General features: G+C 39.6%; 3 protein-coding genes, 1 long non-coding RNA gene and 1 other non-coding gene across 7 annotated transcripts in view; 4 read left to right on the top strand and 1 right to left on the bottom strand.

The window, feature by feature from the left end:
• ZFR (zinc finger RNA binding protein) overlaps window positions 1-37,115 on the top strand; it is a 49,123-nt gene extending 12,008 nt beyond the window's left edge. Inside the window, exons 3-20 of one of the 3 annotated variants that reach the window (XM_038170358.2) lie at window positions 4,133-4,415; window positions 6,902-7,046; window positions 7,830-8,048; window positions 9,333-9,580; window positions 10,580-10,771; window positions 12,867-13,155; window positions 14,037-14,230; window positions 14,738-14,857; window positions 15,802-15,947; window positions 16,310-16,472; window positions 18,007-18,212; window positions 18,469-18,619; window positions 20,017-20,158; window positions 28,949-29,046; window positions 29,867-29,962; window positions 33,805-33,916; window positions 34,022-34,119; window positions 34,699-37,115. In XM_038170358.2, the coding sequence (XP_038026286.1) occupies window positions 4,133-4,415; window positions 6,902-7,046; window positions 7,830-8,048; window positions 9,333-9,580; window positions 10,580-10,771; window positions 12,867-13,155; window positions 14,037-14,230; window positions 14,738-14,857; window positions 15,802-15,947; window positions 16,310-16,472; window positions 18,007-18,212; window positions 18,469-18,619; window positions 20,017-20,158; window positions 28,949-29,046; window positions 29,867-29,962; window positions 33,805-33,916; window positions 34,022-34,119; window positions 34,699-34,878 (3,082 nt within the window). In that variant the 3' untranslated portion in view covers window positions 34,879-37,115. Of the gene's footprint in view, window positions 1-4,132; window positions 4,416-6,901; window positions 7,047-7,829; window positions 8,049-9,332; window positions 9,581-10,579; window positions 10,772-12,866; window positions 13,168-14,036; window positions 14,231-14,737; window positions 14,858-15,801; window positions 15,948-16,309; window positions 16,473-18,006; window positions 18,213-18,468; window positions 18,620-20,016; window positions 20,159-28,948; window positions 29,047-29,866; window positions 29,963-33,804; window positions 33,917-34,021; window positions 34,120-34,698 lie in introns of those variants that run through there. The other 2 variants (XM_038170357.2, XR_005261611.2) reach the window with 2 other exon arrangements.
• On the top strand, window positions 1,249-1,385 carry LOC113840423 (small nucleolar RNA SNORA66). The gene has a single exon (XR_003493252.2). It is a non-coding gene; the product is annotated as a small nucleolar RNA SNORA66 (small nucleolar RNA).
• A 1,111-nt stretch (window positions 37,116-38,226) lies between the features above and the next one.
• On the bottom strand, window positions 38,227-45,364 carry LOC110351308 (uncharacterized). The gene is made up of 3 exons (XR_005261960.2): window positions 43,856-45,364; window positions 42,510-42,618; window positions 38,227-42,281 (listed from the first exon to the last, which is right to left on the bottom strand). It is a non-coding gene; the product is annotated as an uncharacterized lncRNA (long non-coding RNA).
• Window positions 45,365-47,600: 2,236 nt separating this feature from the next.
• MTMR12 (myotubularin related protein 12) lies at window positions 47,601-81,143 on the top strand. Its single transcript, XM_027446298.3, has 16 exons — window positions 47,601-47,821; window positions 55,548-55,602; window positions 56,748-56,887; window positions 58,682-58,754; window positions 60,866-60,996; window positions 61,622-61,715; window positions 63,808-63,931; window positions 65,056-65,131; window positions 66,305-66,411; window positions 68,617-68,741; window positions 72,228-72,306; window positions 74,039-74,109; window positions 75,274-75,446; window positions 76,164-76,331; window positions 77,243-77,404; window positions 78,409-81,143. The coding sequence occupies exons 1-16, from the start codon at window positions 47,762-47,764 to the stop codon at window positions 78,994-78,996; spliced, it is 2,226 nt and encodes a 741-aa protein (XP_027302099.2). The 5' UTR covers window positions 47,601-47,761; the 3' UTR covers window positions 78,997-81,143.
• Window positions 81,144-97,922: 16,779 nt separating this feature from the next.
• Window positions 97,923-131,448, top strand: GOLPH3 (golgi phosphoprotein 3). The gene is made up of 4 exons (XM_038170442.2): window positions 97,923-98,533; window positions 120,227-120,358; window positions 126,290-126,404; window positions 129,476-131,448. The coding sequence occupies exons 1-4, from the start codon at window positions 98,318-98,320 to the stop codon at window positions 129,898-129,900; spliced, it is 888 nt and encodes a 295-aa protein (XP_038026370.1). The 5' UTR covers window positions 97,923-98,317; the 3' UTR covers window positions 129,901-131,448.
• Window positions 131,449-144,179: the final 12,731 nt, after the last annotated feature.

Genomic DNA, 144,179 nt, shown 5'->3' with positions numbered 1-144,179 from the left:
ACAAGCTGGATTTACTTTAAGTAAATGTTCATCTAACACTCCTTTGCTTTCCTGGAAATAATCAGAAATTGACTAGAGAAAACCCTGAGAAACATAATTTAACTTCAAAAATAGCTGTGCTTTGAGTGTAGAATTAGCAGAGATGATTTCCGAAGGTTTGTTTCAATCTGAATTATTTAGTGTTTTTAAGCTTTGTCCATTTAGTGAAGTCAGTTGGTCTCAGTGAAACTCCAAATTCAGAGATGCTTATAAGGACGTGAGAATTTATTTTGGTCAAGGAAAGATTTGACCTGCACAGAAAACTGGCTAGGTTAACAGAGCATTGAATTTGTTTGTGTTAGCTGTGCTGCAGTAATTGTGTGCATGTTCTTAGCCCATAGAACATACGGAGGAATTTAGTTCAACTTTTTCCCACTGTGTTGGATGATTAAGCTAAACTGAATTACTTTCTTTGTTGTATTGAAGAACACGCACGTGTTTTGTTACCATAGCTCAGCTGGCATATTCATTGTTGGCTCTAATAACTTGATCACATGCCCAAGTCTTTGGGTCTTGTTTATTGGGACTAAGTTGAAATACTTGATGAGGTGCAGTATGGAAAACTATTACTTAATGTAGAGATTAATAAAATAATTGTAGAGACGTGCTGGTAGGGGTGGTTATTAGAAGAGTGATTGTCAAATAGGAATAATTACACTGGAGTTATCCACGGTTTGGTTGATTGTTATTTAGTATTTACTTCAGTATGGCATGTCATCTTAGAGTTTGACGTGAGGAAAGTAATGTCAATACATGGGTAGCTTTACAAGAAGCTTGTTTGAGAAAGCCAGACTGGAAAGAAAGCACTGGGTAGCAAGCACAGCTGAACCGTCATCTGAATTGATGCCATCCATAGCCACAAAAGATGAGTAGGTAGTAAATAGGTGCAAAGATGCATTGCAAGAAAGACAGGTAGAACAGGGGGTCTGACCAAATAGTCTGAGAGGAGTTAAGTTGTTGACGCTTGTCCCTGAACAAGGATAAAACCTCTTGTAAGTCAAGTGACAAAGTTGCCACAAAAATCTTTAAATACAGGTATAATTACATGGAAGAGTCTGGTCATCTTAAATGTTAAAAGGTTTTCAGTATGGACCTGAGGAGAAAAAGGAAGCTTGTACATTTGGAAACGATTGTGTGAACTTCTGTAATGATGAGTAGTTCTTTCAAAAAGGAAGAAGCAGCCAGTTCTAGAATATTTTTCTTGTAATCTTGCAAACTCGATCACTAGCTCTGCATGTTGTTGCAGAAGCGAGGGGAACAGGTTTGCTAAAGTAAAAATGGTGATAGAACTGTACTGGCCTTAGAAATCAAATGATTGGGGCTGTTAATTCTATACCATGATAAGGAAATTTAATACAAAACATAACAAAGAAGTGAGACTGAGTAGAATCTTGTTAATATTACCATCACAATCTCTTTACACTGTTGAATACAGAAAACTGTCAGGTAGCTTTAATCATGTATTTCTGAGAATAAAAGCATTTTCTTTGATAAACTGGCTGATAGTGTTACCACATAATGTGGTGTGAGCACTGTAGTGCTGTTACTAGGACAAGGGGGATTGGCCTCGACTTGCACCAGGGGAGGTTCAGGTTGGAAATGAGGAGCCATTTCTGCTCAGAAAGAGCAGCCAGGCACTGGGACGGGTTGCCCAGGGAGGTGGTGGCGTCACCGTCCCTGGGGGTGTTCAGGGAAAGCTTGGACGTGGTGACTGGGGACATGTGGGTGACATTGGGGGTAGGGAGATGGTGGGACCAGATGGTCTTGGAGGTCTTTTCGAACCCTAATGGTTCGAAATTCTGTGACTCTGTGATACTATTTTGTGATAGCAATTTGGGCATGATTTCATGAAACTGGAAGAGCCAATTTTTCTTCCTTGGCAGGCCCCTTTCTTGTCTCCCCCTCCAAGTTGTTTTTTTTTTTTCCATACATATGCCTCACGTCAGTTCTGGCAGTCAGACTGCTCTGTGAGCTCCAATGTTTCTAACCGTTCTACCATGTCAGAAACTGGGCCAAGGGGAAAAAAAATTTAAAAAAATCTTGTACTTTTCTGCTAGAGTAATGAACAGCAGAAATAGCCCAAGGGATGGAATATGGCATGGCCAGATCTGGAATATGGGAGGAGGGAAGAGCGAGAAGGAGGCTGGGGTGGAGCAAGACTGACCCTTTGTTGTCAATATTGGACTGTTGATGAGTTCAGGTGAAGTCCAAGTGAAAGTGTAAGGCTGCCTGTTTTCCCAATGTAATACAATTACCTCAGAACTTGTGAATATTTTACACTTTTGTGCTACTACGTACATAGATACTGCAGCCTAATTTTATAGATTATAATTCACTTTTACTATCTTAAAATAGTCTTCATGAGTGTTCTGACACAGTCTGATTTCTGACCATGTGCTTACAAAACAAAGGCCCTACCTATGTAGATCAGGTAGGAGGAATTGTTTCAAGCGGTGGTAGGAGCTACACCAAAGTATTTTAGGTCTCACCCTTCCACTGTTAATGCTAAGAAGCTGAAAATAAAATGAAATATAATTGTGAGTACAACCCACAACTGCGTTGAGTTTGGATGTACTGTAAATGGTCTTTTAACAAATGAAATGTCAGGGGACTATGGTGGAGAAAGAAGGTAGAGTCCAGACATGGAAGTCCAGTAGTAATAAAATTTTCTCTGTGTGTTTCTGCCATAAAAATGGCTTTTTAATATGTTAAAATCAATGTGTTCTGCTCTAATTGAATGACAGTTTTATTTTATTTTTAATTACTAAACACAAGGGAGTTACGGAAATTTTTTTAGCAAAAATTGCTACAGCACAAATGTGCTTTGTTTCTGGTAGTTATGTCAGGGAGAACATTGCTGTCTTTTGGAAAAAACTGTTGTGACTTTTTGTTCTTTTTGGTTTTGAATATAACCATTTTTCAATTCCGCTTTGTCACCAGTTTTCTTTCAAGTAAATATAGTTTCTATTTTATTTAAAATAGTGGCTATTATCTCCTCGATGGACATGAAATTGAGTTTGAATTAGCTTGTGGTAGTTCTATGGAGATGTAAAACCCTATATAGATTCTTAAATATTATTGGACTGTACTAGAAATGTACAAAAAAATCAGAATAACCACTGAATCCCCATTTCATATTATTGTTCCAGATAATGATATTTTGCCCAATTTGTTTTATTTGTTTAAAAAGCAAAACCACTATTGTAAGCTTTTAATCATAATGGGTGCAGAAGTAAGTAACATCAGTTTCTGTTAAAATAATTAAACCTATTATTAATTTTCTGTTTCCACAGTTAGTAATTACTCATTCTTAGTAAATAGAGGCACATTAATGTCCTACCTGCAAATATTAGAAAGGCACATTAGGCACAGCGTGTGCCTGGAGGATTGCCAGAACTCTGGTGGCAGTCTTCTTGCTTGATTTGGCTGTCTTTTGATGATGCTTCATGTGGTGAGGCAGTGTATTCCTGTGCAAGTGTGGCCAGTATTTTATAATTCTAAACTTTAGTGGGAAAAGCCTGATATTAGAGGTATGTTTTGAGGTGTGTCTGCCTTAACTATTAGAGTTCTGAGCTGATTTTCATGGAAGTCTTTAAAAGCTCATACCTTTAATATGATTTACTGAAAAACATCGGGCAAGTGCAGGTCAATAATGAGCTGTCATAGAAAAGTAGTACTTTTCTTAATTTGACAGGTGGTTTTATTGAAGAACTAATGAAGCACTTACAAACTTGTCAGATATGAAAAGATAATGGTTTAAAACATTGAGTGAAAGACTTCTGTTCCACTGCTTCAGAAAAAAAAACAACCACAAAACCAACACACAAACCTTCTCTAAGAAGAAAGTAATCAGCCACTTGATCCTTCTATATCCACAGAAACTTCAAAATAATATAGTATTGTTTATTTTTTTTGAGAGAGTGGAAAAGAGGTAATACTAGCCATTGAAGTGTATACATAGGTAGATAGCCATTCCTGTTTTGTTTGTAGAACAGACAAGTATTGATCAAATCCAGGATTTTGAAATGTTTACGTGTGAGCTTAATATGTTGAATTAATCTAATTATTTACTTACTGTCTTTCTCCCATGTAGCCAGCAGCCTGCTTCGGGTGTAGCCTATTCCCATCCAACCACAGTTGCTAGCTACACTGTCCACCAGGCCCCAGTTGCTGCTCACACGGTTACTGCAGCCTATGCCCCAGCAGCAGCTACGGTTGCAGTAGCCAGGCCTGCTCCAGTAGCTGTCGCAGCTGCTGCAACAGCTGCTGCATATGGAGGCTACCCAACAGCACACACAGCTACAGATTATGGTTACACACAGAGGCAACAAGAAGCTCCACCACCCCCACCTCCTGTCACTACACAGAATTACCAGGTATGTTAAAAAAAATAATATTGTGTTTAATGGTTTTTAAATTACATGTTAAAAAATGGTTTTTAAATTACGTGTTAAAAAGAAGAGGCCTGTGATGAAGAGAATGTATTTGTATTTTTTTCCTTCTGTGAATCACAGCATGAGTACAACACAAATTACTCAGCAACTAAAACTGATTGTGTGAAGTGACTGCAGTCCCGTGGCCCACATAGAGAATTATCAGCAGTACTACTGTGAGATCTAAGACGTTCATACAATAGTGAACTGACATTTACCTCCAAGTGATTTTGTGAACTGCTGCTGAGAAAAGTAGTGCTGTCCTGGCTAGCCTAAATGTTCAAGTACCATGTGTTAAATCAGGTCATGGAACTGACTTAGCTGGCAGAAATGTTTCAATAAAATTTTTCAGTGGGAGGTAGAAATTGGTCTCTCATCAGATTCGTGGGTGCCACAGGAGTTGCAGCAGCAAACGAGGACAGAAGATTGCAATAGGAGAGAAAGCACCCTTTTTCCTCTCTGCACTAGCGAGGTCACTGCCTAACCTTGTGTGACTACAGACTGCCACAAAAAGGAACTGTTTCTCTATTTTCATCTTTCCCTGTTTTCTGTTGACACTTCCTTATGTTGAGTCCAGAAGTTGTCAGCATTCAGATGGGTTAGTTCAGGAAAAGGATCCCGTAGAAAAATAACCAATGAAAAAAGGAGGATCTTTCCATGGGATTGACAAGCTGAGTTAAATCTGTTTGCCTCTGCACAGTTGTGGTGTCAGTGCAAGAGGTAAAGGTGCGATGACACAAGGCTGTGAGGAGTGGTTTATTGGTACCTCAAACAATTTCCCATTCTTGCAGTGGCTTAAACATAGTATGACAGCAGCCTTTTACTGAATCATATTCCTCCTCAGTTAATGAATAAATAAACATGCAGTATAAATCAGAGTGCTTTATCAGTTTCGCAGCTGGAATAGTTCAGTCTGCAGAGGTCATCTTGGGACTTCATAACATACGTGTTTACTCCTGTTCAGTTTTTAGAAGAGAGTTAGAAGTTGCAATTTTTCCTGTCTGTCTAGATTCACAAAATACAGGTGTATAAGCACATCAATACCCTAGCTCATTGGTTTAGATCGGGCAGTTTAGATGTAGAAAGTGTGGGGGTTTTACGTGGCCAGGTAGTTTTCCATTGGAAATGTGAGCTTTATTTGTATTTTTAACAGTGTTTTTTCTAGATTAGCATTAATTAGTCCAAGTCTTCAGTGGATATTTCTAAGCTGGTGTGTTTATGCACAGGAATTCTACAGATTTTGTGACATGGCTCATTTAAAATTTGCATTTACTAATGAGGCAGAGGATGTTGAAATAGTATGTCCCATGTAATATCTCCTTAATATATTAGTTATAAAACTATCAAGGCGTTATATAAATTCTCATTAGTAGTTTTGTTTGTTTAAAAGAATGGTAGTGTTGTTCTGTGTTACCAGATTCTTTGTCCAGTTTTCAGAATTTGTTAGATAGGGTAAAGCATTGTACATACAACCTAGGAGTCCTTCCAGTTGGGTGTATACTCACAAGGTCATTAAGGTAGTCAGTTACAAGATTTATTCAGATAAGAGGGTCACCTAAATTAAAGAGAAAAGCAATTCCATTTTATGGAGTTGGATGGAAGAAAGTATTGTTATATTTCTTGGAACTGAAAAGAAATTTCATGTGTCAGTAGACTTCAGCTAATGTAGTTCATGTGTTGCTACCCACTAGTCAGTTGGTTAGTCACACTTTACCATAAATATGGTAAGGATGAGAAAATATACATACGTGCATATAGTGGTTTCCAGGATCACCTCTTCTAAGCTTACTTACCATCTTCTGAGTTTTGGCCATGTTGAATGGACTATTTGCCTTGCCCTTCTAGACTAGTTATGGTTCCCTCATGGAACAGTTGATATGTCAAAAAAAGAAGAAAGCTTGAAAAGTGTCACTTCCATATTCTAAAAAATACAACCAAGAAAAAATATTCTTGATTATGGGATTTTAAAGGCAAATATATGGTGATGTTTTTAACCATGTGACTATTTTGTTTATGGAAATCACATTTTGTGGAGATCAGTGTTGTTTTTACCTTCATATATTTTAGGAATTTGATATAGTCCCTATGAAAAAAACTACAGAAAGTAGTTGCTTTTCAGTTACAAAAATAGTGTGGAAGGGAAAGTGATTTAGAAACGTGAGGTTAATTTCTATATTCAGTCTGAAATTATCAGGATTGTCTTTTGTATGGAACTATTTGTGAACAAATTTAATAATTTAATTTCTTTAATGCATGTATCTACAAATATTGTCTCTATAAATATATATATATTAAATATCTCCTTTAGTATAGACTAGCAGGAAATCTGTTTTTTTATTTTTGACTCTCTAATGATCTTTATTACTCCAGATACCTTATTTTAAGGAGAAAATTACTATTTTCTTTTTTCTTTTTTTTTTAATTTTTAGGATTCCTACTCATATGTTCGATCTACTGCCCCAGCTGTAGCTTATGACAGCAAACAATACTATCAACAGCCAACAGCAACTGCTGCGGCTGTGGCTGCTGCTGCCCAGCCTCAACCTTCAGTAGCTGAATCATACTACCAGACAGGTGGGTTGCATCCTTCCAGCTCCTGTTATTATATAGTATGGGTAATACATTAATGCCTTAAAAATATGTCTTTGAACATAACACATTACCTAGATTTTTTTTGTTAGTTTTCTAATGTAGTTCTCGCCAATATGTAGAAGTATATGCTGCATCTAGAACTTGAACGTTACTGGGACATTGCTGTAAGCAACTATCTTTGAGTTTTGGATTGTTATTAAATGCACACAAAACATACTTCTAAGCAAACACTATGCTGATTTGTCTAGAAAGTTTGCTGAACTAGGTACAAATAGTCAATGATGGGTTCGTATGATAATTTGGATAGACTTTATTTGTAATTCTGTGGTTACTTAATGATATATGTAGTTCTTTAATTATTGGTATCATGGCTGCTACTAAGTGTATTTTTTTTTTACATTAGTGAGAAGTAATATAAAGGTTTAGATGTTCTTTGGCTGAGTATATTCCACTGAGTAAAACCACTGAATGAGAAGGTCATTTGAGAACATGACAGCGTAGTAAAAATAAATAAATAAATCTGAGGCTTACTAATGTGACCTAAGACATAATTACACAGTTGTGTGTTACACAATTGCACAATGTGTAACCATGACTGTTAAAAATAGTAATAATAGTAATAAAGGAACTAACCAAAAAAACCACCTCCCCTTGTTATATTTAATTCACAGAATTTTATTAGGTATTAAGCATTACTTAATATGGTTTACACTGCATTCAACTAAAGCCTATCTAAGTTTGTATACTTCTGTTTTCTATATTTAGCTCCAAAAGCAGGATATAGCCAAGGGGCAACTCAATATACTCAAGCTCAACAAACGCGACAAGTGACAGCTATAAAACCTGCAACCCCAAGTCCAGCAACAACTACGTTTTCTATATATCCAGTATCCTCTACTGTGCAGCCAGTAGCAGCTGCAGCTACTGTTGTTCCATCCTATACTCAAAGTGCAACATACAGTACAACAGCGGTTACTTACTCTGGTAAGAGTTTTGCATATTATGCTGCTGGGATCTTTGCAATTGTTACAGAAGATTACAGGATTTAAATACTCTGAACATTTGTATTCAATTACATCATAGTCTACTGAGAATTGTCAACCAGTTACATCAAAATGTTTGCCAGTATAATGATTTATCTTTAAAAGAGTTTCGATGATCAAGTATGCCTATTTTGTTACATGTGAAACTATAGAAAGTATTAGCAGTGGTATGTGCACAGTGTTCTGTGACTTGCTATAACTTTTGGAGGGGAAATATGGGGGGGTAGAAAAAAATGAAGAGACACGTCCACACAAATAAAACCCAGGGAAACTGGAAGAGAGCATGATACTACCAAACAACAGAGAGGAGTAATCCAATATAAATCTTGTAATTTGGGGTTGTATTGGCCTAAAATGGGGAGAGAATGGGTGCTAAAAAAAAATAACAAAACCACTTTCCTTTAAACATTAGGGGTCCAAATCCTAGTTAAAGGTGAAAAGAAAATCAAGGTGTATGGCCAGATGGTGAACAACTGGCATGTTATAGCTACCTTGAAGTCTCTTGTTTTCTATTTAAAAAGAGATTTTAAAGGGACTTCCTTGAAAGAGAACTTGATCAGAGGATTAAAATAGTTGAACCAGTAGATATAGAAAGTTTATGGGAAAACTGGCTCAAAGGTATGAAGGCCAATTTCCTTGATTTATTCAGCTTTTATACTAGAAATCAAGGAATGCATATGTCGAGTGTGCTGCAGAGGTTTTAGCAGACAAGCAGATTTGCACTAAAACAATTCAAATCACTGAAGTAGAATGTAATAGCACTAGCAGTTCTGTCTTTTCAGTTCATTTTTTTCCCCTTCCCTTTACATAATTTCTGTCCTCCTTTTAATTTTGTATCTTGAACAGTGAATCTGGTTCCAAAAGACCATTCCAATGGGCTTCGAGAAATACTTTATTCTTGTTACATCATACTCCGTCTTGCCAGATGTACCAGGAATTTTCATGTATTCTTTAGGGATGCTTTGATATATCCAGCAACATAACTGTGTGTCTGCAAGGATGACAAAAAAAAAAATACTCAAATATTCCCAATACAAGTAGTATGCTGTATATTTGTGTACTGTGAAACATCAAGAAAAACTTGGAATGTGTAATGTGATATCAACAAATTGTTTATACCCCACACACACACTATTACGCAGCATGCTTGTAACTACTGTGCTATGTAATTGATACATGACGTACTGTACAGTGATGTAATATTTATTTTATTTTGATCTTTGAGGTACCTCTTATTCTGGCTATGAAGCTGCTGTGTATTCAGCTGCATCATCCTATTACCAGCAGCAGCAGCAGCAACAGAAACAGGCGGCAGCAGCAGCTGCTGCTGCTGCTGCAACAGCTGCTTGGACAGGGACCACCTTTACTAAAAAGGCACCATTCCAAAATAAGCAACTGAAACCAAAACAACCTCCCAAACCACCCCAGATCCACTACTGTGATGTTTGTAAGATCAGCTGTGCTGGACCACAGGTACCTGTGTTATGTAATATTCTGTTATACGTTTTTGTTGTTCTTCAGCTTAAAAAAATGACCTATTTTAGAACACTTGTTACATTTTAAAGACCAACTCTGCAATCTTATTAAAGGAATAATAAATTAAATGAAAGCGTGTGCTATTACAGAGTTACTATGAGAAGACAAAAGATGCATCCTGTTAGCTTGTACAGAGAAGATTCAACAATACTTTGAACTTCAGAAGTATTATAAACTATGAATTTGATTTGCTTGTTTAGCATAGCAAACGTCTTAGAAAATAAGTTTTTCAATATTACTCAATTATATACATTTTGTCACTGCTAAGCCTGAAAATTTGTTCTTCATTGTATTCCATCAATCCAGTTTAGTTTCACAGTGGGTAAAAGTGTGTAAAAAAGTACATACCAATTCACATAAGATCTGTGTGTGCTTGGCTCAACAGTTCTTTAAGTAAATCTATCATTATTTCCCACCCTGTATCTCTCTAGGTTGCCATTGCTGTTATAGGAGCAAATCTCAACTCCTGCATTTCATTTTCAGCACAGCTTTATGTGCTACCTTCTTCTTGAATCAAACTGTTTTTTTCTCAGGATACGCTTAATTAGTGTAATCATGCAGGTTGAGGCAAATGCAAAATTGAGAATAATTCAATGCAATGCAGGAAACTGCAACTTAGATACAGTTTTCTGATCATCTCAAGTTTACAGTCACAATATCTTTAGAACTGTACTCGATTGAGAAATTGAGCAGGTAGGGGAGGAAAACCCAGACTGTATTACTTCTAACAGTGGAATTCTGGTGGAGGAGAAGAAAATTTCTTGGCCTTACAAGTGGCCTGCTTATTCTTGAGAGCATGTCATATAAAATAAATGTTAGGAGTAGGAAGTAGTTCTTATACAAAGCATGTATTTTATGTTACCTTCTATGTGTATTCATTTGAAAGATGAACAAGCAGTACAAAGGTGGTTTACTGTGTATTATTTATTTAAACAGACTTACAAAGAACACTTAGAAGGCCAGAAACACAAAAAGAAAGAAGCGGCATTAAAAGCTTCCCAGAACACCAATAACAGCAGCACTTCTGCTCGTGGAACTCAGAATCAGTTGCGCTGTGAGCTTTGCGATGTGTCTTGTACAGGAGCAGATGCGTACGCTGCCCACATCCGTGGAGCCAAACACCAGAAAGTAAGAGCTTTCTTTGTTCTTATTACACAAGTCAGTTGTATATTTTCCCCCTCATCTTAGAGGGAAGAAAATGAGCAGAAATAATTTGAGTAATTTTGTTTAAAAATGTTTAGTTCTGCTTCCTGTTTCAAATGTAACTTTAAGCTCACTATTAGAAGGGCATTTTGGGGAAGAGGGGGGAAAAATACTGTCACTGCATCAATGAGGAGGGAATGTATTAGGGAAAGGATGGAAATCATAGCATGAAGATGTAGAATAAGGTGGGGAAAAGAGTCAGTAAGTACATGCAGTGTCATGCTTGTCTTTGCTAACTCTTTCCAAAACTCTTCTTGGTAGCCAGCCTACGTGTTTGGTGCTGTGGAGTTCACAGTGCGCTTTGAAACACTGTAAGCTGAGTCAGTGCCAAGGGACGGGACAATTACGCATCACACCTTGACATTTCTTGCTAACAAAATTTCTCTATGGGAGCACAGAACAGTGCCCCACAATAGTAGACTTCATAATGAGTGTGTTTGGAATACTTCAAGTAAGCATGCTTTCCCTGCTATCTGGGTGCAGATATGTAGGCGTGTTGGAATGAAGACTACAGGCTTCGCTGTAACCCTGTGACCTGTGTTTTGAATTTGGTCATACAATAGTAAAAGGAATAGCACTGTAGTGTGTTTGTTTATATATTACAGATCTTTTTCATAATTTGAGCAAGATTGATGTCAGTAACAGTGTTAATATTCAGCTTTTACAGCTCCTACCTTTCTATCTCAGAGGACTGTACAAAGTGGTAGCAGTAACAACATTCCTATTAAAATAAAGAAATCTCACAGTGCATTTAAAAGTTTCCTCAATATGAGTTTTGTTACTGCAAGAACAAATATAATTTAGACTAGTCTAGTGTTTTTTCTTTCATAAATATGTTTAGCCATTTTTTTTTGTGGTGTGCCCAGTAATTGGGTAGGTATATGGAGTGTGGTATATATTAACCTCATACATGTGGATGTTTCCCTGTAGATAGTCACTGTCTACTGCTAATTTAAGTTGTCATCTGTGTAAAACTGAAATCTCAAAGAAATCTCTTACTTTGACACACTATGAAGAATCCTGTACATTCTACTGCAAAAGTCATTTTGAAGAGTTGCTTAAACGTACAGTCTGTATTCCAGTGGAGGAAATGTGATTTACTTTAAAAAGGGAAAAAAAAAAAAGGAACAAAAAACTAAGTGTATTTGTACTGTTGTATACATATTATCATTGTCTACACATGTTTGCGTTAACAGTGTGTCTAGCATATTTTTTTACTGCTACATTGAAATCTTTCCTAATCTTTAGCTTTCGTTTTTCATGTTTGGTTTTTATGGACTGCTTGCATTTCTTTTTCAGGTGATGGTCAGCTGTTCCAAAAAAAAGCAATATTCTATCCTTAAGCACTAGACAGCTAGATATCCTTAAGCACTAAGATAGAAGTTAAGACAAAGCATGTGACTCTTTGCTTTCTATGAATTTTAAGAGCTCTAAAATACCTCTCACATCCTCCTTAGTTGCCTCTGTGGATGTGCTTAATGAGAAAAACAATTACTTTGTCTAAGGAATCTCTTCAGTTTTGCTAAGTAATTTGGCTGTTCTTTCAAAATGAATATACTTAAAAGATAGTGATCAAAAGAGAAAGAATCGTTGAATTTGATTTAAATAACTTTTACTTATAAGGTGTATATTTGGAACCAAAGTAATTTAATTTACTGTGCTTTTTGAAGAGAAGAAAAAGCAACCAGGCAGCAGAACAGTGACATTAGAACAGTTTGAGCAAAATCCTTCCTTAAGTTTTATGGGCCTTTCAGTTTATTGGCTTTCTCATCCACATAGCTTTTGGAGTAAATGCTGAATTTGCGATGGAAATAAGCAATCTGAGATGACACTTAACTATTTCATTCTTACAGATGACAAAAACTTCTACATGTTCTTTTTTTTTTTTTTGCCCAAATCACTTGATTTTTTTTTTTGGCATCATATTAATGCTTGCATCACAGTTTCAATAACCTATAACAAGTTATTTTTTTTCTGGTTGTCCCAGGAACATTTTATGAATTTCTCTTTATTTTTATAGGTAGTAAAATTGCACACAAAACTTGGCAAACCCATTCCTTCAACTGAACCAAATGTGGTTACCCAGGCAACTTCCTCAACATCCACATCTGCTTCCAAACCAGCTGCATCTGCTTCAAATATAGCAACTAGCAGCAGTACTGTGAACTCCTCTGTTGCATCTTCTGCAGTGAAAATTCTTACTCCCATGACAAACACACCACTTAACACGGCGTCCAACAACAAAACAACTTCACCTGCTGCTAATATAGCTGTAAAGAAAATATCTACACCGAAAATAAACTTTGTTGGCAAGTACAGAAGTCAGTCTTTATTTTGAAACCTAACCTATTCCATATTTTTTTTTAAAGATCTTAGTGTAGCAAATGCAAATGTATTTAGTTAACCATGCATGACTAATAAATGATAGCTGAAGATAAAAATGCATATAAAAGTTTTGCTTCACAATTCATGGTGTTTCCTGACCTGTTGTCTCCACCTGACGTTTCCTGGAGGCTTCCTCCTCTTTCATAAGAGTGTTTTGGTTTCTTACATAGTAGCTGATGGAGTATTGCAGTTTATAATCCAGTTGGTCCTAATTTTAGTTTACAGTTTGGGCTACTAAGGCAGGCAGGCCAGTTGATAACTGGACAAGTGAAGCATCCGTATAACAGTGGAAGTGTAACATGGAAGCTTTTGAAATGAGCTTGATAGACATACAGAGATAGGAAGCAACTGTTCTGAAATAAGCTATCCTCCTCTTGAGGGAGAAACCTATGCAGTTGCAACACTGAGAGCATAGTACCTTTGCTAATATGCAAATTATGTTGTTTTAAAACACATTTTTGGATCCATTTACAAAAAGATTTGATGATGACAAGAGACTATTATAATGTCTTTGTCCCTTTCAGTCTCATCTATTTTGAAAAATCATGAAAGTGAATGATGAAAATCATGTAAAGCAGTAGGTTTTTGTGCTAAAACTAATATTAAGTGTTTAAAACAAACTCGAATGTTTTCAAACTTACTTATTAAAAAAACAAGACTGTTTAATTATAGTTTTAATATGTTTAAGTTTTACCTTGTTTTAGAAGACTGATAAAGCTTTGGCCAGAACAGTGATGTTTGTACATCATGTGTAATCACGTTCTCATTTAATAGAAGTTAAAAATTTTAATGTTTTGATTTGTAGGTGGTAATAAACTTCAGACAACAGGTATTAAAGTGGAAGATACGAAGTCAGCAGAAATTGTTAAAACAGCTCCTGTTGCCATGGTACAAACACAGGAAATAAAACAGGAAGTAAAAACTGAACCGGTGACTCCTACAACTCTTGCTGCCTTGCAAAGTGATGTCCAGCCAGTGGGCCATGACTATGTGGAGGAGGTATTGATACAAAAATGTGTATTTTAACTATTTCAGTGAAAATTTGTTCATCATGAAACAAGGCATTGAACCTGCAAAGGCTTGTGCAAATGTTCGCGTTTTTGTATTGTGTATGTTTCGAGCAGAGTGGGGCACTCTTCATGTCGGTGGTATGAGATGTGGATGGAATTACTAGGACCAGAATCTGATGTAAATTTTTCATTATTTGCAGGTTTAAAATTATGAATTTCAACTCAGTGTGCTCAGGTTGAAGTTTAAAGCTCTGTGCTCATTGGAATGGAAGAACTGTTCGTTACAGAGCACAGTGGTGTCTCTGGCAGAAGTGAAAGTTCTAGTTTGCAGTCTTTTAGTTATTGTGTGAACTTTAATTTACCATATGTTGAGTAGACAGTATCCAATGTCACTAAATTAAATTCATTTTTACATCACTTCTGGGTTTAAAACAGGAAACAAAAACAGCAACAACAACAAAACCCACAAAAACAACTGTTAAACTTTATTTTCCAGGTAAGAAATGATGAAGGAAAGGTGATCCGCTTTCACTGTAAACTTTGTGAATGCAGTTTTAATGATCCTAATGCCAAGGAGATGCACTTAAAAGGGAGGCGGCACAGACTTCAGTATAAGGTTAGTTAAAATGTTGATGCTGCTATATGAAAATCCACTAGATGACAGCTGACTAATTGCACAGTCTTACATTTAAAGAATAGCTAAGTACCCTGAGTGAACAGCACATTAAAGAAGGTAGAGAAATGCATTCATCTTCTAGTTGATTTTCTTCACAGAATAGTCTTCAAAGTAGTAAGGCAGACTACAAAAGTGCATTTTGAATTTTTTTTTAACATTTTGAATGTTGCTTTTGGGAACCTTTGCAACATTAAAATATGGTGCAACATATGCAAGCAACAGTAGGTTCTTTTATGTTGTTTACCATTAATTTCAAACAGTGTAAAAGAACAGTGCTTAATATTTGGGCAGGATAGACCACATAAACCTTTTGTGAAGACACTTGATAAACAAGCGTTGGAGCTCTTTTTCCAGTCCTGGATGGAAAGCCACCTGTATTGACATATGGTGCGCATTTGGATTATTATGAGCAATGTAAGAAGAATCTACTGTGGTCTCAGGAGATGTAACTAACTTGTGTAATCGTGAAAGGGATGAAAGAAGAGAATTGCTGGAAAAATGTATTCAGTAACTCATGCCTGTACATCTGTATGAGGTACCTTTCAGGAATAGGGTGTCAAAAAGCACACAGTAGGTGTGAGGAGATGTTTTTTCAGGCTACAGAATAGTCACCCAGCTACAGAATGAACAGCAAATTACTTGGTGTTTCATGTAACATTTTAATCTTAAGTTACTTTGTTCTTGATGTAGGTAAAGAGGGGATTCATTCTATTTGTAATAGGTTATTTCTTTAAAATACTGGATAGCTATTTTTCTTCAACTACTCATTCAGTGTAGTTCTGAAACTGCATTTTACTCCCCTGTTAAGCATTCCAGAAAAAAGTCTGTAATTTTGAGATGGCAAGAGGTAAACCAACATTTCATTCGTTTTTTTTCTGAACTAGAAAAAAGTAAATCCAGATCTACAAGTAGAAGTAAAACCCAGTATTCGAGCAAGAAAAATCCAAGAAGAAAAGATGAGGAAACAGATGCAGAAAGAAGAATACTGGAGAAGGCGAGAAGAGGAGGAACGCTGGAGGATGGAAATGAGGTAATGTGTTGTTTTATCAATAAATGAGACAAAGCTGCAGTCAGATTAAAACTAACTCTGCTCCTGTGGTTATTTCTTTTAAATGATGTGGGAACTCTGTCTTGTTTTAAATTAAATTGTCATTAACTCACTGGGGTTTTCATTTGCTAGTGTTGGAGCCCTCTGAGGAATGTGGACTTACTAGAATTACTTTGCTATAAACAAACTCACTTTCAAAAAGCCATTCATTTCTATTTACCCTCTGGAATTCTCTGGTATTTGCACAATTACTGGAAGAGAGTGAGTTAGTACATCCAAGAATTCTTTTAGAATGTTTGGAAATACTAACATCTATGTAAAGAGAATTCTTTGATGCCCTTCAGGCGATACGAAGAAGACATGTACTGGAGGAGAATGGAGGAAGAGCAGCATCACTGGGATGACCGTCGCAGAATACCAGATGGAGGATATCCTCATGGTCTTCCAGGACCTCTAGGCCTGCTGGGAGTTAGACCAGGAATGCCTCCTCAGCCCCAAGGACCAGCTGTGAGTTTACCTTGAGGAGGAGAAATTAAATCTTACTTACCAGGAGGCACAGTTAAGGGCTATATTCAGTGCTGAGTTGTCTCCATTGTTTCTTAGTAAAGGGTTTGGAAAGGTGAAGAAAAAATTACATGCTAATGAAACCGTGTAGACAAACCTTTCTTCCAAAATAAGTCCACTTAATATGACAATAGGTTGCCTCGAAGACAAATACTGATGCTTCTGAAATACAAGTCTTTCTGGATTTGTGTATTACTTTTATTTAATTTGCGTTATACAACATTATTTTCTTGATCTTTAAAGGTCCCTTCCAACCCAAACCATTCTGTGATTCTATAATTGTGGGCAAATACATGGGTAAAAAGTGGTTGGATCATCAGTCCCAGAGGATAATGGTTAGTGGTGGGTCCTACTATCCTTTGAGGTTGGTAACAAGTGGAGTACCACATGGGTTTATCATGGAATTTGTCTCGTTAGGTACCTTATCAATCATCTGAAAGGTGATGGAGTTAGTGCATGCTGATCAGGTTTGCTGCTGATGTGAAACTTAATTGCATCAGGGTGGGGAGAACAACCTGTACCTTTGAGAACAGGATTTCCATCCAGATGGACATAAGTGAGCCAGAAGAATAGGCTGGCAGGAACTTCATGCAGTTCTGCAAGAACAAATAGCTAGTGCTGTACTTGGGACTGAGTAACCCATTGCATTGGTGCAGGCTGGGGAATGACAGGCTGGGTAGCAGAGCTGCTTAAAGGGAACCTGGGAATCTTGGCAGACAGTTAAGTTGAACATGAGCCAGCAATGTGCCCTGCCAGCAAGGAACACCAACAGCATCCTGATCTGTATTAACAGCAGCATAATCAATAGATGATAGAAAGCAATCTGCTTTCATTAAACCCAAACTGCAATACTGCACTCAGTTTAGGGCTTTCTAGTACAAGAAAGGCATAGATAAACAGTAGCAGGTTCAATGTGGGGTTACCAGAATGACTGGGAGCTGCAACACATGTGCTGTGTGGAGGGATCTTGCCACTGGCAAGAGAGGTTCAGACCGCATACAGGAAATAACTTTTTCACAGAGATGTTGTGCAGCCTCCATCTTTTGCATTTTTCAAGGCATGACTGGATAAATCCCTGAGTAATGTGATCTGATCTTACAGCTGACTGTGGTTTGCACAGGAAGTTTGACTAGAGACCCCCTGAGGCACCTTGCTATTTGAATTCTTCTTTCTATAACAGCAACTATAGATACCTTGTTTTGCAGCAGTGAATAGGTATGCAAGTATTTCCCATTTAATAAAAAGACAATAGATACTTATTTTGGGGGAGAGGAGTATTTTGGATCTAGAGATTTCATAATTGGTTTTATTTTGATACAGCTTATATTTCTTCAAACATGATTGTTTGTGAGCAGTGTAAGTTGTTAAGGACATCTCAGTTCATGTTTTGTTACATTTCAGTCACTTGAGGCTTGAATATTCTGTGAACTTTGAAATGTTGTCACATTTCAGAAATACACTTTTTTTCTCTGTTTAGCCTGTACGCCGCCCTGACTCCTCTGATGACCGCTACGTGATGACCAAACACGCGGCAATATATCCAACAGAGGAGGAACTTCAGGCAGTCCAAAAAATTGTTTCTATTACTGAGCGTGCTTTGAAACTTGTTTCTGACAATATGACCGACCATGAAAAAAACAAGAGCAAAGAGGGAGATGATAAAAAAGATGGCAGTAAAGACAGGTATTTTTATTTTTTAAGAATTTCACCTTTTGTTTCTAAAATCTTACGGTTTTCCTTGTACCGTTTCCAGTGCTTCCAGGGGTCCTGTTCTGTTCAGGTTTTTATACAGTAAATTTTGATGAGGACTGTGTCCTCAAGAGTATGTGGAATATTCCTATTCCATTTCATTTTTCTATCTGCAGGACTAGCTTTAAAATTTTAATACTACTTTAAATACTATTTTAAATGCAACTTCTGACTATAATTTACTTCACAGAGCTCTGAAAGGAGTTTTACGGGTAGGTGTTTTGGCTAAAGGTTTGCTGCTCCGTGGAGACAGGAATGTCAATCTTGTTTTGTTGTGTGCTGAGAAGCCTTCAAAGATGTTACTCAGTCGTATTGCTGAAAGTCTTCCCAAACAACTTGCAGTAAGTACAGTTCAGATTCATTCATCTGATTTTTAAGTTTCTGTGTAAAAAAAAAAAAAAATAATAATAATAATAATAAAAAAAAAGCTGTCCAAGTCATGTGTCTGCAGGGCTGACTACTGCATTCCATAGCTCAAGTTAAATTTCTTCTGTTTTGCTGAGTGTTTCCATCTGAATTCAGTGACCATGCTGCATGTTTTGCTTTCTCTACATTGTGTTTACAAGTGTCTAAGTGTCTAGGTGTTTATGCTAGTGGTGTAGTATTAATCATCATTTAATAGACTTCATTTGATTGGAAAACAAAAACGAGCAGAAGATGACTTTCTGTTGTCCAGTTACCACCAGTGACAGAGGTAATTTGTGCAGTGTTGCAGAAAGCTTACTGCTTTAGGGTCAGAGTTCTCCATTAATGCCAGTCTGCTTCCAGTACGTATGCTTCATAGTTCCACAGTTAACAAATTAAGTTTTGTAGCTTCTTAATGTGGTACCGTTCTTAAAAGTTACCAGAAAATAAAAAGGCTGTCTTAGACCGTTCAGTGGAACGCATATAAACTATTTGCTATATTGCTCCCTACTGAAAAAAAGCCTGCCCACCATCATTATAGAAAGGTTTCTTGTGGCATCAGTCTTCAGTACAGTCTGGTAAATTGCTCAGCAGAATCAGTGGCATGGTAGAAGCATTAGCAGGATCAGATTAATTAGGAAATAGTCTTGGGTCCTGCTCAAAGTAATAAAGCAAGAAAAGCTGAAAATTGCTCATCCTGGTCTGTCTTTGTAGAGAACTGGCTTCTAGTTTGTAAAAGGAGATGACGGAGTTGCCTACAGCTTCTTCTTGAGATATTTAGAACTATTAAATCAGTAGCAAGAAGAAATGCAGAGTAATCTCTGTTCTCGTCTGAAGATGTGACAGCCAAGTGTAGAATGTGCCTAGCAGTACCCAACCTCTAAATGAGAGCTGGAAGGAGGAGAATCGCTGAGGCTTTGTCTTTAAAAAAGACTCATATGTTTGACCAGGAATCATACCCAATTGACATTTCAAGTGGCACTGAGGCTTTTCTTTCTTTTAAATGCTGTCAAAGTTTATGCTGTGTAATTTACTTTGCATATGAATTTCCTATATGGGTAGTTTTTCCTCTTTCTTTTGCATGCTTGGTGACTGCTGTGTGTTTTCATTAATGATTTGATAACAGTAAGTCAGTCCACAGATCTATGTGCATCTACATGTTTATATATTTTTTTTATTTGTATATACTGTGACCTCTTTGAATACAGAGGTATTTGCTTCATATAATTAATGCTGCATTTCTGTCTTTCTGTTAAAAAGACTACGTTGAAGTCCATTTTCTTCTCCATACTTTTATTGTTGCTGATAGAAATCTCTGTTTCCCAATATTTAGGTAATAAGTACTGAGAAATATGATATCAAGTGTGCAGTCCCAGAAGCAGCAATAATTTTAAATTCATATGTGGAACCCAAAATGCAAGTTACTATCACGCTGACATCTCCAGTCGTTCGGGAGGAGAACATGAGGGATGGAGGTTGGGAAGTTGTTAAAAATGTTACTTCTTTCTTATGTATTTTATACGTTTATCTATTCTGCTTAAGGTGGCGTTAAGGTCCTGGAAGGTAACATGCTGGCACAACTAATACTGATTGAAACCTTGTTTTTCAACAACCAGTCTTAGTAGACAACAGTTGGTTAAAATAAATGTTTATATGATGCATTTATTTAATTTTTTGAAATTGTAACTTTATGTCCAACCTCAGCTTTCTGGAAAAGGTACAAACTTAAGTGTTTTTCCCCTCTTATAAAAGAACTTGAAAAACTAAGTATTTTACAGCATGTGGCTATAAACTGGCTTTGTAGAGCAGTCTTGCCCTAAGATAAAGATTTTATCATTTTAGAAAAACAAATCACATGGTCTTGGATTTAAACTGGATCGGTATTACCGTCACTTACACTTCCAATTAGCAGTACCACTTAAAATACATTTGTGTAATAATTTTGATGGTAATGGTGCTTCTAACTTTAAAAGACAGTGCGATTTTTTCCAGCTCTCTGAGGTTGCTTCTTGGTCTGGAGTGCTTTTTTGAGTATATTTAGGCTCCTGGTATTACAATCAGTCTTCTATCCAACTGGCAAACCCAGCCGAGTAGTGTAAGAATGGCTTTGTCATTGAGCTGAAGCAGAAGGTTGAGTTTATAAATCAATTTACATTTCTGAAGTCCACAGTTTCTCTGGTGCCAGCAGTGTTGCTTTAGGGTCTGTTCTGTAACACTTTCAAAGCTCCAAAAGCTTTTAAGCCAACAAGCATGATTAATGTCTGCAGTACATTGGTTCTTTTTATTTACGGGTCAGATAAAATTAACTTTTGTTTCCTTTTAATCCTGTATTTTCATAGTTGAAAGACATGGCAAACAGGGTTCTGGTGATTGACAATGAACCTACAAATAGGAAATCTGGTGTTATCTTAATGCTTCTCATGCAGGTTGAAAAATTGTGTTTGTTTATGTATACATGTGCTTGTGTATATATATATTTATATAAGCCACAGTTTTTTAATTTCATCTGATCATTACATGTCCTCTAAAATACTTGAGGTTTTATACTGTATTAGTAAATGTTCTGTAGCTGTGACTAGTGCATCAAAGGCAAACTAGGTTAACAAAGTCATCCTATGTAATCAGAACAAAATCAAGATGCATTCTGTAGTTTGGATGACTTCTGAAGAGTCTTTGAGTGCTTTGTACATGACTTTTAAGCTGCACATATCATACCTAGCTATAAATGCTTTGTACATGTACTGTCACATCCAACCAATACTACTTGGTTTTTGGCAATTATAAGTGTCACATGACTTTTGGTTTGTCTGAATCAGACTTTGCATATTGCTTAAGTCCTTAAGGAATACTCTCACTTAAAAGCTTTGATTATTAAATTAGATTAATCATAAAAAGAAGTTAACCTTAAACACTATATTAATTTCTTAGTGTACTGTGCAAAAGTGCAATATTGATTCCTGCCATAATACTCAATTTCAATTGAATTTTTTCAGGCCTAAAATTTTATGATGCAGACTAAAAATAAATTTCAAATGCCTACAATCAATCCCTTAACTTATGTCCCCCAAAGGAAACAAACCTGTATTTTTGTCTGACCCACACTTGAGTTAAAATGATCGTTGTGAGTTTATTCACTGCCGAATGCAGTACTGCCTCTAGGCAAGCCAAATCAAGTTAGTTTTCTCTTCAAGACACTGAGCAGAATAAAATGGATGTGCAGTAAAGTTCACTCTTGAAACGAGAGAAAATAGAAGACTGAATTGCAAATTATTGCAGCAAAGAAAGCCCTATTATGAAGACTGCTGGTTATTTGCTGCAGAGTTAACAGTATGTGTTTGTGTTTTTTTTTCTTACTGCAGCTTCTCATGCTCTGTGTCTTACAATGGTTTAAAGTTTTCATTTTTTTTAGCTCGCTTGGGAAGCTAGTTCAGGTGATAAGGAAGGCTTTACCGGAAGAACCAGTTTGAATAAAGATGAGACTGAGATTTGCACTTGGAGTAGAATCGTGTTTGATGTGTAATAATCCCATTACAAGATAAAAGGAAAAAAAAAAAAAAAGAAAAAATACAGTGTGAAATAAAATTGTTAACTGCATAGCTACTGTTCCTTACAGTGTTGTGCATTTGACAGTTTCCCAAATCTGATACATTCAAAGTGCTCTAACCCCTGCTGTGGAATATTTCCTTCAGCAAACAAAGTGTACATATTTATAAACACATGTGTGTGCGCGTGTTTTTTTCCATCCTTAGCTAACAGCCCCGGTCCAAAGCCTTCTAGCAGAGGGACTTGATTCCTGTCAGGGGTTGCTGCCAAGACATCGGAAGGATTTTTGACCAAGGTTTTCTAAAGCTCAGTGTCACACCTGCCATACATTATAAAGGAGGGGGTTTGGATGCATAGTCCTAGCATCTCCTGTTACTTTGTGTTTGGCTTTTTTTTTCTTTTCGTCTTTGTCTCTCAGAGTTCAGCAGTGTTCACACTAGTTTTGAAATAGTTGACTGGGTAATATGTGTTTCACGTAATAAAACTTACCAAAATTGATATACCTGTTAACTTTTAATGAAGAAGTAGTGTGGACACGGCATGTTTAACTGAAGATTAACCCCTTATATTTAGGCTAGTAATAAATATGTAGGGTGAGAATTCATGCTTGTGTTTTGTAAATTAATTCAGTTTTGTGATTTAGCTTTAGGGTGGTAGGTTAGGAGTCTGAATTTAGTTGAATAGTCTTTAAGGGGTTAATCCTAAAATGTGAAACATGCAAAAATCCACAGATTAAATATTACAAGAGTTCCTTTTTTTTTTTTTTAAGTCAGTATATTCTTAGTTCAATAAGTGCCTTGGCAACTTCTGACTTTCACAGTCTTTTTAAGTTTCAAGGGTATTCATATGATTTCTATTATTAGAGGGACACTGTAGATTGACATTTCCAGCACTAAGTGCAGTTCTGTGTGCTTACAGTGTAATAGTTACTAATAAAATTATTTTCCAAATTTAAAAAAATATATATTTTTCCAAAATTATTTTCCAAGTTTTTGGAGAGCTGGAATTCAAGTAATCAGAGTTTAAAATTACATAGTGAATTATTGTGCTATAAATTTGTGGTGTTACCTATTTGCGTATTATGCAAGACCAATGAGCTGAGGCCAACTGTATGAAATTCAACAAGGCCAAGTGCCGGGTCCTGCACCTGGGGCACAGTAACCCCAAGCAGAGCTACAGGCTGGGAGATGAGTGGTTGGAAAGCTGCCAGGCAGAGAAGGACCTGGGAGTATTGGTGGACAGTCGGCTGAATATGAGCCAGCAGTGTGCTCAGGTGGCCAAGACGGCCAACAGCATCCTGCCTTGTAACAGAAACAGTGTGACCAGCAGGGCTAGGGAGGTGATCGTCCCCCTGTATTCGGCTCTGGTGAGGCCGCACCTCGAGTACTGTGTTCAGTTTTGGGCCCCTCACTACAAGAAGGACATGGAGGTGCTCGAGAGAGTCCAGAGAAGGGTGACCAAGCTGGTGAGGGGTCTGGAGAACAAGTCCTACGAGGAGCGGTTGAGGGAGCTGGGCTTGTTCAGCCTGGAGAAGAGCAGGCTCAGGGGCAACATTATTGCTCTCTACAGGTACCTTAAAGGAGGCTGTAGAGAGGTGGGGGTTGGTCTGTTCTCCCATGTGCCTGGTGACAGGATGAAGGGGAATGGGATAAAGTTGCGCCAGGGGAGATTTAGGTTGGATATTAGGAAGAACTTCTTTACGGAAAGGGTTGTTAGGCATTGGAATGGGCTGCCCAGGGAAGTGGTGGAGTCACCATCCCTGGAGGTCTGTAAAAGAAGTTCAGATGTAGAGCTTAGGGATATGGTTTAGTGGAGGACTGGTTAGTGTTAGGTCAGAGGTTGGACTCGGTGATCTTGGAGATCTTTTCCAACCTAGACGATTCTGTGATTGGTTTTATAAGAATGTAAATAATTGACTCTTTAGGCTACTAGAACAAACAAACCCATATTTTGTTTTAAGCTTATCAAGTTTATTAGCTTCTCTTTTCCTGCTGTGGGTTTTCTCTGGGTGTACCCCTTGTCTCTAATATCTAAGTCATACCTATTTCTTCTGTTATCTTACCTGAAACCTTTCTTGTGTAGGTTTGGGTTGGTTCACAGAATCACAGAATTGAAGAGGTCAAAAAGGACCTTGAAAGATCATCGGGTCCAATCCCCCTGCCAAAGCAGGTTCCTCAGGGCAAGCTAGGTAGGCGTCCAGATGGGCCTTGAATATCTCCAGTGAAGGAGACTCCACAACCTCCCTGGGCAGCCTGTCCCAGTGCTCTGTCACCCTCACCCTGAAGAAGTTCTTTCACATGTTGGTGTGGAACTTTGTGTGCTCCATCTTGTGGCCATTACTTCTTGTCCTATCCCTGCAAGCCACTGAAAAGAATTTGGCCAAATCCGTCTGTCACCCACACCTCAGATATTTATACACATTGATGAGATCCCCTCTCAGTCTTCTTTTCTCCAGGCTGAACAGACCCAGGTCTCTCAGCCTTTCCTCATAAGGAAGATGCTCCAGGCCCTGTATCATCTTTGTGGCCCTCTGCTGGACTCCTTCCAGGAGATCCTTGTCTTTCTTGTACCAGGGAGCCCAGAACTGGACGCTATTCCAGGTGAGGCCTGACCAGGGCAGAGTAGAGGGGGAGGATCACCTCCATTGATCGTGGCCAGCAGGTCCTGTTATTGCACTCCAGGATCCCATTAGCCCTCTTGGCTACAAGGGCACAGTGCTGGCTCATGGTCAACCTGTCATCCACCAGGTCCTTCTCCTCAGAGCTCCTCTCCAGCAGGTCATCCCCCAGCCTGTACTGATACATGTGGTTGTTCCTTCCCAGGTGCAGGACTCTACACTTGCTCTTGTTAAACCTCATTTGGTTTCTTCCTGCCCATCTCTCCAGCCAGTCCAGGTCTCGCTGAATGGCAGCACAGCCTTCTGGCGTGTCAGCCACTCCTCCCAGCTTTGTGTCATCAGTGTACTTGCTGAGGGTGGACACTATTCCCTCATCAAGGTCATCAATGAAAATGTTGAACTAAACTGGACCCAGCACCGACCCCTGGGGAACACCGCCAGTCGCAGGCCTCCAGCTGGACTCTGCTCCTCCGGACACCACCCTCTGAGCTCAGACAGTCAGCCAGTTCTCAACCCACCTTACTGTCCACTCCTCTATCCCACACTTTCTCAGGTTTGCTATCAGGATATCATGGGAGACAGTATCAAAAGCCTTGCTAAAGTCAAGGTAGATGACGTCCACTGCTCTCCCCCTACTTACCCAGCTGGTGATGCCATCATAGAAGGCAATGAGGTTGGTTGAGCACGACTTCCCGTGGTGAATCCATGCTGACTACTCATAACAATCTTCTCTTCCAATTGCTTGGAGATGGCCTCCAGAACAAGCTGCTCCAATACCTTTCCAGGGACAGAGGTGAGACTGACTGGCCTGTGGTTTCTTGGATCCTGCTTCTTGAAGACCAGCATGACATTGGCTATCCTTCAGTCTTCAGGCACCTCACCCGTTCTCCAGGACCTTTCAAAGATGATAGCAGTTCGGCGTTCACCTCTGCCAACTCCTTTAGCACATGTGGATGCATCCCATTGGGACCCATAGATTTTTGTGGGTTGAGCCCACACAGACGCTCCTGAACCACTCTGCAGTCAACAAGGCGGGAACCCTCCACTTCCCACACTTTCTCCTCCCTCCAGGGTCGAAGAGTCCCGGGGGGGAGTCCTTGAAGCAAAGACTGAAGCAAAGAAAGCATTCAGGATCTCTGCCTTCTCAGCATCTTCCTTTACCAGGACACCCTCCTCATTCAGCAAGGGACCCACATTATCCCTAGTCTTCCTTTTACTGTTTACATACTTAAAAAAAAAAAAACTTCTTGTTATCTTTTATGTCTTTTGCAAGCCTCATCTCTAGGTGGGCTTTCCTTGTCGCATCCCTGCAGGCCCTGACAACCCTTCTGTACTCCTCCCAAGAGGACAGGCCCTTTTTCCACATTTCATAGACCTTCCTCTTCCTTTTGATCTTATAAATGAGCTCCTTGCTCATCCACACAGGTTTCCTGTCCCCCTTCCCCAATTTCCTACTCTTAGGGATGCATCAATCTTGAGCTTGGAAGAAGTGCTGTTTAAATGTTGCTCAGCTCTCACAAGCACCCTTGCCTTCTAGCAACCTAGCCCATGAGATACTCCCAGGCAAGTCCCAGAAGAGGTCGAAGTTGGCTCTCCGAAAGTCCAGGGTTGCAATCCTGCTTTTTGCCTTACTTGTTCCACCAAGTTCCATCTGGAACTCCACCATCTCATGGTCGCTTCATCCCAAGCTGCCCCCGACCTTCACATCCCTAGCAAGCCCATCCCTGTTGGTAAGGACAAGGTCCAGGAGCAACCCCTGCTTCATTGGCTTCTCCACCACCTGCGTCAGAAAATCATCTTCAACGCATTGTAGGAACCGTTTGGACTGCTCGTGCCTGGCCGAGTTGCTTACCCAACAGATGTCTGGAAAATTGAAGTCCCCCAGGAGAACCAATGCCCATGATCATGAGGCTACTACCAGCTGCTCGTAGAAAGCCTCATCAACCTCCTCCTCCTGATCTGGTGACGTATAGTACACCCCCACAACAGTATTCCCCATACCATCCCACATCTTAATTCTTACCCACAAGCTCTCCACTTGTCCTTCACCCTCCCCCAGCTGGAGCTGGGTACACTCTAATTGCTGCCTCACACCCCTTCACTTCCCCAGCCTGTCTTTCATAACAAGGCCGTAGCCCTCTATGACAGGATTCTACTCATGCAAGCTGTCCCACCATGTCTCTGTGATTGCAACGAGATCGTGACCCTGCAACTGAAAACAGATCTCCTGCTCATCTTGTTTATTTCCCATGCTCCGCGCATTCCTATACAGGCACTTTAGGGAAGCAGCAGGCACAGTGACCCCTGGAGGGATGCAAGAAGAAGAAAATTCTGGATGGAGTATTGGGATCATTACCTTCTCTGAGGAGCACTCAGACAATCCTATGGGACAACTCAGAGGTTTTTCCCTCCTATCTTCAACAGTGAGAGCAGTGACTTCACCCAGCCCTTCTCTGTCACTTTTAGCTCCCCTCTCTTATTGTTTCTTTGGGTTTTGTTCCTTTTTTTTTGTTTGTTTGGACTTTTTTGATTTTGTTTTAAATGAAACAGTTTAAATGTCTTCATTTGCTCTGTAAAGGCTTTGTTAGTTTCTTATTTCCACTTCAACCTATGGTCCATAAGTTGATTATCTGTGAGAGAAGATAACCTTGTTTTTCTCAGCTTGGTTCTTAGTCCTTCTCATCTTAACCCTATGCAGAGCAATAAGAATATCATATAAAAATGCCTAAATCTCAATGTAGTATCTTAGTTTAAATTCAGTTATTGGAAACTTAGAGCACCATGCTCGTTTACATTTTTTTTTTGCTCTGCGTAGTAAAGTATCCTACTGTTCATTATATATTTGTCTATAAGTATGTGGCAGCTTCAGGGCTGTCTCTGCAGCATACCTAGAATTTTCTCTATGTTGGCCTGTTTTATAAGTCTCCCTCTTTCTGTGTTATTAATTCAATTCTCTGACTTACCTAAGGTTATATCTTGCTGCAGTAAACCATATAGTTTCACACAGTCAGTTCCTGTGAAACGAGTGCCATTGAGAGAGGGCTTTTTGTTTCCTCTTACCTGGTATATTACCAGTCATGCTACCTTTTTTGTTATTGTTACTAGTCACAATAACCATTTTTATAAATAATAAAATAAAAACATTAAATGTATCTTATGCTTATAATTTTAAGCAACCTGAATATACCATTTCAGACTGTTCAGTGTGGTTCCTGTTGTTGATTAAACCAATTCCAAAATGGCCTTATGGTCTACTCTATTTAGGTGACAAAGCAGTCAGCTTAGTAACTTAATTTAAGTCCTTTTCTGAATATTTAATACACAAGATCTACATTTTCGTTCAGACATTCTGCTTTTGTTTTTTAAACTATTCCTTGCTTTTCTTTTTTCCTGCTGAATCTTAATTAAAGCAGTCCCCTTTCAGATCTTTCTTTACATCTGAAGGTATATTGGAGCATATGTATTATGGGTTGAGGAATTTGAGTAAGAGAAGTTAGGTACTAGAAGGTAGTGGAACTCTGTAATATTGAAGAGCATTTCAGATTCCTTCAATTAGCTTTTAAAGCAAAAATCATTTCATACCAAGGTTAAGATATAATAAAAATAACATCACTACTAAACGTCTGGTGCTTCTGAGATGTTATACTTCTTTTGAGGACTAGGTCCCAAATAACAGATGACAGTTAAAACATACAAGAAACTGAGATTAAATGTTACTACTTGGTTAAAGTGGATTTTTGTGTTCTGTCTGTCTTGTGTTCTCTGTGCTGGCGCACTGTGTCCAACCATCCTTCCTTCAGTATTTAATTTTAGGGGATACGTATTTTTCCAGTGATAGCTTAAATAAAGAAGTGCTAAGCATTGCGTAATCTGCAATGCATTTGAAAATAAACTGAGAGCTAAATGAAGTTTATTATGCTCTTAATCTTTATGCTGGGTTGCCCTAATCCTAATTGAATACCTTTTATGGAACATTTACACGTGTTGTTCAAGGGTTTAAACTTCAAATGGCATGTGTGACATTGAAGCTACTTTAAGGAAGTGTCTTGCTCACCTGGTCAAACACCCATTCCTCACTGCATTTTGCCAATTCAATCCATTTTAGATGTAACCTCGGGTATGGTGAAAGACCCAGCGGACGTCTTGGACAGGCAAAAATGCCTTGACGCTCTGGCTGCTCTACGCCACGCTAAGTGGTTCCAGGTTCGGAACATCATTTTACTTTCTTCTTGTAGCCTTATGAGAGATTAGTTCAGTTGCGATATAAATGTTTAATTGTGTGAAAACACTCAGCGTTGTTCATGCTAATAATACTTACTATTTTTCTGGTCCCTAAATTTAAATGTAGAAAGTTGAGTATGGAGGAACTGCTTTATGCAGTTATTGCTCATTTGACATGATTTTTTTTTCTGGTCATTGAGAAGGCGATGTTGAAAGTTTGACTTGCTTGGGGTGATCATATGTTGTATATTTGTTATATATTCCATAAGGCTGCAGAGTAACTTTGCTTTAAATAATGGAATATGTGTTTAAAGCTTTGTGTTTAGATTTAAGACTTTTTTTCCTATTTTTTTAAGTGCATTAAGTGTAGGGAATGAAAGGTGAGAAGCAACTGTTTGGTTTAGTGACTTTGCATTCTGGCAAAGGCACAATAAAGAAACCAAACAGATTCCCTTGACCTTTCAGTCTCTATACCTACTTCTTAGGCATTTACTTTATCCTTTTTATTTCTAATATAGAAAGATACTGTATTTATTGTTACAAGTGAACATAGGTCAAAGTGTACAGGGGATCAAGAAATGTTATTCTTGTATAACCTGTGCACTTTGACTTTTACAAGCTTAAATTACTAACCCTGTATAAAATACTGCTGTAAATGGCAGCTCATGGAATAAACTTGTAGAATGATTTGTTTCAATCTTGTATCTGAGCTTCCATTGAACAGTGGTGTTTTAGTCTTTCAACAAGGCCTATTTGCTGTAGGTGCTGGCATTGATTAATTTGATTTTGTATCGCTCTCAAGGCTAGAGCTAATGGTCTGCAGTCCTGTGTGATTATCATACGTATTCTTCGTGACCTCTGTCAGCGTGTTCCAACTTGGTCTGATTTTCCAAGCTGGGTGAGTAATACGGTTCCTGAATGAGTCTTTTCAATGCACATGGTGCTACAAGTAGGGCACTGGAAAGTGTTACTGCAGTTAAGTGTAGAAGTAGTATGGTTTTTGTGCTTGTATTTACAGGGAATATAGAGGGTGCCTCTAAAAACATAATTTTCTGAAGTTTAGTTATTTGGAGCTGGAATTTTTCCAAAGGAGTTGCTGTAAAGTGACCTGTAAAGGTCACTTTACAGAACAAATCACAGTAATTCCTGTGATTGTTAATATGACCGTTCTCCAAGATGAAATACCACAGCACTAGTCAGTGGATGTGTCAAAATTAGCATCTTTAATCATTGTCACTTCAAAAAAGATCTCTAGGTTGAAACCATTTACTTCTGATAATTCCTGCAGCTGAGCATTCTTGTAGCATTGCTTTTGCATTGGTTATTTTAAAAGATGCCCTACAGGAGTGTAATTTGCTCTCCAGTCTGTGGACCAGCCAAAATTAGTCTGAAAGAAAATTTCAGAAATGTGTGTAGGTAAACTGACTGTTTTGTTTCACAAACCAAATCGTGTTGCATTGTTCTGCTTCCCAGTATAAACTTTTCAGTTTTGACAAGAAGATCACTAACATTGTCAAGACAGTTTCAGTGGTTGATACTCTTTGAATGAGAAATGTGTTAGACTTTCGGACAATTCTATTAAATTCTGATAGTGATGATTTTTTTCTGGAAAAATATAGAAAAAGTTACATACGTTTTTTTAGTGTGAATAGTAATATATAGATACCGTGCCAGTTTCTGTGCTACATGTCTGAAAGGTACACTGTATAAATACAGCATACAAAAGCTAGAAAATTATGTAACTGTCCTCTTAATTATCACTGTGATGCTGAGTTAACAAAGAATAAAATCTGGTGTGCCTGCAGGAAAGCACCCTTACAGCTGTTGCAACACACATGAAGGTGAAAAACAAGGAATGTTGTTTCTTCTTTGTCACGTTGTCTGTTCTAAGGCACATCTAAAAGGAAGAGAAGTGTGTGTGAAGTCTAGCTGCATCTTAATTCTCTACAAGAGTGTTCCCTGGTTTACTGAATTGATTTTTGACAATGATGATATGCATTGTCAAAATGTCAGTGATGTGGACCAGCACTGAAGTCTGTGTAGTCAGTAATTTTTCTGGCCTACTGGCAAAGTCTTACTGACAAAGCAGTTACAGAATGAAAAATTGTGATTTTAAATACCTGTAATTTATGCTGGTCACAGGTAGAATTTCACAGATTGAAGAAACATACGTATTTTTCTGAATACAGAACTTGTTCTGACCTGTATGCTAGAAGCCTGTTACAAGTCAAGGAGCTTTTCAAAAAGAACCTAAGTGTTTCTAATAATAGAAAGTCTTAGGAAGCTTAAACACAGACATTCATAGCACCATCCTTATTTACCTAAAAATAAAAACTAAATTGGAAGAATTTTGTCAACTTCCTACATGTTAGAAGGAATGACTATTCAGGACTTACAGGTACCTTAAAGGAGGTTATAGCAAGGTGGGGGTTGGTCTGTTCTCCCACGTGCCTAGTGACAGGATGAGAGGGAATGGGCTAAAGTTGGGCCAGAGGAGGTTTAGGTTGGATGTTAGGAAGAACTTCTTTACGGAAACGGTTGTTAGGCATTGGAATGGGCTGCCCAGGGAAGTGGTGGAGTCACCATCCCTGGAAGTCTTTAAAAGACGTTTAGATGTAGAGCTTAGGGATATGGTTTAGTGGGGACTGTTTGTGTTAGGTCAGAGGTTGGACTGGGTGATCTTGGAGGTCTCTTCCAACCTAGATGATTCTGTAATTCTGTGATTTTCCAGACTTGAAATCCAGGACCATACATGTACATGAACACTAGGGCATTGTCCTCAGGTGTTTGGTTGCAAAACAAGTGAATAAATGCAAAAACTTGTTTTGTTTTTTAAATTTACTGATGTGTTTTGCTTCATATCTGAAAACAGCTAAGTTACTGTGGCTAGTACTCCAAAGCTTGGTCCTCAGTGATCCAGTGGAACTATGGAAATGCCTCACACAGAAACTGAAATTTATTAAACAGAGCTAAAATGGAAAGGAATGAGCACCCTTAATGAAGAATTGTAATCAACACTGACTGTAATTAGTTGCACGTGTCAGAATGTGCATTTACTCTTACAAAGTGAAAATAAAAGGCAGCGTTTGAAAAAGTGTAAATTCAGAGGAAGGGAAAAAAAGACATTGTTTGAAAATGAGCCTTGCAAATGAAGTGGTATTGAAACATCTGTTCAGTGCTGAAAAAGCTAAGGAAAGCTACTCCTTGCCATTGCAAATCTTTTTAACAGTTTTCTGAAAAAATACATAAAATAGGCCTATAATAAAAAGAAGCAATGGAAATAATCACTGAGGGGAAAAAAAAAAGAGAGAGAATTTAAAATATACTTTTTAAAACGATCATTTAAACAATTTCTGATGTGTAAATTTTTGAAAATCTGTTGATCAATAAGATTTTTTTAAAATTGTTTAACATCTGAGTTAGTGTTAGCTTATGTCCAGAAAAAAATTGCTGTGAACTTCAGTTTTGTTAAACCAAGGAAGTAGTAGCGATTTAGATTAACCTTCAAAAGACACTTATATTTTTGATGATTTGAGTTTTTGTGTTCTTATAGGAAAAAAAATAATTTTTGTCATACTCTGTTACTGTCATTAGATACACTGTGTGCTGTTTATTCATCTGGCTGCCAGGTTTAGATAACCCATCATTTTTCAAGCATTCTAAAAAAGTTGTTGGACAGATTGGCTACCTGTCATACAGTATGTTATCTGTATAAATTTCTAAAAGACTTTTGGGCAATCTCTGATGAGAAGAGGCATGTCCACATTGGTACTCAATGTTAATCTTGCCCCAGCTTTCTTCTATTCATTCTATGCATTTTTTTCTATTTTAACTGAAATTGTTTTATGATGTGTAATGTTCTTCAAAATTTCTACATCAAAAGTTGTTGAGTGAACCTAATGAGGTTTCACAAGTCCAGGTGCAAGGTGCTGCACCTGGGTCAGGGCAATCCCAGACAAGAGTACAGACTGGGAGAAGAACCCACTGAGAGCAGCCCTACAGAGAAGGACTTGGGGGCTCTGGTGAACAAAAAGCTCGACACGAGCCAGCAGTGTGTGCCTGCAGCCCAGAAGGCCAACTGCGTCCTGGGCAGCAGCAACAGAGGGGTGGGCAGCAGGTGGAGGGAGGGGATTGTGCCCATCTGCTCTGCCCTGGTGAGGCCCCACCCGGAGTGGTGCATCCTGGCCTGGGGCCCCCAGCACAAGAAGGATGTGGGGCTGTTAGAGCGGGTCCAGAGGAAGGCCACAAAGATGCTCAGAGGGCTGGAGCACCTCTCCTGTGAAGAAAGATTGAGAGAGCTGGGGGTGTTCAACCTAAAGAAGAGAAGGCTCCAGAGTGACCTTATTGCAGCTTTTCAGTATTTAAAAGGTGCTTACAAAAAAGATAATGACTTTTTGCTCAGTCAGATAATGACAGAACAAAGAGAATGGTTTTAAATTTAAAGATGGGAGATTAAATTAGAGGTCTGGAGGAAATTCTTCACTATAGGGAGGTGAAGCACTGGAACAGGTTGCCCAGAGAGGTTGTGGATGCCCCATCCCTGGAAGTGTTCAAGGTGAGGTTGGACAAGGCCCTGAGCAACCTAATCTAGTGGGCACCCTGCCCATGGCAGGGTGGTAGCAGCTAAATGATTCTTCCAAAGCAAGCCATTTTATGAAAAATTCCGTATAGAACAAGAGTAGCAGCTTTTTTTCTGTTTCGATCAGTCTTCTTCATTAGCCGGTTTTCTTATTGTTACAGGCTATGGAGTTGCTTGTAGAAAAAGCAATCAGCAGTGCTACCGGACCACAGAGTCCTGGGGATGCACTTAGAAGAGTTTTTGAGTGTATATCTTCAGGAATCATCCTTAAAGGCAAGTTGAATTCGATCAATGTACTTAATGCTGAAGTAATATAAAATAAGTAGTCATGGTCACAATAAGGTAGAGATGTGCTACTAACAAGCCTAACCATTATAGGTGGTCCTGGCCTTCTGGATCCTTGCGAAAGAGACCCTGTTGATACACTTGCTGTAATGACAGATCAGCAACGAGAAGATATTACTTCAAGTGCACAGGTAAGGGAAAGTATGTGTAACATTACTAAAATTGAAGGCATCTGTTGTTTGTTTTTGAATGAGGCTATGTGTACATGAATTTTCCTTTCTTATAAGAACATAGTCCAGTTTTTTTAGATGATGATCCTGAAGCTAAGCAATGAAAATGTCACAGGATAGGATGCAGTATTGTGTTTTGCACTAAAATAGCTGTGACCAGTTTGAAGCACTGCTTTCTATATATGACCATAAGGATGCTCTGTCTACAGCAGTATTCTATTAGATTTAAAATGATGTTGGAACTTAAGATTGTATAAATAAATTTGTTTAAATTTTAATATTTATCCATTTATGGTAATGACCAGTCACACAGCTGAATAGCTCACTGACTATGTTGAAATTGAGATGCTGGATTTTGTACAGAGGCAACAAATGTGACACACATATATTAATCACTTTGTTGACATTGTGGGAAGGAAAAGGATGGATAGTGAGAGCTAAGGATGACATTATCTTACACAGTTTCTTCATTGTTTGACAAAGTACTCAAAATTGACATTTTTTTCTAACTGAAATGTCTTCTTTCTTTCCCTTTCGTAGTTTGCATTGAGACTCCTTGCATTCCGTCAGATACACAAAGTTTTAGGAATGGATCCATTACCACAGATGAATCAACGCTTCAACATCCATAACAATCGTAAAAGGAGAAGGGACAGTGATGGGGTTGATGGATTTGAAGCAGAGGGAAAAAAAGACAAAAAAGATTATGATAACTTTTAAAAAAAGTTTGTCATTTTATTCTAGGATTGAAGGTGATAAAAAGTCCATTTGTTGCCTTGCTTTTACTTCATTCATAATAATGTCTGTTTAAAACATCCAAAACTAACTTGGGGATTAGATTTGGAAGAGAACAACCTAGCTCTTCTTTGAGATTCTGAACATGGTAATGGATGTGCCATATCAGACAAATTATGGATGGAAAGACTACAAATGGAAACTCTGTCCTTGGAAAAAAAAAAATAGTTTGAGGTTTTTACTTTCATTGCATTTTCTTTAAATGTGTTGCTAACTTTAGTAACTTTTCTTCTTTTTTTGTCCTTTTTTTAATTAAGAAGTGTGTTGTCTTACCTTGACTGTATTTAATGCAGCGTTTGTGCTTCTGTTGCTGTGTGTATTTTGACATTTTATTTAGAAGTTTTTTTGTTTGCCCTTGACACTAGTTGTATAAGTTACTTTGTGTTAGATAGTATAAACTGTTCCCCTCCCAATTAATATTTCACAGAACTTTTCTTTTTTTTGTAAAGTGAGACTGCAGGATTATGGTTTTTTTTCCTAAATGTGAAGGGGTTACAACACAATTATCCTGCCATTTGAGTGCTCAGAATTAAATGTTTTTGCCAATCTTGTGGCATTTGTCTTCTTAGTGTGATATAACGGTGTAATTAAGACAAATTTGTGTTAATCTAATCAAGTTTGCCGTTAGTTGTGCATTAGCAGTATAAAAGCTAATATATACAGTATGGTCTTGCAACAGTTTTAAAGCAGCTGCATAATTGATCAAAGTTTTGCATGACGTTTTTGTTTTTAATAGAAGGGCTTTTAAAACTATAATTTTAGATTAAATGCGTAGTTCTTCTTATGATTGACTTTGTGACATAGCAAGGCCAAAAAATAACTTTCTGAATTTCTTTTCTCAACGTATAAGCAGAAACGGGCATTTCCCATTTGGACAAAGTTTGTCGTTCTTTTCAAACAACTTTGTCAATATGATATTAATGCCTCTCAGCCCTTAACAAATAAATGTTTGTCATATCAGTGCCTGTGAGGTTATTCCTTATAGCTATTCCTGTATAAAACTTCTGTGATTTTTTTTCGATATTCAAATTTTAAAAGTGAAGTATTATAAGTGAAGGTTATCAAAGAAAAAACCCAGAAAATTATTTGATGTGGCCATAGTGTATGCTTATGTCTCTTTCAAAAAGCTAAATATAGCAGTGGTGTAAGTAAAGTTACATCATACTGTTGATGTATGCTCTGGTACACAGGTGTGATTTGTTGTCACAGCACTACAGTGGAATACTCGAATAAAAACTAAAATTTATTAAATGACTTAAATTCATTATACACTGGAAACTGAAGTTTCAATTACTCTGTTCAATGTGTATTACGCTTTGTTGCAAACCCATAAAACACACAGATAACATAGACTAACATTCCGGTATCTAATCACTGGCTGTATGAGAGTGTCAGGCATCACAACTATCATTTGTTATTTCTGATAGTTTATTAAAAAAACCCGTTTGTTCCAGTTTGTGGTTGATTTTATCTTTGACCTTTTTAAATAAAATAAGTTTTGGAGTAGGGGGATACTTTTGTTTTGCAACACCCACTGCTAACAGCATGGGTCTATGGAATGCAAATAAAATATTTTAGAAAATAGAAGTGGTCTTAAAGAAAAATGTTAATACAGTGTTCTTCAAGTATCAGAGTGCAATTTTAAAAGAAGTGAGTATTAGTGGTAAGCAAATAAAGAGAAAACATTCTCATTGTAAGTAAGATTTCTTAAATAATTTCAATATCAGAAATACAATAATTAGCATGTGCTTTAAAATTCCTGTAAAAAAATAAAAAAGATTACACTAGTTTCTGTTGTCCCGCCTTGAGGCGTAACTTCCAAGTGTGTGCTTGTTCTTAGTCTTTTTTCTTTTTTTTTTTTTTAAGAGGGGGATATCTTGCTGCCATAGTGTCTAGTTAGCCATTACTATTTATTTTTGAAAGCTACAGGTGCTATTCGTGTGGCTAGTTCAACTCCATACCAAAGTTTCTTTCCTCATAAAGCTAAAACTTGTCTATTCAGGCATGGGACCCTAACTTTAGGATTAAAAAGGTCAAAGATGTTATTTTGGTTTTCCTGTATTTTTGTTCTGCTGGCTTTTATCTCTTAACCAGTTTCTGGATCTTTCAAAATATTGTATACTTAAAGTGATTCCACATTAAATACAAAGCTGTGACCATGATTTTTGCGCTGTGTGGTGAAGAGTTAATTTCGGTTTCTTCCTTTTTTTCCTGCCCATTTTAATGGGCTGTTTTCACTAGGTAACTACTGGCTCTGGAAAAACTAAGAATGGAAAAACAACATTTTAAAACATACAGAGATAGTTTTGACTTTTAAGTACATTGTGTGCTTAGGGAGACAAAATTTCCATTCTTTTTCTTTCTTTTCTCTGAAGTCTGTAAGCTGAAGAGTTTTCTAGCCAGAAAGGCTACAAATCAAATTTCTTCTGATAGATTATTTTGTAAATCTTCTCAAGAGTTTTTCATTATTTTTTATTCAGTGTGGTATTTCTCAGACCTTTTCAAATGAAACAGGTAACAAATCTTTTGGGGATGGGGACGAAATCCAAGGATTGTCATCTGTAGTATAGTGTTACCACAAAGGTTCTCAACCAAATAAAAAACAGGCTTAATTCTGTAAGTATCTGTTAATTTTGTACCCATTTTGTATCATTTTCTCATTTGGATTTATGAAAATTGCAATTGTACATATATGTTCATAGTACTGTTTCCAGTTGTTCATTGGACTGCTTTCTGATGTTTACCTTCTGCATTTTAAGAAATGCTACCCTAATAATACTTGGCAAGTGTAAAGCTCCTAACGGTAGTGTGCATCATTTTTCATAGCTATCAGATTGGCAGCAGGGGATTTTTGTCCTACACAGTGCATACTTTCCCACTTAATGTTGCCTTAACATACCAGCATTAGAAATGGTCATCTAATTAATACAATTGTTTTCTTAAACTGTTTTGCAAATCTATGTCTATTAATATTCTGAAGCTAGTGAAAGACAGTTTCAATTTAGAGGCTCAGCATAGCTTAATTATATTCAAATACATTCTACATCAATCCTATTTCAAATTGATGTCCTAAAATCCAAAGACACATAGAAGGTATCAAGAAATAGCTATTAATTTTTGAAGTTTCCTACATTTGAAAATGTGAAGTTTGCAGAATGGAACAGCTGACAAAGATAAAATAAATCATTTATTCTACAGCAGAAGGTTACTTCATCATTAAAAAGGAGATTAAAAGTCTTGTTTCTACATGAATCATAAACATTGCTCCTTACATAAGCCTTTTTTCTTTCCTCTTCTGCACTGTGTCATGTTTACATCGATTGTATGCATACGATTAGGAAGCTCTCCAGAATATGAGATACCTTTGTCACAGATTTAACTGCAGGCATATGTTTAGATTTATCAGTAATTTGCTGGTTGTGCAAGTTAACGGTTTGCTATTAGGACAGGAAGCTGAGCTGTATTGCTGACAATGCAAGTCAGAACATTATGAGAGAGGTTAAGATGCCTCAACACAAGGGTTCAGTGCCATTTTATGTGCTCCTAAGGTATGTGGTGCTGCAAAAGGGGACAGGTTTTGCAGAAGTCTGACTGTATCAGCCAGCCCTGTATGTATATTTCAGTATGTGACATATAAAATGGCATTGTTTAGCTATGTATTGTACCATGTATTCATTTCCATGATAGAAAAGTGTTGGTATTTTTACCTTCTTAGAGTTTGTGCCAGTGTGGTCCAGAGCATTGCCAGTATAGTCACATGAAACAGCTACAGCAAGGCTGGATAATGATGGAGAAAGCACTGGCATTAGCAGTGTTGTGTGCTTGTCACAGAAGGAGGGGAAGCTCAAATGCCTGTGATAATTAAATACCATGCCGATTTGTCCCAGTAATGATGGTCGGTTTTCTAAGCATCTGTTCTGTGATTTACTTCTGTCCAAGGTTTTAAAAATACATAGGAATCATGGTCTACAGCTTCCTCACGAGGGGAGCGGAGGGACAGGCGCTGAGCTCTGCTCTCTGGGGACAGCGACAGGACCCGAGGGAACGGCATGGAGCTGGGACAGGGGAGGGTCAGGCTGGGGGTTAGGGAAAGGTTCTGCACTCAGAGGGTGTTCGGGCACTGGGACAGGCTGCCCAGGGAAATAATCATAGCATCAAGCCTGCTGGAGTTCAAGAACCATTTGGACAAGGCTCTCAGATGCATGGACTGATTTTTGGGTGGTCCTGTGTGCAGCCAGGAGCTGGGCTTGGTGATCTTTGTGGGTTCCTTCCAACCTGGGATATTCTGTGATTCTATGAATCATTGACTTGACATTTTTCTCTTCCAAGCTATTTTAGTAACTTTTTTAAACATACAATGGCTAACTTGGTTGGATTGTGTTCTTACTGCTTGAATGGAGTAAGAAAGTTGTTATGCCAGCACAAGAGAGACTAATTGTTTCTAATCATTTACAAAAAACATTTATCACCCATATAAATATTTAACCTGTACAAATGTGAACGTGAATTTTCCTGTTTCTTATATTGAGCAATCAGCTTTCTGTGGCCACATCTCAAGAATGTCACCCAACAGTCTTTTTCCAGTCCCAAATATATTGTTTCTGATAATGTAGCTTATTTCAAGTTCATTATGATTTTGGCGCCCTTTTGCAGAAACAAGGATGTACACATTTAAGCAGGAAAAAGAAGTAGGATTTTAATGAATTATGAGAAGAAAGGGGAAAGAAACTGAGTAAACCAGTATCAGAACAGAACTTGTTAAATGGGTCTAATTGAATACATTAAATGAGGAAGGCTTTTTGCTGGAGAACTACCAATGAAATCTAAATGCAAAATTGAAGAAAAGTGATGTCAAGTACTAAAACAGATTACTACAAATATAAATAGTGCAGCAACATGAAGGCTCTGTCTCATGCAGAGAGAAGGGCCAGTGCAGTATGTAATTTGCCACCCATGCCAACTACTGCAGTGCTCTACTAAAGCATCAAAGACAAAAAGTGCCAGGTTATTGAGAAGGTTGAGACTGAAATGGTTTAAGCTGGTCACCGTTCATGTGCTGGGGGGGAAATGAAAGGGAAGATGAAGAGAGGGGGCTGAGCTTCCGTATGCATGTGTCTTACTTAGCAGGCAAAGCTGTACGTCTGGCATTCATGCCTTGTTCTGCTGCGTTTGAACAAAGGGAGAGTCCGCGATCAGTGCTTAAAAAAAAAATAAAAATAAAATAAAATCGGAAGTCAAGATGCTGCACAGCCAAAAAAATTGCATTTTTATGCAGGAGGAAATCAACCGCCTCAGCTAGGCAGATGCTTGAAACGTGTCCGTGTGCTCAGAACAGCAGAGAGCGCTCTTGTCATTAGCAGCAGCTGCCCTCTGGAAGGGGACGTTTAATTCTCACATCGCTGCGACAAGCACGAGGCAAAAACTGTGATCTTTCAGCTACTCCGGTATTCCTCTCTATTGAGAAGGGTGCACTTAAAAAAAAAAAAAAAAAAAAAGAGAGAGGGAGAGAAAGAAAAAAAGGCCAAAATACACCCTCGATACATCAAAGTTGCCATGGCAGCAAAATCCAATGTAAAATCACTGCTAGTGCGTAAGAGGAGATCAGTGGTTAGAAGCCCAGGCAGGACTACCTCATGAATAAATTAGAAGCAAATACTTTCTGGGGTAAGGAAATGAAGCATTTCAGCAAGTAGGTTTGGGAGAAGAGCGATTCAATTTGTCCAGAGTCACTTTGGAGCTGCAAAGAAGAAATGAGCTCTAGAAGTTTTCCCAGGTAAATAGAGATTCACATTGAGAAAGAGGCTACAGATGAAGACTTGAGAAAATGTGCATCAGAAGAATCCATCTTGCAAGTCACTGGGAACAGGAAGAGAGGCATTTTAGATGTAATTCCTGTACGAGGAGACAGCGTATTTCTGCATTCTTGCAGCCATTTCTCAAGAAATGTCTTGCAGCTGTGTTTGTTGTCTGCCTCTTGTGCTGTCAGGGGTGAATTCAGGATAATGGATTCGGGATAAGCATTCCTCATGTGGCAGTGGTAAATCATAAACCAGCATTCTGGATGCCTCAACTAATGTTCCCGGCATGCTGTCCAGTATATCCAAAAGCGTAAGATGTGCCAGTTTACAAGCTGCACAACTGATTCAGAACTCATATGACAAGAGCAGCCAGAGCAGAAGTGTTTCCTAAAGAGCAGCAAAGCAAAATCAGAGAAAGCAAACCTGAATGCCATGGGCTTGGAACAAAGCCCTCACGAGAAACTTCCATACACCCTCTCTGCTCTTTTATGTGCTCTCCCTGAGGAATAGTCCCTCTACAAATATCACCCATGCATTAGGGAAAAAAAAAAAAAAAAAAAAAAAAAAAAAAAAAAAAAAGATTTAAAGTAACTAAAGTAACTAATTTCCCTGGCAAAACATTCTGGAAGTGCAGGCGAGTGCTGGATTCCCCAAGACAAACAGCCAGATTTCCAAATACCCATCTGACATCCAAGTGTGCCAAACCCAGTGCAGGCATCACCACTGCCATGGTTTAAGTCTAGAAAATTTGGTCAAGAAACTTTCCACATGAAAAGTAGAACTGAAAAACCACAGTAATTCCGGAGAAAAATGTTCTAGCAAATGGAAGACAGTTGCTAACATGGAAGAATATATGGTGTTAGCAGATTTCTTTTACCAGATCTGCTTCTGTTGCAATGGTTTGCTCCTTCAACAACTCATTTTCCTAGCAGTATACCTTACTTAGATGAAGGTCATTTTGGAGACAAGGACAAAAATGGGAAGCTAGATTCAGTCCTTAGACTCATATTTGTATATTACCATCAGTTTCTGCTAAAAGACACATAGCTTTCCTTAATGGGTGAGTTTATGCCTGTTTCTTAAATTATCCATGTTGGAATTTTTAGTTACAGCAACTATATGGGAACTGGGGATGACAGCAGGAGTGCTGGGCTGGATGGCTTCTGTCAATACCCAAGATACGCGATTACTGTGAGTCACACACGCATTTTTCATTGGGAAATCAAATCCAAGAGTATGTCAAGGGCTTAGCAGGCAAATTAAAACAAACACATGTTTTGCTTCAGTCATGCATTACATACAATTTTTACTGATAAAGTAGAAAACCGAAGAGACAGGACATTGTTAGCACAAGCTTCAACTCTGTGTCTGCTTTACAAAGAGAAGAAGCTCCTGTCTCGAGCAAACACTGAATATTTCTCCCTACTGGTGCGCTGGAACCTGCCTGTCCTGTCCTGTCTGACTCAGATGCCGGACGGTTCTCTCTGACTTCTCCCAGAGCGAGACCACTCATAGCCAGCAGGAAGAGTCCTGCAAGGAACAGCTATTGAGCTAGATGGACCACATTCTCACCTGGTGATGGATAGCTAGAAATCTTCCCCAGGAAATTTCTGTCCACATTGTATTTGGAGAAGTTACTTGGGCAGAAAGAACCTGGGCTGCCTGGTAACTCCAGCAAGGACTCCTGGGCAGCTTTTTCCATCACCCATCTCAGGGACTGACATCCAGACTGGGAGCTGAATGTTTCTCTTTCCTTACCTGGGGTTCATTCCAAGGCAGAAGAACAGACTCAGGCTCTTTGATGCCAGTAGAACTGTATCTACACTTATTTTCTTGTTTTATAACAATCCTTTGCAGATCCCTTTGCCTGCAGGTTGAGAAAAAAAAACGATGTTGGGAGGTGAGCCCTGATGTAACTGCCTCACATCCAGTCCTGGCATAGGCTTGCTCCTGAGGCATAGCTAGAGAGAATAAGTCTACAACTTGATATAATTTGGATTCAGAGCCTTTGGAGAATAAAACAAAGAGGTATACCACACAACAAAGATGACTCAGCGTGCACAAGTAATTGTGTTTGCTTTCAGGAGAGCTAAAAAAAGGTGGAGAACTTCCCTAGCTCCTGTGGTTTTTGTTTCTGATGCATGTGCTTCCTTGGGTGATTAGAGATATTAGTTACTTCCTCTTCTCCCACTTAAAGCTAAGAAAAGGAGGTGGTTCTGCTAATAGAAGTGAAGTACTTTGTTCCCTCAATTTTCACAGCTCTCATAGCAATATTTTGGTTTCTATTCTCAAGTTTAAAACATGAAATTCCCAAGTACGTCTGTATGACTCCAGTAAACACTCTGCTTCAGGGTGTGTTCTCAGCAGTGAACGCCTCCATCCTAATCTTCATTATGTTGTTTTTAATAATGTCTTGCATTAATGTTTTGGCAGATGAACCCCAAATGGCACGTGAACCCTCCTGGTAATTGGTGGGATGCTCTCATGGCATCTCTCTACTGCCTTTTAATACCTGGCTTGACACTTGACCAGGGCTTAAAAAATCTCAGTTTCTTCAGTGGGCTCAGGAAGGCCCTTGTAAAGCAAAAACATTTAGTAATTAGGGGATGGAACATTTAGTAATTAGGGGATGGATGCAAAATTGTAATGGCCTGCATCACTAGGGCTGAAGGAACTGCTGTTTGCCATCTGAGTAATGACAAATGGCCACATGGGACCTCCCAGACAGTTTCACTTCAGAAGTTAAAATGGATCTATTCAGCCACCTTCAGAGAGGAACCAGGCACATCCTGCCCCAGAGCTGAGTCAGAGAATGGTGCTGGAGTCGTAGCAGGAGGGCTCTGCCGGGGAAAGCTGCTACGGAGCTGCTTTGCCTTTACTGGGGGATTTTTTTTTTTCATGGTCTGCAATATTGTCACCTCTCAGACATGCACACACAACCCTCCCTAGAGAAATTAGGTTCTCCCAACAATGAATAGAAAATGTTACTGAAAAATGTAAGTACACAATGCAGCCTGTGGAGAAAGCGAGTGCAAAAGAAGGAAAACACAAAAGATTAATATAGGAGGACAGCATTACACAATCTCTGACCATATACTCAGTACCTGAGAGTAAAAACGAGCTCCAAGCTCCAAATGGTACCTTGAAGTTCACTATGAAGGTGCCAGACTGTGAAGGAAGAAATCTGAACCGAGTTTGGGAACCAACTCCCAGAGGACATCTGAGAGCACCTGCAGACGGAAGTGTCAATCTGACAGTAAAGCCATTGCTTTATAATCTTCTTTCATCTGCTTCTTACTTTGATAGAACTCTCTCAATTTATATAAAGCTAAGACTTTTAATATGAAATTGTCTTAACCTGTGTAGAGCAGAGACAGCTGCTGGTTGTTTATGGGCAGACAGATTCGCTGACCTTTACCCACAGGACATGGCAGTACATTTCTCATTTCTATTTTTTTTTTTCTTCTGGTAATTTCCAGTAATCTGATATCCAGTTTAGGATTAAGTCTTCCACATTTCTTGCACACTGTTTTCAGCTACTTTAATGTGGTCTCATACCTTTTAATATAATAAGCTACGAGTTATTTAATTGAGCAATGCAAATAGGGAGTATCAGACTCACTGTGGCTGATCTCTGGATATTCAGGGTAAATCCAACACTTTTGGGATACCTCCTACCTCTAAGGCATGCATGGCCATCTGTGATGCTCTGGGGAGTATCAGCCCAATTATACTCTAGAAATATCCAGATTTCACACCTAAGGACAACTTTTCTTGTAATGCTCAGACAGGAGTAAAACAAGAAAAGTCCTGCAATTCTATCTGGGTAGCTTTTCTGGGAAAAAAAAAAAAAAAAAATAGGAGCTTTGTCATTGCGAGTTTCTCCTTCCAGCTGCAACTTCAAAATCTTTACCTGTGTCACCACTGGAAGTGCATTTTCTGGAAGCAGCCTCTGGATCCAGCCCTGGTGAGGGCTCCAAGGGGCAGCACAGCCACAGAGTCCTGTCAGTGATTTCCCACCCTGTGCCTTTGCAGATCTACAGTAGGGCAAAGCATCCCTCTGTTTTCTTCAAAATAAGGAAGTAGGAAGGGTCAGATGTAGTCATTCAAGCGTGCTCAGCGCTCAGGAATGGATTTTACTGCTCACTATGTTAAACCTGCCTAACCTAGAAAGTCTGTGGGTAACAGGGAGGAGAACTGTATCTCCATGAATGTAGATGAAGAGTGGGTCCCAAGCTGGGCTGCTCTCTGAATCTCCTTCCTTGGAGTCCTGAAGAATGACGGCAAGGCATTTCTGCCATCACAAACAATTCAATTAATAGATCTTTGACTTGACTCCAGATCCGATTTGGCAGGAGACAAACATTCGGATCCTTCCCAAGAGAGGACATGTCTCCCAGCAGAAGTGTTGCCACAACACCAGTTTTAAACACCCAGAGGCTACTAACTCAGGCTGCGGGTGGGCTTGGCTTGAAGATCAGCAGAGAGGCTGAAATGTGGCATAAAGCCGTATTCGGTGATCTTCGCCAACTGCACTCCAGCCAGTGCCTGGGATAATGCCTTATGCAGGCTGTGTGGGACCCACAGAGCCAACAGAACCCTGACAAGGAGGGAGAAAAAGAAAACAGAAGATACGATTTGTTGTAGCTCAGAAGATCTCTGAAAGTGAGCTGATAGGAAAGCTGCAGGCAGCTCCTTTGTGGGCCCCCTCCATCAGCTGCTCCACCGATCCCTGGGCACAGCTGGGAATTCGGCCCAAGGAATTACTCAAATTCATGGCATGTAAGTTTTTTAAACAAAGTAATCCCTGTCCATGGGAAGAGCGGAGCTGGTCTGTGAGTTTCCCTCCTGCGGACGGCTTTGTAGAGGTAAATACTGCAATTATACTTTTAGAAAGAATGCAAAATATCAGGAGCAGGTTTAAAAAAAAAAAAAAGGATAAAATGAAGGCAATGAAATACCAGATGTCCTTCAACCCCTGTGCACAAGATAGAATTTGACTCTTTACAAAGTTTTACTCTCCCACATTTGCATTATTGTCATTGACATGCATCCAAATTTGAATTAATTTAAATGACAGCATTTGATATGCTCACTTTTATCTTGAAATGGACTGAAAGTTGGTGGAAGCATGGAAATAGACTTGGAATTTGGGTGTTACATGAGATGACAGACAGCAAGAATACACCACCCCAGGAACCAGCTTTGATTTTTGTGAACACTCCTCATGTATCTTGCAGATTTTGAGAGAAAAAGGGAGAAGACAGCGCACAGAGGTCCTCAGGGGGAGGTGAAAGGGAATGGAGCCCCTGGTGCCCTGTAGTTTGTTGGGGCATAGTGACTTTGGGTGGCAGCTGGCCTTTTTAGATGCATATGCACTTTCCTGAGGGAAGTTACCTTGCCTGCCTTAGCAGCGTTGTTTCTTCCATTCTAAAAACATTAAAACCCATAGATCTAAATCTGGCCCTCAAATTACTGGAAAAGAACTTCAAAACTCTTCTGCAGTGGGCTCTGCCCAGCACAGAGGAGTCCTGGGGACCGAGCCCCCGAACAGAGCACTCTTGCTCACCCCCATCCTCCGCTCCCAAGCACCCCCTACTTTCTATCTGGGGGGTGGACACGGGGCTGTGGGGCTGTTTGGCTGATGTGAAGTAGTGGCCACATTCCGATTTTTTGGATGCTGGGCTTTTTTGATGAGAAGTTGAAGAACGAATTCCCATGTGCTCTGTGGGAATTAAAGCTCCTTTTGCACTTTCCATCCGAGTTAAGACTCTGGCCCAGTGTCAAAACATCCCTTCCATATGTGCTATGCCATCAAACAGCTGCTTTTTGCCTTAGGCTGCTGTAAAGTCAGGGAGTGCTTTGAGGTAACCCTGCGATTGCCACCCTAACTCCCAACCCTTATTTATTTTTTATATATTTATTATCCTGTTTCTTTGTATATATCCCAGTTTTTCCCTCCCCCTGGACTTACACCAACCAGTGTAATGTCACGGGCCACGCAGCCCAGAGCAGAGGCAGCGCAGAGGAATGGGGTGGGAGCAGCTGTGGGGAGAAACACGAGAGCGTGGGATGACGCGGCAGGGCAGCCCTTGTGAAACTGCTAATGAAACCTAGCCTCCGAGTTTTCTGGGGTTCGCGGTGTGTTTTTTTTTTTTTTTTTTTTATTTATTCATCCATTTATTTATTTATTTTTAGGCAGAAGGCGGTTAAATCCGAAGGGTTGCTCGTTCTTTGCGCTCGGGCTGAAGGAAGGGGAATTAATTTCCTTCTGAACTGCCAGTCACTACCTTTTAGCTCTATAAATGCTGCCTTAGAGTCTTGACAGTGTTTATAGAGCTAAAGTGCGTGCACTCCTTTTGCCTTTTGCTTTTTGTACACCTGGGCTTGGAGTAAATAAAGCGGAGCGCTACAGCAAAAGGACTGGGAGGAAATGAGACATGCTTATCGTTAATATTTCATACGTTGTTGTTTGTTTGTTTGCTTGTTTTTCAAATAAAACCTTTTGATGCCCACGTCCTACAGCCTACTGACACTAAAATAAAGCATGCTTTATTTGGGGGGGAAATATATATATATATATATATATATATATATATATAATATATATATATATTTCCATGAAGTCTATCCCGCATGCAAATCGCCGCCTGGGCAGCTGTTGTTTCAGCGGCGGGGCAGCCCGCCCCGCCCACGCCCCGCACCTCAGCCTCCACCAGCACCCGAGCAGCCGGGGGTTAATTAGCAGCGCTAATTAGCCGCTGCGCAAAGGCGGCGCCGACGCCGGGCTTCAGCAATGGGAGGAGTGCGCGCCTGTGAGTGATGGCGGCGCTGCCCAGTCAGGGCGGGCGCGGCGGGGAGGCGGTGCCTCACAAAATGGCCGGCGGGGGCGGTTACGTGCGCCGGATGCCGCAGCTCCTGCTGCGGAGCCGCTGAAGGAGAAGCCCTGGGGAGTGGCGGCGCCGCCGGCTCCTGGGGACGGAGAGACGGGCGGTGGGGCGGCCGGAGCCATGTTGAGCAGCGGGGCCAAGGCGGCCAAGCCGTCCTTCGTGTCCTACGTCAGCCCGGAGGTGCGGGGCGGAGCGGGGTGCCGGGTCCCCGCAGCGGCGGGGAGAGCGGGTCGGGGGCTGAGGGGGCTCCGTGGGGTTGTGGGGGTCCTGCGTGGGGCTGTGGGGTCTCCGTGGGGCTGGGGAGGTTTCTTCCCTCAGTCTCCTCTCTTGCAGAGCCTTCTGTTGGTGCTTTGGCTTGAGGTTTGCTCACTGAGGGTGTGTTGTTGGTGCTGTTAGCGCTGCGGTTGGGCTCTGCTCGTTCTGGTAGCTGGCGAGTAACAGTTGTCCGGGAAGGTTAATTTTCGTGGAAACTAGCCGTTTGCCCTTGTTTTTCCTTCAGAATTCTTTGTGATCTGTGGGAAACTGGTTATTCTCGATTTCTGTCCTCTTGATAACTAAAGGAATATGTTTTTCCTTGTCTTGTTAATTAGTACTGGGGTTATCACTGACAGAACCTTGAAGACTCTTGTTTTATTTTTCAATGCCTCTGAAGCACCCATGCGATTATTGCAGCCTGTTCAAGGCAACTGTGCTGTTTAAAGCTTATTTTCTTGTTACTGGTAGCAATTTTGTTTTTATATTTTTTTTTTTCCTCAGCTTTATGACCTGTAGTCTTGTAATTTTACTTCAAAAGCTTTCTATCTTCTCTGTATACTCCCTGGTGAAAAAGGATATAAACAATAGGTACAAAGATTTCTTGAGTCTGCCAATAAATCCGTGTGAAGTCAGTCTTTCATTTTAGCAAGGTGTTTACATAGTAAAAATACACAAAAACACTCTAGAAGCTGATTTTTTTGTGAAAGTAGGAGCTTCACTTGTTGGACTTACTGGAAGGTATTTCACCATTAAGACAAGCATGCTGCATGATTAAACTTCATGAAAAAAAAAGACCAGTGGTAAAAGTTGCAAGTCATATGTGGTATGGTAAGGCATCAACGAATAAAGAGTGCTTCAACGTGATGGTAACTACTATAGTGTAACTCCTCAGGTCTCAATGGCTGCAGGAACAATAACGAAGGTACTTAAACTGGAAGATGAGGTTCTTAATGAAATATCCTGATGTATCAGAGCTTGCCCTCACTTGTTTTTTATTTGTTCCTGTTGCTTTTAACCATCTCCCTGATGCACTTACATGTAAGGACTTTGTGGGCTATTGCAGTGGAAACTTTGAAATACAGCCATGACTTCTGCCACAGAACTACCATCTTTTTGCAGTGCCTAAAAGCTCCTTGAAACTGAGGTCAGGCACTGGTAGCAAGTAAAGCAAGTTTAACTCATTGCCCTGTCAGGCACTGCTGCCTTTCTGACAACCTGTAATTGCCTTATGGGATGGTTACACAGGAAGCTGAAGACTTGAGTGGTTCTTACACGGATTAGAAATACAACTTTAGAGATACGGTGAAACCTGTTGAGGTTATTTGGGGATCTGGAAGAGCATGGTAGCTACCCTAAAATAAGCAGAAGTGATTATCTGTCAAGGAACTGTATTCTGTGAGAACATGAGAATAACCACCTCCTGAACACAAACTTTATGTATGTTTTAACTGCCATCTTGAGTTTTAAAACTGGGACTAGACAGGTAAAACAGAAGAAATAACTCAGTCCCTCCTAGTTTGGTCGACTGGAACCTGTCGTCGAGGTAATGTCATTGCCATGCTAGGGCAGATATTAGATAGCCTGCTTCTCTCAGTAGCAGATGCTTGGGGAAGTACATGCATGATGGATATGTTTAGTGTGGTGTTTCCTCTGGTAGACCCTGTCAGAAGGTGGGAAAGTGCAGTGCAGGGGCTTTGTGAGCTTGAGGATATATTGAGTTAGAACCTGACTTTGTGGTGGGCTTGCCTGTGAATGTACAGGGCTTTGCTTTGTCTCTCTATGCTTCTGACTTGTAATAGGACTTTCAGTCACCTCCGATGCAATGCAGAGCAATATAGTAGTGTTATAGTGTAGTCCTTCATGCTGCGACTTTCATTTATGTTGGACTTGTCCTCCTTTGCCTGGAAAGTTGTTTGAAACCTTGCTCTAGGTTAGGGAATCTGCACAATAAGAAAGTGTGGCAGGTAGAGCTGAATTTTTTTCAAGTCCCAGTTTGTTTAGCCACCATTCCTCACATGTGAGGGACACATGAGGTAATGTTCAATAAAATCAAGTTAGCTTTAAAATGCATTTGGTTTTTGTTTGAATATGAAGAGAAACAGGAATTCAGTTCCTGTTAATAACATATGGCAAGATGGAAGTAAGGTATGAACAGAAAATCCTATTTATTAAGGAAGTGAGGTGGCTTCCGCTGTGTTTCCCAGGATGTCTGGAAAAGTGGAGTTTTTGACAACTGACTAAATATAACCTAGTTATGCTCTACTATATGGAACCACAGATCAATCATAGGTCTGTTGAGAGCGAGCCCATAGGATGTTGATATTAATGACACACTTCCCCTCAGGACAGACTTGGCTACCCTGCAGGAAATGGGGTGAGCACTAGGGTATGAGAGTCAATGTTTTGACATGTCTGATCACAGGCTAGGACTGTTTGTCTATAGAGACACAGAAACCGGGACCAGTGAATTATTTCAGGTTTTCCAACTTCAAAATTTCAAAATGGAAAAGCCATGCAAGGTTAACAAGCTGGATCATGCTTCCCATAAAAATCTCAATTTGAATAAAGTTTGTGGTGTCAAATTTGGTTTGAAGCTTACTGCTTATTTTTGTGTGCATTCTGAGAAGTTATATCCTATAAGGAGTAATGTGAAAGATTTTAGTTCTTACATTTGCCCTTAAATTTAAAACAAACAAAAATTGTTTCTTGCTTGTAAATCCTATAATGCTCTTCCATATAATTTCAGAACAGCTGTAATGGTGCCCAGTGGTTGCTTTGCCCAGTCAGAGCTCTGTGAATGGGTATGTGTGTAGAGTCAAAGCAGGATTTGAAAGAGGTGCCAGCTGCTGCTTATTTATTAAATGCAGAATGTGTCCTGTGTGGAATGTACGTGGAAGTTAAGTAGCCCATGAAAATATGGGCTCCCACAAATACTTGTTCCCTGTAAATCTTTGTGCTGTATTATGTGTTCCGATGCTCTGTCTGAATTAGTAGTGGAGGTGAAGCATGGTGTAAGGAGGAAAATTTGCTGAAGTGGGCAGCTGGACTCTGAATTGACGTGGGGGAAGCCAGGCACTGAAGTCAGAGGAGATGAAGAGAACAATGTAAGGAAAGAGGAAAGGATAAAAGATGAAACAGCCATGGAAAACATGTGCTATGATCTAATGGGCTATTGGATAATGGAGCTAGGGAAGGAAGGAAAACAGGCATTTAGAGATTATTTTCAGTGTTATTTTAATTGAAATATAGTAAGTGTCTCCCCTGGATTTTACAGAATACAACATGGGATTAGGTTTGCTTGATCAAGGAAGTCATTCAGAAAATACCAAGCATGGATTCTGGTTTGCTTCTGAATGCTCTGTATATGCTAAATGTGTTCTCAGTATTCTGTTTTTCTATGAAATTCCAGTAGAGCTGTTAGACATTCATTTGATTTATTTTGCTCAGAAATAGCACATTCACTTGTTTAGCACAATAACTTGCAAGTATTTCATTATACTGTTTAACCTACAACTGAAAGATAGCTTTCTTAACTATACATTACTCTAAGGCTGAAAGGGCTGAGAAAACCATAATCAAAATGAAGTTCACAGCAAGCCTGAGCATAATGTAGAGGTGTTCCGCGGAGTGATTACTTGTGAAAGCTACATAATACTAAAAATACTCTGCGTTCTCACAGCAGTATTTGCTGTCAGCCTTGAAAGAACAGATGTTTCAGCCAGTGCTCTTGAAACCTTGGAAGTGATAACTGGTTCCTCCATGACATGAGCCTAATAAATGTTGTTTTCCCCAGCATGTTTACTAAAATTTTGCTTTCCACTGCTGGAATTACCTCTGGCAAAGATGTCAGGCTATGGGCAAGTGGAAACTTCACTGTAGCGTAAGATAGGTTCAGAGCTTACAGCATGTAATTTGCTGTAACAGACCACGTATATGGTTCTCTCTGGCATGAGTGATGAGCAATATCCTGTATCATTAGGCCTCTATACATATTTCGCAAGTTTTTCAAAGAAATTCTTAATTTTGTGACAAAATCAGAGTAATCTGGGTGCAGACATATAGGGAATGTTTCTCACTTCTTCCCCTTTTTTGTCCACAGTTTATTTCCCTGTGGAGTGGGAGGTGAGGAATTGCTGTCAGTTGTGGTGAGTCTCCAGGATGCAGAACAGGATGTGGGATCCCTCTCCTGCCCGAACTGTTAGGACCCTGTTAATGCAGCATAACAGCTGCTTGACCTTACTGCCTTGAGCTTGATGTTTGTGGCTTTCATATGCTTCAGCACTTGGTAAAAAGTTACCTCACCAGACAGACCTGGGGAATACCCTGTAGCCCCTCTGCAGTATTTTTTGCAGAGAGAGCTGAATGGAGTCCCTGGGTATTGCGAACTGCGGTTGTTCCTTGTACTTGGGTAAATCCCTAGGCTGTCTAAATATTCATAATAGAAGAGGTGAGCCTTTAAGAAAACTGTTTTCTTGATTATTTGCTGCTCTTGAAGCAAATAACAGGTTCAAATGATTATCTGCTTCTCTTTGAAGCAGAGAATGTGCACAGAGCATGGTGCCCCTGTCCTGGGCACTTCAGGGTTGTTGTAGTGCTGTGCTCTGCTCAGCTGAGGTTGGCTTGGGCTAATGAGAAGGATGGTGAATAACAAATCTGTATGGTGTGACATGCTTTCAGCCTGCAGTTTCAGTATTACTGGGTACTCTGTACTGTTAAAATTAATAACTATAAGGTTTTGATGTGTTGCCTCTTGCTATTTACTCATAACCTGGAAAGAGGAACATAGTCCATCGTAAGTGTGGGAAGCACCTCAAAGTAAGAAGCTTCTATAAAGCCTCCAGTGAAGCAGAGGTCTTTGTTTCTGTAATTTTTGGGGGGAAATCTGTACTTCTTGCATGGTGTCCTCTGGGTATCTGTTTTTAGATAGCCCTGACAATAGGGTTTCTGTGTTGTGTCTTGAGTAAGAACTACAAATATGCTGCTTGGGGCACTTGGAATGAGGAACTCCAGGTGAAGAAACATCTACGTAGAGGTGTCTGACTTCGAGTGGTTTGTGTGTCCTTAATTTCAGCAAATGGTCAAAGGGTAAAATTTTCTTAAGGCCTGATCAGACTTAGCAACTTGTTGAAGGGGATAGACCTGCTTCTGATGCTCCCCTGTTGTTGTTTCTCTCTTCATCTTCTGTCCATGAGCCAGTTCTGCTAACAATAGGCAGTAACAAGAAAACCAAGCGTAGCAAAAGTAAAGACTTCCCACCTGATGTTATGAACTGTGAATTACCTCACCATGTAGGTGCACAAACCTGGGTGTAAGGGGAGGCAGAGGGGCATAAACTTCATGCCTCTGATTAAACTGATGTTGAGGAAAAAGGACCGACTAAAGTGACTGTCTTAAGATTTGTATTGTCCCAAAGTGGTAACCATTAGAAAAATGAAGTTCAAACTGAGAAGAAAGACTAGCTGAATTTCTGGGTTCCTACATAACTCACCAGGAATCAGTGCAAGCTAACAGCTTTTCCTCATGGAGATCTTCGCGTTCTCTCTTAAAAAGAACAAATACGAAATGTTATGTTAGTAGAATTTAACATTTTAATATCCATCCTTGGAAAATGAGTGAGGCAGAATGTGTTCATTAGCGATATTCATCTGTTCACTACTTGCATTCTAGCCATCCCTAGTGCATATGTATGAAAACTGTCTTTAAAATATCTGTGCTTTTATTATGGGAATGCACGTGTTGACTCTGAAATAGAGCTTGCTTCTAGAGGCTCAGAGGTTGGAAGCTGTTGTATAGGAATTCTACCTGCAGTAAGCACTTCAGTTTTTTTTTTTTGTCAGCAAATAGTGAAACTGAATTTTTAAATCTTAGCTCTGGTTCATGTTTGACTGAAGTCTCTTGCTGTGATGCATTTAATTAAAATTCTCGCTGCTTTCAGAAGACAGCCAATTTACCCTCTAACCACTTCTATCATACAGGCAAGTTATTTTGAACGTGTTATAAAAGCTTCATTGCACTTTAAAAAAGATGGATGTGAGCTCAAAGGACTTTTTTGGGGTCGGTAATGTTTTTGGTCTACTTTTCTCACAGCATTAACATAGTGATGCTCATATCTGTAAGAGCGAAATTTAAGCTATTCCTGTATACCCAGAAGTTCTCACATGTCTTAGGAGATCTTGCAGAGCAAAGGCTAATGAGGAAAACACCTAGTTAGTATATTACTTTATTGTTCTATAGCAGTAATGGTTAGCATATAGTTTGTAAGGGAACAGTGCTGCATTTGTTGGTGCATAAACAGTGATGACAGAAGGCACGGCTATACAGACACTAGGCAACCCAACATTTAGCTTAGAGCTGCTGGTGGTGAAGACACAACACAGGGAAAACTCATATTTCTCTGAATGCAGCAGTGCTCTGCCTGAGCCACATTTGTATAATAATTTTTTAGCTTGAAAACATGAACTTTGATTAAAAATGACTTGTACAAGATTCAGACTTGAGAGTCAAAGGCCATGAAATGTTTTGTTTTCTTGTGTTAGCTGCCAGCTACGGTTAGTGACTTTTTTTCACGACACCACCACTTCTGTTTTTTGTGAACCTTTACCACCGTCAGCCTACCTTGAAAGCCTCTGCTGCTCTCATGACAGTTTCCTGGTGTTTCTAATTTTGCTATGTCTCCTTAAAGCTTTGTTTTGGGTCTTCTGAGCTTTGAGAGCAAGTGTTTATGTGAATGGCAAAGGGAGGCTATTTTTAAGCTCTCAGGGGCTTTTTTTCTGTGTTTAATCCAGCAAAACTGCTATTGCTTATGTCTCCTTCTGATTGCTTGCCATGATTTGCAAAATCTGGTTCTGGATGCTGGTCACAAACTAAAATTAGTTTGCTGTGGCTCCCGGGGGGGTTCCCATTAACTAATAGCCTTCCATGAAGACTCCAGTGCGTGTGAAGTGACTCTGGCTGCAGGAGGAAGTTCTGATGGGCTGAGCAGGAAGGGTGTAGTATGTCCTCTGGCTTCATAGTCTCTCAGCTGGAGATTTTTAGCCCAACTGTCAGCACCTCAAGGATAGAATAACTGATACTGAGTTGAATAGATCTGTTCTGTGCAGTTTGAGTCCAAACTAAAGGATATCCTGTGACTTGTTTTACCTCTTCACTCTGGGATTCTGAAATCCCTTTCTCTGTAATTTTAGTAGTACTGTTCAAGTGACTTAACTTTGCAGTAATGCATATAAGAGAAGTAGAAACGGGTAATGAAGGATGAAGCATGGCAAAATTACAAAGAGTACATTAGAAACAAATTCTTAGTCATGTGGAAAAGCTTTTGAATGAACTCTGGCAGATGATGTAACGCGTCAGATTTACGCATACCCTGTACCGAAAAATTGTGAACAGTGATAGTAATGCTTTGTTTTTGTCTGTTCCTTATGCAAGTAATACATTTCCTTTTTGTTTTTCTAACTGATGCTGTGGGTGTCAACTTAACTTATCTAGCCTGTAGACTGCTGACCTTAAATGGAAGAGTGTACTGCAGTCTTTTTGTCCCTAGTTCGTAAGTATTCTCCATAATTTTCATATTAGCTAGAATGTAAGGAATTTAAGAGAAGGCATATATTACAGATATGATCTTGCAAAGAAGTAATTACTCTTCTCTTTCTAGGAGATACAGATAAAGGAACCCATAGAAAAGGAAGTAAATCCTCATTTATTACCAGGTAACTTGTATGTTTAGAATTATATAATTTACAGTATTTTGTTACTTATAAAGATCCTAATTTGTGTACAGCAAACACCCAAATGGCATCTGTGTCTATAGTAGTAAAATAGAGGTCTGGGAGTAACCACTCAGGTTGAATATTTTAAGCATCTGTATTTGCATGGATTACTGAAAAAATATAAAAACTGGATTTTCTATAGAGAACAGTATCTTCAGGTAAAGCTGCATGTGGCAAATTGTCTATACTTAAGTTTGTCCTGCTTCTTAAAGGTGGCTTTGCCTTTTGTCCTGGGACCAAAGACCAAGAACTAGTAGAGACATAACTTCTAGTTGCTTTGCTTCTAGTTTGAGCTGTTCAGGCCTTTCAATGCTTCATTAACTGTTAAGATTTTTTTGTTAAATTTGCAGTTATTTTTTTAAAAATACTTAGTGTGTTTCAAGGTCAGGAAAGATGAGGTTGCTAACATAATATACAACTAAAAACTCAAATGTGTTGTTCTGTCAGATTTTTGTACTTTCTAGAAACAACTAGTCTGACTGTTCACCTATTAAAACCTTTCTTTATTTTAAACTTGAAGATCAGTTCCTGCTAATTTGAATAGTAAAATTTCCTTGACCATTATTTATATAAATTTGTTTGAGAACCTTAAGATAGTGCTTGGGCCTATAAAATCAGCAACATCTCCAGTCAAAGCTACAAAAAACTAACTATGATGGGCTTGATGTTTTAGTATTGTTAAGAGTTCAGCAGTGTGGAAAACTGGAACAGTTTTCAAATTGTTCATTGACTATATTAACTATATTTCCTGGGATTTGTTCTTTTCAGGTATATGTTTGCGTGGTGTCTCATTGCTACTGCATGTATTATTCTTCTACCAGTTAGTTGGCTATAATAGACATGCTTCTGGATACAGAACTCCTAAATCTGTTCAGCTGAACAGTGTTCAGTCCATACTTTGAAATCTTAGTAACAGCCTGGGAAGCTCTGAGTACTTATTCCAGGAGCTACCTCTTAGTCTTTGCCTAATGATGATGAATTATCTTCAGGCACACAGTTACAAGAAACTGTTGTGAAGTAAATACTGTGTTTGAGATAACTGACATACCATTATTTCAACTAATGTTATGTTTGTTTTTTTACAGGTGAACTGCTGCTATGTGAGGCGAGCACAGTATACAAGTACATACATGAAGATGGGTCAAATCGTGGCACCTGTGGGAAACTTGTATGCACAAACTTCAAGATTGCTTTCCTTGATGATGATTCTGCTTCAGATGATAATGTAGGAAGACAAGTCTTCTCGTTATGACCAAACAGGCTCTGAAGAAGTATAGTGTTTCTTTGACTAAATCTTACCTTTCCTTTATATAAGAACACAGACTGCATATAGATTTATGGGAAGTTTAATGATCGTAAGTGCATGTGGATCAGTCTGTGCTATCTGGTCTATATGTAACTTTCCTCAGTCTCTAATGACTATTTCAGTGAAAATATCCAAAGTCTGTATGTAGACACTTACAGTTAGACGTGGTTCATAATTCTTTATATCTTGTGAATTGGTAATCATGTAAAGTTTAAGTTAAAAGAAAGGATTGGTTTGAAAGGTAAATCTGTGGTTAGTTTAAGCTTGATTTCTGACTGCTCATCTAATTGCAATTGTGGAAGTGTCAAAGTGTTGTTTGAAGTGTTAGAAATATCAAACAATTGTAAATTGGGGCTACATATGCAGAACCATTCTAAGGTTGCACAAGACTGAGTGGGCTGATATACAATTGAAATGCTCCAGATAAATGCTTGCCCTGTGGCTCTGTGTTATTTCAGAGTCAGGTGTCAAATGCGAAGACTTGAAGCTGACAAACACTAGAGAAGCTAAAAAGTCCCCAGTTCTTAGAAATGAGTATAGTTTACTTTTTTAGATGCCCAAACTAACATTATCACTCCACTTTGTCAAAGAGGAGTGATAATACCACACTTCTGTGGATGTGCCAGAGCGTGTGATGCTCTATGAAATTTAGAGGAACATAATACAGGTGTTACAAGTGAAGGAGAAGCTAGCTATGATTCTCAAGAGTGCAGGATGACTTTGAAAGTGAACAAGAATGAGAATAGTTTGACATATTGATTGTCATCTGAAGTTTCTCAAGCTAAAATTCCAGGGAGTTTAATGCCGAGAACTAAAGCTTCTGCAGCAAAATAGAGATTTTTGGAATGCCTAGAATTAATTTGGACAAAGCTTCAGAGCCCTTTCCCCAGAGCACATGAGGTATATGTTAAACCCCATAGCGACCTTGCTAATTTCTGTTCTATCACTAGCTTGTTAAATCCTAGTTTTGTAGCATGCTGAGGTCAACTATATTTCTCTCAGTGGAAGTTTGGTGTTAGTCACTTAATACAGAGTTGCGCAGACCTGGACATCATTTGAATGAGATTGGCTGTTCACAGCTGTCTTCATGTAAAATGTAATTTGCTCATGGAGTGTACCATAAGCCTTCTGGTAGTAGTATTTAACATAAATGTTTAAGTGTAGGTTAACTTTTCACCATATCCTTTTTTAACCTCTGAATTAGTGCAATTGTATAGGTGAAGGGAGCCTGACAGAACTGAGTTGTCTTTATTTTGCCCAGTGATAAATCTGACTCTTAGGTTGGAATATGTATTTCAAGAAGACGTGGGATACTTATTCTCTTAAGACATTGCTTCCTGCCAGGTTCCCACAGCAAGGAAATTTTTCATAAAAAGGGCTTGGATTACATCAAGTTACTGTATTTCCTGTTTACTGCAATGATTCTAGTTTAAAAAGTGACCCTCAATAGAAATGCATACTTTGAGGTTATTTGAAAAGTAATAACTATCTACGTTGCAGGCATAGTTAAGACTTAATCAAACTGGATCTGCAGTTTATGAATTATGCCTATATAATGTGCATCTGTTTGTAATTTAATAACTGTTCAGTGTTCTCCCTTGCACAGGTTATAAAAATAAAACTGATATTAAAATGTACCAAATACATGCTTCACTTGTGAGAAGGTGCTACTGTTTAGTGTGAGATTTCTGAGTTTTTTTTTTCATGTTTTAGGAGCCACAACTTAAGAATAAGATCATAGGAGAAAATGACATAACCCTGCAATGTGTAGATCAAATCTATGGAGGTAGGTCAGCTCTTAATTTAACATGCGTCATACTTGTAAATGCATTCTCATGCCAGTGTTCTTGTTACATACCCACACCTGTTTTAGAAAATAGGTAGTGTTCTTGCTTTTGAAACTAGGCGTGGACAGTCTGTAAAGAGCAACTGCAGTGAGGTTAATTGATGAAATGGCAGATGAGATCTGTCAGAATACAGCTTCACCTGTGAAGCTTGTCCAGTCTACATTTTGATTATTGTCCAGTCTACATTTTGATTACTTACCTTGCTGAGACATATGAAAAAGTTCCTTCAAAATGCTGCGATTCATGCTGTACAAACTCTCTGGTTAAGATAGGTGTACAAGTATCTTATTCCAATGCACCAACTATTTCCTATAAATATGGAGGTACTAACTTCATTTAAGCAGTAGTACTGCAGAGCAGTACAGGTGCCATTCCTCAATAACCTCTTGTTTGTCTAAGGGATCTTTGTTTCACAGAATCACAGAATTTCTAGGTTGGAAGAGACCTCAAGATCATCGAGTCCAACCTCTTGACCTAACAGTAACAGTCCCCACTAAACCATATCCCTAAGCTCTACATCTAAACGTCTTTTAAAGACTTCCAGGGATGGTGACTCCACCACCTCCCTGGGCAGCCTGTTCCAATGCCTCACAACCCTTTCGGTAAAGAAGTTCTTCCTAACATCTAACCTAAAACTCCCCTGGCGCTACTTAAGCCCATTCCCCCTCATCCTGTCACCAGGCGCGTGGGAGAACAGGCCAACCCCCACCTCACTACAGCCTCCTTTAAGGTACCTGTAGAGAGCAATAATGTTGCCCCTGAGCCTGCTCTTCTCCAGGCTGAACAAGCCCAGCTCCTCGTAGGACTTGTTCTCCAGGCCCCTCACCAGCTTCGTTGCCCTTCTTTGGACTCTCTTGAGCACCTCCATGTCCTTCTTGTAGTGAGGGGCCCAAAACTGAACACAGTACTCGAGGTGCGGCCCCACCAGAGCCGAGTACAGGGGGACGATCACCTCCCTAGCCCTGCTGGTCACACTGTTTCTGATACAAGCCAGGATGCCGTTGGCCTTCTTGGCCACCTGAGCACACTGCTGGCTCATATTCAGCCGACTGTCCACCAATACTCCCAGGTCCTTCTCTGCCTGGCAACTCTCCAACAATTCATCTCCCAGCCTGTAGCTCTGCTTGGGGTTATTGCGCCCCAGGTGCAGGACCCGGCACTTGGCCTTGTTGAACTTCATGCAGTTGACCTCAGCCCATCGGTGCAGCCTGTCCAGATCCTCCTGCAGAGCCTTCCTACCCTCAAGCAGATCGACACATGCGCATAGCTTGGTGTCGTCTGTAAACTTACTGAGGGTGCACTCATGAGATTCTTCATGTCTTGTAGATATCAAAGATGGTAGAAAATGAAGTTTTACTTTACAAGACAAACAAAAAGGACTTGATGTTTTGCAGCAGGGCCTACAGGTGTGCCTGTATTGCTTTTTAAAAAAAAGAGTACACAAGAGTGAGGCTGGTGGTTTGTATGCAGTAGGGAAAGCTTTATTGAGTAGCTTGACTGGGCTGGTGTTCAGAGTATTTATGTGTGTTGATGTGAATTGGTGAAGGAATGGGCTAGGGAGAATATTGAAGCATGGTTGTGAGACAGTATTTGTTCTCCTTTCCAGTGGTCTATCTGGCTGTACTTGAAGATGTGAAATGGTACACTCAAACAGAACTAAACAAATGGTTGTCTTCAAGGCTTTATGATGGTTTAAAAAAAAATCTTTTAGGGAACTTAATACAGATGGTTGCCTGGGGACTCTTTTTGTCAAAACTGCTAAATTCTTTATGTTTATCAAAACTTTGAACTTCCTGTGCAGCCAGAATGTGTACAGAGGTAATCACTGAGCAGCTGGCTTGCTCTTAAGTTCAGTTCCTATTTTATAGTGAGTAGCTTGAGTGGGTTTATTTAAAAAACCTTGAGTGTATCAGCACAAGAACTTGCAATGCTGCTATATGGTGCTTATTTTGACTTGGGCTTGAATTAGTTTCTGGAATTTTGAGGTGTCAAGCAGGGATAGTTTTACCAAGTAATGACAAAGTTTTTTGATATTTACTTAATTTTTTAGTTTATGATGAGAAAAAGAAACTTCTAACTGGACAACTGAGAAAATACCCAGAGAAGCTAATTATCTACTGTAAAGACCTTAGAGTATTTAATTTCTGCCTGAGATTCACAAAAGAAGAGGAAGTAAAAAGAGTAAGTATAGTAACTTCATTTGTGTTTTTCCTCTTCTTAAGCTTGCTGTTGAGTGTTGATTTCTTCATTGGGGATCAGAGAAGGATATGGTGTACTCTGAGAGATCCCTTTAATTTGAAGTGCTTTCTGAGAGAGTAAAAGATTTCAGTATTTTTTTTAAACTAATGTAACATGTATAACAATTAAACATGCACTGGCTCTTTGAAGAGAAGTAGAGTTTGAGAGTACTGCATATAATTAGCTTCAACTTAGGCAAATGTGTAATGCTATTCTGTGTTTTCAAGATATTATTTTACTGCATTATGAACTTAAGCCTTGCTCATATGGAAGCAGTTATTTTTCTGATAATTTGAATTCTTTTGAGTTAATTTGAACTCTAAACTAGGAGTTTTTGTAGTTTTAAATAATAAGAGTCATTCTGTAAGTTTAATATGTGTCATGCTTCTCACAGAGTCAAATATGTACATTCTACAGACAATGGAGAAGGCTTTCCAAAAGTTACTTTTCAGCTGTTGGGGATAGAACCCATGGAACAACTTTGTTTTTGGGAGAGAGGATTAAAAAGTGGTACTGTTTACACTGTTTTATTAGTCTGCTTGGGTGTTAATTTTTGGTCCTTTCCTAGATTGTCAGTGGCATAATTCATCATAGCCAGACTCCTAAGCTGCTTAAACGCTTGTTTTTGTTCTCTTATGCATCAGCTGCCCCAAATAACACAGGTAAATGTTTTTATATTTTTAGGTAGTATTTGTTGCATGCTGTTAGTTCCTTAAGCAGTCTGGGACACTTAGTAGCTGAGTTTGCACTTGCTTTATAACTCTGCCTGGTTAGCAGTTTGCTTCTGAAGATTCTAACAATGCATGAGAAGAGAAAAATTACTTGTTGATAAAAATATCTAAATCATCTATGATTGATCTTTGTGGAGTTGCACAGAAATTTTCTGAGTAGTATGTATGGATTGAAAACTGTTCAGTGTATGCAAATGCTTTTCATGTGCTTCTGCCCAGAGTAGTCTCATCTAGAAAGTATTTTGCTTAATTTATTATGGTGTTCTGTACCATTGCAGTGAACCAAACTTCCTGCTCTTAATTTTTAAATTATTACAGTTGCAGTTGCAACTGATGGAAAGAATTTCCCTTTTTGCTCTTCTTACAAGCAATCTGCTTCTCCCAGATATCTACAAAAAAGTATACGTTTGCATAATGAGGTTTGAGTAGTTGTATGACTTCGTCCTTATCTCATAGTTAACTTATTACATAACCTTCCCACTTGATCAAACTTGGCTAATAATATAGTAAGCTGCAAAGTTTAATATGAACAGTTGTTAGTTCATTCTCTAGCATTTCATAGCTTTGACTTCACCTGACATAACAGTACATTTTTGAGTTAACCTGATTCTTGGTGTACCAGGAACACCTGCCCCTTTTGCAGAAGGATGTTTTGACGTGCCTGTGGTGTTAAAAAAGACTTATTGAAATATTTCATGATTACAAACAATTGAAGTTAAGTGAAAACTGGAAATCAGTTAGTTGTGTGCATGCCCCATCTCCTTCTCCCACTTGCCTTGCATCCCTCAGAGTAGGATCAACTGGGTGAGGTTTTCCAGGGCCATATCCATTTGGGTTTTGCATATATGCAAGGATATAGTCATTCCACAACACTTCTGGGCAAACTGCTATGAGAATGGCCAAATAATGAAACAAATAAGTTTCCTCTTACATTTAAATAGAATATTCTGTATCCTAACTTGTGTATGCTGCTGTTTGTCGTGTCACTGGATGCCTCTGAGAGTCTAGCTCCATCTTCTTTACTCCCTGTTTCCTCTATTCATTCTTAATCAGGAATTTATATACACTGAGATCCCATACAGCTTTCTCCTCCAAGCCTGACTGATCCCAGTGTTCGGCTCTCATATCTGGTGCTTCGGCAAGCCCTTAGTGGGACTTTCCTGGACTTGGTTCAGTGTGCCTGTCTTGTACTGGGGAGCCCAGCACTGCATACAGCACTCTGGCCACGGTTTCACGTGTGCTGAATTGAGAAACCCATACCTCACTCAACCCATACACAGTGGTTTTGCTAATGCAGCCTGAGGATACGCTGGCTTTCTTTGCTGCAAGGGTATGTTACTGGCTCAGGTAGCTTTTGAGGCTTCAGCTGCAATTGGTATTCAGTTAGAACTACAAACATCAGGAAGATAAGTTTGTCCAGGTATAGACTAAGCAAATGTGGAAGAAGCTTAATCTTTTACAGCAACATTAAAGTGTTTCACACTTCATAATTTCACAACTGTCTTCAGTAATAAATGCCTACTTCTCATTCTTTAAAAATTGGGTTTTGCATGTCTCACGGTATGACTCTTCAAATTTTAACTTGTCTCCTACAGCTTGTAATGTTCTGTTTCCAGCTGTAGGTTTTTCAACTGCTTTATCTTCTTACAGTAAAAAGCTTCAACTTGCCATCATGTCTGCCATGGAAACTGTAGCTCTGCTTGGTATTTGTTAGCTATTTCAGTGTTGCATGATGCTTAATTATGACCAGTGTCTAAGATGATTGGCATTGCTCCATAAGTTGTGGCTTGTAATTAAGATCTGTGGCTAAATCAGCCTGCTGTTGTAACTGCTGCTGACGTGGCTAAATAAAAATACAGAAGAAATCTGGGTTGAATTAACTGAGTCTAACTGCTGTAATCAATTTTTCCGTTCTTATCAAATGCCTGAAATACTGTCTTCAGTGGGAAACTCCTGTTTTTGATGAAAGAATGAGCATTAAACAAAATGCAATATCTGAATTGTCATAATTGATGTCTAACAGATGAAAGAAACCAAACAGTCATGTTTGATACTCTTGAGGACTGGCGCAATGAGTTGGAGCGAACCAAGGGGAATGTGCAATACAAAGTGGTGACAACCAATGAAGGCTACAGAATTTCTGAAAAGTAAGCTTGCCCTGTCTAATGATGACGTTTATTTATACATCTCACTAATGCTTGTAAAAATTAATGCTCATCATCAAGAGGTAGCATTATAACATTTTGTAGGATTTGTTTTCCATTTTGATTTGGGACCCCAGGTCATTTTACAGAACCCTGAACTTCAGTGTTAGGTCAGGCTTAATCTGTCAAATTTTGAATATCTTCAGGGGTGAAGAATACCACCTTAATGTGGAATAGAAAATCTGTACACATAGTACCTACACTTATCAGTCAAGATGATGCTATTGGTCTTATATCTTTACTTTGGTAAGACTTTAACATGCAACTGAGGTTTCTTACTGTTTTAGCTGGGGACAGAGGCAGACTAAGTATCTCAAGTAACTGGTTTGAAGTATATCTGCAAATGCGCTAATGGAAACTAAATTGCATGTCCTGTAGTGGAAGGTTAAAGGTGTGTTCATCTGTCAGATTTGCTAGGGAGTATCTGTAGGTGATTCCTTTGAGATCTATACAATACTTGGTATATTACTGTTCAGTAGTCAATTCCTGAAAAGCTTCACAGACCTTGGAAACAAAGACCAATTTTCAAAGTAGAGCTATATCATGTTTGTTCATTCTGGAGCTGTCTTGAGACCCAAACTGAGGTTAAGTACATATCATTACTTCTGTGGCCCTTTAACATAAAAGTGCTGTCTGATGCTGGAAATTCATAATACATCAAATGGCATCTTTAAACTGTTATGAAAACAGCTTACAAGAAATAAAAATGGAAGTAGTTATCCAGCATTACAATGGTATTTTTGAAATGTCGAAGAGTGAGAGAGCCAAGGCAGTCTTAATGATCAGTTTTGGATGTTACAATTAAATGTAGGAGTTAATTGCAGCATTGTAAAGGCAGGGTAGTGTTGCAGTGAAAATAACATCTCAAGGTTGGAAGAGAATACATTATCCAGCTGGAAATAAAGCAAGGGTGTTGAGGACAATCTAATTATCTAGTTAAAACTTTTCTAGTTGTAAGAGTGAATAAGTAATTATCATGTGGGGTAGAGCACTTGCTGTTGTTAAAAGGAGTTTGGAGATGTTCCTTTTTCAGTTCTCAAGTGCAATAAACTTTTTTATCATCTTAGGTTGCCTCTATATTTTGTTGTTCCGATATGTGTTTCTGAAGAGACTATCTTGAAGTATGAAGGCAGAGGCATTCCTGTAAGTATATTTGCATGGCTGCTTCTACTGAGAAGACAATTCAACTAACATTTCAGATGTTACTGCATATTATTTTTGAACTTGTTTTTAACAGGTCATGTTTAGAGTACTTAGTTTATAGAAGGGAAAATAGGTTTTGGAAGGAGAGGTGCACAGTATTTTGTATTCCCCTAAACAGAGTAGAGTAAACAGAGTAGTCTGATTCAATTCAAAGCACCATGCACTTAAATAAAATGCCTAATGTCCTGTACTCCACACATACTACTAATTTTATTTCCATCAGCCTGTTTTTCATGACTGAGTACTAGCTGACATCTAGCTGAGGCGGGATGTAGGGCTTGAAATGGTCTTTAGATATTGAGGTGAGCACTATGCATGCTCAGAGTTGAATATCTCCAATACCCTTGGGTACTGATAAGTAGTATGGCTGTAATGATGCAGCATTTTTTGCTAGTGTAAATTGGTAGCACAGAACTCTTAACTTCCCAATTTGGCTTTCATAATTCTTATGAAAAGGATACTGATTCTTAATTTCACATTGAGTTTAAAGATCAGTTTAAGAGGTTCAAGCAGGAGGTGTGACTCAAATTGTTTAAGGGAAATAAGAAACTTTGAGGACTGACTTGCTATAGGGAAAGTCTGCAACAAACTGGAACAGCTTGTTTCAGTTGTGGAGTGTTTCATGTGCCTAGGTGACTTCTCATGAACAGTTCATGTGGGAAGGCATGACAGGATCTATTGAGTTATCTCAAGGCTGAACTGTAAGAAAAATGCTACCACCTATGTGGAGAAACTAGTGTGAGTTAGTTACAACAGCCATCTTCAGAGTATCTTCTAAAATACTTTGGCCATAGCCATTTTGATCCATTTTTCACCCATGAACACAGTTGAGAAAGCAATGTTTTGTTATAATCTTATATCTTATGTATACTTACATTTTCCTGTGCTTGTATAAAGCCTAACTTAAAATTTCCAAGTGGTAATGCAGTATACTGAGACATATAGTTGGGGTGCAAATGTAGGAGTGTGCTGTTACTGATAGATTCACTGAATGCACCAAATACTCAAAGCACGGCATAAAGAAACATCTTGTAATGACTCAGTCACTCAGGCAACTATTTTGTACTGGACAGTTTACCAACTTTTATCCACCTGGTAAATGTCTTTCTGCAGATTTGGTGTTGGTCTTGCCATAACGGTGCTGCTCTTCTCAAAATGTCTGCATTTCCCAAAGAACAGGATGACAGTACTGCACAAATGCAAAAAGCCTTCTTGGATGGGTCAGTAATAGCTATTCTGTCCACAACACTTTGCTTGGTATGGACCTTGCTTCTCTTTTTCCATATATGCTATATCTTTAAGCTTGCACGCATCAGGAAACAAGTTCTAGATCTAAAAGTAGTTCTCTGTAGTGGAGTGGTTTTAAGCCCTTGGCCTAACAGCATCACTTGTAAATTGTGCTGGACTGTAACATCACTGAAGGCTTACTTGCCTATATGTATTTGTATATATACACACCAGAAGAATTTCTGTACAAACTGGTTTATTAAATAAAGCAGCACCAAATTCTTTAGGTCTTAAGTACAGTGAAAGTATCGTTAACTGATAGGCCTAGTTGTGTTTGTAAGGAAGTGAAATTCAGACTCTTTGTATCAAAACTTGAATTTGCAAGCTGAGGTTTTAAATTTTTGTAAACTCAGCTGTCCTTTCAACTAGATTCTTGCTCTTAGGTAATGTTAGATAAAGTGACCCAGAATGGCTGAGACAATTTATTGGTTCACATTTGCTACTCTGATTATATGGTGGCAAGACAGTATTTTGCTTCAGCCAAGTTAGTGTGCTGATTTTACTCAGCAGTTTCAAAAATGCCAAACATAGCATAAATCCTTTTAAGAGCACAGTCGCCTGTCTGGGAGTTACAGCAATGACTTAGTGCTCTTTTTTCCCTGACTGTTTTTGTGACTTGGGTCCTGGAGAGAACTTCTCTCTTAGGAGCAAGCTATAAGATAGGTCCGTACATACAATTTATAATTCTTGCTTCTTCATAATAGATACGGAGCCTGTTGATCATACAGAACTAATAGATGGTAACTTGATTAGTCTCTTAAACCTCTTTTTGTTTTTAAAATTATTCTTGCAAGGGCTTTTGACCCTTCCTGCAGGTTCTTTATCATTTTCCTCTGAAATGGGGAAGTTTACTTGTCTTGTCTCTTCTTAATGCTGTTTCAAAATGTGAAAGTAAAACTAGCAGTAAGCTCTAACAATGTATAACTGATATTCTGACCTCTTGTCTGTGGCCATCTGAACTTGTGGGAGGTATTGTTATACGTATTTTTTGCTGTGGAGTGCAGGTGGTTAACCACTAATATTTAAATATATATACACAAGTTGTCCATAAGGGTGTGTTAAGCCATTGTGATGAGTATCTGAACTCAACCACACCGCAGATGTATACTATTAACAGCTTCTTTTATTGAAATGGTTTGTTTAGTACCAGATCTTCTGCCAGAAATTATTTGTCAATTATGATACTATTTCCAAATTGAAATGATTGCTTTCGCTCTATTCTCTTTTGATCTGATACATCTCCCAGTAGGTACAATGATCTGCATTCTCACATGGACTCCTGTGGTTCTTTCTTAAAGCAGGGTCCTGTTCTACAATAAACAGGAAACTAGATACTCTCTTGTATACTGGCCAAGTGTCTGCAAAGCTTTGCTTCTGAAGTACAGGCTGGAGTAGCTCTTCCCAAATCTTGACAATAAAGAGTCAGCCTGACAACAGAGATGTTTACTAATATATCTGTTCAAGTACGGTATTCACAGATGACCTCTCTCATTCAGGCTCCAGAGGTTATTCTGAGTCCAAATCAAAGCTTTATATGACCTAGCATTTTTGTCCCCTCCTAGGGGAAAAATGCAGATATGTAAGGAAGTACAAGGCAGGTATACTGTCTTGAATCAAAACAATTAAAATATTTTCTTTTTATTCACATGTTTCATGAGCAGACCTGGCAGTTACTTGTCAGAATACAACTTGGTAAAAGTCAGGAAAAATAAGTGTCTACTGGGAGATTTGGGTGTTTCTGTCCATCTGGTCTTTCTGGATTTACTTCTATATAGCCTGCTATTAAAACAGTTTTGGTGCCTGGCCTCCAGTGAATACCGCCTACTAAAGAAGCAGTAATAGAAGTCAAGTATTCTTTGTAGTATTCATAAAATTGCACAAATACGCATGAACATCCCTTTGTATAAGAGGTCAGAGCAGCAAAACTTGTCCTAAGCTTGTAGGTGGTATTGTCATAAGCTTCCAACCAGTATTTAGATGTGTATGGAGGCCATTAACTTTTATGGGTGTGTATCACTTAGTCTTACAGCTGTTTCCCACACCATATCTGCTAACTTTGTCTTCAGTGGTGGTAGTTCAGTGGTGCATTGTTTCTTTTGTGAAGGAGAAAGCTTTAATTTCTTGATGATTTGATCTAGAATCTACAAGACAATTAGCAAACCTCCCTATGAACTCCTGAAGACAGATGACTTGTCAAGCAGCCTTCCATCTCTGCAAGATATCCAGACTGCATACACAAGATACAAGCAGCTGTTTTTGATAGGTAAGGCAAATTTTACTTGTTAATCTCTAAAGGGACTGAGAAGCAAGGCACGACAATGCTGTTTCATGCCTAATGAACGTATTGCTTGTCTTGATTGGTGTCTGGCTTCTGATGGTGGTTAAAAGCAGACTTTTAAATATATAAATGAGAACTGTGCTTAGGACTGGTGTACTAATGGAGATCTGTAGTACTTAAACTTAGTACCTCTTGCTAAGCAGTCACAGTATCTGAAAATCTTTTTTCAAGAGCGACTTACTGGAGTTTAAATGTTAGTTTGAATACATTAGCTGGATTGAAATTGATGTGAGACTTTGAATTCTCTCTGGTCCACAGAAATTGAATGCTCAGTGTTAAGCTTTTTAATCCTTTAGGCTATGTCAAGAGTTAAGAGTAAATGCTAATTAATTTTTCCCTTGCTTTTGTTGTAAACTAGTTACACATAAAAAAGTAGGAAGCATGAGCCTGATTAAAATTCTGTTGTCATTCTGGCTGTAGAGCTGTACATAACCACTGTAAATAACAAGTACACTTGGAAGGGGTGGAACCTGGAGCCATGTGAAAGTGTAATCTAGGCTTTCAGGCTCTTTTCTGGGACTCCTTAACTATTTTGCTGCCATGAAACTACATGGATCTCAGATACTAGCATAATAAAGGCTCCACACCAACTTGCAATTGTTCAAAATGTGCAGTTAGACCATCTTGGAAAAGTGGGTCTTTACAGGATAATGAGTGTAAGTGTTGCAGTATCCTCTGGTGACATGCTGAACGCTGAGGACAGTTCACCTAAAGCTACTGATGTTAGACATAAAGCAACTGGTCATCACTGAGGAGCTGTATATTTGTAGTGTACCCTACATACAGCATGTAAGTTCTGTTGATTTAATACATGGATTGTAGCTGGTAAGTTGAAATTGTATGTTAATTAGCATGAATAGCTTGTTAAATTTGCAGTAAGTATTTTGGTGACGCTGAAGAGCAGTCTAGGATATGAGGCATTTGGCATTTGAGATATTGGTTTATACTGAAGATGTTTTTCTAGAATACACTGTCAAATTCATAGTGAATCCTTCATATTACTTCAGAGCTAAAAACAGTTGCCTGTATTTTCATGTAATTTCTAATACTTTGCCCTCTTATAAGAAAAAGGCCAAGGTTTGAATTTGAGTTGCTCAACATCTCACAAAACACTAAGTTAAAATAATGTAGGAGTAGTACATTTACAACATTTAAAACAAAAGGAAATACACATTCCATTTTATCATAAAACTTTTAAATAAATTTTGTTAGTAGACTACAGTTCACTGAATATAACATTAAGTACTAGGAGTGTGAGAACCATTCAGGCAAATTTTTGCATAAGAATTATGATCTTACATGAATCATCTGCCTTAACATTGCTTTTCAAAATCCGAACACAGTAACCATTATTTTTGTTCGATGCATGCCTAGTTAATTTGTTTTCAGTAACTTTCAGTGTGGTTTTAAATTTCCTGAATGCATGCCCAATCTGAAGAGAATTTTGAAATTAAAAAAAATCCTTATTAAAAAAAGCTGAAACAAATAGGTAGCTTCTTGAAAGAGTATTTTGATTGGAAAACTTGTATCTTTTTACATTTCAAATAAGGGGAACAATTTTGCAAGGACTAATACTAGTTCTGCTTGACTGATCAGAAGTCTGTGTGTGCCATTTCTTTGCACACTGTGAACAAGACTTCAAGTATATCAGTTCTCAAATCCTAGTGAAGTATTTCTTCCCCATAGAAGATGGGGAGAAAGGGAAAGCTTGTTCTCCATTGTAATGTTATTAAGAAAATATTAAGAAAAATGCCACGGTTGAGGGTAAAGCAAACTGGAAGTGTTTTGTTCTGGCTTTTAAAAAGAAGTTCCTGTTTTGACTTGGAGATAACTTTGGATGGAATGGAAGTGCCAGACTAGGCAATTGTTTATAGAGGCCTACATTCAAGTAGTTGAGTCTAATCAGTGCAACGGAACAACAACAAAAAACATACAACAAAGCACAACACCAAATTTAGCTACTCAGATTTTTGAAGTAAACTGAATTCCATGTTGTCTATAATGTAAGAGAACTAATGCACATTTATATTACAAGTGAAGTGTAATCATCTTGGGTGAAAATGTAATATTTTGGCAGGCAAAGATGACAAATCTCTTTTCCTTGGCATCGTGACTTTGGAGGTTTTCTTTTTTTGATAGGACTAAAAATTGGTGCTATACTCTTGCACCAATTTCAGAATGGAATAGAAGTCTTTCAGATAGTGATGATAAGCTAAATGGAACATGAGACTTAGAATATGCCCTTCAAAAATATGCATTCAAAACTTGGATGGAAAGAAGGTGAACTGGGGAGTAAATGGTGTCTGTCTTGAAGTAGTGTAATATACATACTTAAAGTATGTATAACTTTAAAGTAAAGTACTTTTATACTTTATAAATACTTTTTAACTTTAAAGTTCTTTATATGGAAGTGAACTTGAATGTCAATCGGAAAAGATCAGAGAAAAATGATGTTTAATGTGAATAGAAATGACTAGAGAGCTTTGAAGATGCACTACAGCACTTAAGTTGCAGAGAGCAGTTGGGAGTGAACATTGGAAGCATATGGAGAGACTTGGGTGAAAAATTATATGGAAGCATGAAGAACTGAAGTATCAGAGTGGCACAGAGGGTTGGGGAGGAAGTACGATGTATCAAACGATATCAAATTGTTTTAGTAGGACTGTCATAGACCCTGGGACTTAAAGGTTTGTGTCTTATGTAGGAAAGGTGATCTCTTCTGGTTTTAATTGACCATATAGGCTAGTGAGAGCCTTTCAGTTTCTGAATATTGACTTCAGTAGAAATAAAAGCAGTAGATGTTTCTGTTGTTTTTAACCAGCTACAAACATCCTAGAGAAATTTGTAAGAGTTAAATGACTGTGGTATTATTCTCATGGTTTATCCTTGTTATTGCCTTTTTGATGTTTTAATGCCTCTTTTATAGTTGCGGTGAAAACTGCTTAACACTTGTCTTGGTATTTTTCCATCTCATAAACTTGTGTAACTCCCTTCTAAAATCCACTTATTTCTGGCTCCAATAGTGGTGACTTTCAAAATCATACCTCCTTATGTTAGTCTTTGTATAGCTCGTGCTTTAAGGTCCAGGCTACTGGAACTCAAAAGAATTCATCTCCTCTGATTAAACTTATACTTCTCCATTTTTGCCATCAGATTTATTTACTTGGTCTGGTTACTATGAACCTACAGCGTACTTACTCTAAAAGCCTGTTGTGCTACAAAGCTTTACATGTGCATGTATTTGTAAGGCTACTTTACTTATTGGTTTAATTATAAATAGTGTCAACTTTCCTGGTGATCATGATTTACTAACTCCTTATTACTGATTGTCTTATAGCCCTTCATAATTGAGGAATAATGTAATGGATGGCTATTAAGTAGCACTACAAATAAGTAAACTTTTTTTTTCAGATAATAGTGCAGACTTCTGGGCAACTGATGTGAAATGGTTTTCGTTACTGGAGAGCACAAACTGGCTGGAGATTATCAGGTTTGCTATATCTATAGATACCCATATTTTTCTGGGTTTCAAGTTGTTAAAGGAATTTGTAGTGTTTCTGAGAGATCTTTGTATTTCAAGAAACTGTTACTCACCTTTCCAGTAGGAAAGAAAATGAAGACAGACTTACGGTCCTATGTATATCTTATTTCTACGAGATGACAGTATTTTTGCAGTGTGCAATTGTGTTAAGCCTCCCACATTAAAAGATGTAGGAAGCAGCAGATCATTTCCAACTAAACTCATTCAACGAACCTATAAGAAAAGCTACAGATCAGTAACTTCCCTCCTGTACTTAGTCACCTTCTTTCCAAACTGAAGAATCTTTTCTTGCATGAAACCAATTCCATGTCTCTGACTAGCCTTGCCGTTCTCTGTACTCTCTACTTCTATAATATCCTTTAGGATGGGATGAACTGCAAGATGCTAGCCCACCACAGATTTATAAAATGACAGTTGTTCTCAGTTTTGTCCCCTTCCTCTCCTGATTATTCCTCAAGTTCTTTTTCTTCTCTCAGCAGTCCACAGTGAGTAAGTCTTGGAATGGTGTTGGCTTAACGCAAGGCTTGTTGTAGTGGAATGTTGAGGTTGTTTTATTTTTAGTGTTATTTTGTGTTGGCTTAATTGTCTGTCAGCTTATTCTGTGATTGGCTTGTTTACTATGAAGTATTCCTGTGGTTTTCTCCAGTCAGCTTCAGTTCTTTGTATTCTAAATAATAACCAAATATTGACCTTAGTGTTCGTTCATTATTCCAGAACTTGAATTTAAGTTGAATGAGAGGTACTAATGAAGACTATATGTTGAGAAATGCATGGATGTAACTTAGAAGTAGTTAAAAGTACTTACTATCCCAAATTCCTATCCTTAAGTTGTTTTGAGACTGGTTGCTTCCATACTTGGATCCAGTTGCTTCCTGGATTAGTCTATTCTTAGCTTCTTGGAATCAGTAGGAATGCCTTCTTAACTATTCTAGATGCTTAAACAAAGAATCAAACAATTCCACACTTATAAAATAAACAGTCAGCTTCGAGACCTAATCTTTTACTAGAATCCTAGTTTCTGTGCAGACTTCTGCTGAAAATAACTTTATGAAGTTAGGACTAGAAACCAACCCTGTTAAATCTGGTTTTACCTGGTCTGTAATTCCTCTGTCATTTTAGTTTAATGATATTCTCTGAATAAATACTGTCTGCCTGCTTACAAGATCTGGGTGCTGATCCTTCTGGTGCTCAGAAAGATTGTGGGAGAAACATACTATAGTAGATTTGAAAGTAGGTGAGACAATCATAGAATCATAGAATATCCTGAGTTGGAAGGGACCCTTAAGGATCATCAAGTCCAACTCTTGACACCGCACAGGTCTACCCAAAAGTTCAGACCATGTGACAATGTACCATCTCTTCAGGATAAAGGTCTGGATTTTAGCAATAACAACACTTTAGTCTGTTACAGTTTATACTGATCCAGAATAGAGTACTGTATTATGAATGCACAGAGGTAATACGGAAATACATGATTCTTTGCCAGATAAAATACCTCTTAAGTCTTGAAACTAAATATTTTTTAATTCACAGAAGTTGAGCATGACTTTTTGTTTGTAAAGGACTAGGCAAGCTTCAACAGTGTGATATTTTCTCCCCTTTTTAGGGGAGACTAATGTGAAAGACTTGTTTTTAAAAGTGCGATTAGGATGTTCACTTAATCTTTTTTGTACCACAATAGGCGAGTCTTGAAGAAAGCCATAGAAGTTGTTGAGTGTCTGGAAAGGCAGCATACAAATGTTCTCCTTATCGGTCAGTATTTCATGAGACTATCCTATTTAATATATAAAATCAGGAAATATATATATTAGGAAGGTATCTTACATTTCATTTTCTTCTGATCTCCTTTAAATGTAGCTTAAGCTGTAAGCTTGTAATCTACAGGAAAACCTCGTCCAATTCATAAGCATCTGCTACTTAGGTATGCTAAAGCTCGCACATTCCTAGAAATGCTTCCTGTAGCTTAAAAACAAAGCAGAAACAAACAAAAACCCTACCAACCAAAATAAAAGCAAACACTTTAAGTATAGTTCCAGGCAAAGAACAATATATTATGAATGAGTAAGCTGCTTATAAATCTGCATGAAAGTCATTACCTCTTATGTGTTCTTATCCTAATGTGCTTTCATTAAAGGTCTTCCGGACCTTTTGCTGTACTTCCAGGTGGGGAAGAGAAGGAGTTACACACAGAACTTAGAACACAAGAACTATCTGAGAGGATGCCTTTGTTCTAGATGCATGCTGAATAATATGCAATCTCCTTATTAAATAATATGTTTATTGTACACATCTTGAGCTCTTTGCCTAGACTGAGGAAAGTAATCACACAAAAAACAATCTTAATGTCAACCATTACCCTATTTTTGTGTTGTCAATTCAGGGATTTTTCCCCCACACTGCTGTTTGAGTAACTTGTTACGAGATGCTTCTAGAAGGCACCTGAATGGTAGAGCATGCTTATTGCTTGAGGAAGCAGTTTCAGTGCTGCTGCACACTCCATGTGTGTATGTTTAGGGATACTTAAGTCACAGCCACACCTCGTGAAAAGATGTATGCAGGTTAGGAGGGGTAGACTTGAATAGCTGCCCTGGTTGCATAATGCAGGGGGATAATACGTGCACTGTAGTAGACTGGAAGGAGTATGGACTGAAGTTACAGTATTAAAAGCTTTCTTTTTAGGTATAATTGTCAAAGTTTTATCCTGATATAAGTGTACATAAAAACCCTTAAGTTTTCACAAAAAAAGTATTAGAAATATGAGTTTAACTCCATTCGGGTATATAATTTGGAAGGAATGTGCTTCTCTGGGCTTGCAGTACAATTTTGTTTCAGTAAAGCCAGTAGTTCTTTGATTTCTTAACAAAAACTTTAGAAATGGCTTAGTAGACAATGTAGCCTTTTTCTTCTCTTCTGTAGAAGAGAGTGCTACTGATCTGTGCTGTGTAATCTCCAGTCTGGTTCAAGTGATGATGGATTCATACAGCAGAACAAAGTCAGGTTTTCAGAGCCTTATTCAGAAGGAATGGGTAATTGGAGGACATGGCTTTTTGGATCGTTGTAACCATTTGCATCAAAGTGACAAAGAAGAGGTATGATTTTTTTTTCTTTACATGATATTTAAAAGTTTACTTAGCGTGAGGAGAAATTCAGATGTTAGCCCAGAAATTCTAATTGCTCTGAGGATCTTCTATTCTACATTTTGATTCATGGCTGGGTGTTTTTAGTGTTACTATTTTTGCTATTCAGAGTTCAGCAATGTCCTTAAAACTAAAAAGAATACTAATTTCACTTCTGATCCGGGAGTATTTTGAAAGACATGTATCTCGTGTACTTTTAAACTGTTAAATAGTGAAATTCATATAAATTACTTAGTGAATTACATTTTTGTCACATCTAGAGTTTAGCTTTATACTGTATTTCTAGATGCTGCAATCTCATTTCTACTTGTTTGTATTTGGGGAATAAATCAGATCGCTATACAAAAAGAAAGTCCTAGGTGTAAACTGTTCAGTTCTGATCAAGAATTGCTATAAACTAGAAGTACTTTGTCAACTGTGAAAGTTGCTGCTGTGCAGCCTTTTATAGTGAGTTAACCTGAATTTGCACTCATTAGAAAGTATTAATTATTTCTATCAAAAGCTGGTCAGGGATGATACTTCAGAGTTCAGCCTAAGTTACTTACAGCAATTTTTGTAGTTCACCAGATTACTTTCCTTAAGACTTGTATTTGGGGGCACTAAATACTGTAATATAATTGGTCTGTGTGATAGAACACTTTCTGAAACAGATGCAATATTTTCTTTTAGGCTCCTGTTTTTCTGCTCTTGCTAGATTGTGTTTGGCAGTTGGTACAACAGTATCCTGCAGCGTTTGAGTTCACAGAAACATACTTAACTGTCTTGTCAGACAGCCTCTATGTGCCAATTTTTAGCACTTTCTTCTTCAATTCGCAACATCAAAAAGACACTAATACGGTAAGGGTTTGTTTTGTCAATGCAATGTGTTGGAGAACAGGTTTGACCAATGAGCTAGGGATGCTCAAAAAAGGCACTAGCAGCATGCTTATTTTTGCCTTTTCCTATTTTTTTCCTATTTAATTGAAGGATAATGTGATGCATTGAAGGTGAATGAGTGCAATATTAGTTGTATGCAGTCAAGCTCAGTACTCTGACAACATGAAAATAACTCAAATTACTTCTAATGGGGGGTTGTATTTTCATGTTCATTGCTCTCCATTGAAAATTGAGCTCTTTAACTGAAGGAGAATATCCCTGTTGTCCATAATAAGTTACCTACAAAATCGTTATGTACTGTTCTGTTCCAAAATCAACACTTATTGAATGTTGCTTTACATTTGGTTTATGCTTTTCTATAACCTAAGAAGCTGGAAGCAATGGGGGTATCCTCTGCAAGGTTGAACAAAGACTAAAAAAAAAAGTTGAGACCACTTGTGTATAAAATACTGACCATAACATTTAAACTGGCAGCACTACATAGCTGCAGTTAACTTTGAAATTTGGAGAGGTTTATTCCATAATTCTAACATGCACCCTATGTTTGAAGAATGTGTCTGTTTCCTGCCCAGTTTTCAATTTTGTTTTTTCCCCTCAGTTTTTTGTCTCATTTTCAGCTGTGAAGGACATTCTTGGTAGTGTCTGATTACACAGTTGAATTGAAATACTGTCTTAAGTTAGAGAATACTATACAGGTAGCCTTTGTTTTTACTTACTTACATCTAATAATTTTGTCCAGCTGTTGAATATGTAGAAATCAAGTGTGTTGCAACTCTGTGGGCTTCTCTATGAAAAGCCAGTTCTTAATTCCACCTTGACTTGGTCAGAACTCCTTTATAGCAGTCCTAATTGTGACCTGTTTGTTTTGGCAGACTGGTGAAAGCCTCGAGACACAAAGTGGTCCTTTCAGATTTCTGACTGTGTGGGACTGGTCTGTGCAGTTTGATCCCAAGGCCCAGGCTTTTCTGAACAACCCTCTTTATGCAGAGAAGCCAAAACCAGATAAAAGTCAACGGAAAACTGCACGATGCAAAGTAAGATATTTTCTGCTTAACCTGTTACTTCTATCATTTCAAAATAAAGGTATAACTCAGTCATACTTCCAGTGTACTTAGTGGAAGCACTAGTGCCAGCAGTTAATGGGCAAATTATGTACACCTCAGACTCACCTGTGTCTTATGAATGTGGCTTGTCTTCCTCAGTTTTCTAATCACTATTTTTACAGTTGCTGTAAATAGCCATGAACTTAGACTTCCTCATAGTAGCTTTGTGGAAGTACAGTAATAACTTCTCATGGGACTTAACATCCCAGTGACTTGTAGTGATGGTTGAATTGATTTTATTGTTCCACAGAGTATTTAATTGAAATACATAACAGGTTTAAAGCTGCCTCCCTAAATTTGTTTTGAATGTAATGGGAGTGTGTGCATGCATTTAAAACACAAAACCCAGGAACAAACAAAATTTGTCCAGGGTATTTAATATTATAGATGGATCACCTCATTACTGAAAAACAGTACAAATTCAGCAGAAAGGGTTTTTTTGGCTACCTGTTTCTGATTTTTCAGTTTCCCTGTTATGTTGGTTAAACTCTGTTTGGTACAAAAGCATTCGCAAGTGAGATGTTATTAGTGTGATTTACAGCATTATGCAGGAAACTTGTGTGGTGGGAAGCAATGAGGAACTGACAAATTAACCTTCAAAATCAAATACATATTTCCAAGTTTAAGCTAGCCACACAAAGTAATTCTTTCTTGAAAAAGAAAAATGCTCTTCATACAAGCATGCTTTATTCAGTGTTCCTTTCCCTGCTACTATAGTGGTGAAGTATCTTCAAAATAATCTGTGTGAAATATTCAGTGTATTAGCCATTGAAGAGTTAACAGTTCTTGGACACTATAGCAAAGGTGTAGCTGTGTTTAAGCCACTTCAGTGACTGCAAGTATTTTCTGAATACAATTTAATATTGTTATTTTCTCTTAAGACATTCTTCTTGTCCCATTAACATTTATCTTTGTATGTTTTTTTCTCTTTAAAGCATCAGAGGCAGCTTTCTTGTCCATTGACACAAACAAAATCTTCCCCGAAGAGAGGATTTTTCAGGGAGGAAACAGATCATTTAATTAAAAACATTTTGGGGAAAAGAATTGGCAAGTTCATTAATTCTTCAGATGAACCTCCTAATAGCTTCAGGGAATTTTACGATAGCTGGCATAGTAAACCTGTTGACTATCATGGTCTTCTGCTACCTCGCATTGATGGGCCTGAAATCAGAGTCTGGGCACAACGGTATTTACGATGGATTCCTGAAGTTCAGCTACATGGTGGTGGTACGATAGCCACAGCTGCCAGGATTTTGGACTTGATGGAAGAAGTGGAAAGATTACAGGTAAAAATGGATGAAGAACATAGCCAAGCTGTATCTGGAAACATACATGCTGTTCCAATGCTGAGAAATTCTGCCCGTTTGTCGTCTTTGTTTCCATTTGCTTTAATTCATAGACAGTCTGTCAAACCAGCTTTACCCACTAGCACCTGGAAAGACTTGGAAGATGAAGATGACTTGGTCAAGAGGGATGATGAATTTGTTGATCTAAGTAGTGATATGTTAAAGTGTATATATTAAAGTATGAATTGTATGTGGCTAAGCTCTGAGGTTAAAACGTTGTGCTGTATCCTAATTTAAGGAACTCAAGTATTTGTAGCCTGCTGAGTGGATTTGTGGGATTTTAAACACCTCAGTTAACTGAGTGTATTTTGAATTTCTATTTCACCATAACAGTACTGATTGCAGAAACACTTGTAGCATAGGTATAATAAAGTCTAGGCTGGAGAAGCCATATGGTTGGTTTATACAAAAATATTATTTTCTGAGGTAAAGATAGAATACTAAATACAACAACAATCATAAGGAATGTGCAAAATTACTTTTAACGTAAGCCCTCTTCCCCTTATGTTAAAAGTACTGGAAACTATTAATACATCTGCATTTCTCCCTGATGTAAAATAAAGAGGGGAAGGTATAACTAAATGTGCTTTTAAGCAAAAAGTTTTTTACAGCTGAGGAATGAACTTGTGGTCACCAGGGTTTTTCTGTCTGTTATGGCATCAACTGAAGTCATCTGCTTGTCAACCTCATCTTTCCTGACAGTGTTCATCTTTGGCTTGCAGAACGTTACCTTGTGTAGTATTGTAATAGCAGCTTGGCTTTTCTAAGCCTCTGCATGCACTTCGCTTAAGGATCAGATGCAAGGGCTAACCTAAACGTTTCAAGTCCTGCGTGTCTGCTGTGCTGTACTCCATTGCTGCCTTGAAGTATTAAGTTCCAAATGTTTGCTGTTAATTGTAGAAAATAGCCTGACAGATTCTGGATTGTTATGGGTATTTTTCCAGTCCTTTTAATGGAGAGATCTTTTTATTCTAATTCCTGTGCTTATCCCAGTTGCCTTTGAGGATTTCTGAAGCTAGCACTGAGACCCATCACACAGAAGCAAAGACAGTCATGGATTTGCAGTCTGTTGCCACTTGTCATGAGTTAGTGGTAAAGCTTATGAATGTGGCTTTCATACCCTATGAAACACTTGCATCCTGTTTGCTGGATGTTTGAACAGTACCTCAGTGAAAAAAGCCATAAAGAAATGCCTGACTTTTTGATCTACTGTGTATGTTTATATAAAAAGTATTTTTGCTGCAAATAATTGTCCTTTGTAAAGTGGAGTATTGTTTGACTGTCATATGTATTTTGAACCCTTAGGTTCTAGAGTACCCCGAGAAGAGATGCAAATCATATTATCAGTTACATTGAGAGGGTAGACATTAATGGCTTTCTCTGTATTCTTGCACCAGTTTAGAAATCCACGCTGAAAAATCTACGTGGTAAAGTTGTCACTTAAATTTGATCAGCTCAGTGTTACTAAACTGGGTTACTGATCGGTCACTTCAAAATGAGTTGTACTTAATCTGTATAGCAAAATATCGTCTGCAACCCTCTAAAAATATACTATGTTAAAACAAATGTATTAGTGGGAGAAGGGGGAGACCTTGATGCAACTATATGCCAAACTGAAGCTTCTCAACTCTTGATTGCCTTAAGTGTTAGTAGCACAAGGACAATACTTGAGTTTGTAGCATTTTATTTTAAAATGTGCTAGCACTTACACTTTATTCTGTGATACATATCTCTTTTTTCATAGCTAGCATTTGCTAGAATGGGCTGTCCAGTACATGTCCTTCAGGCTTGATTGTAGCTCAAGTGATTCAGTTTTGCAGTAACTCTTGCATATTGAATGAACAATGCATTTTTATGTAGAAGAAATCTATCATTTTAAGGTCATTTGGGTTCAAGGGTTTTTTAGAACACTGCTATTAGGAAAAAAAAAACTATTACCTGGATTTTTCTGTACTTTTGATCAAACTTGTAATGTTTCAGTCATGACGATTACATATTTATATTAACAGATGTTGGACATCTGATTTGTACATAAGTTATCAAAAGTTTATATAGAAGAGAAATATATTTAGAAATGAACATGAGAACACTTCTAATGTAGAATAAATACCATTGTTACTGGTTTTCTGCACTGTTGAATTGGAAATATACTTAGTATTTTTACTTAAGGCTTCTGTTTATACCTCTGAGGTTTTTACACTGAATGCAAGCTAGAAACTGTAGTTGGCTTTAAAAAATGCAAAAAAGACTGGTATTCCTCTCTAATGAGCTGTTTGGAAAGTGTTAATAAAATACATTTTGATGTATGTAACCTGAAATAAGAATATTTAAGCTCATATTTTTCAAAATGACACTAAATCATAGTAAATTTGACCAGCTGCAGTGCCAAGACTTACTGAGTTATATGCAGGGTATTCACAGACTTAGGGAAGGAAGCTGTTTTGACCTGGCTGTGCTGTAGAACAAGTGTGTCAAAGTGATGCTGTAGGATGACTATGGGAAGCTACTGAAGTGGTCTAGAAAGTGGCTGCTGAATGGTGGTGTTTGGAGGTCTATTGAAACACTTCAGTCATGGCAGCATACTTGCCTTTCATTACGTAGTTCCCCCAATTCATCAGAGAATGTTCTTGCAGTATCAAGTGAGGCAGCTTGTTGAAATACCAGCAGCAGAGCATCCCTTGAACCAGATGCACAATGAGCACAGATTGCAGGCTGGTCACGGTAAACTGTAGAGTACAAATGAGAAACATCTCTTTTATTATTTTCCAGAGATGAGAAATTGCTATCACAAATAACACTTTCAAAAACAATTTCCTGAAGGGAATGTACAAAATTGTGATGAGGTTTAAGACAGGCTTCTTGAAGGAACAGGAATAGCTCAGTCTGTGAAGTGCTGGGTCACATTGTAATGCAAGGTGTGCCACTGCCTCTCCCACATCTTCTAAAGATCAGTGCGTGTACTTTGACCGCTTGGCTTTAAGGCTGCATTCACTGGGCTGAAAATGTTCAGCTATTGGTGGACACTGCTTTGGAATGCAGGCATGTGCTTTACAGGGATACTTACAGCCAACTTAGCCTCCTGATCTGTTCCTTCAATTAAAGCTTTTTCCTTTCATGTTTTTTTTTTCTTTCAGGTTAGAACCATGTAGCTATAACTTCTTTACTACATCCTAAGAAGTTAAGTACTTTCTGTAGTAGATGTTTTAACCATGGTTTAGTATGGTGAATTAAATGACTTTTCCACATTGGCATTCTCCTGGGATGCATTCCATGAGTACTTAGGGGCAATGACAATACTCAGAATATTCATGCATTCAGCACTTAAATCTATGAACTCTTAATCACTGAACTACTTCTGTTAGACTGAAGATTACCTTCATGGTGGTTGTTAGCTGGAAACTTCATACACAGTACACACTGCTTTGTATACGCTTGAAAAAAGCTTACTTTTTGCGTAAAACTCAATTTTGAAATTACCTGGACTGGACTTCATTTTCTGGGCTGGGGAAGAGGTGGGTTAGTGAACTATTCTGATCCTCGTGAAGGGCATACCCCATGAAGAACCACGTAGGCTCCTCCACTTTGAGGGTAGTGGTTGAAAGAGGGGGTGGCAAGATCTTTGTAATGGTTGCATGTCTTTTTTCATTTATAGTGAAGTTATTTTGTGTCATATTCTTTCTGCATTTTGCTATTCTTTGCAGAATGGCAAAACTCTTGCCTGGTAGGTTAGTAGAGTTATCCTGAAAAGGAACAGGCACAGATGAGCACAGCTGCTGTTTGAGCTGGAAAAACAGCTATTTTCTCAGTTTCTTTTTTCTTTGACAATCCAATAAAATGAATTAAGTATTTCCCCCAGCGGTTTGCCTGGCTGCTTGAAGCAGGCAGAATGCCCTTACCTCGGAAGTGCCTTTAATGCATTATTTTATGAAAAGTAGAACTGTGAAGACTGATTTCCCTGCCATTGTCTTGTCTGGCCACACTGCAGTTCTTTGAACTTCCTCCTTTCTTCTAGAGTCCTACCCTTCCTCATACCATAACATCTGTCTTTCCTCCCTAAACTTCCTCTCTAATCTTAAGTCACATGCTGTGTTAGCAGTTAATAGGTTTCTCACTGCTACTGACTTGCTGGGCAAGACACATTCAGTATTTCTGTTCCTGGGGACCAAGTAAAGGGCCATGAGTTGGCTTGGCTGTTAGACTGTTGGAATCTAATAGATTTTAAGAGTTATTTATGTCAAATGTGGTAAAAATTACCTACTAGTTTCCAAAGCTTTGGTGCAAGTGGGTGGAGAGCAAACATTAGCTGCCCTGTGTGGCCACTAAGGAAATGAGGGTGAGAAAAGGAAACTTAAACCCCCTGTGCCTGCAGCTCAGTTGTGATTTCAGCCTACAATTTTCAGACAAAAAGCCATGCAGCTCCCAGACAGGAAAACTCCCAGATAGGAAAACCCACTTGTTTACAGTCGTATCAGGTATCTGGGCTTTCTTTTAAGGCAACAGAATTTTTATTTATCTTGGTTAATGTCTGTTTTTGCTCTCTGAAATATATTTTTCATTACACAGTAGGAGCCAAAATTCAAGCTTGGAACCTGTTGAGTTTCCTGGAAATAAACTGCATTTGTATGACTTCTGAAAGGTCACTTATAATCCTTATTGTTAACAGTATTCCCATTCTGGGGAAAAAAAAAAAAGTAAGTAAATCCAATTAAGAACAGCTAGCAACTAGAATTAATGTAAAATTCTGCTAGTTGAGCATAAATCTTCAAATATTTTGTAAATACCATCAAGCATTTAAACGTCAGAGCTCTGTAGGCTAGCTGGCTCACTTTGCAGTGAGTGGGATTCACTTCCTCTTTTCATTTCTGCAGGCATTGTTTTAAAGTATGTTTACGCATGAATGCGATGACAGAGAAACATATTTTATGCGAAGAGCTCATTGCTTCATGTTTTGGTGATGATGCAAGATATTTTAACTTTCACTGTGACCCTGATGCACAAATCAAAACAGGATGCTGCTTACCAAGCTCCTGATGTTCCCTACACAGATTAATCCAGTTTGTTTCCTACAAGCCACTTCCTCTATTTTCTAGTTTCCCAGACCAGACTTTCCACTGTGAGTTTGCTCTTAAAAAAAAAAAAAAAAAAAAAAAGTTAAAAAAAAAAATCTTTTTGACATTCCTTTCTAAAGGCTCTTTGTTGAAATTTGGAAAAGATTGGTTCTACGCTTGCCATGGTTTTTCCTGTTGTGCTCTCCTAGGGTGATGGGGATATGTGAAACGCAGATAAGACTTGCTGCAGATGACTTAACTCATAACAATTAACGTGCAGTCTTTTCAAAGTGCAAGGTCACTTATTTCCCTATCAATGTGGAACACGGCAGCTCTGGTAGCTGTCCTGTAATAAAAGGTAATTATTTAGAACGAATAAAACCCTATCCTGTTCCATATTTCTGTAAATGGAAACTGCATCAAGGAAAAACCAGGGTGATTATCCTAAACTGTGCTTTCAAATGTAACACATCTTGCAGCTTTCAGTACATTGCTGCACTAGTGCCAGCACTGGAAGCAGTGGTCTGTTCTCCCAGCGGTGACTGGGTTTGGGTTACAACTGATGTGGTGCAACCACAGGCTGCAGCCGAAGGGGTCCTGCTGTGTCCTGCCCCAGCAGCGTGCTTCCACCGCCTTGCCGTTAGTGTCATGTAGCCAGCAGCATGTTTTATGGAAAAACAGGCTTTACTTTTATGGGTTGGTTTTCTATTGCATCAGCTTGTTGACACAAATCACCCCATGGTGGTACAAGGGAAATAACAGGAGCAGAGTGCTTGAGGATGCCCTGTGCTGTGACTGGGGGCTGTCCATTAAAGAGAAGGTGAAAGATGGAAGCACAACTGCAGTAAATCTAACTCTGGAAAAGAGGGAATTCCTGGGAACCATATCTCATGTGCAGCTAGCTGAAAGGTTTTAAATAACTTGCACAACTAATTCCAGCTATTTAATACTTGGGAAACAAACAAACAACAAGAGCCACCAACCAACCGAACAGTTTTGGTTTGAGGTTGCCTGGGAAAGCTTTATAGGGTGATTAAAGAACAGTTGCATTGTATTGGATATGGTTGCTACACTAAGAAGATAAGGTAAGCAAACAAAGCTAGTCTGATCTACAGCCATCAGACACTTCAATGCCTGTTGTTCCTTAGGCTGTACTTTGTTTTGGACTGGGGTGGTTTTAAATACCGTCGTGCTGCCTGGGCTGTGATTTAGCAGTGATTGAGTGCGGCTGTTGAAAAGCAAAAATCATGTTTTGACTTGTAGCGTGAAAACAATCAAAGCTCTGAAAACGATCTTGGACTCCTGATGCATTCCTGTTTTTTAAGCTTCAGCCATACATAGCTAACTGGTTACCTTTTTTTTAAAAAAAAAAAAAAAAAACTTCTTTCCCTTTTCAGCATATTTTGCTCATTTACTTCTGATTTTTGGTTAGTTTTAATGCAGGTGATGTGCTTTGTCTGTATGCAGCCCATTATCTGCCTCGGGGTGGGGGGGAGATGGAGCTCTCTCCGTTCTGAGGAAGACCCTAATCTCCCAGAGGTATTCATCCCCCTAGTGCCTTTGCAAAGGCAATGGCCCTTTTTATGATTCAAATGGCAGCGGAGATGCAAATCTGGCAGAAATGATGATAAAAAGGGCTAGTTACTGAAATGCAATACATTAATAGTAAAACCATTACTTAATGTATCAGTATTAAGTAGAGGCTCTGTGAACACACAAAGCCCCTGGAGTTCTGCAGGTAATAATGAATGCTGGATGCAGATGAAATACGATTACCAGGGACATGGACTCACTTAGGCAGCAGGAAATGACTGAACATAAATGTTTCTTCATAATCCGTGTATCTTATTAAAGCATTAACAGCTCTATTGGTGCTGGCTGCTGACATTATTCTGTCTAGACTGGTAGACATCCTTCCCTTTTCCGAGCGCTTTCCCTCTCAGCTGTTAATGCCCAGCCTGCTGCTGACCCTCACAAGGCAAAGGGCTCTCCAGCCACAATGCGTGCTCAGGGGAAAGTTGACTTATGTCTTTGCATTTTTCAGAGTAACATGGTGTATGGCTGTTCCTCTCACCAAAAAATTTCCTTTCAAAAGTTCTCTTCGGTTAATTCCATCATTTTCTGAGTGAGAACTGGAGTTTAAAGGGTAAATGTAATCATGGGACTGAACAGGAGTTCTTTAATACAGCTGAATGAACTCTTTTAAGTGAGGAAGCAGTATTAGCTCTTCAATCCATGTGTGGCAGAAAAGAGATGCTGAAGGAGTGTCAGCCTTCGGCAGCATCTGGCCAGCTGTGTGAGTTTGTGGAAAGGTTTTATGGGGGGGGGGAATTTTCTGTTAGTGTAAATCCCTTTAGATATGGCTGAGCGCTAAAGGTGTGGAAAACATCTCTTGCATCTATCTTAGATTTTGTTCATTTAACAGTTGGTTTACCAATAGGTACCACTCTGACAGCTACACTAGCTGCAAGGTCTTTTTCATCTTAAATCTGGGTTTTCCCAGATCTCCTGGACGTCTGCTTGTGTCTGCTGTGGGAAGCTTCCGATGGGGGCTTCGGATGTTGCAGAATCACAGAATGGCTTGGGTTGGAAGGGACCATGAAGACCATCTAGTTCCAATTCCCCTACCGTGGGCAGGGATGCCACCCCTGAGATCAGGTTATCCAGGGCCTTGTCCAACCTGGTCTTTAAAACTCCAGGGATGGGGCATCCACAGCCTCTCTGGGCAGCCTGTGCCAGAGCCTCACCACCCTCTGAGTGATTTTTTCCCCTAACCTCTGATCTAAATCTCCCCTCTTTTAGTTTAAAGCCACTCCTCCTCATCCTGTCAATATCTGATGGAGAGCAACTCTTTGCTCAATCTTATAAGTCCCCTTCAAGTACTGAAAGGTTGCAATGAGGTCACCCTGAAGCCTTCTCTTCTTTAAGCTGAACATCCCCAGCTCTCTCAGCCTGTCCTCATAGAAGTGCTCCAGCCCTCTGACTAACTTTGTGGCCCTCCTCTGGACCCACTCTAACAGCCCCACATCCTTCTTGTGCTGGGAGCTCCAGCCCAGGACGCAGCACTCCAGGGGGGGCCTCACCGGGCAGAGCAGAGGGGCACAATCCCCTCCCTCCACCTGCTGCCCACCCCTCTGTTGCTGCAGCCCAGGACGCAGTTGGCCTTCTGGGCTGCAGGCACACACTGCTGGCTCGTGTCAAGCTTTTTGTCCACCAGAGTCCCCGAGTCCTTCTCTACAGGGCTGCTCTCAATGGGTTCTTATCCCGGTCTGTGCTCGTGTCTGGGATTGCCCTGACCCAGGTGCAGCACCTTGCACTTGGACTTGTTGAATCTCATTTGGTTCACATGGGCCCACTGCTCAAGCTTGTCCAAGTCCCCCTGAATGGCTTCCCTTCCTTCTGTTGTGTCAACTGCAGCACTCAGCTTGGTGTCATCTGCGAACTTGCTGAGGGTGCACTTGACCCCACTGTCTATATAATTTATAAAGTTATTAAAGATATTTGGTTATCACCAGATCCTCAGAGCTGAGCCGGAGAAGTCTGTCCCGTGCTGAGGTTGGTGATCACGGCGTAACCACGATGAGCAACTTTGGTGCCTCAGTCAGATCATGTTCTGAGGTGGGCTAGATGGCAGTGTGGAGCACCAAACGTGTTGCTTCTCAAAGTGGTAAGAGAAGCCCCTCAAGAGGGCTTTGGGGTCAGGGTGCTGACTGAAGGAGCTGTGTTTCAAGAAACTGTCTCCAGCTGCTTGATTTAAGCTGTGCTCAAAGAAGCGGGGCTGTGTGTTTTTTGTAAATAAACCAAACTGCATCAAAGGTGCTTTATTCCCAACTGGAGTAACCTATAGGACTTTGAGCTGGCCAACTGCCCAGATCAAGAAAGAGCTCTTCCTGCAGGAGGGAAGTTGGCAGACGGAGAAGAATTAGGAATTTTGATGGGTTGTGTTTGTTGTTTTTTTTTTTATTATTATTATTTTTGTCAGCTGTGCTGAATAGACATAGTAAAAAAAGCCTGCTTTGAAGTAGTTTATCTATGTATTTTCAAATCTGAAAATTATTTCTGTGCTACAGTATCTTTCCAGTATGGTCTTGTCACTCAACAGTGGTAAAAATGGCATTTTTCTTATTTCAACAGTTTTGGTCCTCATGTACATCCCATGCTGTATTTCTTGATGTTAGTGTCAAAATTAAATCCCCACTACTGTCAGCACTCCAGAGAGGGGAGAAGAGCTGTGAGTACACCTTTGTAAAAGGCATCTGCTGAAGCGTGTAGTTCAGTCACATGTAGAGCTGAGAGCAACGTGGCCTCGTCACACTCCAGATATAGCTCCTGTCAGAAAACAGGATGTTAGAAACACTTTAGCACCTTGTACTAATTTTATTTTCACACTGACTGGTGAACACATATTCAAATGTGATGTTGTGACCTGCGGCCAGTTCACACTCCTGGGTTCATACAGGTGCAGGTCGTGCTTTGGATGTTTATGGCAGACGGTGAAGTGCCAGCTTGGCTCTTCAGTTCCAGGCTGAATTTGCAGTTAGGAAAATAGAGCTCATTTCAGTCAAAAAAGAGGGAAATTCCTAAAGGCTTTTTTTTTTTTTTTTTTCTCACAAAGCTGGTTTTTAGAACAGGACTGTGCTTTCAGGACAGGGAGTGCTTTCTTTGCTTTGGCATAGCACCTGGTCCTGCTGCTGAGCTGTAAGCAGCAGAGATCACCTTGCTGGATGACAGCCACAGGTGCGTTTTGAGGCTTAAGGCCAGTAAAAGCTTAAATGTCTTTTCCTTGTGTTTGTTCTACAGAAACACGAGTTGCATTTGCTGTTCCAGAAGGTAGGATACGAACAGTGAGAGTAGTTTTAGTTCAGGGATCTTTAAAAGATTTTTTTAATTTTCTCTGCAGGACTTACTGTATAGGATATAGTTAAATAAAATCAATGTTTTATCATTTGGCAAAGAGAATTAAACTGTTTCCTAACTATCAGTGAAAATATTTAGTAAGACCATACATACCAAAGTAGGACACCTTGATTGGGAAAGTTGACTCATCAGTGTGACATATTCCGTGTTAAATATGGAAAGCTCATATGTCTTCTCTCAGTGAGAGCAGAAAGAGATTTATCTTCCAGAGATGACTTATAAACCAGACAGGATCTTGACTAACTCGCTATGCAGGTGAAAATACTGAAGTGCTGTGCAGCTTCTTCTCATTCTTTTCCATCCTCCTCATGAGGGGAACTCCATGCCTGTCAGCCTGACCTTTGTGCCAGGGAAGGTGATGGAACAGGTCATCTTGAGTGCAATCACACAGCATGTGCAGGACAACCAGGGGATTAGGCCCAGCCAGCATGGGTTCATGAAAGGCAAGTCCTGCCTGACCAACCTCATCTCCTTCTACCATTGGGTGACCCGCCTGGTGGATGAGGGAAAGGCTGTTGACGTTGTCTACGTAGACTTCAACAGGGTTTTGACACAGTGTCCCCCAGTATTCTCCTGGAGGAGCTGGCAGCCCATGGCTTGAACAAGCACACTCTTCGCTGGGTTAAGAACTGCCTGGATGGCCAGGCCCAGAGAGTGGTGGTGAATGGAGTGAAATCCAGCTGGTAACTGGTCACCAGAGGTTTTCCCCAGGGGTCAGTGTTGGGGCTCATCCTCTTCAATATATTTACGGATGACTTGGATGAGGGAATTGAGTGCACCCTCAGTAAGTTTGCAGCTGACACCAAGCTGGGGGGAAGTGTTGATCTGCTGCAGGGTAGGAAGGCCCTGGACAGGTTGGATCGATGGGCAGAGGCCCGTGGGAGAAAGTTCAACGTGGCTAAGTGCCCGGTCCTGCCCTTTGGCCACAACTACCCCATGCAGCGTTATAGGCTTAGGGCGGGGTGGCTGGAAAGCTGTGCAGAGGAAAAGGATCTGGGGGTGATTGGACATGAAGGAATGGCCTTGAGTAGCACCAGGGGAGGTTCAGGTTGGAAATGAGGAGACATTTCTTCTCAGAAAGAGCAGTCAGGCACTGGGACGGGTTGCCCAGGGAGGTGGTGGAGTCACTGTCCCTGGGGGTGTTCAAGAAAAGGTTGGACGTGGTGCTTAGGGGCATGGTTTAGTGGGTGGCATTGGGGGTAGGGGAATGGTTGGCCAAGATGATCCTGAAGGTCTTTTCCAACCTTAACGATTCTATGATTCTGTGATTCCCTGCTGCACCCATGCAGATGCATTGGTTTTATCTGGAGGATTCTGGACCATGCCAGGACCACCGCCTTATGCTGCTGGATGTATTTCTTTTTCCAGTCACCCTCTGTGTTTCTCTACTGAATTTTTGTTTCTAACTTTCATTGTAGAGTGCGTGGCAATAATTTTGATGCTCTTTCCTTTTTTTCTCTCCTCCTCGGGGAAGTTGTTGGAGTCCTAAGGATCTAATCCTGGCTTCCATGACCACTGTGAGCATCAGATTGCCTCTGGTGGCTGTGAAAGGCATGTTTTGGGAGGTTTTGTTCTGTAGCGAGCCCTACAACTGCAAGGGAAACCTGCCCGATGGCCAGCTGCCACATGTTGCTACTGCTGTAGTAGCCTGAGGTTTGCGGCCAACAGGGATCAATATCATGCTTGAAGCTGTAGTTTGACTAATAGTAGATGGACTCAAGAAGAAAGGAAAGCTTCTTTCACCCTGTACAAAGCTAGCTTCTGCAACCACTAAGTACCTTTAGAAAAATAACAATGCCATCAACATTATTACCTTTACATATCTTGCCATCAGCAAGCCAGCAATTTCATATAGCTGAATACATCCCCCCCACCCTGTCTGAAGAAACCCCCTAAGAGCACACCCACATCCAGTCATACTCTCAAGTGCACCATCCCTGCTTGTGGGGTTCCCTTTGGATGTGGAACTACCTCAAATCCAGCATTCCCAAGCCAGACTGTCCTGCACTGGACTGATTTCAACTCAGTTGGAAGCATCCAATAAAGAAGTGAAAGCATAGTGTTTTGCACAGGATTTTACTCTTAGGTGACATGCATGCCCTCAAAACTGGACCAGATCCCTAAAAAAAAAAAAAAAAAGAAAATAAAAGAATCATCACTCTGGTCTAATGTTTCCAGCTATACAGTTCGTTTTTAGAGCTGTTTGGCTTCAAAAATGAAGCCCCAAATGCCCTCTCTTCTTCCTCAGTCTAGTTTTGAAAGGGAAAAAAGGTCCACTAAAAGGCAGGAACATGAGTAGCCTAAGTGTACAAGGCTGATTGTAACATTACTGCTTTGCCATGACTTGTGAGATCATTCCAGATTATGTAGTCAAGTTTCTGCTCTGTTTGAATCCACAGTGATTGCTACAAATACTAGTATTAAAAAAAAAAAAAAAAAAATGGAGATACTCAGTTATCAGACACCCTTGTGTCCCATGTTTGGATATTGTACATCATCTTTGCCATGTGCAGGTTGTCTTGTGCATGGGGCCGCACAAGTACACAGCAGGAACTCATACGTATTTATAGTCATTAATGAGCTCCTAACAACACAATCAGTACTTATGGAAATGTGCTTATTCAACGGGGCAGTAACATGCTTTTAAATAACCAGGTGGCCTCAGAGATTATGTTGTATTTCATGCTCCAACACTCTTCAATTTATACTATGCAGGTAACATCCTGAGTTGCATTTGTCCCACCAATTCAAATTATTACTTTAAGAATGTGGTCTGCAGAGTAGATTTCATTCAAAAGTGTCTTTCCATGAAGAGCTTTCTGTTGGAACACCAGTTCTTTATCATCAAACGTATGAATCAATGTTTGTGTTGATAGTAAAGTGCTAGCTGGTGCAATCTTTTTAAAAGCCGTCACATAGAAATGATCTAGTGATAATGTTATTTTACAATATTAAAGATAGATGGTTGCACAGACATTGTTCAGTGCAGAGTTCACCCAAAGAAAATCAATCCACGTTTGGCTTGTTTTATCCCTGTGGGAAATGTTCACAGGACAATTTTTTCAAGATTTCTCCTTCACAGTCTATGGAGGTGCCTGAAATTCAGTCAAAATTGAGAAAAAGAGCAGTGCCTGGCAGGGTGCTCTGCTGCTGAGTGAGCAGTCTCACTTCTTGCCTCCTCCACCCCACGAAGATCAAGTACATCCCCTCCAGACAACTGGAATTTTGTTTCTTGTCCTGTCACAATCAAATCTACATTTAGTTTCTAACAGGTTGTGACGGCAATGGCAGTGCAAAGTCCACAGCAAGATGGTAAGACACAGTGCTCTATATGTAACACTTGAGTAGCACAAGACTTTGTTCTGTGTTTTCAAAGAAGAATTTAAGTGAAATAAACCTAGCTAATTAGAAGTGCTGCCATGCCGTTTTGACTTGGTGAGCCAGGGAGAAGCATAACCCAGAGATGTTGGCATTTTTAATCTACGAATCCTTATCACAGGCTTTGAGCTCCCTGAGTAGAAGGTATCATGGAAGGCATTATCATCTGGGCCAAACTCCCAAACCTTCTGGTGTTCACTGTGATCACAGCCTGGCTGCCCTCAGGAGTAAGTGCAAGGCAGGCGTGCAGCCTTGCCCAGGCACAGACCAGACCCCGCAATGTGCTTGTCTGAGTTCTCAGGAAGAAGGTTCCTTGAAAATACAGCTTTATGTCCTCACTTCATAGAGGCTTCAAGATGGCTGCTACCAAATATTTCTTTTTCTTCCATTTCCCTTTCCCCACCTGCTCACACACTGAGTTGATAGGACCACTAGATCTGGAAATTATTATTATTATTATTATTATATTTCTCCCTCAATGTTTTTTTGTTTGTTTGTTTAAAAAAAAAAAAAAAAAAAAGAACATTTTTTTTTAAAAAAAGAACATTTACTATGTTCTAAAATTATCACTCATTATTTGATTATCTTTGCATGAATCGTTGGATATAAGTAGAAGGTGCAAACCTACCAAAAGTCATGGGCATGTGTTCTATACACACTTCTGCATGAATGTGAGTATCCTCTAATTAGACAAAAAAAATACTGTTCTAATCACTATTCATCTTGTAAATTGCAACTCCTTGGAAACATTTCCTTTGCACCATCTGGCTTTATGTATTTTTTTTTAATGAGTTGATGAGTATTTATATACTTTTAAAGGAACAGACAGTAAAGCATTTGTTACATGGGAAGTGAAATAAAGCTTTTTCAAAACTGAGTTTATATAAAATCGATTGCATTAAGCATTTTCAGTTTTGCCAAATACCAATGACAGTTTTTGTGTTTGTTTCATGGGACTTTACTCATTGAACATGGTAAGAAAGCTGCACATTTTTCCTAGTGATGCTGGTTGAATTGAACCAATGTGTAGAAATGAAAGCACATCTTTGTTGGAAATAGAACCTTAACTGATACTTTTGCCTTTATGATTTCGGTACTATAATTGCTATATTAAAATAACAAGTACAGATTTTTGCTACTGAACAGCACCACTCAAACACAGGGAGAAGATGCTATTAAAATACAATGATTTCAGGAACTAGCAATCATCTGAACTCCACAGAAGATGAGAGGATCTGGAAATACGTGGAATGAAGAAAATGCTTTATGAAATGAGAAAATGTGACTAATACCTTTCCATGTTTGTTTTTGTTTTTCCTAAAATTTTTGTCACAGTCTGCAAAAACAAAACAAAACAAAATCACAACAGTTTATTGATTTTGTATATATAAAAAAATAAAAGCAGTACTAAAATTTTCACTGAAAGCCCTGTGAAGTTAAAAGAAATCTTTTTACTGACTTAATGGCTAATCTGATTTTATATGAGCTAGGTATTAACATCTGGCACTATGCCACTGAAAGTAATTTGCGAGTTCTTCATTTACTGATACATTCTATGTCAAATATGGAATAATTCTTCATATTTTTGAGAAAACATCTTTAAATCACGCCAAGGTAGAGACTTAAAAAGAGGTTTCTTGGAAAAGATATATTGCTGAACTTTGACCTTGTGAACTGATAATCTGAATTATGTCTAATGATTGAGTGCTAACAGCTGTTAAAGCGTGGGTTTGTTGTATGGACAGAAAGAGACATATCAGTTGGTGCTTTTAACTTAGCAAAATGTGCTGCTAGTCTTGTAAGGTTTATTCCTAAAACTAAAAAAAAAATGCCAGCTGGTCTACACTGGCTAGTGAAAAATTTATTGGGTAACCAAAACAACACGATATGAGTAAAACAGGTACAGCTGAAACTGAAAGAGCGGAAAGGATAGAGACTATTATGCATCCACTGTGTACGAGATGTGATTTTTACAGTCGACCACCAACTCTGGTTTCTTCCCTCTTATAATATTGCACATTTGTCTGGTCACTTCTCTTGCCCAATAACCCTCTCATCACTCTGCATCTTTCAGCATCTTGATTCTTACTGCAAGTCAAAATCCTGTTCTTGGAGCTGGTAACAGTGGATGGAACAATTCTCAGAAGATATTTTGTTCCTTCAAATTGTTTTTTATTATTAATGTCTGCTGCAGCACTTAAGCAGCATGCGTGTAATCAGCATGGTTTTAAGGATGGTTTAGCCTTAAGAAATCCCTGTCTCCCTTTCCTTCTGTCTACTGGTTTCCACATTGTGTACAAGAGCTCCTTCAGCAATGATATGGTGCCTATTTGCAAGGCTTCCTGTCAATAGATTTCTGAAATGGTATGGGGTAAATATTATGTGTTTTGTTTTGTTTTGTTTTTTGATATTATATTTTCCAACAGCTGCTCCTGACACCAGTTTGCAGTGGCATAGCTGGGAGTGGCAAACTTTCACTGCAAGGGAATGGAAGACACAGATAGGAATGTAAACAAGACCAACTGGCAAAACCACTGGATGGTGAAGCTGTAGGAGAGCTGGCAACTGGCTGCTGTTTCTTCTAGAAAACCACTTCTGTACTCTTGCTATCAGTCTCAGAACCAGCACATGCTATTAAGCTGATTGTCCTTCAAGAGAAAAATCTGCCCAGCAGTATCTTGTTCTAGATTTAACCAGCTCTGTGTCATGCTCCGGATGTTCAAGCTACAATGCATTTGTTGAAAGTGAATAGCAGGTGACCTCCTGCTTATTAAACAACATTACTCTTTGTTTTACCTGCTATCCCAAGACATTTGCATTCCGTTTGTTAATCAGTTTTTCTGCTGACATTAGAGGTAAGCCCTGCTCCCACTGTGAAGTAAATCATGGGAACTGCAACCAGCACAAAACAAAACAAGAGACTAAGATTCATGCCTTTGCTATTTTCCCTTTCATTTCTCCTTCCCAGGGGGCTGGCAGCAGTTCAAAAAACCCAGGTACTTTTGAAGTTCTAGTACAGATAATTTAGACTCATCGGCAACTGTTAATAGAAATTCTGCCAGATACTGGCATAAGAATAAACAGGGATGCGTTACAAGGTCAAATTACTCTAAGACAAACAAAAACTATTTAATGGACTACAGCCCCTGCTTTTGCATTATTGGTTCTTAACAGAACGTCACAGATCTAGCCCCTCATCTCTCAGGTTGGGGGACACTGGAGTTGGGGCAGGGGGAGTGACATGCCCAGTGACAACACAACGACAGGAAGCATACATTGCAGCAGCCACTACCAAGCACAGGGCTGGGGGTTACAGCCTTCTGAACTCCTGATAAAGCCACATATGACTCAGAAATATATTTAAAATATACCCTGGTACTGTAAAATAAATGCAGATGAGAAGGAGGTTGTGATATGGCACATTAGGACCTCCTAGGTGAGGATCCAACAAGCTGTGTGGTCCCCCTTCTGAAACAACAGCTCTTGGTAGTGTACAAAGGATAAACACCACTGAAATCTGATGCTGAAATGCCTCCTTTGATATCCTTTTCATTCAAGTTTTGGTTTTGTCTATCAGTGTTGCAATGGTGTTAAAAAAAAAAAAAAAAAAAAAAAAAAAAAGTAATCATCTCAAAATTCAATGATAGGCATTCTTAATTTGATTGACTCTGAGTTCATTAGTTGAGTTCAATGATAAATGATAAGGAATCAGAAATGACACCATTAAATTCATGCAAACATCTGAGTGTGTAAATCAGAAAGGTGACTCTATCAAGTAATGTATGGAATTTCAAAGTACACCCCATCCTAACATGAAGTCAGTCAACAAAATATTAAATTATTATTAACTTGTAAGTGATCCTACTTGATCACTTTTGTAACACAAAACAGAAAAGCAGGCAAATCAACAGAATAGTTGGCTACTGCTTTTAAAAAGCAATTTTCAGAAAACTGAAAATAATGGGGCTCTCTAGAAAAGGACCCAAACCAAAAAAACACATTGATAACTAGGAACTGCCAATGAACACTCTACCAGTTAACTCTTAAAATGTAATCAGGGCAAAAAATGAACACAGTTAAAATGCTGTAGTAGGAAATGAAAACAATTTTAACAGCCCAAACAGTGCAATGTATTGATAAGAAATGAGAGGATAATACTGCTTTGTTAATTAAAGAAAAAAAAATGTGATGAAGAGAATTTTTTGCCAGCAGAAAGAAACCGAGAAATTAATACAGGTGCAAGGAGAATGTAACAATGAAATTGCTAGAGGGAAATGCATGAATTTTTAGCAACAACTCTTTTTAAAAAATGTTAAACCTTTGCATTCTGGGGAAATATGAATGTTTTATCATATAATATAATGATGAAATGCTTTCCATTAACAGTGTACTTCTGTTGTTTGAATTTTTCTTAGAACTACGTAATTTGTAATCAGTAAGCCAGGGTAAGTTGCATACAGGTTTTTAGAAGATCCTTTTGGAACTTCTTTTTGATTTCTTTTCAATAAATCTTGGGAGTTCCAAAGAACTGGAAGAAAGCTAATTCAGAAGGTACAAGGGATGAGCCAAGTTAATTACATGCCTGTCATCTTGATCATAATCCTCAACAAGATATCAGAGTGGCTTATATAGGACTAAATTAATAAAGATTTGATTATAATTACTACTCAGAAAAGACATTTCCACAAAGCACGTCTTGTAATGCTGTTGTGGTATCTCTTCTTCAGGCAAATGCTTATTTGATAAAAACAATGATGATGTTATCCCCTTAAGCTTCTGTTGCCATCTGACTTGGTACAGCAAACATCTTAATTAAAAACAAACAAACAAAAACCACACACACACACACAAACACACATATAAAAAAAAAAAAAAAAAACTAGACTGTGTATAATTGGTGGGCCTCAAAATATGTAAGAGGAATGATTAGCAAACACGTGTCAGTGATTCAGTGTGTCAGGGTCTACAAGGTCCTCCAGTGACCAGTTTTGCTCCTCTGCTGTTCTGTTTTATCGATGACCTTGAAGAAGTGATACTGAATGATCACTAAGTAATGCTGGCAGATGATATTAAAATCAGCGTGTTTGGGAAATGATGGAGCATAAAGTCATTTACAAAGTGACTTGGAGTCTATCCTACCCCTGGAGTGCAGGCCGTCCTTGCGTCAAAGGCGGCTTTATTCCGCAACAAAACGCATTGTCTTGGAATGAATACATGTGGGATTTGGCTTTGATAGTTTGAAGTTTTGGTGCAACACACCACCTCAGTGCTTGAACTGGGTAAAAAGGAGAGAAGTGCGTGGGAAGAGAAGTTGCGTTGCCTCTGTTTGTGGCCGGAGCAGTGGCACTGCTGGTGGCGAGGTGTTGGGCAGGCACACGGGAGGGATCGAAGGTGCCTTGGGGACAAAGGATTGCGTTTGTTCAGGCGGCTACGATCAAAATACAGCTTGAGCTCGGTCGCTGTGTTTATACATAACGTTTATATACCACACACACACATCCAGAGGGCTGTGGCAGCAACCGGGCGGCTGAAACCGACACAAAGCCGAGCCAGGGCGGTCAGCAGGACACTGCCCCTTTCCCTGGAGACCCACGGCTCCTGAGGGGACACCCCCGTGGGCTCCGTGTCCGCCTCCCTCCCTCTCCGCCCCTCAGCTCACCGTTAACCCCCCCCACACCCCTCATCCTCCCCTCAGGGCGGAGCGGAGCCGCGCGGGAGGCGGGGACAGCGCTGGCTCCGCCGCCATCCCCGCCGCCGCCACCGCCGCCGCCCGCGGCCCTTTCCGGTGCCTCCCCCCCGGCCGCCGCTGCCACATCCTCCGCTGACATCAGCCCGCGCCGCCATATTGCGCCAGGAGCCGCCTCCGCCAGCTCGGCCGCCGCAGGGGGGGACCCCGGCCCCGGCCCCGGCCCCGGTCCCGGTCTCGGTTCCGGCCCCCGCCGCCGCCTCCCCCTCGTTCTCCCCCCGCCTCGGCCGAGCCCCGCTCCCCATGAGCCCGGCCGGCCGGCCGCAGCCGCGGTGCGGGTAGGGCCGAGGCGGGAGCGGCTCCTGCGCCTTCCTCCTCCTCCTCCTCTTCTTCCTCCTCCTCTCCCTCCCCAGCGGTCGCCGAGCCTCCCCTCCACCCCTCGTCCTCCTTCTCCCCGCCGCCTCCGGCCATGACTTCCCTCACCCAGCGCAGCTCCGGCCTGGTGCAGCGCCGCACCGAGGCTTCCCGCAGCGCCGCGGCCGCCGACAAGGAGCGGGGGGCCGGCGGCGGCCCCGAGGACGAAGGGCGGCGGGACGAGCCGGGGGACGACGAGAAGGGCGACTCCAAGGAGACGCGGCTCACCCTGATGGAGGAGGTGCTGCTCCTCGGCCTCAAGGACCGCGAGGTGCGGGGGGTTTGGGGGGTTTGGGGGGTTTGGGGGGTTTGGGGATGTGAAGGAGAAGAGGCTCCCGGGGGGACCCCGCTGCGGCTTTTTGGTAGTTGGAGGGGGGTTGTGAGGCAGATGGAGAGCGGCTGGTGGGCGATCAGGACGAGGGCATGGTTGTAAAGTAAAACGAGGAGAGGTTTAGGGTAGAGGTCAGGAGGAAATTCTTCACTCTCAGGTGTGAAGGTGCTGGCGCAGGCTGCCCAGGCAAGCTGTGGCTGCCCCAACCCTGTCAATGCTCGAGGCCAGGCTGGACGGGGCGCTGGGCAACCTGGTCTGGTGGGTGGCATCCCTGCCCACGGCGGGGGGCTGGAATGAGGTGATCTTTGAGGTCCCTTCCAACCCAAACCATTCTGTGATTGTGATGGTGCTGGAGGATTTGTGTGCTGTTGTGTGCCGAGGGGTTTGGAGGAGGTGGGGAGAGTTGGGACCCACTTTGGATGTGGGCCTGGCAGGAGAGTTTTTAAGTTTGTAGCATCTCAGAGGAGGCTCAAGGGAGAGTTTGGGGGATGGGTACCTGGAGGTGAAGGCCAAGGCCTCTGGACAGCACAAGTGCTTGTCTTGGAGGCCTGGGTAGACCTGTGATGTTTATACTCCACCTCCAACTTACCTGCGGGTCTTACCTGGGAGACTTGTCCACCCTTTGTCAGACACAGCTATACTATACTTCCTTCAGGATGTGCAGCAGCCCTTTCTAAAACGACTTTTCAGACTAAGGCACGTGAAAAACGCCTTAGAATTCAAGGAGATACGTGTGATAAAAATGGGTCTTGAACCGTAAGTGGGTCAAAATGAGGAAACAGCATAACTGTAAAATTCTGTGTTCTTGCTGAATTTATAGATTAATTATTTGACATCGTGCTGTGAATAACAGAAGGTATATTTCTACTGGCATGGTGGTCAGTTTTATATTGATGATCTTTTGGAAGGGATAATCAATATAAAAAACATGCATGTTGCAGAAAGTCAGCCCTATGAGGGGAAACAGTTTGATATGGTGTATGGTGAAGCATAATATTAGTTTTATTTTAGATCTGAATTACAATATGAATTTCACAGAGTGACTTGTTTTATTTTTATTTATTTATTTATTTTTAAGTAAACTGATGAAGACAGCTCATTGATTTGGGTGGAAGTATCTTGAAGTCGTGCCTGTTCACAAGCACAGAGTAATGGGGGGGGAAGCTGATAAGTTGTATGCTCTTTGACAGTTCACTGCATCTAAAATAGATTAGCTGTTTGATGACAGATTAAAGAGTAGCTTTCATGCTTAATGTTTGTTTTCTAATGTGTGGGGGGTGTATCTGTGTACATACCTGCTACAATAACATGCCTTATTTCTCTCTGACTGCGTGCTTCAGGCCATATTCTTATAATCCCATTTTTTTTCAGATGGAGCTTGCCATGGCACCCTAATAAAGTCAGTAGATATTCGCAATGATGTGTGCTTCCACCTGTTGACTCTGAAGATGTGTCTATGCACATTTCTCTTCCAACTCACCTGAATAGTTACAGGGAAGCATTAGGCATGCTGATACAGGTTTCTGTCAGGATTGCCTACGAGGAAGAGGTGATAGACTGGGTTTTTCTTTCAACCCCATTTTTTTCAGGAATCTGTGGTAAATCTGCTGAATTTGTGGGTACTGGGCTGTAAAGATTTCAAGTTAGCTAGTGTTCTGTCTGCCTACAAATATACACTGTAAGTGTTCCTAGTATATGAAAGTTAGTAATTAACATTGGGCCTAAAAAAAAAAATCCAGCTTTGCACTGGTGTACATCAAAATTATAAATCACCTGACTTTAGGAAGAGCAGCAGTGGCACATGCTACAGATAATGTATTATTTCTTTGTATGGAAAGAAGAACTGATTACAGTGACATTACACTGATTAAAGTGGATATTCATGACTCCCTTAAGACTTTGCAGTGGAAACATCAGCCAAGAAGAATGGTAATGTCATCTCTAGAGTAGGGGGCTTATGTGTACAAACAGCATATACGGTTTCTGAGGTTTGTTAGACATGAATCACCAGGGTTTGTTTTGCTTTTCTGTCCCTTGTGTCCCTCTCTTTTATAATAAGCTCTTTGTCTTTTTTATTTTAAACTATAGGTTTGTTTTCAGGGATGACTTTTTTCTCTATTTTTGAATCACAAGTAAGCAAAAGAAGTTTATGCAACTGGGAGTGCTTTTTATACAGTTTTTACTTCTAGTAGAAATGGTTCCCAATGACATTTCTGTGAGCCTTTGCCATGACAAGAAAACAGAGAAAAAAGTAAAACAAGCTCTGTGAAGTATAATTGTGAAACTACACAAAGTATAAGGGAAAGACAAAAGCAAGGATGTGATCTGAAAACCAGTAAATCTAAAGCTGACATCATTCCTGTTTAACTGAACACTAAGTTATTTTATCCTTTTTGGAATAAAATAATGATTTGGCCACAAGGCTGAATGTGTGTAAGAGCGTATTTCTCTGAAAATATTTCCTCTCTTGGGAAAGTCACTAATAACTGCATTGTTAACTTAGCTTTGAGGTTTTGAGGGGTAATTTTTTTTCTCTAACAGTAAACACCAGTGAATGTGGCATAATACAACATAAATTGTGTACGGAACGCCTTGCATGCAAGGCAATGTCATTTATAATTTGTACATGTAGGTGGAAGAGCCTTTACTCTTAGGAGAGTATTACAGGAAGATTCAGGCAGTGGTGGATAGATGAGTTGTATGTTTCTAGGAGATCGTTAGATCCTTACGTGAATCGTGCTTTCAGAACAGAGCAGGGCCTTTAACAGCCATAGCAGAACTCTTGAGTTGTTGCCCGGTTGTCGCTGCAGTACTGGTTGAGTGATATGAATGTCCAGCTGCCCTAAAACAAACACAGCGTGCCTCAGCCCATTTTTAATGCTTGCACACAATTAACTGCCTTCACTCATGCTTCCTGGGCATTGCCTTTTTTTTTTTTTTCCCCAAGTTTGATCTTATTAAAATGTAATTTATGGAGGGCTGGTTGCTCTCTTTTTTTTTTCCCACACCAGTGGTTCCTCTTGGCTTGCACCTTCTTCGTATATGTAACTATTTCTGTATTCCAAAGTTAGAATAGGTTGCAAGGGGTATATACTGAAATCATAGAATCATATGCCTGCATAACGTGACAAACGCGGTGTCCTTGGAGGAGCAGGTAATACACTGGAACAGGATGCATTACTGCAGTTCTGGAAGGAGCATCCCCGAGGAAATACTTGGAATCCCTTCAGAGATAAGGCTGGGAATGGGAGTTGTGCCCATCCATTTAGAGCAGAGCTATAGCCTGTTGCTATAGGAATAAAAAATACTCACTGAAATAAAATACTTCGCTGTATGAAGTTAAAAATAGTTTTGTGGTAGGGTGGGTTAAAGCTGCAGTGAAAGGGAGGCTATTATGTAGAACTCCTGAACCATCTGAGGTCACTGCTGCCAAAAGAATGGAGTAATAAATAGTGACAGTCAGCTTATTTGGAAATGACAGCTCGGAGATGAGTGCAGACCAGTTTGTTCCTTATGGCTCTTCTGGACATCTTGTGACTCTCCCATAGAAAACTGACAGGCTGAAAGGTGGCAGCGCTCTATGACCGTCTCTCCATTTCATTTGTGTGTGAGTGCATATATATATATATATTTCTTTTTGGAGTTTTCTCTCAGTAGGAGTTGGGAATCTGTTCAAATGCAGCAACGCTCACAGCTGCTCCTGTACACAGTGTGCCACAGCGAAACAAATTGATCGAGCTGTAGAGACATGGCACCTACTTCTCTAGATCAGATAATTGTGCTCAGTAAGTAAAAATACTTAAACTATTTCCGTACTTGCTGAAAGAAAACTCACATCAGTGTGCTGAAATAATAGTCCTGCACTACTGCAACAGTGAATATTTCTGGATTTATTTATTCTTTGGTGAAGCCAAAACACCGTGAGTGAAGTGATGTTCAGTCACTTTGGTCAGTACAGAAGTTCTCTTGGATATGTGCTACTCATGTTGGTTTGTGTGTTGCTGAAAAGTTGGTGTTACAGTAGTCATGCAGCATAGCTTTCTGTCCAGATAGTTCATGAGAAGGTTTCTAGATTGTGTTTTCGTTGTAGGAAGCAAATTATTAGGGAGGCGTTTTGCTTACTTCAAATGTGGTGTTTCGTGTTGATCAGATCGGTGCTAAAATGAAATTTATTCTTTAATTCTCCTACAAATCTGAGCAGCTGGATTTTTTTTTTACTGAAATTTGTGTGTTAATTGTAAAGATACTCATTTAAAAATGAGAATAATTTTAAAAACATCTGAGATACGGGTGGCATTTTCTATGATCTAAAATTTGGACTTGAAGAATTCTTATCCTGATGCAGAAATGTTGTAATTTTTTTTTTTTTTCCTGTGTACAAATGATGAAGTTTTGGAAAGTCTTGTTGCTATCTATTTTTTTCTGTTTGCTTTTGTTTGTTTGTTTTCAGTTGTTCTTCCTGTTTAACAAAAGGCTTCAGCAGTAGCCAGAGTATCAACTCTAGCTCCCAGGTTTTGCTGAAAAAATTCTGGGACGAATGAGTGAAACATGAGGAGGCGTCTGTCGGGAATTCACATCACGGTTGAAGAATGATGTATGAATGTTGAAACCTTGACAAAGACGTCCTTTTTCTCAAATGTTCAAGGCCTAATAACAACAAAGTGTGTAATGTCTGTTATGAAAAATTCTTTTTCGTAATTGCCTACCTCTCTGGTCTTTTTTGTTTTCATGACCATACATAAATGGCAGGCCATCAGAAGAGATGAGGCACGGGAGGATGAGTGCCCAAATTCTGAGCACTACAAGATGCAATGAAGTGCCTCTTCACTGGGCTTCTCAGTAAATCTTGCTGCTTTGGGGCTCTTTGGAGGACGTGCTCATCTGGAAGCAGCATTATAGTTACAAGTTGACTTTATGTATTAAAATGGAGTTTAGTTTTCAGGTTTATTTCATGCAGCCAGCATGGTTATCCCTGCTCTCCTAGCATGGCTAATTTGTAGTCTATGTGACTTATTCACAAATATCTTTAAGTGTAGCGTTAGCTCCTTCTTTAATATAAAGCTGTAAGAAGACCAGGCAAAAATTAGTCAGCGCCTATCTAGTGACACTTCTGATTTTTAAGTGCTCTTAAAAAGCAAGGCTGTAACTCTTCTTCATCTCCTATAGCAAGCTATTTTTTTGTAAATTTTGTATGAAGTATACCTGAGAAAGCATGGCTGGTTAATCACAGAACTGAAAAATTAACGTTTTCCATTAAAGAAAAAGTGGTATTCAGCTGGTTTTTCATGCTAAAGTAGTTCAGGCACTGCTGCATTTAGAAAGCTACATGCAGTGGGCTGCCTTTGCAAGGCTAAAGTGACCAGCCAAAGTGTTGCAGACAGTAAGAATAGTTAAGAATGACTGTTCTACACAGAGCAAATGACTGCTGCACTTGTGTTTGTGAAGAGAGGAAAATCATCTCCAGTAGTGGTGTTTGTCAGTTTCCTCTGCATAGACAACATTCTCAGGCTGTCTCGTCTGAACTTTTGGTAAAGAAAGGAAAAAAAGTTCTAGTCAGCCTACTCTGTGCCACTGCTGACCGTTTTTCACATCTAACCTGCTTGTAAAATGTAAATTTCAGTAATTTTTCTTTCCTTTCAGAAAGAAATACTCATAATACATGATTTCTGAAATCTTTCTGCAGTAAAATTGCAAATAAAATAATATACAGCTGTTCTCCTCCTCTGAATTGTACTGTATATCAGCCTGGACGAGTAGGAACACATAGATATGTGGTATTATGATTAACCCATATTATGCATAAGTAAGTTATGTGCACCAACTCCATGTCCTAAACTAAATTACTGTATTTCAGCCTTTTTTTGTAGTTGTTGGTTTTGGTGGAGCTTTAAAAGGATGAATGGTATGCCTTGTGAGCTAGGTCTTTGTAATTAGAAATGCAATGAACATTTGCAGGTCCTTTGCTGTTTGTGGATGTTGTGTGATTTATTTGTCACACTAGGAAATCAGGCTACTGGCCTTCTTTGCATATTTTTCTGTTGCTAAATTTCTTTTAAGTACACATAAGCTGCTGATTGCTATATATTTTCTCATCATCTCCCTTTATGGTCTTACTGGGTAGCACTGTGTGGTTCGATACAGTCCTTAATTGACAGGCTAGCTGTCTTAGGTACGCAGAGTGTGTACTCAGACATTGTACCATGGGTTTTCTGTCCAGAAAATGATTATTTCACAGGACATGGCACTAACAGTTCTCACTTTTGAAGATGCCTGACTTTACACTGGCACTTCCATGTCTGTCAGCCTGTTCCATGAGTGGAGCATTCCTTTCATATTAAGTTCCAGCACACGTTCTGCGTAGTGGAGAAGGCAGGTATTACATTCATTGGTCAGGTTGAGGTAAATGCCGTGTAGATGTTAAATCTGTGCTGGTCTCTTAAATGCTAATTACAACTGCTTTGCCCATGCAGGATATTCAAATGTGCCTTCTGCTTTAGCAGCATCTGCAGACTGTGTGTGGGGCTTTCAGTTTGCTGGTGGGTACATCTTAAGTGCTAAATGGAATAACGTGTTCCTTTTAATGCAAGAACAGTGCATTGAGTGTTATTTCTTATCTCACAGTGAAAATTTGTGATGTGGCACTGTTGTGAGATGGTCTGGTTCTTGCAAATTTTTTGCACCTGGGCAAGTGAAACAAAGAGTGGTTCTGGAAAGGACAAGCTGAAAGGAAACTGGGAGTTCATACAAAAGAGAGGAACCCCTATTGGTTATGTACGCTTTTTTTGGACACCGAAAACATTACTCTGGATGTACATTCTCACTGATGACTGATAAATGAAGAGTGATGCAGATCCATCAAAATGAAATACTGCACTGCTTCCCAGTTTGAAATAGCCCCCTGCTTTACTTAAGAGTTTTAAGTTGTGTTAACTGTAGGGTGGAAAAGGTTTATTTTTATTTTTATTATTATTATTTTTAAAAGAATAGCTGTTGTATTTGGAGACAGATACAGTATATTTCTAAACCCAGAGAAGGGCATTTTAGTTGTAATATTGCCTAGTCAATAGACAATTGGGCCAGGTCTCTTCAATATCTTCATCCATGATCTGGACAAGGAGATCAAGTGCACCCTCAGTAAGTCTGCAGATGACACCAGGCTGGGCAGGAGTGTTGATCTGCTGGAGGGCAGGAGGACTCTGCAGGGGGATCTGGGTGGGCTGGGCCCGTGGGCTGAGGCCAGCTGTATGAGGTTCTGCAAGGCTCAGTGCCAGGTCCTGCACCTGGGGGAGTACAACCCCATGCAATGCTATGGGCTGGGGGAAGAGTGGCTGGGAAGCTGCCTAGTGTAAAGGACCTGGTGATATTGGTCATTTGACAGCTGAATATGAGCCAGCCGTGTGCTCAGGTGGCCAAGAAGGCCAACAGCATCCTGGCTTGTATAAGGAGTAGTGTGGCCAACAGGACCAGGGAGGTGATGGTCCCCCTGTACTCACCTCTGGTGAGGCCACACCTTGAGTACTGTGTTCAGGTTTGGGCACCTCACTACAAGAAGGACACGGAGCTGTTGAAGTGAGCCCAGAGGAGGCCATGAGGATGCTCAGAGGGCTGGAGCACCTCTGCTGTGGGGACAGGCTGAGGGAGCTGGGGGCGTTCAGCCCAGAGAAGAGAAGGCTCCGGGGAGACCTTACAGCAGCCTGCCAGTGCCTAAAGGGGGCTACAGGACAGCTGGGGAGGGACTCTGTCAGGACTGGAGTGATAGGACAAGGGGGGATGTCTTTGAACTAAAATAATGGTGATTTTACATTAGACATAAGGAAGAGGGTGGTGAGGCCCTGTCCCAGGCTGCCCAGAGGAGCTGTGGCTGCCCCATCCCTGGCAGTGCTCAAGGCCAGGCTGCATGGAGCTGGGGGCAGCCTGGGCTGGTGGGAGGTGTCCCTGCCTATGGCAGGGCTAGGAGTTGTATAATCTTTAAGGTCCTTTCCAACCTAAATTGTTCTGTGATAGTTGGTCAAAGTCAGTTAAACCTTCTCCTTTTACTTTGCTAGTGCTAGCACTACCTTCATTGCCTTAGAAGGACTTAGCAGATTTGCTCTTACAGTATTTTATAGAAGGCTACTGAGTCTGGCTGGGTTGGAGTTAATTTTCCTTGTAGCAGCCAGTTCAGTACTCTACTTTTGATTTGTGACCAAAACAGTGGTGATAATTCACCTGTGTCTGAGCTGTTGCTGAACAGTTTGGGCTCAGCATCAAGGCTTTACCTGTTTGCCCCTTTGCTCCCCACTGTGATGAGGCTGGGCCTGTGCCAGAAGCGTGGAGGGGACACAGCCAGGACAGCTGACCCCAGCTGAACACGGGGATATTCCATACCATATGGCATTGTGATCAGCAGGAAAAGGTTTTTTTTGGTATGTAATCATTGCTTGGAGGTTGGATGGACATCAGTCTTACCTGTAGGAGGTGGTGAGCCATGGCTTTTGCATCACTTTTTTATTTTCTTCCTTTGTTCTTCTTTTCCTTTGTTTATTAAACAGCTTTTATCTCTCACATAAGTGTTTTGTTTGGTTTTACTTTTGCTCTTCCTAATCCTGCTGATAGGGGAAAGAGAGGGGGCAATTGTGTGGGGCTCAGCTGCCAGCCAGGGCCAGCCGCAGGGAGGCACTGAATGTGTGCAAGTTGCATGTTGTAAGCTCCTGCTTGTTATACTTGTATCTGGGCAGGATGTGAGCTCTTCTTTTCTTGCCATGTTTGCTTACTGCTGTTTGAAGACTTCCTTAGAGTGAAGTATGTGATGTGGAGGATCTGAGCTCCAGATCCTCCACACTGGAGGATAAACACTTCTTTCAAATGCATGCCAGATTTTATGCTCAGTGACAATAGCTGGTATTGTAGGAAATAATTGGCAGGCTATGGAATAAACTGCAACTTTATTTTACATGAAGTATGGAGAATATAGGTTGGACCCTGATGGAAGGGGGTGGCTTTGAAGTAATTCTCTCCATGTGCATACACTAATTGTGCTGAAAGTTAGGATGCGAGGATTTAAGTTTCTTTCAATTCCTAAAGGAACAATCAGAGTTCCAAGTTGTGCGTGGGTGCATTGCCTCCTCTTCAGCAAAGTTGCATTTTTTTTTTTGTCTTCCTTTTAGTGAAGAGATGTCTGTGTACATGCTTAAAAAGCTGTGCGGTAGCATTTGGCTTTAGTGTTTTCGGTAGTCGACAGCAGTTGCTGTTTGTTATTTATTCTTAAACACAGTGTCAGGCTGATCAAATACCTGACAAGTTCCTTGTCAACAGTATTGGATTTTTGAATATGCATGCTTGCTTTCCAAAAGTATTTCTAGTGTTTGGCTGTCAGAACACTTCAGAGCCTTTGCTCGCTAGCTTACCTTCTGTTTATAACTAGACTGCAATTTATGTTCCAGTAAAATGGCTAATGATGTAAATTGCATCAGAAGTTGAAAAATAGGGACAGCAGTCTGAAATAAAATCTTCAGGTTGTGGTATTTCAATAAAAAGCACTCTGCACTCAGCCTTGCTTTTCCTTCTTAAACCAGAGATTAATTTTTAAAGGTTATGTAGGTCAAAGTGCATCATTAGATGTTCCTGCAACCACCTTGGCTGAGAAGGTGATGACTTGCTTGAAAGATAAGATATTCAGTGAAGAGCTAGCAAGGTATAGGTTGGCATAGAATCTTATTCTGGTTTGCAGAGAACGAGGAGGAATCCTGTGTATTTTAATCGCAGAAAGCGCAGACTTAATGTTAGACTATTTTTCCTATGATATGTGAGAAAATTTACAATGTTCCTTTAGAGATGTGTATTTCTTGAATATTTTGAATATTCACAAATTCTGGACATGTTTTTATCTACATGTTTGTATGTACTGCTTACTGTGTATTACTATATTTGAGGGATGACTGGTAAGAGTGATGAATGTCTCTTTTACATTGTTTCGTTTTCAGAAGAACATGGATATGTTTTTTTCCAATTATGTAGGTAGACAGAACTGCTTCTTTTGCTGAAACTGACATCTCTATGTACCCATTTAAGGGCTACCTGAGAAATGGTAATTCCAGTTTTGGTTACAAGCCATGCAATATATACAGAGCAGCCCTCTCCGAATACATTTCTGTCAGGTGAAGCTCTATCTTGTTTCTTTCACCAAAGAAGCTGGTCCATAGAAACAGTTAAAATTGCAGTCTGGCCAGCAGTAGGTGTGAGAACAATTCTGTTTAAAGAAAAAAAAAAAAAGGAAGTTTGGTCTTTTTATGATTTTCTAGATGATGATAACAAACTTTACTGAAGCTTTTTGCTTTCAAAACTCCCCAGAAAAAATTTGCATTTCCAGAAAGCTTTTTCTTATGTTTAGATTCTAACACAAACTTCGAGCATGTTCTCATCTAACTGTTTTCTTACATTCCCGAGCAGTCTTCTGTTACCCTCTTGTCTTTTAGGAGGGAATGGATTGATAAACAATGAGAAGAGACAAGGCATGCTATTGCTGAAGAGCTCCTTAAGCAAGACCCTAACCCTGAACATTATCTATTTAGACAAGCATGAATAGGTTGGGGTAAGACCACACAGTTCCTTGCCAAAGGAAATTGATTTAGGACTTGTTAGAGAATTCTGCCACGGAAACTCAATTTGGTTTTGTGTTTTAATGCATCTGGCATTGTGCGCTACTATAGTGTCATGGAGTATCAGATTTTCTTAGAGGTAAAAAATCTATAGCTGGTAGATTTAGAGATTAATACAGGAGCTCTGAATGTGTATTAGAAAGTAACAGAGAATGCCTAAGTCATTAAACCACATGCAGATAATAATAAAATAAATAAAAGTAAAATAAACGTCTGCTTTTCTTTTCACTGTTAGCTGGAGCTTCTGTGCTGTGGTTAATCCCAATTTCAGGTAGATTAAATTGCAGTAACCTGCAGTGGGAATAAAAAAAAAAAACATATCTTTTTATCCTTTGAGGGTGAAAATGGATTAATGTGTATAATAAAAAAATACCTGTGGTGAGATCAGCCTAACATTACCTTTATGGTTCAAACAATTTTAGACATGCCAGCCTGTCTACAACTAATGTTGTGATGAAGCTTTTCCTTTTCTCTTCTTCCATCATTGTTTTCTATTGTTTGCATTTCCTCCCAGCTCATTGTGAATATGTTTATGCTGATGAAGGAAGTTCTGATTGGTTCTCCCTGGAGTTTAAGGTCCTTTGTATGTTCACAGGTTACTTGAATAGCTGGCTAAGAGCATGTAGAAGTCCACATAAAGACTTAGTAGAGTAGAAACAGATGTTGGCTGGCTGCAAAGAGGAGTTGAGCAGAACTAGTGCAGAATTGCCCATTATATTCCTGTTATGTCTTGTGTGTCCACAGTGAGCCATCAGCGGTTTGAAGCTTACCAGATTTTTGCAGAGCAAAATTCTGTATGCATCATCTGTTTCCCATCTGATAAAACTAAATTTCCAGTTTTCCCGGTTGCCAAGAATTAAATTATTTTAGTGGCCTACAGGAAACATACAGAAGAGGTATTTGAAATACTTGATAAAATATTTAAATGTAATTAGCAGATTAGATAAATTTATAGTTTAACACAGTAATTAAATTTGAAAGGCACCATGTATTATCCAGTATGTCAACCAGTATTACATCAAATTAAGTATTTGTGCAGATCGGAGAAATAAGTAGCTTTTTTTTTTTTTGCAGTGCTTTGAAAGTTTAACAACTGTAGTAACTTCTTTACATGCTTTTCTGGTGTTTCTGTAATGAGATGTGTGATTGCCAACCATTCCTACTGACGTGGCAGTGCGTGTTATCTGAAGTTGTGCCACCCAGCCATGTTATATAGACCACAGTTTGAGAAATGTTGATCTGAGGGATTCAAATGATAAGAATGAATACGCAGCTATTTGTCCAAGTAGTGACAAGCTTTTCCTACGTGTAACTGAGAACTTGGAAAAAATTATGGTTTTTGTGTGTGTTTTGTTTTCATTTTTACGAATCCTGTTTACTTGTTTTTATGTTCAGAAGCTTCTTGCAATGATATCCTGAAAGAATAAACTTAAATCATTTTTTTAAAGTGTTTGTTATTCTAATTAAGAATTTCCTGCTCTGAAAAAAGGATATGGTTGAAGTTTTTAGGATTAACTGAAAAAATCAGGTACCAGATTGTTGGACAAATGCTTTATAAATATGCTCAATGTTAAATTAGGCATACATTGCATCAATCTTGCTGATTTCCACTCAGAAGTTGTATTTGTTCTTCTTTGTCGAATGATGGTGTTTCTGAATAAAACACCAGCTTCCAAGGGGATTTCTTATCTAAAGACTCTATAAGCGTTCGACACTAACTCAGTTTTTGGCTTTGATCTGCATGAGATTTTTGCTTAAAGTTGCATTATCTCAAATAATAGATTTACTTGTAACAATACCAGGCAAAGTGTTTTCTTTTTAATCAGTGATTTTACTTTCAGCTAAAAGGATAGGAACAACAGAATTGTATAAAGAATTGTCTGGATTTGAGGGTCACTTACTGTTGTTTATCCTCTCCTGCCCCTGTCTCCTGGGATCTCCATTTAGTTGTATGACTTGACCTTAATATCCAAGAAGGTGTAGTGTGTGTCTTGAAGAAGAATCTTGATAACAGGTATGCTTGGAATTCATAAAATGAACCTTCTGAGTCAACATGAAGGAGTGAACTTTTATGTCAAAGCATAATTTGTAATAAAGAATAATGTAAGCACCTGGTTTATGTATACATACTTGCTTGTATTTCGTATTTCACCTCTTTGGATTTGAGAACAGTTTTAAGGAGATGTTGATGCTCTTGAGGTGCTTCCAGCTGCTTTCAAAAGTTCAAGATACTAATAATCTCAGAGACTATATACAGGGAGCAGTATGTTAAGATGGTTCTCCTCTTTGTGGGGGTTATGATAGCCCCATGCTCCCCAGTCTGCTGGTAGTCTTTGTTAAAATTACAATACTTAAAAAAAGTATTTGGAGTCAGCAATCATAGCTGTGCAGCGGATAATCTGTTGCAAGCCACTTTACAATTTATATACGTGTATATCAGATATATCAGCCAGAGGATGCAAGGGGAGGGAAACAGGCATCCCTGACATGAAAACCATGGCAGAAAAAAATCCTTATAACCTGTTGCAGTGCACCTGGACAGCATCTGGTGTTACTTCTTTACCCCCTGTCCTCTCCAGCTCTTCCTGTAGGTCCCAAAATTATTACTTCAGACAGGAACTCCTTGACCGAAAAAAGCAAGAGTTGCGTCGTAATTGTGATCAAGTCCATTATGAAATACGACTTGCAACAGCCCATGTTTCAAGAGGAATTGTCTCTGCCTGCCTTTTGCAGTAGGTTTCGTATGGGTGACAGATGATGATTTTGGATTATTATGTTCTGTCTGTGCTTTGTGCTAGCTAATAATAGGCTAGCAGACACCTCTGAAGGTACTTGCTGTTGCTTCAGAGAATCAGAAAGGGATGCTATTGCTGTCCTGTCAGATTTAAATAATATAACTTCAAGTTTATGATGATCAGGGTAATAATCATTGCTGAGATCCAAAAACAGGGAGCTAGAGGTAGTGATGAATACAGAGTGTGATACCTCAAGCATTGTGTCCTTTGTGTCTTCTGAGCAGATAGTGCTCATTAATGACTTCACTATAGGTCACCCAATAATGTGTGATTTTTTTTGTTTTTTGAGCTTTTTATCCCAAAGGCTAACTGAATAGTTCTAGCCTTAACTATTCAGGTCGTGGTTTTGAAGTCATGCTAAAGAGGGGATTGTCACTGAAGGGATATCTTCACTGTTTGCCAAGTGTCCTAACCATATTCCTTTCCTTTCTTGTGCTGCCACTGAAATTCATTCACCTTCTCAGTAGATGAGGTGATGGAACTGTCCATTAGCTTTCACAGAGACCACTTTCCTCATCTAGTGTGCTATGCAAATGCTGCTGTGGGCCCAGCGAGCTGCTATGGGGTGACAGAGTAAATACTATTTCTTAAGCAGCGGTTCAGGATTTGTTGGACTGTGTTCTCAGGTTTGGCCCTCAAATGCTAATAATGAAGGTGTGGGGGAGGACTTAACCTTCTCAAGTTAAATGATTTTATTCAAGGTTAAAATGAAATGCTTTGACATTGATTTTAAGTGTCAGTAAAACTGATGTGAGTCACTCGACGGAAGGTTAGTTGAAAAGTTTTACAGTTCAAGAGATGCTTATGGTGGCAGAGGAGTTAAATGCTGGGATGTCATTTTGTTCTTGATTTCTCTTCCTGTTTTTTCTTTTCCTCCCTGGTATTTCTTGCTGCCATGTTAAGTACCTCTAAGAAAAGATGCTTGAATTTACGTACATACAAAATGTGAGTCTTTGTCTCAGCATTGAAAACAAGCATTCAGGTATTCTTGCTTCATGATGCACCGTGCTGTGTAAATGTGAGAAGACTCTGATAACTGTGCAGTGCAACATCTTCAAAGGAAAACTGAACCACCTCATGTATTTTACTCCTCCTGAACCATGACTCATGAGCAGCCCATGAGGTCTCCAACATTGTATTTTTATTATGGTGGATTGCAAATTTGGTGATGTTGATCAATGAGACCTGGAGATAATTGATGTCAGTAACACCCCATGATGACACCAAGCACGGAATGTTATCCAGTATGTTTGTCATCTGTGATATCTGAGAACATACCATAAATAGTGTGCCACATACCAGAAAGAATAGAAGGCAGTGAAGAAAACCATTGTTTGGGAAAGCTCAATACTTGTTTATGTATAAACATAATGATAGTTTTGTCATGGAGCTTTTATACTGCTGCCACTAACACAGTATTTGAATGCCATCCATGCAGAAGTAATATAATAGCAAACTCCATCAGAGTTCGAGAAGTCTGGAGTTTCTGTCTCTCAGCATCCAAGCAGAGCTGGTGAAAATCTTCCTCTGAAGTATTCTTCTAATGGGAAACAGGCTACCTGTAAATTTGGGATTTACTGCTAGTGAAAGCAAAAGCTTCCTTTGACCTAGATTGTGCCTCCTGGCTGTGAAACCCTGAAGTGAGGGGTTTCATGTCTTCATGGTAGACTATCAGATGTATTACCTTGGACCTAGAACCTTCAAGCCTCTTGGGAACTGCAGTTGCTGTTCATGGCTTTCTGTTAACTTCCCCAGTTGGCCGGCTCCTGTTCTGATGGGGCTGTCAGGGTTCAAAAGGGTTACAGCATTTTTTTTTCCTGGTGTCTCTACATGAAGTTTCAGAAATTGCATTCTTTACTAAATTTAAGTCTTTTTATTTGTCTTTCATAAAAAAAGAATTTGTAATCTGAGAACAGGAATTTAGGATTTTGGGTAGCTTCAGTGATGGTCCTGGTTTAGAATATTCCCCTTTAATTGCTTGGTTTATTTCAGTTTGGTTACAGTAGATCTCCTGTCTTGCTTTTAAGTAGAGGATTCTAGGTGAGGTGTTTAAGGAGTGCTCTGAAGCCCAAATATTAAATGAAAAAGCTTTTAGAGAAGTTTAGACTGGGTGAGCATTGTGTTCTGTCCCAGAGAAGCTCTGCTGTTGTGGTTCTTCATAAATGTGAATAGAGGTCAGTGTTGGGTCGAAGTCTCTGCTCTGACTGAGACTCAAATACTGAATGTGAGTCTGGATCTAAGGGTGGATCTGAGAGGGCCTGTTGTTCATAAAACAAATATTTTGTATTTTTTGGTGAGCAGGCCATTGTATCCCTCAGTAATCTTCACAGACTATTACATAGTTTTATGATGTTTTTAATTAAAAGACTTATAAAGCTGATACTCATTTGCTCTGGCTCTGTGGTCTGTAAAGTAATCTATAATAGCGTGAGGCTCACTGGGTTAGATCAGCGAATTCATTGGCAGCTGTAGTCTGCAGTGTGCTGTAGGAGGGTTTGTAAACAGGTAGTCTTAACCAAGCATGTTAAATGTGATTTTTTTTTTTTTTTTTTTTTTTTTTTTTTTACCATATGTGTACATTGAAGCCTCAGGGTTGGAACTCTGCAAGTACTTTTCTCTTCCTTTCTTCAGAATCTGAGATATTTTCACAGGTTTTTCAGATTTCCTCGCCCTGCTCTGATCTCAGCCAGGTAGAGTAGAGCTGCTGGTCTCCCCTTGTGAGTTAATTGAAGAACTCCAGAGAGAGTGTATGTTTCTGTAGTGGGAAGAGATTCGTAGTACCTCCTATGGATGAAACAAAGTATTCAGAAATAAGACATTATATGGTCCCATACAAGTTTTTTGTCCTTATTTTCAAAAGGAAGTATTTTTTTAACCTCTGTTCTGTAATCTGTTAAACTTACTCAGTCAGTACTTTTAAGATAACAGCTATAAATGTGAAATGGCATCTGCAATTTAATTTTTTGTTTTTTTTTTTTTTTGCATTGCTACTGCTAGGTGGCTTTAATTTGTACTTGAGAAATTATTGAACTTTTTCTTAATAGAACAAAATTGACAATTGCCTGGAAGCTGCATAGAGCAATGAAGGAGGCAACTGAATGACTGCTCTGTCAAAGCGGGCTGTTTTAATACTTCAGTGAAACATTTTTGAAGTTTCTTCCAAGTTTTTTTTAGAGACACTGATTGTGTTGAAATCACTGATACACTTGGCATTGATATTTACCAAATATTTGCAGTAGTTCTGGTCAGGTTAGGGTCTTCTCCTTCTGATTGTTTACACACTTGGTCAGTTACAGTGGTCATTAGTGCAGCAGCTTTTGGGATCTGAGATGAAGAAAGCGTTATCTTCTCTTCGATTTTTCTTTTTAGTATCTTCAAATCATGACATTTATGTAACTTCTGGATTTTAAATACCTGGAAATTTATATTTTGAGTGGTGTGGAGGATAGGAAATAAATGTGTTCTGTGGGAGTGTACTCTTGATACCTTTGCAACAGCTCTTATGCTGCAATAGTACTGAGTGATTCAAAAAAATACATGAATAGACTCTGTGCACAGAACCCTGGTGTTGTCAGTCTTGTGTATGTGTTTTCTCTTTTTGCAGTGGCTTTGTTATAGCATAACCGGATGATGGCACTAGGTTTTTTGTAATCCCAGTGATAACGTTTTAGCTGCTTCAAGACATCAATATTTTTGGCTATGCAGGATTTCTCACAATTTCTAGCAATCCTTACAAACACTTCTAGCAAGCTCTAGAACACTATCTTATTTTAAGTGTAGTTTTGAGAAGATTGCCTCCAACATCCCTGAAAATCAATCTGGGTAAGGACATCCTTAGGGAATAACACAAGTGAAGGGTTTGAGGGACATAGGTAGGACCTTTCAAGTCGTGGCCTCTTCCCTGTGGGGTATGTATGTGAGCCCTGCCCCATCACACTCTGTGTGCCAGCGTCTGTAGGGGTTACAGGCCCAGCATGTGGTTACACTGTGCTGTATTCAGATGCATAGGAAGGAGCTGCAAGAGTTTGTGCCTTGCTCAGCAAAGCTAGACCCGGTGTATCAGTGAGGCTTGCTTGCTTGAATGTGTTTTAATATAACTGTGTGGATTTCCATCCCTCTTGGCGGCTGCTCACCGTATATACATGTAGCATAAATATTTTGCCTTGTCTGCCCCATCTGCCTGAACACACCTGAGGAAATCCACGAGGGCTGCAGAAACTCAGTCCTTTATAAATGCAGAAGTGAAAATCTAATGTATTTTATGTTATAGGAACATGTGGTGGTGAAGTAGGCAGCTGTAGGATAGGGTGTCACAGGCAGGTGGTGTGGACATGCAGCTGAAGAGGCAAAGCAAAAGTGGGAAGTGGAAGGTAAGGTGGTAGGCTGGTAATACCCAGGCACAGGGCCATGGTCAGGAGATGGGTGGTATTTAGGTTCCAGGTGACTAAAGGCTAACCATGCAGGAAGGCTTGTGTCAGCAGGGAATTGGGGAAGGTGCGTGTGAAGAGCAGAAAGTGAGTAAATGCTGCAAGAAGTGATGGGAGGGACATGGTGTAATGCATGTGGATTTTAGATAACCTATTCTTTAAGTAGAAAGAGGATGTTAGTCTTGGTTACGTGCTTTGCCATACTTGAGTGGAAAGTCTGAGCTTTCAGAGTTAATAGAGTAGCAAGTTTCCATTATAAAATTCATTTTCATTCCCCTTTATGCTTGTCTAGCAAAAGCATTTTTTAATCTTAGAGTTTCTAGGTCAGCTCAGAAGAAAACCACTTCCATGCTGTTTCTGTAAATAAACATGACAGTTGTAAATGTTCTTCTGATCATTGAATCAGCGTAGATTTTAAAATTGGCTCACCAGCTATTCATAGCTTAAAGTGCAATTCTAATGCGAATGCTGTCAGATAAAAATAATTCAGTACCTTTTAAGACACACATGTGCCCCTTACTTAGCACCTTTAAAGAAATAAGTATTTCATGGAGTTAGGGTGTTTATAAAATTAGAGAAGACTTGTAAGAATACAGATACAGCAAAAAATATTTGGTGTTTTATTGGTGGCAATATTAGTGCTATTCAAGGGTATTAAATAGTGGAATGACTTGCTGTAAATAGTACTGTAAATAGTGATCTTAGGTCTATAATGAAAGTGTTTTAAGACTGCTAGGTATTTGGAACATAGTAGGAGAACAGTGTTAAAAGGCCAAACCAAATCCCTACTGTCTTCAATAACCCGTAACCAGCAGTGTTCAGGGGCTAATAGGCTCAGACACACCCTTCTTCTATTGTACACTCTGACCTTCAATTGTGTGGGGGCTTAACAAATCCTTTTATTCAAATTTGTTTTTAATTTTGCCTTCCTGTAAGGACAATTGAATCCTTAGGTAGAGAAGAAGTTGACCTGTGACTTTACTAACCTGTCAGTTTCACTAGTCACCCCCTAGGTCTTGCCTGGAAAAAGAAAAAAAATGCTTGCTTCCTGTGTAGATAGTACAACAGTACTTCATACTGCTGTTCTTCCTCTCTGTATATTGTTACTCTCTTGCCCTTTCCATTCCACTTTTCTTCACTGTCCGTGTTGCCTCTTTATTAGGCAGTAGTTCTGTAACACTGAGCGTTAACATTATTGTTTTCTGCACTTGCTTCTAGTTGTGCTATATGCCACTTGAGGTAGGTGTCAAGGATCTGTTTGCAGTGCTGAAGATAAATGTCCGGTTCTATTCTGTTTCAGCTACACCAGGAAGCTTGAGTTAATTTAAAGGATGATTTAGTTAGACTGTTGTGTGCTAACCTGACCTTCTCTGAAGGTTCCTTCAATTGTCTGAGGTCTTTACAGTAAGTGCCAAACGTTATCTATCCATCTGCTTGAACTACCTGGAAAGAACAGTTTAATGGATTGAAAAATGTTCAGGATGACACTGGCTGTTACATAATACCTCCTTCCTCACTTCATTAATAGCGGTATAATTTCTGGATATTGAAATATGATGTTTCTTCTCTTGGATCCCCTGCAAACTATGAGCCTGGAGAAAAAAAAAAAAGTGAGGCAGTATACATTCTCATGACTTTAATGTCATCAAACCCACTAGAGCAAGCAGTTCCGTTTATGAAGGTCATAATCTTTTTGAACTGCCTTTCAGGATCACTTAATTAAAAACTAGCAGATGGTTGCGCAGTCTCCTTCCTTGCAGATTTTAAAGACCTGCCTGGATAAAGCCCTGAGTAACTTGTTCTGACTTTCATAGCTGAACATGCTTTGAGCTGGAGGTAGGACTAGAGACCTGAGGTCTCTTCCAACTGGAATTATCCTAGGATAATTTATTTCTCTGCATCCCACAGCTTGTGGCCACATATGTAGAATAAGTGCTGGAGCTAAGGATTTTATACCTGGTAATTGCTGCTGGGAATAGTCTAGTTAACGTCACCTCCTTGATAAATGCTTTAAATGCAGTTTTCATTACTAAGCAAGGGAAAAGGTTTTAGAACAAACTGTTTGCGTAATAATATAACACTTCTTGTGAATGGAAAGAGGTATGTATTATGCCAGAGCTGTTTGTCTGGTAGATATTTAATTTGCATATGTGTTTTCTGATTTCAAAAATTACTTTTCTTTTTTTTTATAGTATAAAGAGACTATTTGATTGGAAATAGAATGTAGGAATCCTTGTTTTGTTTTGTTTTTATCAAGAAAATATGGCACCATATCTTATGCATTTTTTTTGGCAAAGAAATGTCTGATGCCTACCGAAAACAAATTACCAAATGGGTGATTTCTGAGAGTAGCTGATTAGATAACTTCTCAAATGCCTTTCCAACCTTATGTTTATGGCCTTTTAAGTAAATATCTGTGACATTTCAGTAATGGCTTTCTACTAATTAAGTATTTTTGTAGAATTTTTTAGAAGTATGGGTCATTTATGTAATAAAGCTCTTGAAAATCGTAGAAAGGCTTGGATTGGAAGATCATTTAACTCTAACGTGCTGCCGTGGGCAGGGACATCTCCCACCAGCCCAGGTTGCCCATGGTTGTTGAGCACTGCCAGGGATGGGGCTTCTCTGGGCAGCCTGTGCCAGGGCCTTGCAACCCTCTGAGTGAAGAATTTCCTCATGTCTAGGAAAAATAGCTAAGAGCTAAATGGAAACAAATATTTTATTGTTTCTAGAGATCTATGTTTAATGGCATGCCTTATTTGGGACTGGGTTGTATGTCTAGTGAACATCATGTGTTTCTATCTGGTATCTCTGTACACTGGCAGCTGTCATTTGCAAATAGGATGAAGTTGTATTGTTCATGATTTAGGCTGGTCTTTGTTACTGGCTAGGGTAAATTTTTTGAGAGAGTACTCGTTTTATTTGTTTTTTGTTTCCTGTATTCCAAAGTGGATGTTTTCATAAAGAGGTTGTATTGCTAAAGGAGTTCGGGAAGGTCTTTCAGGGTTGTACCAAGTGTTTCCACAACCATTTCCCAAAAGATAAATTATTTCTCAGAATGATTTTGTTTTGAATACTGCTCTTGCATGTTTGGTAATATTAAATGTCGGTTACTGTATAATTTAAATAGAATCCTTTTCATATTTTTGTCAGAGTTGTCAAGCAGTGAAGTACAAAATTCAGTAAATGTATTTTTAGGGATTGAGTAAATTTATCGTATCAAATATTTGGTTCTGCTATTTAAGCAGACAACTATCTGTGCGGAAATATGGATGGAGTGTGTTAGGTGTGGTGTGGTTCATAGAATAAATGTGTTTTGCAGCTTTGCAATCCATGTAAAAACTATGTGTGTATATATATATTAATATTAATTTTCACATTATTACTTCAGTGCTATATTGTTTATGGAAGTAAAACCATGTTAATGTTTCTCAGGAAACACAGATAACCCTGTGTGATGTTAGTAATGCCAAATGCTTGATGTTTTAAAAATGTAAGTAGTTAATTTTGACTACGTATAAACTAAATGGTATGTACTATTTTGTTTGGTGTCACTTTCCTGAAGTTTTGCTGTTCTTCAAAGAACAGACTAAGTGAAAAAAACAGAGGATGAGTGTGTTTCTCTTTCATGTTTACAGTACAGGAAAGGTGGTTGTCTAGTAGTGCTACTTTACAAGTGTGTGAGGATAAGAGGACTGCTTACAGAACACAGCAAGCCTCTTCTATTTGTTTTAAGGTGTTTTAAGGTATCTTACTGTCTTTCAATTTTCTCAGGGTTACACATCGTTCTGGAATGATTGCATCTCCTCAGGATTGCGTGGCTGCATGCTAATCGAATTGGCATTGCGAGGGCGTCTTCAGCTAGAGGCTTGTGGAATGAGACGCAAAAGTCTATTGACCAGAAAGGTAAGTGGTCATGTTTGCTTTTATGTTGTGTTCCAGACAATGCATAGTTAAAAATTACAATCAGTTGTAAAGAAAAACTTTTTTTCTTTTTATGGGTTTAGATGTTCTGAGTAGTGGCTTCGGTCACAGGTACAGAGTTAGTAACTACACTGTTTAAACGGTGAGCTTAAAGGCTTTGTAAAAATCTTCTGTACTTGTTCTCAGCTCCTGTTAGTTCTCTTGAGGTGTTCCTGCTGCTGCTGGGAGCCTTATGCAATCAGCTGGCAGTGGCTGTGGCTGGGGTGCGGTGACAGCAGTTACTGCTGGGAGCCAGCAGCACCGGTTGTAATCTGTCCAAGGAACTGGCTTTTGCAATGTCAGTGAGATGTGGGCTGGGGCTGAGACGGACAGATAACTGACAGCGAGCCAGATGTATCCTGCAAGCCACCAGTTCGTGCTGGTGTACACAGTATCTTCTGCATGGTATGCTTTGCACTGCATGGGAAGGAAACATCCTTGTACTTTGGGCCCCTGAGAGCACAAAATTGTCTAGCTGAAGCATGTGACTGGTGTGTTAAATTGGTTATACTCACTGACCTTTAAGATGGGCAAATTTTTAAGGTTCTGTATTGAATTAGGCTGAAGATTTGAAGCTTTAATTTATTACTTTTGCTGCTGGATTTTTTTTCCTTAGTACAGAATGTGCGAAGTCATACCACTTGAATTTCTACTTCATCAGCATTAGTGGATTCTTGTAAAATAAGTTTATTGAATAGTTGGTCAAATATTTCTATCCACCACAAATAATTTCTCTTTCATAGCCTGTTTCCTTGTCAATATTACGCTTTGCTGATTTTTTTTTTTTTAAAAGGAAAGCTTCCAAATTCCCTAACCTTTTCCCAGCTTCCTTCTCCTCTAAATAATTGAACCTCTGTTCAGGCAAACAGCTCCTACTTCTTTTAGCTTCATTTAAGCATATTCATCACTGATTAGTTTGTACATTTTTTTTCCCCCCACAAAGCTTTTGGCTCCTTAGGTATTCAGGAATGTTCTTTAGCAGTTATTTTCTTTCTATGCAAACCTTGTCAGGTCCGTCTAACTGAAGTTTTAACTACTTTTTTTTTTTTTTTTTTAAGGAAAATGAAGAAATAACCTGTGTGTATCTTTACTACAGCGTACAAACCAAATTCTTGTTTGTCTCCGCTCCTTTTTTTCCCTAATTTTATCATGTGTTTTTTTGGGGGTGTTTTTTTTTTTTTTTTTTTTTTTTTTTTTTAAGGAGAGATAAAAGCTATATAGTATTCAATGCTTTGTTCTTTTTGTTGTTGTAAGAAAACGTAGTGTCTTTTTTTGCAGGCAGGAGCATTCTATGAAAGAGAAATAACATAAAATTCAAATGAAGATTGATTTCTGCTTATAGAATTTCATGCAAATAAAACCCCTAACTTCTGATATCTATGATATTTCTTCTGTCCTGCCCCATCTCTGTTTAGAAATCATTCTTGTTTTATTTCTCATTTTATGCAAATCCTTGCGCTGTTTAATATGAAATTGCAGTCTTGTTCCCATATTTGCTAGATATATGTGCCTTAGCTCTACCAAGTGTCCACCTCCACCCTTTTTGGTACAAACTTGCAGGCTTTGCTTGCTTTGACCTTGTTGTGTTTTATTTTTTTTTTTTTCTTGCTGTGAATTAAATACCGTGGTTAGTGAGTGGAATGAGCTGTCTAGTTGCATACAAGGTTGTGATTCAGTGAGGCAGCAGTATCACTTCATATAGCATCTGCACCTCAAGCTAACCCTTCTTCTGCCCTGTGCCAGACCTTTCTGGAGCTTTGTGGGAACGTAGAAGCTCCTGAAAACTCAAAGCTCTGGTATGTGTCTCAAAAATCATGCATCTTCCAGCCATAGCATGAAGGCAGGAGCTCTTTTCATTTACTTCAGTTGGTGCTGCAGCTGAGAAGGGTAGTCCTGTTTTTGCAAGGAAGCTTAGTATTTTTGCAGTCTCTCGTTAGTGTTCTTGCAGCCTTGTCAGGTCATCACTGTCTGAAAACTAATCCACATATCTGATCCATTGAATTTTTACTTGGATCATTTTCTTGGTCTTGTCACAAGGTGTGGCACAAGTAATAACTGAGAAGAAGAGGAGGGTAGAACTACTTCTTTGGGCAGTAGTACAGATAAATCAAGTACATGCTTGAATGCTGGAGCCAAACGAGACTGAGAAACTGGCAGGCAGACTTGATGGACTTCAGTAAAACTTCTGAAAGTCAGTATGACATGTTCTTATCTTGCAACGTCCTTGTAAGTTTAGCTTGAGAGTATAGAATCACTGTATTGTTTTAGAGTTGCATCTGTTGATGGCATCACTGCTGGAAACAAATAAATGAAAGCTGAAGTTTGTATGTAAATAAGCAATTTCTAAGACCAGTGGTTACTGAAGACAGAAAATGGCACTCTATGCTGCCTTACTGTATCAGAAAGTAAAACCAATAATTAAGCTTTTTTTTTTTTTTTTTGAAATAAATCTTACAAATCCTTGGTGAATTAACTTCTTATTTTATAACTGATAATTATGAGTGATCCGTGCATGAGTGACTTTTTACTCATTATTAAAACTAAATAATGAAGAGTTTACTCAAAGTCAATGCATGAGGTGCTTCATCTTTAGCATCACCTAATTGCAGAGCTTCATTGTGGCAAATGCAAATTAAATACTCTGTATAATTGAAATGTTCATAGCAGTCAGATACCAGGCAAAGCTAATATGTGATAAATTGCTGAAAAATTGGAATAAAGAAAGACTTCCTTAATAGGGCTAAGGATCATCATCTCTGAAGAACCAGGCTCTTATCTTCTTTCTCTATTTTAACTCATCTATTAAAAAAAGGAAAATATTCCCCTTGAGGATGCTTAGTCTTCTGTGATGATCCAATTCACAAGATGCCCGACCCACTCAATTTCCCACTTTTCTTGTGCTCTAATTAACCAAGAGACATTGATCAATAAATCCTCATTCAAGAAAGAGCAGATCAGTGAACACAGGAGAGAGGTGGCTGAGCTCCCATTATTGCCCATCTCCACGTGCTGAAAAAGGGAGGAGGAAAAGAAATACCGGGGAGGTATAAATCAAAATGCTTTTATTTCAGGGGAAGGATAATTGGAAGAATCTGTACAGTAAATGTTCACTGTAGCAGAGAGTGAGAAGAAACAGTGCTTTATTGCCTGGCTGCAGAGAATGGTAAACTTGGAGACAAAAACGCCGTGTTTTGTGGCTTCATGAGGGCTTATGGTGTCCTGACTGAGTTGAATGGAGGAGTCTATGCTCCCTATAGGTCTTTGTTCTAACGCCTGTATGTTTAGTCTCAGACTGTCATCGTGCGTTATCTTCAAACTAACTTCTTAAGCTTCCTTGCAGTGGCAGTAAAAAGTATTTTAAGTGCAAATAAGCAAGGAAAGCTGTTTTCTAAAGTTTTTAAGATTTTTTTTTTTTTTTTTCAAAAATGGTCTGAAGTCTGGGGTATGTCTCTTCATTGAGGGGTATATGTGGTGTTGGTTGTTTTTCACAAAACATGTCAATAACTTGACTTTGCATCTTAGTGAGATGGTGAATAGTAGTAGGTTACCAACTGCAGGAGGCTGGAACTATCCACTATAACTAAAGTTACAATGAAAAAAGTTACATGAAATTAATCATCTGGGACACTTCAAAGAAACTAAAATTTTGCCAGAATGTCAGTTTTTAAAAGAACTAAAGATGAATGTATGTTGGGTGTTTTTTGACTAGTTTCTTCAGGAATACATGAAAGGTGGCTATTAATAGAGCAGAATCTAGCAACCAAAACCAAAACTTTAAATATACTCAATATTATATACTCAAATCGTATACTCATAACCTCAATACAGTGTATTTACTTGAAATTAAATAATAGAAACTTCCAAAAGTTCAGAAAACACAGTTTAGAACTGGGAGATATTATATATTTTTATACATCGTTAATGAAGTTTTTGAGTGAAGCTACACTACAAGGTTGTAAATCAGAAATACAGTGGTCATTAAGTGTGTTTAGTTTCAAGTAGGGATTGCCTGGACTAAAATCCTAAATTTCCTGATTGATAAAAATCCTAAAAATCCTGATTGATAACCACTTTGCAAAAATATTTTATATGCTTTGTTTTTATATCTGAACAAGCCTAATTCTTTTTAACCTGTCATTGTTGACAGCTTCATTCTTGATATATACTTTCTTTATATATACTGTCTAAAATGGACATAATATTCTAGCTATGACCTGCTAGGTATTCACTAAGATCTTTCATACAATTTTCCTGTTAATACAGTTTAGATTGAAATTATCCCTTTGCCAAAAGACTTGTTTTTTGTTGATTCATTTGTTTTTTAGTCTGCTGCTAGAATTACTAGATGTTTTTTCTGCCATTCCAAATTAGACAGTCATTTATTGTATCTTTCATATTTGTTCCCTGTTTTTCACTCTGACTATAATACTTCACGTTTCTTTCTGATTTTATCTCATTGTCCTTGGATACATCTTCAGTTAAGGATCACTTTGCCATTATGAAGGTGTCCTTACATTGGAACTCATTTCTGTTCAGTGTTATCTACAGACCCTATAAGAGCATATTCTCCTCTTCTATTGTTTGTAGTAAGAATTATTAGAACTGCAGAACTAAACTTGGGATGTATTTCAGTGGAACGCTGAAAGCTTTTTACTGGCTGGTAACAAGCATCTTCCTGGTTACTGGGAAGCTTTATTAAAAGTAAGACTTTGTATCTAATGATTCTCCTTTATTTGTGGAATTGTTTTAATGTGGTTAATTTTTTCTTTGTTTATTTTTAGCACTTTATATGCATCAGGTAAAAAGATAACTTATAAAACAATTTGAATTGTTATATCTAATCATTATTTCCATAAGCAACTTTGATGCTGTAGTAATTCTTTCTTTCCTAAAGAAAGAGTATTTTTTGTTGTTGTTGTTGTTTCTTGGGGGGGGGGAGTATTTTTTTATAATGAAAATATATTGACTTGAGCTAATGAAATTCATACGTTTTTAGTTCAGTGCTGTTACCTTTTTTTTTTTTCCTCTGGTTAGAAAGACATTTGTACATGGTTGATATAACTGCTTGTACTGGTGTACTGGTAAACAAGCAGTTACTCAAGGTCTTAAAATTTATTATGTTCCTGTGAATGATTTTCTTTCTCTTGTGTTCCCTTGGGTAAATAATTCAATTAAATCATTTTATAATTTATTAAATGACAAACATAAACCCCTGTAATATGTAATGTCATCTCTGGTATGTACATATTTTGCCTAACATGTATGAATTAACTGTTAGTGAATGGAATGTAATATTGCTGGTCAGCATGTTCTCTGGAGCTGTAAAACTTACAGATGTTGTCACGAACCCATTTTTTTCTGTTGATACATGGAAGAAAACCAGTTTTCCTGTTTTTTCAGTTTTTAATTGATTTCTCAGTTACATGTGGCCTAATTGTTTAATACTAATTGTTTAATACTTTGAATAAATTGATTTAAAGCAGTAAAATAGACTGCCATCAGAGAGCAGTTTAACACTGTAGTATAGTATACTTTGTTTTGAGGAAGAAGTGAAGGACTTAATAAGGTCAGTGGATTGTCTTCCTTAAAAATATGTATATATAAAAAAGAGGTATTAGATATGTATGATTGCTATAAGTTTAGTTAACTAGCCTTTAATGTATGTTACAGGTAACTGACTTAATATAGCTTTTTGTAATTAAAATCTTGAATAGTTTTTTAACAACTAGATATTTAAAAAAATAATGATTCTTACAAATTTCACTTTTTAAAGTTTTCCTTTTTTCTCATAACAGGTAGATTTTCCTGTGTTATGTTGATGGATGTCTGTGTTATATGAACTATGTGAAAATACTGTGTTCCATTCTGTCTCAGGTGATCTGCAAGTCAGATGCTCCTACAGGGGATGTTCTGCTTGATGAAGCTCTGAAACACATAAAAGAGACCCAGCCTCCTGAAACAGTACAAAATTGGATTGAACTGCTTAGTGGTAAGCCTTGGACATACCATATTTGCTTTTTTGCCCCTCCATGTGACATCACTAGAGACTACACTGCAGGATTTTAGAGAAAAAATTATACAAAAGTGTAATTAGTCTGTCCTCTGCAGTAGTCTCTTGTTGATTGTAGCCTTTAATCATACATAAGTAAGTGTTTCCTTTGACTTAAGTTGGTACAGAAAGGATCTAGATGTAAGTGTCAGAGAACACTTCAACTCTGTGGAGGAGATGTCTTCTGCTGAATCCAGAGTGAATCAGGGCTGTGCCCTGTAGATGTATAACTGCCTTCCTCTGTAACTAGCAATGAGGGGTAGTGGAAGTTTAGAGGATATTCATATGGATTCAGTATTCAGAGCTTTTTGATGAGGAAAGAAGATAAGGAGCTGACTGTTCCTATGTAAAAACTGAGACAAAATTCAGCCATCAACCACAGAGAAACAATAAAGAGATGTAACAGATATTCAACATGCATTCTAATGTCATGTATTTCTAGTTGTTCAAAACAAAGGCTTCAAAAGGAGCACTTAGTGCACAGCTTTTCCTGTAAAAGAAATTAAACTGAAATAAAATAAACTGCGTAAATTACACTGAAAAGACCAGTGACCAAGAGCATGTAGTGCTTTTTTTTCTGTCACCAAAATTTATTACCAAGGCTTTTCTGTTTTCACAAAACACACAAGATGCAGCTTCCCTGGAGTAGATCAGAGCTGTACGTCGGTTATCTGAGCAGTAGCAGGGAGGGAATCGTTATTTTGTCAACAACATAATTTTGGGAGGTAGGGGTAATGAGACTTGAAGTTGTTCATGTAAATACATGTATGTTTGTTACTTGTAACAACAGATAAGTGAGTTTCAAAAATGAGCAAAACCTCTCCAGCTTTCTCTGCCTTCTTGTTTTCATTATATTTTTCCTATTCCTCCTGTACTGCCTGAAATAGCCTTCCTTGTACTTTAATAATAAACTTGCACAGTTCATAGTCTGTGTCCTTGCCACTCCTTCCTTCCTGTCCCGTGAGTGTTTTCTCAGTGAGAGAGAACAAAACATTTCTTGTCAGTAGGGGGCATGGCTGCTGCACATCCCTGCGGTCTAGCCTCTTCTTGATCAGCTCTCCTCCACTTTTACAGCTTGCAGAAACGACTCTTTTTCTCCGCCCAAATATGTAATTTGCACTGACTATGTCTCCCAGGGAAGAGCGCATGAAGTTAGTACTGATTTAAAAAAGGTCAACTAATGAATGAACAATGCTGTAGGTTTCCTTGGGGCATGAGCCTGCTAAGCTTTGTCTCTGGGAAGATCATCATGATTAGTGCTGTGGCTGAGACTTGGATCAATCCTTTTTACTTGCCCATGGTGTTTAATTACTAGTTCTTTGATGGCATTAGGGTTCTTTGCATTTCCCAGGGTTAAGAGAACTGCCCTCTGATATTTTCTTTCAAAGTTTTACTTCAGGGCTGGATCCTGGAAAACAGCTATTTCAACCATAATTATCAGAGATGCAAAGAATAATGCTTAAAGTTCTAGTACATACAAGTTCAAAGCCATCATGGAAATACTTGTATGGACATTTGAGGCTATGTTCTTCAGGCTGTTGTTGTTTATAACAAAATTAAGGGAAGGAAGTATAGGAAATACCGAAGTTCAGATCAAAATGTCAGGTCTTTCTGCAGATGTAATAAATGTTACACCATTACCTCTGTGTAATGGTGGAGATTGGTCACAAGGTGTCAGCACAGTACTGGTTTTTAGTATCGCATAGATCACCTGACAGATTCAGAAGCATCTAGGACATAACCTTTGCTGTGGGGAACACTACAAGGAGACTGCATTTTTTGGGGGGTGGTAGTGGCTGGTATATGATAGTTCCATTCATGGTCAAGCTGGGAAATCACACCTTGGTGAGGTGTAGGACCTACTGGGACTTGGCATGGCTCAGGCCTGGGTAGGTTCTTTACCTTTCATGATGCAGTTGGTGTCTCCTCGATTGTGTACTTAACCTGGCTGTTTCTTAGATGCAGTTTTTCACCTTTTATCACAATGAGAGAAACTTTAAATTCATCTCTTTTGTTATTATTAAAAGTTAACCAAAGATAGCTTTCTAAAATAAACACAAGTTGCTATGTAAGTTGTCATATTGCTTATGGAAAAAACAGTTCTACATAAGGAATACTTAATGCTGCTTCTGCCCTTGCCTATTAAAGAGCATAGGCTCTTTAATATCAGGAGGAGATTTTAATACTTAAGGTAAATACTAAGGTAAGCTGGACCTAAAAACTTTAGCTGAAGTAAATTTCTAATCAAAGAAGAATTTCTCGGTGTTTAACAACTTGACTTTTATCAGTAGCTCCTGCTATTGTGCTTTTAAAATTTCTTCAAGTGCATGCACATGCTCTGAAGTGCCCATTTGTCCTGCCGTAACAGAAAGCATTAGAAATAATTATTATAGAAACATCAAAGCCCACCTCAACACAAGTGCTCTTGTGTACATCCACTCACCCACACTCACAAAGTGCATGCCTGTTTCACCTTGGAGGGATCAGAATTGGAAAGAAGAGCATGAACCTGAAGAAATAAGAGAAATGAGGGCGTATGGGATAGGTATATATTAGCTTGTCTTTGTGACAGAAAGAATGGTGATGATGCTGCTTCCAGTCCCTGAATTGACATAGACTGAGCAGACAGGGTTGGAGGAGATGCTTTTTAATTTTTTTATTTTTATTTTTATGGTTACTGTTTTAAAAAAGTCTCCATGACTGATTTTTCATCAGTAGAGGAGTGCTTATTTGTCATATCGTTGCTCAAGATGTAGCTTGTCTAGTGTTGCATCCCAACTTTAAATGCACACAAACTCCTCAAAGAGGCTCTCATGGTCTCAGTCTCTATGCGTGTATCTAGATGGGTCAGGGATCAGAGAAATGCTGACATGAGCACGCTATCTTACTGTTATAGTCAGCTATATGAATTTGACAGCTCATTCTGCACCACAGGAGGGGAAAAAATTGCTGTAGTAGTACAGCTTAGATTTTTCCTGACTGTTGGCTTTTTTTGTTTGCCTTTTTTTTAGGTGAAACATGGAACCCATTAAAGTTGCACTACCAGTTACGAAATGTCCGTGAACGGTTAGCTAAAAATCTGGTGGAAAAAGGTGTACTGACAACAGAGAAACAGAACTTCCTTCTTTTTGACATGACTACGCACCCACTCACCAACAACAATATCAAACAGCGCCTCATCAAGAAGGTTCAAGAAGCAGTTCTTGACAAATGGGTGAATGACCCCCACCGCATGGACAAGCGCTTGCTGGCACTCGTTTATTTAGCCCATGCTTCAGATGTTCTGGAGAACGCTTTTGCCCCCCTTTTGGATGAGCAGTATGATTTAGCCACAAAGAGAGTGCGGCAGCTTCTGGATTTAGACCCTGAGGTTGAATGTATGAAAGCCAACACGAATGAGGTTCTGTGGGCTGTTGTAGCAGCTTTCACAAAATAACTGCAATCAGACTGAAGTGTTCTCTTTTCTTTCATGTAAACCAGTTGTTTCTCTTCTATTGACTATTCATGTTTTCTGTAATTTGTACCTTCTCACATGAATCAGCTCTTGTTTAATGGGGATTATAAGTGGTGTATTCCCTCTTTCTCTGTGCATCTGTATACAGGATTCTGCTGGTACAAGAGACCTTCCTGTTTAAAACAACAACAGAAAAAGGTTTTACTGCCATATTGGCATTCCATTTCCTATTAAATTTGAGTTAACTGAAATATTTCTGTTACTCTATTTTTCATCTTATTGTTATTGAAGTGGTTTAACATGGAAAGCACCTCGAGGAAATGTGCATGCAATTGGATCACTAGTCTCAGCTGACACAGATGTGTGCATGCATCAGTACTTCTGCAGTACAATTCATAACAGATCAAAAAGGGCCTTTTTTAAAAATCACCAAAGCTCCATGTTGAAGTGTCTGTCAGGGCATTTTATACACAGGTATTATTTCAATTATGTCTAACAAAATTACTTTAAAAGCAGAAATTCCATTTAGCAGCTTTATCAATAGTTCCTGTAAAATGCCCCATAAATTTTACTTTTCATGTAAGTCTCTTGTGTACTTATACTTTCATTAGAATGGTAGCTGAGTCACAAGGCTAGTGTAGAAAGGTCCAATTGTTTCATAAACCAGTTTTGGGATGGGATACATTCCATTATATTGTAAATATAGTTCAAGTTGTATATTAACAACTGCCCCATCTTAGTATTTTGCAAGATCTACTTAGTTGTACACCTGGTGCCCCTTACTTGCTGTCAGTCATTGCCATTTGGTGGAAGGAAAGGCCTCTTTTAAGGAGTATGTATGTGAAAGCTGTTTGTTTCCAGTGTCTACAGAGTTTGCTGTCTGGGTATTCTCTGTCTATGCATTGCCTTTGATAATTAGCATACAGAAAGAGACCACTTTCTGTCGTTCTTTTTCTTTTTCTCCCTCCTGTATGGAAGAGGCTTGTGACCAGTGCAATTCTTGAGTGCAGTTTTTAATTTTGTTTGTATACAAGTTAATGTTTGTCTCTTAAATGTTATAATCTGTTTTACATTTTAAAAACAGTCCTAGCAGGTGTTGCATGTAAATGGTTAGCAAGTAATGACTGCAGTTCAGATGATTAAGATTTCTGTAATGGGACACTCTACTATATTTTAATTTTTATATACAATTATGCTGATTAGCACACTTGTAAAAAAACAAAACAACTATATAAAACTTTGGCTTTTTAAAACTTATTGCCTCTTTACCACTGCTTGTTACATCTCCCATTCGTTTTACAGTGTAAATATTATGCATTGAACAAATTAAGCATTGATTTATATATTTTTTTCCTTATAACGCAGATTTATAGCGGGGCTTACAGGTGTTTAGAAACTTTATTGGTTAATATTCAGAGCAAGAATACTAGATGGTGTATAACTGTAGAGCTGAAATTTAAGAGATCCCTTAATCTGTATACTAGCTTTTTACCTACAGTAAATAAACTATGATCTTGAAAGTGCCTGAAACAGAGCAAGCATGTCATTTTTATTTTTTGTTGCTAATTAGTAAGGTTTTATTGCTTAACTGAAAGCTTTAGTTAATATCCTTCTTATTAGAAAGGGCGAGTTTATATTAAGTAGATCAAACTGACCTAATCGGTGGAGTCGCTCAGATCTGCAGGGTTCATGACCGAGACAGATTGAGTTAGCGTACGAGTGTGCAGCCGTGCCCGCCATGGGTAGACCTCTTCTATCTCAAGCACAACTCTACAGCCTCGTCTGTGACTGGACTTCCAATTCTGCACCTCATTTCGTATTACTTACATGCTTAGGTAGTTGATTTTAAAATAGAACTTAAATTCATCATACTTAAGTAACCTTTTTTTAAATAAAGGTTTTTAAAATATGGTCCTTAACATTTAATGCCACACTGTTCTTTCAGTTCTTAAATGCTGTTTCTTTAGAAAAAAAATAAATTAAAAGTATATTGTAAGGTATTTCAAACTCTGGTTTACAAATAAAAAGATGCAGTGTTTTCTCAGTTGTAAAATGCTGTGTTTAAATCTTTGAGGAGCTTGGGCATGAACTTTCAGCTTGGACGTTTATTTTAAGCTTTTTCAAAACTTGTTTGTTTTAAATGGAGGACAAATGAGAGTTGCTGTGTTGCTTTTACATTTGACAGCATACAGAAAGAATTCTGTGCTTGATAGTATATTCTCACTCACTGCTTTCATTGTCTCGTGATGTTTTCTGATTTTCTGTAGCTCCTTGAGAGGATAAAGAAATCAGTTGGAAGTGTCAGAGAAATAGTGAAGTATTCATGAGTAAGTTGAATGCACAATTTTTTTAAAACAGCTTTGAAAAGCTGTATTTGAAACATCCTTCAGACTGACAGTATCTTTTTGTAGTCCCTTTTCTGTCCTCTCATCTTCATTCTGTATTTATGTTTCTGCTGGGTTTCACGTTAGGTTGTGGAAGACACAGGGGTTTTGTCTCCCTTAGAGCCATTATGTTCAGAAATGTTACCCTTCTTTAGCCACCTTTAGAGAGGTTTCCACCCCCAAATAGAAGATAACTCCCTACAATATTTATCAGCTTTCTCTTCCTTCAAGGTAGAACCTGTGTGATAGAGTTTGTACTAGGTGTATCAAAGAACCCTCTGATAGGTTTGATGTAAGTAACAAGTGGTTTTTGAAGAGCGATGGTACCTTTTGCTAGACCACCTGATATACACCTGGGTGTATGGGGGGACACAGAAGAACTTTTGGACTCTTCAAGTCCAATGCGCTTTAAAAAAACCCAAATCCTCATGGGTGCTACCAGACCTAAAGTCTAACAATAAAGGTAAGTTTGGTACAGTAACAGGGATTAATTTAGCAAACATTCTTGCCTTCGTTTCAGGTTCTAATAAAGTGGTTGAACGTGGGAGTCTGCTTTGTTCTGCTGAGATTCAGGTATCCTTTCTTCGTATTAGCTGCTGCTGCAGCTCACAGATCAGGTTTTAAGACAGTTCTGGCTGCTGTGAGTCTGTCTCTCACTGGCTACCTGAAGTAAAGATTGCTATCTATAGCCTGAAGAACCTGAACCTTAAGGGAAAATAAGTATTGTTATTCAGGGACTCATTCTTCTAAAACAAACTTCCCAGTTAATCTCAAAAACAGGATTTTGAAGGATAGATCCACAAATGGCATAGACATACATTTAATTTTACAGTCCTTGAGATTTCCATCCTCCTGCGTTTCTAGAGATGGCTTTACAGTGCTCCTTTATGAGGTGTTAGTGAAAACTCTGTGCCATGCATGATGCTTTCGAGGTGAAAGTTGCATAAATTGGCTATAAAAGACTGGTGGCTGAGTGCTCATGTGTTCATGCCCATTTCTCCTACAAAGTAAAGATATGTATTAACTGTGTTCTCTGTGAACTGGACTGAATCTGTACTGAAACAAAATAAAGCACCCTTTCAAGCTATGAGCTGCAAGTGGTAAATGTGTATCACATGCATGCAATACCTGAAGGTATTTTTTTTTCATTTATTCAGTAGTTTGAGTATTTTTCCTAAGGTCTTCACCAGTTTGGGAAATGGAACTTTTCAGATTTCCATTAAAGTGTCAGTTCTATCTAAACTGAGCTTCAGGCACTTCAGGTAGTCAAAAGCCTGTTTGTGTCCTAGTTTCCCCCTATTGTGTCCATCTATCTTTCTAAATGGAAAGGGGTTTTCAGATTCAGAGAAGTACACATTTTTTGAAAATAACTCCTTTATTCTGTGGCTATGCTTATTTTTCAACACTTTAATGACTCAGGGAACGAGGTGCTGCCAAGTGCTTTATAAGTGTCAAATACAAATGTGTGACTTCGGGTGGCCTTGAGTAGGAGGGATCTTTGGATGGGGAAGAGACATGGTCAGAATACTACCTGTGTTCATCTCTGGACAAGATCATCTGCAGTTTCCTCCCATTGCATCTTTTTTATCCATCCTACAAAGCAGCAACACAAAGCCTGTGAAGAGGTGATGATAAGAATTGACTTCTGACTCAGGAGGAGGAGGAACAAGATAAGCTGGCTTCTAAGACAGTGCAAAGAACAAGGAAAGAAATGCTGATCAGTAGTCTTTTTTTTTTTTTTTTTCCCCAATACCTTTCCAAACTCAGTTTTCTGTTTCTTTTTTTTTTTTTTTTTTTTTTTTCCTCTCAAAACTTTGGCACCTGATGGTTGTTTTTTATTTTTTTTTCTTCTTCCCTGTTTCTTGGTGACTTCATCTTTGTGCTCACAATTTACCAACTTCTAACCTAGATGTTTCCACCCTTGCCTTTTTATTACTAAGCTCTCAATTGCCTTCAGTTTTAGAGTCATCTCAAGCTTAGATCTCTATTACCTGATTCTCAGAGTTGCTTTCACCTCTTCTTCGATTCCCTAGTGATGCTTCGAGGAACCTCCCCCTTCTTCAACAAATGCCTTTGTCTATGCTAGCTGCCCCAGTGGCTGAACTAAAGCAGCTGGCTTTCTGATCCAGCTTACAAGATGTGGTTTGTTCAGATGAACAAAAGCTGATGCTAATTTACATTGAAACTTCTCTTTGCTTGCTTCCAAAGCAAGCTATTGTCCATGCAGCAGGGAAGACTTCGCAGGGAAGAACTGACTTTTGCCAGTTCTCTAATGTAAATAGATCTTGTTCCTGAGTCAGTGCTCTAAGGACTTGCTATCTCCTTACTCAAGCTTTTATTGTAGTAAGGTCATATACAAGATTAATTCTCCCTTTTGGGCTATCTGCTTGTTAAAAAGGGAAGAGTTTGTGTTGCAGCTCTAAAAAGCATCTTCTCTAGTGGGCCATTTAATTTTATGGAAGTTGTAGACAAATTATTTTGAAGGCTGCTTCACTTCTATAATGGGATAAGTAGGAGAAGGTAGAGGCATAGATGCGTTTACAGTTTGATTGCATTAAGTCCTGTTTTCCTGGCAAAACAGACTGAAATATTTTACTGTTCCATTTTTGCTGTCCTGACTCCCAGTACATCACTCAGTTCCTTCCCTTCTGGTGCATTTGATGTCTTCTGAGACAGGATTTGCCATCACCTAATGCACTAGTCCAGCAGGACTAGCACGTGTTGCTATTCTCTACTCCTTCCTTTTGTACAGCTCTTCTTTTTCCCTTTGCCCTAGGATTGATCTTGGAAGTAGGTGTTAGGAGAAGACTTCAGTGGTGTATTGTAAAGTAAAATGGCAGGGAGTTTGTAAGCTTTCTCTGCCACTGTCAGAGTGTCTTTATAGGTCCTTCTTTGTTTTCTGCCTGTTCAAACAGAGTCATGTTATAACCAGTTCTTAGAATCCTGCTCTGACTCCATAATCTCCAGAGGACCTCAGTCACTTCCGAAAGTAAGATTTAGCTAAGTAATATGTCAGTTTTGCAATGCTAAATAGTACGCCTACATGCCATTAAAAATCTCAGGCCCTGCGTTCAAGGGACCTGCAGAAGAAATTTAGCCAAACCAGGTCATTTCTCCTAGCAGCAACCTCGCAGTAACCCACCTCAGCTGTGGAGAAGACAGCCTGATGGAGAAGTCACGCTCATGCCTGAACACACATGGCTCCAGGAGGGCTGCTTCTTCCAGTGAGGCCTGCGATTCCTGAGGCGCCTTATGCAATGTTCTTAATGGCATTTTGAAAAGCTCTTGCATGGCTACAAGCTTTATTGCTCTCTGCCCCACTCCTGTGTGAAAGAGGAGCTGGCCTGGGGCCGGCGGTGAGGAAGCTTCTCTGCCTCTGGGCTGGCGTGGGTGCTGCTCTCGGTCCAGGCGGGCTGTGAGCTATGGACCTGAGCTTCTTCTCCTGGAGGCTGCTCTCCCAGTGATCCTGCCCCGTGCGCACCAGGGAGACATTTGGGGTTGAAGCGCTTCCCTGAGAACAGCAGGAGAGACTGGAGAGCTGTGCGTAAAGGGGTCTGGCTCATGCCCACCAGTCAACATGCTGCAGATGCGTCTGGGGCTGTGCTCGTGCCTGCGTGGGAGAGGAACAGTCGACCGTTCACAAAGGTTTCAGTCATCCAGGAAAACAACACGTCATGGGGGTGAGCGGTTGTACTTGAAACAGAGTGCCTGTGACCTTCCATAAGCTGGAACATGTACAAATAAAACAGGCTGAAATAAAATGGAATTATAAACACATTTAGAATAACAACTGAGGTCTGTCTGTTGGATGCATTGCAAACAGGAAATGGAGCTAAATTCACTGCATTAGTAAATTGCTTGCTGCAAAGATGTTGCCTGATGTTAGGCACCGGCACTGACAGCAGTCCAGCTGAAGATTTACACGTATTTTAATATCCCCAAACCTGAGACACTCAGCCAAAGAGATACAGGATCCCTTCTGCATGAGTGGCGCTGATATGCAGGGGAATCTGCACACAGCATTTACAGAGAGGCATTTGAACCAACTTCTTACATTCTTCTAAAGGAAGAGGTCTTCTGTTGTTGGTATTAAAGTATCCTCTTTTTCCCCCCCTTTTTATAGAGAATGGACAGGACGTGCTGCCAAGATCACATTGGCTGACAGTCAGCACGAGGGTTAGGGATTTGTGAGCCATGAGCAGCAGAAATAACTGGTATGTTTTCATTTACCCTGTGCAGTGATGGAGAGAAGAGACCATTGCTTCAGCTTTAATTGAAGTGTGTCTTCAGAAAGCAATTGCTTAGAAGATAACTAAAGGTATGAGCAGGTTGGTGACTATCCTGCTCTTAGCGTGTCTTGCAGGCAACATTCATCAGCTGCACAGAACAGAGTGCAGAAATCTGAGCGTTCACCCTGTGGGGTTGCAGTAATGAATGGGGTTCGAGTCTGCTCAGCCCTCTGGCTGCAATCAGATGAGTTCCAGCTCTCCCACATCTGTCTCTGAGCCTCTCAGGGCTCTCAGATTTGCTGCTGGCTGGTTTCAGAGGCACAGACAATTGCCCAGGCTGCTCTGGAGGCTTCTCTGAGGCTTGTCTCCTGCCCGTGGCTTCCTGCACCCAGCACTGCAGATCAAGAGGGCTTGAGAGAGAGCTGCACATACCCAAAGTGAATGCCACAGGGCTGCCAATGGTTGGGGGAGATGACTGACATGAAACATGGAAAATGCTGGAAAAGCCTAAACCAGATACCAATGTGTGCCCCGGTAGCTTAGGATGGAGGGGATAGCTGGCACTAGGGACTGCTGGATGTGTGTACATGAAGATCCATGAGGGGTTTCACCCCAGGGGGCTGAGAGAGATGGCGAGCTTCAACCAGGGGAAACCACAGCGACTGGGGGAAGTCCTTGGGGAGAGGGGAAAGATAAAAGTTACATGTATGCCTGTCCTTAGGACAGGGAACATGGTGCAGTCTCAAGTGCCAGGCAAGCACAGGAAGCACGTCCTCTTGAGTCCATTTCCAGCGTGTAACAGGGAGGAAGGTGCTTGGGAGTGGTCAAAGATTAATGAAGTGCAAACTGGGCCCTACCACCTGCACTGCCTCCTTTGATGAAATGCCTGGCTGGGGGCAGTGACTAAGAGACCACTTGGCTTCAGTGAGGCTTTCAACACCATCTCCATAGCACACTCGTAAGGAGCTGTGGAAGTATGGGCTGGAAGTCCAGGCTGTTGGGTGAGGTGAGGACTGGCTGGGCCGCTGGGCTCCTGTAGTAAGCTGGGGCTAATATTGTTCAGTAGCTTCATTAGCCACATGAGGAGACAAAGAACATCTTTGGAAAAGTTGAGGATGGTACTAAGGTAGGGGAGAGTGTTTGGCATGCTGAATGGATGAGCTTCCATTCGGAGGGACACAGAAACTTGGAATTGGGTGACAGACACCTGAGCAAGGAGAAGTGCAGAGGCCTGTACCTGGAGTGGAAAACACCAAACACCAGTTTGGGCTGGGAGCCGAGTGGGAGCAGGCCATGTGTCATGTTGAATATAAGCCACCAGGACACTCTCATCACAATATGAAGGTGACCAGCAGGAAGTTGTTATCCCCCTCTTCTACGCACTGGAGATCTCATCTCTATCATGAATACCAATGTCCAACTTCATGTTCCCTGAATCAAAAAGGATGTTGAGAAAATAAGATCTAGCAAAGGGCTACTGGGATGGCCGTGGGTCTAGGGGATGTGGCCTACAAGAAGAAGTAGAGAGAACTGGGGTTGTTTAGTTTGTGGAAGAGGAGGCCTAGGGGGGCTTTCTAACAGCAGCTCACAACTATTTGGGAGGGAGTTAAAAACAACAGCATCCAACTGATCTCAGTAGTAACAGATAACACAGCAGTGGATGTGTTCATTTCTGGAGTGACATGACAGACATGCTTTCATTTCTGATTCTAAAAATGAACAAATCAAACTGCACCTTTGACATTTCAGGCTGGACTTCAGGAAAAAATCTTCACTAAGAGGGTGATGCAGCCCTGGGACAGGCTCACCAGAGGCTTTGTGGTAGCTCCACCCTTGGAGACCTTACACTTTTCCCTTGACAAAGCCATAGCTGACTGGACCCAATGATGGCAAAAACCTTGCTCCAACCAAGAAGCTGATCTGGGTGGCCTCCAAAGATCAGGTGGTTGATGCCCCATGGCTGTCAGAGTCCAAGTGGCATTTGGACAATGCCCTCAGAAACATGCTTTAACTTTCAGTTAGCCCTGAAGTGCTAATCTCTGAAGGTCTCTTTCAACTGAGGTATTCTATATAACACTGAGCTTTAAACAACCTTCTCAACTAACATTCCTGTAACCCTGAGATCAGCTTCATCGCTTTGAGTGTGATTGCTAAAATTGATATTCCAGCAGGCTTCCCGTTCAACAAGCTGGTCAAATAGTAAAGCAGGAGATTGGGCTCTGGTGGTCTGTTCTTGTTTTATTTAAGCAGAAAACAAGCAAAAAACAAACAAACAAAAAATCAGTATGCATGTCTATTTGGCTTTTATACCTGCTAGAAACATTATTCAGTTCTTTCATGGGTTTGGATTTAGATGCAGATTTTTAATGTCCAATTTGACTGATGAAATGAAAACATCATACCATCAGCAAAACTGCCAGCATTTATGTTTATTTTTTGAGGCAATGTTGATATCGGGCAGGTAATGCACAAAGGTGGTCTCATCCAGGCAGCCAACCCAAAGAAAGGCACAAGTCCTGCCTATAGTATGCTGGGGGGACTTTGGGACGAGAAAAGCTCTGCACCTCCAGCCACTGCTGTCAGGATAGCTTGGGCTGAGAATTTTATTGAGCTTCTGCAAAGTCATGCAAGTCCATGGGTGTTATTTATGAAGTTGTTTCACTACTTTGAGCATTTGTATCCCCTATAGAAAGGATCCTGTTGTGGATACTGCTGTTAAACAAAAGGAGGTGAGAAACTGTTTTGCAAAAGTGTGAATTTCTGGGATATTTTCAGCAAATATGTACATCTGTCACTTTCTTCAAAGACAGGATTATGTATCTACACCAGCAAAATACTTGCCTTTCCTAACAAATACCCATCCATATTTATGAAAGAGTATCAAGGAACTTAGTGGTGCATCATGAACTTGCACTCCACGCAGGGGTCCCTCTTTACGTACCAATCTGTACACCACGAGACTCTCATTCACACCATGGTTTTCAGCGTGGGCTCTTGGCATCTCTTATTTTGTAATTCAACTTTACTAAGGCCAATAAACAAATTGCCACCTCCATTCAGCCTCCCTCAGGAAGAGAAAAAGGCTCATGTCACTCCAGAAATGAACAGCCAGAGCGCCCACAGAGTAACTAACTGCCTTTTGGCATTCTGCTGTAAGGAGAAACATCAGCCAGTATCAATTACAGAGAATCCACACAAAAAAAAATTAAATAAATAAATCAGCTGCAATCACAGTTTGCCAAAGAGTTGATTCATATCATAAATTGCGGTAATTGTTTTTTAATTTAATCAAGTGCACGTATAGCTATGTAATTAAAAAGCATGTAGGCGTTCTAGATTTCTTTAGGAACTACCAAGCACTTTCAGTCTTGCATTCCGTCTGCTTTGAGCCACAGGCAATGTAAAGCAAACTTTCTGAAGACCATTACAGTCTTTGCAAAAAAGAAAGGGAAATTTTTATAGCAGGTGTCCCATGTTAATGTAAAGAATGATTTACAGCTGCTGCTAGAACTTGACTAGCATGCCCTCAGCTGGCTGGGGTTTCTTGGCACATGGCTGGTGTGAGGAATGTTTTAACAATTCCAATTCGTGTCCATAAATTCGTGTCCATAAATTCGTGTCCATAAAGAACAATTCTGTTTGAATCCTGTCTGCCTGGGCCCTGCACTGGCAATTTAGTTCTTGAACCACAGATGCAGTGTGTCCCAGTCTCCCCCTCATTCCAGTCAATTTATCACGTCTTCAGAAAACACTCCTTAAATTTATGAACCTGTTTGCTTTTGTTATTCCTGACTTCTAGTTCTAACAGTTACAGCCTTTTTTCCTGTCTTCTTCGAGATTAACTTAACACTGCTATAGATGTGTCTGTGAATGGCTGGGGAAGAATGTTTTAATTACTCGTGAAGCGTCAAATAAGAAAGCTGTTTGTGTTTGATGTCTGGGAGTTTCAGAACAACTGATAACAACTAGTGACTGTTATGGGATACTATGTGGATCTTTGGTATCTGGCCAGGGGGCCAAGAGATTAAGAGGAAGAGAAAAGAAGCTGAAGGACGGTTGGGAGACAAGACCTGGGAGAGTTTACAGAGAGTGTTCCATAAACTTGGAATAGTGCCAAGTAAGTGCAAAGGGTGAGAGGAAGACTACGAGCCTTCAGCATGAAAGACCCCTAGAGACCCCCAGAGGAGACTGATGCGCATGCTCCAGTAGGAGGAACTGGACCCCGGAAGCTAATTATAATAATCTACTTTTTTAGAAGTAGTAATGAATATGTATTAGTCTAGGTGCATAAAAATCAGCTGCTTGATGTAACTGGTGTGCGTCCTGGTGGAGCGGAGACTCCCGGTGCACCCAGCGCTGTTTGCTTACCTCTATTCCTTTATATTCTTTTAATAAATCCTATTTTTTTATTTAATCCTAATTTGAATCCTGAGCCATTTATAACAATTTGGGGGCTCGTCCGGGATGGCTATAGTTCCTGAATTCTGATTTAATCTAGGAGAGGCGCCCCACCATTTGGTGGCTCCTGTTTGAGTCAGATCAGGACTAATGCCATCCTGAACCTGAATAAAGGTAAGCAAAGAATTTGATTTTTTTTGAGCTCCCGTGTTGCCGGCTGTTTTTTGCCCGTAATTCTGCGCGCGAAGATCCGGACGAAGACGACAGGGTCGTTTGGATACCGTTCGGTTCGATTCCGGTGTCCGGAATTAAACTGGATGAAGACGACAGTCGTTTGGATACCGTCTGGTTCGATCCCAGACGAAGACAGCAGAGACGCTGGTGGATACCGTCCGATTGGAGTCTGGACGAAGACGACTGATTCGTAAGATACCGTCCGGTTGGGTAAGGATACGGTTGCCAGTTTTTGTGTGTGAGAGTGTAACTGAGACTTCTAAAGTCAGCGTGGAGGTCTTTTTGTTTTCTCACTGGTTCTAATCTCCTGTCGGGGGGGCTGGACTGGTGCGAAGAGGGATACGTGGGTGGGTGATAGGTCCTAAACCCCCTGCAAGACACTCTCACTGGGCAGCCAAGGGCTGTGGGAATTGCCACTAGTAAAATTCCCGGATGGGTCAGATAAAATCGAAGACCAAGGACCAGAAAGGGAGCAAATTACTAGATATATGACCAAAAAGTCCATTATGAATAATGATTAGAAATTGGAACAATAGGGGCCCCAGAAAATTAAAGAGTAAATTAAAAATGATCCAGTATTTTATGACAGAATGACCAAAAGAACCCTTAAGACCCCCTGTATTTTGATCCATGGAGGACGGGGTCTGTCAGGCTTTGAACATTAATAGTAGAATACCTGTGGATCCAGAAAAGAGCAAGCTGAAACATTGGAATTAGAAATTAGAGAGCATGAATGAATATGTGCTGCTGTGCTGTGCTGTGCTTATACCTCCAGATAACAGGAGCCTCTCGGGCCCCGAGAACCAGATCAAAAACAACCTCATGGTTCAGACTTTAACCAAGGGGTCTAAAATAAGGAGGACTGTTCATAAAGGGACAGGTTATGTATATGTATAGGAATGTTTATGTATATGTAACTTTTTACTAAAGCAATTTGTCACGTTAGGCCTGCACGACTTTGGTGGGACTACCTGCCCCGTGCCGCACAGAACTGAGTAAACATACCTACTTTACAATCCTACTGATTGTGGAGTCAGCTTTCTGTGAGTCATTTTGGTGAGCCAGGCAGGAGACACTCTGCTCGGCTGCGGGATCGGCTGCAGCGTGGATGCCCCTAGGTGCACCCTGAGTGTTTTTGCTCGGAGGGGACTCCACTCTCGGCTGCTCACCGCAGGAGCAAAGATCTCCTGAAACTGCAGACAAACGGTATGTTTTCAGCTGCTGGAGGGATACTAACTGGAGTGTTAATAATTGCATGTGTTTTTATGTATGTATTTTGTGTTGAAAGTATTTGTGTAAATGTAAGGGTTTGAAACACAGTGTTACAAGTCACTTCACGAAGAACACAGTCAGAGACAATACTTATTTGGTTGGTTATCATTCTAAATTATATTCCTGTGGTATGAATGAGATGTGCTGGAGGCCTCCGTGTGCGAGTGTGCTGTGTGAGTGAGACGCAGCGTTGCTGCAAAGCGAGTGCAGAGTTCCGATCCGTTGTTCCGTACTCTCCGCAAGGGAGTGGGCAGAGACGAACGAAGTGCTTGACAGACTGAAAAGAAGTGCTGTTTTATCCAAGTTTTGAGTGGTGGTGCCTAATATATGGGCCCGGTGTATCTTGTGTATCTTGTGTATCCTATTTTTGCTCTTAAATGTTTTGACTGTGACAAGAAAAAGGCAGGAGCATGATATGACATGCTTCCTGCAACATATGAGGTCCGCACAGGCCGAGACCTGGACTCACTGAGACCTGAACAGGCCGAGAGACCGGAGCGGTGCTGGGAGGCCCGAGACACTACGGAGGGACTACCGCTGGACGGAGAGAGCCCTGAGAGACGCTGCAGAGTCACGGACGGCTCTGAGAGACACAGAATAGACCTGACAGAAGCTGCAAAACGTGGGGAAATTGAAGTAATTGCAGAACATCCGAGATCGAGTTGCTACGGGAGACCAGAGGCGTCAGTGGACACCGGTAGCTGACCCTCAGCGTGTGGCGAGTCCGCACATAGCAGAGGGGCGGACATCAGGACCCTGCAGCCTGTCTGACATAACCATGGAGGCAGCGGCAGCAGCGGCTGTGCTGCTTCTCTTTGGCATTCTTTTTATAAAAGGTTTATCTTGCAATGTAAAAAAGACTATTAGTCCCCAGATCGGTGTTATAACTATTGCTAATGACGACTTAGCTCTGTTGCAGGGCAGGAGTGCAGAGACGCAGATTACACTGCCAAACGACCACCGGCAGGCTCTTTCACAAACCTAAGGTTGCAGCTGGCACTGCCTGCAGCCGTATAGCAGACGTTACACTCTCTTTCCTAACTAGTAATCATGTGTCTCATCCATTTGTGGTGAATGGCCAGTGACAAAAAGAAAAGGGGGGGAGACAAAGACAGAAACGGTACAAGGAGGATGCCACTGACACTAACAGCATGGGTAATAGGAGTAGTATAAGTGACACAGGTGACGGTGCAGGGCACTCTGCCTGCTGCTCGCCTTCGCCTGACTGTGCACTGCTGCCAACGGTGCTAGAGTAAAATGTGAAGACTGTCTGGATGGCACTGATGAAGCAAACTGTAACGATGTTATTCAGTGCTCAGGACCTGGCAAATTCAAGTGCAGAAGTGGAGAATGCATAGATATCAACAAAGTGTGTAACCAGCAGAGAGACTGCAAGGACTGGGGTGCTGAGCCCCTGAAGGAATGCAGCATACATGAATGTGACTGTCCAGCTGGGTTTGAGTTTGTAGACAAGAGAAACTGTGGAGATATTGATGAATGTCAAAACCCTGGTATCTGTAGTCAAATCTGTATCAACCTGAAAGGTGGCTACAAATGTGAACGTAGCCGTGGCTATCAGGTGAATCCTGCTACAGGAACCGGGAAAGGGCCATACTGGTACAAAAACACAAATAACACCTGTGATTACAATGACGCTGCTAAGCAGGGTTTAGGGGTTTGTAGCATGGAGACAAGGGGTAACAACTACAGTGTTTGGAACAATTGTGCAGCTTTGGCCTTACCT

This window comes from Anas platyrhynchos, chromosome Z, assembly GCF_047663525.1.
Source record: "Anas platyrhynchos isolate ZD024472 breed Pekin duck chromosome Z, IASCAAS_PekinDuck_T2T, whole genome shotgun sequence".
Taxonomy (NCBI): Eukaryota; Metazoa; Chordata; class Aves; order Anseriformes; family Anatidae; genus Anas; species Anas platyrhynchos.
Note: the sequence above shows the minus strand (reverse complement) of the source record. Positions and strands in the feature narration are given on the sequence as shown.

Coding starts and splice junctions, on each gene's coding strand:
- MTMR12 (XM_027446298.3), top strand. CDS start 47,762: ATGTTGAGCAGCGGGGCCAAGGCGGCCAAGCCGTCCTTCGTGTCCTAC. Junction 55,603..56,747: donor AAATCCTCATTTATTACCAG/GTAACTTGTATG, acceptor GTTTTTTTACAG/GTGAACTGCTGCTATGTGAG. Junction 75,447..76,163: donor ATCAAAGTGACAAAGAAGAG/GTATGATTTTTT, acceptor ATTTTCTTTTAG/GCTCCTGTTTTTCTGCTCTT.
- GOLPH3 (XM_038170442.2), top strand. CDS start 98,318: ATGACTTCCCTCACCCAGCGCAGCTCCGGCCTGGTGCAGCGCCGCACC. Junction 98,534..120,226: donor TCGGCCTCAAGGACCGCGAG/GTGCGGGGGGTT, acceptor CAATTTTCTCAG/GGTTACACATCGTTCTGGAA. Junction 126,405..129,475: donor TTGGATTGAACTGCTTAGTG/GTAAGCCTTGGA, acceptor CCTTTTTTTTAG/GTGAAACATGGAACCCATTA.